The 143,360-nt window shown below is 42.8% G+C and overlaps 4 protein-coding genes and 1 long non-coding RNA gene across 7 annotated transcripts in view; 3 read left to right on the top strand and 2 right to left on the bottom strand.

Moving 5' to 3' along the window:
* LOC126051529 (saccharopine dehydrogenase-like oxidoreductase) overlaps positions 1-6,642 on the top strand; it is an 8,040-nt gene extending 1,398 nt beyond the window's left edge. Inside the window, exons 2-9 of the mRNA XM_049830855.1 lie at positions 286-335; positions 1,948-2,078; positions 2,624-2,741; positions 3,909-4,037; positions 4,105-4,161; positions 4,703-4,814; positions 5,654-5,735; positions 6,451-6,642. Of these exons, the coding sequence (XP_049686812.1) occupies positions 286-335; positions 1,948-2,078; positions 2,624-2,741; positions 3,909-4,037; positions 4,105-4,161; positions 4,703-4,814; positions 5,654-5,735; positions 6,451-6,556 (785 nt within the window). The 3' untranslated portion in view covers positions 6,557-6,642. The remainder of the gene's footprint in view (positions 1-285; positions 336-1,947; positions 2,079-2,623; positions 2,742-3,908; positions 4,038-4,104; positions 4,162-4,702; positions 4,815-5,653; positions 5,736-6,450) is intronic.
* Positions 6,643-8,947: 2,305 nt separating this feature from the next.
* LOC126051512 (protein ELYS-like) lies at positions 8,948-53,951 on the bottom strand. The gene is made up of 33 exons (XM_049830827.1): positions 53,831-53,951; positions 52,319-52,572; positions 51,219-51,396; positions 50,240-50,447; positions 48,797-48,913; positions 47,728-47,812; positions 45,500-45,650; positions 42,839-42,971; positions 42,570-42,751; positions 42,031-42,092; positions 40,992-41,120; positions 38,793-38,883; positions 38,616-38,705; positions 38,313-38,453; positions 37,422-37,526; positions 36,580-36,673; positions 34,907-35,030; positions 34,738-34,794; positions 33,403-33,549; positions 32,478-32,665; positions 32,161-32,305; positions 31,936-32,067; positions 30,665-30,812; positions 24,526-24,676; positions 23,873-23,951; positions 22,256-22,282; positions 20,336-20,533; positions 18,827-19,024; positions 17,130-17,536; positions 15,184-15,289; positions 14,142-14,229; positions 13,417-13,601; positions 8,948-10,733 (listed from the first exon to the last, which is right to left on the bottom strand). Exons 1-33 carry the CDS (start codon positions 53,949-53,951, stop codon positions 8,976-8,978), a joined length of 6,279 nt encoding a protein of 2,092 aa, XP_049686784.1. The 3' UTR covers positions 8,948-8,975.
* A 14,533-nt stretch (positions 53,952-68,484) lies between these two features.
* Positions 68,485-80,307, top strand: LOC126051798 (saccharopine dehydrogenase-like oxidoreductase). The gene is made up of 10 exons (XM_049831491.1): positions 68,485-68,575; positions 68,823-68,935; positions 73,209-73,289; positions 73,761-73,890; positions 75,443-75,492; positions 77,105-77,235; positions 77,781-77,898; positions 79,060-79,179; positions 79,277-79,333; positions 79,875-80,307. The coding sequence occupies exons 1-10, from the start codon at positions 68,485-68,487 to the stop codon at positions 80,304-80,306; spliced, it is 1,323 nt and encodes a 440-aa protein (XP_049687448.1). The 3' UTR covers position 80,307.
* Positions 80,308-80,842: 535 nt separating this feature from the next.
* On the top strand, positions 80,843-81,816 carry LOC126051531 (uncharacterized). Its single transcript, XR_007509834.1, has 2 exons — positions 80,843-80,905; positions 81,625-81,816. It is a non-coding gene; the product is annotated as an uncharacterized LOC126051531 (long non-coding RNA).
* A 5,382-nt stretch (positions 81,817-87,198) lies between these two features.
* On the bottom strand, positions 87,199-134,994 carry LOC126051510 (protein ELYS-like). Of its 3 annotated transcripts, none has more exons than XM_049830824.1 (36): positions 134,861-134,994; positions 128,815-128,941; positions 127,290-127,543; positions 123,295-123,475; positions 122,328-122,535; positions 120,874-120,990; positions 119,858-119,942; positions 116,594-116,744; positions 113,921-114,053; positions 113,652-113,833; positions 113,113-113,174; positions 112,045-112,173; positions 111,027-111,117; positions 110,850-110,939; positions 110,547-110,687; positions 109,656-109,760; positions 108,814-108,907; positions 107,165-107,288; positions 106,996-107,052; positions 105,661-105,807; positions 104,737-104,924; positions 104,421-104,565; positions 104,196-104,327; positions 102,941-103,088; positions 102,702-102,852; positions 102,033-102,140; positions 101,390-101,585; positions 99,873-100,070; positions 98,174-98,576; positions 96,202-96,304; positions 95,187-95,293; positions 94,462-94,646; positions 89,764-91,603; positions 88,867-89,000; positions 88,307-88,413; positions 87,199-87,667 (listed from the first exon to the last, which is right to left on the bottom strand). In XM_049830824.1, exons 2-36 carry the CDS (start codon positions 128,933-128,935, stop codon positions 87,475-87,477), a joined length of 6,810 nt encoding a protein of 2,269 aa, XP_049686781.1. In that variant the 5' UTR covers positions 128,936-128,941; positions 134,861-134,994; the 3' UTR covers positions 87,199-87,474. The 3 variants fall into 3 exon arrangements, with proteins under 3 accessions (XP_049686781.1, XP_049686780.1, XP_049686782.1); XM_049830823.1 differs by lacking the exon at positions 134,861-134,994 and adding an exon at positions 134,685-134,846; XM_049830825.1 differs by lacking the exons at positions 87,199-87,667; positions 88,307-88,413; positions 88,867-89,000; ... (1 more) ...; positions 95,187-95,293; positions 134,861-134,994 and adding an exon at positions 134,685-134,846 and having other exon boundaries at positions 94,543-94,646.
* Between the last annotated feature and the right edge of the window lie 8,366 nt (positions 134,995-143,360).

Raw genomic sequence — 143,360 nt, 5'->3', positions numbered from 1 at the left:
ATTATTTTTATTATGTCATTAAGTAGATAAGACAAATGAAAAATGTAGTGAGTAAAGCTAATATTGGTGACCCTTCTTGAAGTACTTTACGTAAGAAGTTTGATACTTGCTAACTAAAAGAGCTGTGGAACTTAATCATAGTTTATTTTACTTTGAGGTAAAGATGTGACTCTGCCTTTTCAACTAACAGTGTCAGTGGCCTGCTGTTTGAGTCTACCAGAGTGTACTCTGGCTTTGTGAACTAATGACTGTATATGCCAAGTCATGTTTTCTCCTCCCTTAAAGGTACCTTAACTGCTGTTGAAAGTTTCCTGAAGGTGAAATCTGGGCCTGAGGTTGGTTGGTTTACGCCTTCTTGGAAACTGAGAGGTATTTGTGGTGACTTCACTGTAGCCCATTAGAATAACTGTTGTTACATTAATTCAGACCAAGGAACAAGCTGGCAGGTCTTTGGTGATGGCTCTAAGAACTTTAGGAGCTAACAGAAGTATGCCGAGCAAACACGCTTTTGTAAGGTTCATTTGCATAGGCTGTCTACCTAAAGTTTGCTGTGTTAAGCCATTTCAGGAAATAATATTTGCAGAGATGTCGGAAGGATTCATACATAAGTAAACTGTAACAGATACATAGTGTGTTGCCAGTAATCCTAGTGTTTGGCTGTTTGGTGGGTTTTTTTGCTTGCTTGTTTGTTTGTTTTGTTCGGGGGGTATGTTTCAAGGTACATGTATTAGCATTACATGCATTAAAGTATGTAATAATTGCAACAAGGTGTGATAATTGTAAGGTCATTATTGAAATACTGCAACGATGACCCAAACCAAGACAGTGTTGGTGCCCAGCAATGGAACATACTGCTTCTCCTGTCCTGTCCTGAGCACCCATATTGCCAGATGGGGCCCAAGTCATAGCCTGTTCTTATGAGCATTGGGAGGAGAGGAGGAAGTGCGTGGATTGGGAGAGTAATATCTGTCTGTTAAAGGACAGGGAATAGTAGTTAATGAGAGTGTATAAATCTGTATGTTGGGTATAAAGGTGGTTTAAGTATGTAGGATAAGTTGTAAGTGCTGGTAAGAAGGGATTTAGTAACGAGAATTAAATACAATGGGGCAGTTTTTTATATATATAGAAAAATAAATATAAAATCTTCTCTGTATTAACTTCCGTGGGACCTGAGCATGACACAAATGGTATGGCGTAAGGGGTGGAGATTGCATTGGGTCTGGCTGAGATGGAGTTAATTTTCCCCGTAGCAGCCCTCATCGTGCTGTGCTCTGTACTGGTGCTAGAAAGGTGCTGATAACACACCAGCGTTCTGGCTGCTGCTAAGCAGTGCTCGCACAGCATCAAGGCTGGCTCTCCAATATTTCCCCCCGCCCTCACCCAGTAGTCTGGGGGTGGGCAAGATTCTGGGAGGGGACACAGCCAGGGTAGTGACCCAAACTGACGAAAGGCGTATTCCGTACCATATGATGTCTGCTCGGTGATAAAAGCTACGAGAAAGGAGGAGGGGTGGGGGGCATGTGTTAGTACAAGGTTTGCCTCCTGGAGCAACTGCTCTGTGTCCTGAAGCCCTGCTTCCCGGGAAGTGGCTGGACATCGCCTGCTGATGGGAAGTAGAGAATAAAGCTTTTGTTTTCCTTTGCTTCTGCATGCGGCCTTTGCTTTTGCTTTAGTAAACCGCCTTGATCTTGACCTATGAGGGGTTTTTTCCCATATGATTTTCTCCTCTCCCTGTCCTACTGAGGAGGGAAGTGATAGAGCGGCTTGGTGGGCACCTGGCATTCAGCCAAGGTCAATCCACCGCATTTCAATGTACTTTTATGCGTGTAATCGTAATACATCTATGTAATAATGTGTAATATATGTAATAATTGTAAGGTCATTATTAAAATAATACATGAAACCTTCAGATGCTGAATTAACTACGGTTTCATGGTATGTTGCCAGGGCTCTTGTGCACATGATGGGACCTGGAAGTCAGCGGTTTATGGCCTTGCGGATCAAGACAACCTGAGGAAGCTTCGAAAAAAGATAGGATATGCCCCTGTTCCAGTAGTTGGTGCAAAACTTAAAAGCAGGTATAAGAAGCGTAAGACGTGAAACACGCTGTCTTCTAACAGCTCCAGTATTTACTATATAGGTTGGCAACATATTGCTTTCCTAAATACTAAAAAGATGCATTTAGGACTTCAGTGTAATATGAACGGATGGATACTCATCTAGTAGAATTGAAGATAAGCTCAGTTTTACTGATTTCTTCCTATTTTACTGAAAAAAAAGAGAACATGTCCCAGCATTTACGGGCTCTCAAAGTTAACTTGTTCTAAGAGACTTTTGTTGACATGGCAAACTTTTGTGTTTGATTTCAGAAGCGATTGGTAGGAGGAAAAAAGAAATGTGAGGAGAGTATTATTTTGATTATCAAATTCATCCTCGCTGTAGTGCGTGGGATTTTGAGTTGAGCCAGGGATAAATTTGGAATGGTTTGCTTTCAGTGGAAGGAGGTGAAGTCATAGAAATGCTTGAGGAAAAAGCCAGTATGGGTAGGGCTGTTATGATCTGTTTCTTTCAGCACGCGTGAACATGTGAACATTTCTTCTGACTTTCTTTTTTCCATTGGCAGAGGACTGGTGTTTTACAATCAGGAATTCAAAGAGTACTCCATTCGATTCATGGGATCTGATGGTTCCGTTGTGAAACGGTCTCAGTGTTACTTGCACACAGAGTTGCAGGAAACACCTGTAAGTTACTGGTTTTGGTATACTATGTCCTTAGTAGCATTTTCAGCGCATCTTTCCTTTATGTGATAACTGTTCTTAGTGCAGATCTGCGTAGTAGGGCTTCTGCAGTTAGGTAAATAGTAACGAACTGCGATGTGCTTCTGCTTCTGTAAAGAAGGAGGCTGGTGCTGTTGGTCTCCTTTGCAAGCTGTTTGACCTGATGTGGTCCAGGTTCTTCTGGGTGCACGGGCCTCTTTCATACTACTCGATGCTCTGCCTGATGAGCTTGCTTATTGCTGCTAGCATAATAGATACGAGAGTCTCTCGTAGGGTTCTTATGCTATCTGATTTCTGGGCCTGTATTTGTAGGGAATGGAAGCCTTGAGTCACGGAAATATTTGAAAGGTAGGCTTCCTTATTTTGGGGAATGATGAATACGTTAAATTCTGTTCCTGTGCAGAGGCTTTTCTTGTTTTAATCAGTGGAGCTTCTAAAAGCATTGTAATTGTAGTCTGTGCAACTATGGTCAGGTCAGGTCAGTGTAGTAAACATTCTGATAAAGAATTCGTATGCTGCTCATTTGTATCTGGAGACGTCTTTGATGCTTGGGTCTCTGGCGTGCAGAGTAAAGGCAAGGTGAAGCGGTGGTCGTGTTTAGTTTTTGTTTTCCATGGTTTCCTGAGAGGAGACCAGCCCCAACAATGTATAGAACAGCTGTGCAGAATCACAGGCATCAGTTAAGAGATGAAGGTGAGACAGTGCTCTGAAAATATACTTGGAAACTACTCATGAGAAAGGCTTCCCATTGCTATTCCAAAATTCTAAAGGAAGGCGTCAGTTTGTCTTAAACTAAAGCAGTAAGGGGAGGAAAGGAAGATCTTGGGAAAGCAGCCTGGAATTGGATACCAAAATGCACCTTTCTTTAAAGTGTTCCGCTCTTGTTTACCATGCTCGCTCCCTCGCCATTCTGTAGTTACACTGTCTTCTCATAATGAATTACAAAGCGAAGCATTATTCAAAGAGTTGTTTAGAACTAAGACAATTGTCTAAGGCCCGATTTAAACAGCTATCTATTGTATCAAGCAATTGCATCCTAATGTGGGGGTAGATTCATTTTTACAAATGAACTGATGCAAAAATTTAATGTAATTCTATCACTGGAACCGTGGAAACATGGTTTTGCCTCAGGTGCAGTATAGCGCTTATGCGAACATAGGTGGTCTTGGCTCTGTTATCAAGCTGATGTTTGCCGGCATTTTATTTCTTCTTCTTGTGAAGTTTAGCTTTGGAAGAAAACTTCTGTCAAAAGAATTAAGTGTTTGGATATTTTTTTGCCCTCTAGTTTACTGTTGTTTGGTTGGTTTTTTCCCCTGTTCTTATATAGTACCCGGAATTTTTCTCTGCGGGATTCTTCACAAAGAAAGGACCAACCCAGACACAGGTAGCTGACTGTTTTCCATCACAATTATTGAATAGATTTGTTATGATAATGGTGGAATAGTAATCTAGAGTCAGCTGCTTAGTCCCAAAGAAATAATTTCTAAATGCACATTGTGTGTGCCTGTTCAGTTAGCTTTGAATATTTAAATCATCATGCCTTCTGCTATTAGACATCAGAGTATGTGCAACTCATACCAGGAGAAAATGGGTCATGTTGCTGGGTCTGATGTATTTACAGGGATGGCTCACAGCACTCACATCTGTCAACGGTGATGACAGGGGGAGACTGAGTAGTACAAACCCAGGACTGAAAGCCCTGAGAGAATAAATGGACTTTAGGACAGTAACAGTTCCAACAAAGGGGAAGTGATTACAAATTTAGATGAGATTGTACCTTTTAAGCAATAACTCCCAATAACTCTTCTCATATTTACATAGATGATAGTATTTGTGGCATAATAGACACCTGTATTTACTACTTGTGCTTGCCTGATAGAAGTGAGTTACTGTTTTGGTGGCCACGTTTGTCTTGTCCACTACAGATGGATGGAACCTCTTTTACAATGACTTTTTTTGGCGAGGGTTACAGTGAGGGGCAAGACCCCCAGTATGGCAAACCAAATGTCAAGATCTGCACTGAAGTGAAAGGACCAGGTATGTATGTCAGTAGCAGCTTACTGCTTTTGCCTTACATTCCCTACTCAAAAAGAAGTTTATGGTTCCACTGCTACTCACCCTTGAGGAGCGCTTGCAGCATGGACAAAGTCAGCAGCCTTTACAGAGTATTACCTTGGATAGTAGCATTCACAGCCACTTCATTTGCTGCCTTGTCATTCGCTTTCCTTCTGACTTTCCCTGTTCCAATTTTTCATTTTTGCAGAGTAGAGCAGTTAAAGGGAGAGTGCTTTAAGGTTAGTTTTCAGTTGTTGCAGCCTGGACTTACTACTTGTTTATTTCCAGTCCCCTGTGAGTGAACTTAAGCAGATCTGGCATAGTATCATTTCTAGCCATAACATACCTGTGTTCAGGTCATTCCTTTGAGGGGAGGTGACACCTGAAGTCAAGTTTGGAGACAGCAAGAATGTGCATTCAGAAAGGAGTTAATGAAGCATAGCTTCTTTAAATAACTGCTGAATGCAACAGTCTCACAGCAAAAGTCTGAATTTAAGCACAGAATGGGGAAAGCTCTTGCTGTAATGGAGAGCCCTCTCTCACCTGTGAGGTGATCGCTCATGCTTGTTGTGTGGTTATAGGCCTGTAGTTGAAGCAGTATTTGTCCAGATTAGATCTTAAGGACTTCACCAGCTACTTGGGATGGTTACAAGGTAAAAAAGCTGTTCTTAAATGGGGAAGGCTGTTTTTGTTGCCAAAGAGATTATTCTTCAGCACGCTGTGGGTAAGAGCGAGATTACATTCTACATTTCAACACGCTGTACATTGTTTGTTTGGGGTTTTTTGTTTTGGGTTTTTTTGTTTGTTTGTTTGTTTGTCAGAGCCTGGCTATGTTGCTACACCAATTGCAATGGTTCAAGCAGCTGTATCTCTTCTGGAGGATGCAGCTTGTCTGCCTAAACGGTAAGTACTTTCCCATGCAGAACAGCTTGATCTCCCCTAAAACTACTATATGTGTATGTTTCTCTTGGTAACTACAGATCTCATAACCCTGTGGATTTTTGTCTTGCCTCACCCAAATGGCTGTGCAAGGGAGATAACTTCACACACTTTGCTTTTGCTTTATTAAACCACCTTGATCTTGACCTATGAGGGGTTTTTTTCCATAGGATTTTCTCCTCTCCCTGTCCTACTGAGGAGGGAAGTGATAGAGCGGCTTGGTGGGCACCTGGCATTCAGCCAAGGTCAGTCCACCGCATTTCAGTATACTTCTATGCGTGTAATCGTAATACACCTATGTAATAACGTGTAATATATGTAATAATTGTAAGGTCATTATAAAAATAATACGTGAAACCTTCAGATACTGATTCACAGCCATTTACTCTTCATCTGCCTTTCAGTTTGAAAAGATGTAGTCATACGTCTTTAGAAATGCTTTTGCTGCATCTGTTGCATCAGTGTCTGCATTTCCAGTTAATGGAATGGTTTCTCTTGAGTTTGCTGGCTGCAGAAACAAACCTATGAATATAACCAGCTTGCTAAATTCTGCACACGCTCTCCTGTGGGAGAGAGTGGCTTTTTCTTTCTCAGGCAGTGAAATACATCCTTGACTTAAAAAAGGTCTTACTCACTCACTGTACCACTACTGTTTTTCTCTTTTGATTTTCATTAACAGGGGTGGTGTATATTCTCCAGGAGCTGCTTTCTCCAAAACAAAACTGATCGATCGCCTCAACAAACGTGGTGTTGAGTTCTCTGTTATTAGCAAGCCTGAACTCTGAAGTCAAAACATAACTGTATGAACTAACCCCTTTCCTGGGTCTAACTCCAATAAAACTCATTTGGCTGTAAAAGCCTAATCATAAAATGGTTTCAGTGTGCTATTGTTTACAGCAGAAACAGAAGAAAAATGGAGTTAAAAGTTACAGTACTATTTGCTATAGCGAGCAAGCCCATGAAGGGGCTTGAGTTTTAGTTCCCAAGCATATTAAATCAGTGACTTATTGGGTACTAGTTCTAGAATTTTCTTTGATCTCTTCTAGCTAAATTTTAAGCTACTACTTAAGAGAACCACTATGGCATCTGCTTCACAACCAGCCACAGCCTTCTTGCTTGGCCCCAGTCTGCAACTATTAAAAGCAGGCAGGCCCTGGATAACAAGTGCCTTAGCAGATGAAACAACTAGTTACTCCTCATGCCTGTTTGGGAGGGGCGCTATTGCTTTGTGGTGTTCTTGCTTTCAAAGCCCTAGTGCCCATAGTGAAATAAAAGAGTAGTTGTTGTTTCTCAGAGCTTAAGGAACGGTTTTGTCTCTTTTTTCCCCCTGGGTTATTATAGAGACCAGGTGACTCTGTACTGTTGTCATAAGGTATTTTGACTTTCATTCTTACTAGCTTGCCTGTAGTGACTTGCACTAAAATAGAAGAGAAAGCATAAGGAGTAGGGTTTGTCAATGAGACCGTCATCAGCAACACGGCAGTTCTTCTCCCCATGGTGGCCAGCGGTGCCAGGGCTGGGAGGCCTGAGTGGCCCTACAAGCTGGTGGTGGTTCAGGGTTTTTCTGGGTGGGGTGTTTGGTGGTGGTGGTTGTTGGGTTTTTTTTTTTGTTGTAGCTAAGGTCTACCAAAACCTGTTAAGTCCATCTCAGTTTTCACAGTCTACATCGTTCTTTATTTTGAAACGTGGAGGAAAACGGAATATGGCTCTTAATAGTATTTTCCTTTTGGTTGATTACTTGCATTATGTCATTAACTAGATAAGACAAATGAAAACTGTAATGAGTAAAGCTAATATTGGTGACCCTTACTGAAGTACTTTACATAAGAAATTTTCCTCCTAAAGTTCTGAAAATTACTCTTTTGAGATAGAAAAATCTCTTCATCTCCCACAGCTGCATCACATTCACCATCTCTATTACCAGGCAAATCCCATGCAACTGTTGCTCTGTAGTATCACAGCTGTATTGAAGATTGAGATCACAACTATTCTGTTCAGGTAGGCAAAGCCAAAGAGAACAGCACCAAGAAGATTGGTCAGTTATGTCCTTACATGAGAAGAGTCTGATGGCAGTGAATGGAAAGACCGTTTAAGACAAGTAGAATTCCTACAAAAAGCCATCACTGAATTTGACAGAGACTGAGATCGCTTAACTGGCATCACTTACGTTGTCATTCCCTTAAATGGATTAAGAAACATACACATTCTTGCTTGTGGGCATGCAAGTCAAACTCCACAGAGCCATTGAGCACTTAAATAATGAGACGGTTAAGCTACAAATTGCATCTCTAAGGGCTTAAGTATATTGAGAAGTCCAATGTTAACTTACTTTGTTCCCTGCAATAAACACGAGTGTATTTCAGAAAGCTATGGGACAATGTGCGTACTGCAGTTAACTTAGAACTAAACTTCCCCTCTTCAAGACTGTTCCCAACGTCCTGCTTCCAGAAGGATTCTACATATGTTTGTGCTGTTGGTGCTCATAGAAATCGCACACCTACCTCCTCACCTTTCTCTCTCTGTGTATTGAAGTTGCAGTCGTAGTACCAAAATACAAGCAATCAGTCATTCACTAAGAATTCACGATTTAGGCTGGATTGAAACCAAGTTCAACAGCAACGCGCACCACACCAATGACTGCTGTGGGATAAGCCTGCTCTTGGACCTTGCCAGGTCAGAGTCACAGCCAAGGAGTGAGTGACCTGAACGAACAAGCCACATCAGTGACTGTAACTTGCATTTTTCCCTCTGCCTCACAGATTGGTCATCCACACAGCACAGTGCATTGGAAAATGCATTGCATTTTAGGAACAGCTTTAATTCAAAAGGAACCGCGGTACATTTATCTCCAGGCTTATCAAAGAGACTCATGATCTTGACTGCTTTGGTGAAAAAAAGCATTCCTGGAATGGAAACCTGGAAGTTTTGCATAGAAGACAAAAGTACAAACAGAATAGGAAACAAATGCTGTCTTATTACTTGAAATCCTATTCTCTCTTCATATTTTCAGATTGGCCTAGACTAATAGGTTACAAGCATTGCCTAACAACTCACAAGAAACTATGGGCCGGTTTCTGCCTGTAGCTTGTTTTTTTCCCCACCAGAAATCAACACCTAGGCTATTTCTGATTAGTTACATGGGAACCGATGAATTTCCAGCAAATAAATGTATTGCACTGACAACCCTGAGAGTTATCTGCGCCTTTATTTACACACTAGGCATGTTCTTGTAATACGATCCATTACAGATCTTATTATTGCAGCACATTTTGATGGGTTTCTCTCTTCTAGCATCAAAGGACTGCCAGCAGGTCCTTGGGGGAAGGCCTCCTCCCCTGTGCTCTCCTCCAATACTAATCGTCTCTTTCTGCCCCGACGTCCTGTTCCTACTGTAGTCCTGGGTGTGCTTGATTCCTCGTTTGGCTGGGCAGCTCTTTGCTCAGGAGCATCCGTTTTTTCTAGTTTAGCATGTGGGACTCCTCTTATTCTTCTCTCAGGAGTATCAAGGATTCCCACTTTCCCACCTGCACACATGTCTTCCTGAGCAGAGAGAGATTCTGTGTCTGCCAGGAGATTTTGTGCCTGCTTCCTGGCCCTTCTTCCCGGAGTGACGGGAAGTTTGAATTCTGTTTGAGGAAGCGATGATTTAGACAGATCAAGGTCAGAATTTTCTGAATCTTCTGATGAACTCATCTTTCTTCTTCTGCCTCTTTTAGCTGGCACCGGTAAAAGGTGTTGCGCACTAGGCTGCACCTCTTGATCCTTGACAATATTTTGCATAAATTGTAAATTAACGCTTTTCAGTTTTCTTGTACTTCTGCTGGGACTGACTGACGTTTTTATCTTATGACCAGTGTCAATCTGGCCAGTGTCTTGACCTCCTGCTGAACTTTTCCCTCCTCTAGTCCTTTGGGAAGTAGCAGAAGCGATAATGCTACCTTCAGCAAGAGAAGTTTCCTCATTAGCCTCTCCCAAGAGTTCAGCTGCAGCTTCCTTCGCTCTCCTTAATCTTCTTCTTGGAGTAGCGGCTACGGACTGTGTAGGGAGGGACAATGTTTGTCCATCAGAAAGACTGCTTTCTACTTTTTCTGCAGTACTTGGTTTAGGCTTCCTGCCTTTCCTAGGAGTAACAGGTATCACAAGCATTTGCTCCTCTTGAGCATTTTCTTCTGTTTGAAGACTAGAAGTCTCAGGCGCTTCTTTTGTTTGCCTGGTATTTCTCCTAGGAGACAGTGCAAACAGACCTGGTTTGCCTGTCTTCAGTAGCTGCTGAGTGCCTGCCGATGGAGCACTTAGACTTCTACTCAGCTGTCCCCTTGTACGTGTTCTAGGAGCGATGCCGTGCTCTACTTGACGTACGCTGGTTTCGTCTTCCACTCCTTCTGGCACAGTTCTTAAGGGAGCTTTTGCCTTCTGGAATCCAGTTACCTTTTTACCTGTGGTTTCATGAATAGATTGTTCTACAACTTCAGGTGTAAACTCTTCACTTCTTGTGTCTTTGATTGCATCCAGTAAGTTCTCAGCAATAGCTGCCTTAATGGGTTCAGGCACATACGGGAGCGACTCTGCCATATTTTGAGATGCCTGATCACTAGTTACAGTGGACACCGAGTTGGTAACATGTTCTTGGGTTTCAGTATTTCCTAAACTGTTGACAGGTTTTTCCTCTGTTGTTGTGCCAGCTGCTTTAGAAGCATCTACTAATGTAGGGTCTCCCACCTCTGCTTCACCTTCTTCTCCTTCCAAGACTAAAGTAGAATTACTCTGAGATGGAAAAAGCTCTCCATCTCCCTCAGCTGCATCACATTCACCATCTCTGTTATCAGGCAAATGACACGCAAGCTGTTGCTCTGTCGTATCATAGCTGTACTGAAGATTGCCTGAGGGATGTAGTTCACTATATGGTGATGTTTCAGGTGCTGCTTCCGAGGCTTGTGCCTTAACCGCACCATCTTCAATAACCTGAAGTTAAAAAATGTCTCTTAATGCATTATCAGTTACCAAACAGACTAACTTCAGGCTGAGCTAGATGAAGCTGAGGACAGTGAAATGCTGCTTTTCCTTTCAGATCGCCACCAAACGTAAAGTTAGAAACATACAAGGTACTCTCTACTACAGATAAAAGTTTATGCGTCTAAGGGACAGAGAACAGAGTATTCCGTGTATACAATCACATGCTCCATTTCTGATACTTCTGTTCCTGACTAACGATTTGCCACCCCCCGTGAACAAAGTGAGCAGTTTTACAATACAAGCTGTATACCCAGCTGGCAGCAATCATCACATTGCAGTACTTTCCGGACTGACTACAAATCCACACAGAGTGACCGACTCTGCATCTAACGAACGGGGCAAAGTACAACGATGTCCCCCAAGCTTAAAGTTTCGGTCATCATAGTTGTCACCGCAACACTTGTAGTCAAACTGGCCAGGTATCACATTGCACAACTCAACACCGCACTTTAAGGAATCACTTGGATTGCAGGAGACAACACATAGATTCTAAATACCTCCCTCTCAGCCTTTGTAGCTCCCCATACTGAGCAATTATTCTCTCCTGCTAGAGCCACATGAGACACTCAAGCTTTTATGTTGAGAACAAAAAAGTTGCTAAAGCATCATCTTTTATCGTATTCTTAAACAGTTGTTCAACCCTAAACAAGACCCGAACGACATGCAGGAGACCTCGCATAGGACCATGCTGGTTTCAGCAGCCCAAGGATATGCAAATTTTCAAAGTCCTCAAACACTATTGTAATTAGCCTGGCAGAGAAGGGGAAGATGCGGGCAGATTTCTCCTCCCTAGGCTGGCTCCCCAAGGAGAAAAGGTAAACAGTGTAATCATTAACAGTCTCCAGGCGATGGCACCCCAAGTACGGAGATGCCCCCCATAGGCGGGCTCGCCGAGGAAAAAAGCTAAAAGCTGTAATTACTAATAGTTGCTGATGGATGGCTCCCGAAGTACGAAGGTGACGGCAATACCGAGTACAAGTACCAGACTAGTTTCACGACCACCAGCAACTCTACCCTGTCATAAGCCGGCGTTACAAAGTACAACAACAGGGCAACTCCAGCCCGGTTCCCACCGGCCATTAACAGCACGGCAGGGAGCACAGACCGCAAGCGAGGTATTAGCGCAAATTTGAGAACAAGTGCATGTAGTTGTGCAACACGCATCTAGCAACGTGCCACGCTTCAAAGCTAAATTCGAGAAACACTAGTCATAGAATTGTAGAATTGTAGAATCATTTAGGTTGGAAAAGACCTTCAAGATCATCGAGTCCAACCATTAACCATGCCCACTAAACCATGTCCTGAAGTACCCTGTCCACTCGCTTTTTGAATATCTCCAGGGATGGTGACTCAACCACTTCCCTGGGCAGCACATTTCAATGTTTGACAACCCTCTCAGTCTGCATAAACTTTCCTTTTATGCTTATAAATCTACGACCAAGACAGTAGGAAGTAGTTTGTCCTAAATTCAGTGAAGGTAGACAAGCCAAAAAGACACCTTTACGTATAGCTCAGTAAGAACCAGTCGTAACGAAAGCAGGAAAACCTTCACTCTACTGCTACAGGAATGACTGCAGCAGCTTTGTGACCGTCTCACATGCCGGCTCCCTTCTTCCCATCACAAATTTTCCATTTACTCCCATAAGTGCGTGATTTATGTATTCCCAAGTCTATAATCATCTTCTCTAGAGCATTGTCCTAAACCCCAAAGCCGAGACGAGCTACGCAAGCGACTGCCTATTCAACTTCATCTGAAATCTGGGACACCGAAAAGCATCTTCTGTTGCTTGAGACCAATCTAGTTGTGCTACGCCTACCTTTCGGTTTGTATTTCACTCTAACTATTACTAATTCCTGTGAGTACAACCCCACAGGAAATCGACAGCATACTCTATATGCTACTTAGAGGACATCCACAACGAATCCAAATCACTCCTCGGCCCCAGCAGAAGTGAGAACAATGGGGACAACCTGCGACAACTGAGGAATCTCTGGCTCTGATTTTCAGCCCTTGTGAACAACCTTTTAAAATTCATATTTTACAAAGTTGAGATGTTAAAACCCCCACATTTTCACACACACACAAAAAGAGTTTTAGGTAGCTGGAAATATCTTGACACTGAAATTAACTCATTACTGGGAATTCTCTTTATGTTAATAAGGAACAAATAGCAAAGGACCTAAGCACCCAAATCATTCTGAAAATGAGTTTGGTTCCCACGTCATTTTGTCATTTGGTAAACGGCCTCCGGTATTGAAACGCTGCGCTCCCCAGCTTTTCTTCTGGTCTTTAACATTAAAACTATTTCTTTTTTTAAGTCAAATAAGAAACATTTACAGTCTAGCAAACCAAATGAAGGCACGGTGATTTTAAAGAATATTTAGGTGGGTTTTGGCACTCCTACAGCTCTCAAAGGCCCAAGTCTTGGCAGGTTCTATTCTGTGTTCTAGGTACAGCAAATGCATAGGAGAAAAACCTATCTGCCCTTACCCAACGAGGTTTGGACTTGTGTTACCCAGCTAAAGAAACTGAGACGGTTTTGCGTGCCTTCTAATTGTCAGTTAGACAGGACTGTCCTCAATTTGCAAGGTGTTTTCTCTTTTGTAGAAAATGGGAAAATAGTTTACTTACATTAATTTCCTCAGTTTTAGGAAGATTGTTACAAACAGTTACCTCTTCCTGTGGAAAAGGAACGTTTCCTTCATCTTCAGCTGCTTCTGGGTTACGTTCTTCAGGTAAATCCACACACTTCCCCTCAAGGCAATTTTCTGCATGAGTACTGACCACATCCTCGCTGTCAAGGGTACGTATCACAGCTGGAAGAGATTTATATGATTTTAACTTAACTGCTCTACAAATGAGATGCGTTTAAGCAACAGGAAGTAACAGAGGGAGCAGGAGCCAAGAATACAGTTCTCCATCCTGCCACATACATCGGGCTTTCCCCAAACGCTAGAAACCAGAACCATCTACCTGGTAGCTAGTTATTCTTCACAGCCGGAATAGTGAGGGATGCATCATCTTTCAAAATAGTAACTCAAGCAGCAGATCCCATAGCACACAAATTAGTAGTGGTGTACAACACCGAAATAAACACTGATCTCTCCTTCTAATATTTTACATTCTACCAGTGTTCTCAGTACCTTTATCCAGAACAGGAACATTGGCTATGCATTTTCTACAAGGACTTTCTCTGAGGAGGGTATTCTTCCCTCTACGGTTTAATGAAAGGTAGCAGTAACATGCTAGTACTACTTCAGTCTGAGACGCCTGTAGCGCTATGGCAAACTGCACGTTTTACTTGAGGCGTTCAGCTACCTTAACTCACATAACATCTCCCACATACTGTTACGTACATTCACCCTCTGCCTGCAGGGATTCAGAAAGCTGTGGGTTTGTTGCAGCTGGTATGGCTTTTTCTGCTGATGAAGAGGACATTTTGGACTCCTGCTGGTTTGCTTCACTGCATGAACAGAAAGAGAGAAATCCATCATAAAGCTTCAAAACAATCCTTGAAGAGCTTTACAAATTACTTTCTCACTGTAAAGTCTTCAAGTTTCCAAACAGAAAAAAAATTAAGAAAAATTAGAAATTCCTTTACCAACACATCGACATTCAATTCCCGACTCATCTTGTGCAACGAATCAAGTACTTAACATTCTTCCCAGCTATCTCACACTGGATAATAACATAACAACAGAGTTGTATTAAAGAATAATATATTATTTGTCTTCTGTAGAAAGAGTGCAGCTGCCATACTCGAGGTCTAGAAGCAACTGAACAAAAGTGTGTGCCACTGTAAGTTACCACGTGAAATTAAGGGTTATTTCATCGCTAACGTCTCTCACTAAGCAGTTGCAGCTTTTCAAGTACCTGGTGAGAAAACTGCTTCCCTTTCCAGAAACAAATAGATGCTAATTGACCACACACAGAAAATAGAAATTAAGTGTATAAAATACTGCCAGAAAGTATTCAAGCCGCACAATAAACCCACTAAAGTTACAGGAATCTCAGGTGTAATTTTCACCGACATAACATTCCGACAAAAGCAGGGCTTCTCTTCACAGTATCTGCTTAGTAGCCCCCTCAAACTGTAGAAAGGTGCGTACAGCCTGCTGAATGAAGTCCTCAGCCCACTACTTTGGGGTCTGCAATGATTTGAGAAAAAAGGCTCAAAGTGACAGCTCGTCAATTTCACTTCTATTCACACCACATTAGTTCTGTCCACAGACAGAAAGGGACAGGAAACCTGTTGTATTTAAGAACACAGGACAGAACCAATACCAGCTCAAAAATCATAGTTTTCAAACACAGGAAAGCCAGCAGTCACACGTTGTGTGAACCTAAAGGTGTCTCGATTTCATAAACTTACCCTTCACTTGCAGTCCCAGAAGTAGCAGCCTCAGCAGCTTGAAACAACCATTTACCATCCTCAGGAAGGGTAAGACGTTCAGCATTTGATTCTTCCACAAATCCTACAAAAACAGACAGATGGGTGACTTCCCTGTTGCACGTAACATCATTTCTTTTAAAATGCTCATATGATTTTCAAGAGAGCTGTAACGCATTTCACCTAGGATGGTGACCTAACAAAATAACGCTACCAAGACTTCAAATGCACAGAAGGTCTGAATTCTTCTTTCCAGTAAAAGAAGAAGTCTGACGCGTAATTTCCGTCAAGAAAACAGCATGGCCATTGACATTCTGTTTACAAACTCAACTTGATATGTTACTGACCTAATACATAAAAACCTCAGGAAACATCCCTCCTTCTTAAAATCGGGTCATAAGTTTTTCTTATTTCTCTTTGGATATTTAACTCATCCCAGCAATGCTTCTTTCCTCTCTTGATTTCGTTTGCCCTCTTCTACAAGAATGCATCTAAGGTCGTCTCCCGTTCTTTTCTCTAGCGATTGACTGGTGCTGTTGAAACCCAACTGCTTGCTAGCCTGTTTTTCTCTCAACAGGCCAAATTTTAGAAACACCCTCCTCCTTTTCTTCTTTGTTTCTGCCGTCTGCTTCCTCCAGATCCAACAATTACCTTTGCAGACAGTACGCAGGACTGGGATAATTTTGCTAGCTCAGGCCAAACAAGAGCTATACTGACTGCCCTCTAACGCTTCCAGAGTACTGAAATTGTACAGAACTCTTTGTACCATAGTCCGGCAATGACAAACTTTCTTCATAAGGTTATTCTTTAATGATTAGGACCTCATCATTGTTTTTAAGGAAAAGCACCCTTGATTTCTTGTCCAAACACAGGGCAGCTAAAATCAGACAGGCAAATGTTTTGACCTGTCTTACTAGAAACACTCAGACCTGGAGAACCCCAGGTCTGAATTCCCATATACACGGAGCCCCTGTCTGGGCACTCCTCTTATTGAAAAAGAAGAGGAGCTGAGGAACTTCAGGAGCAGCAGTCACTCTCCAGGATCCTCCAGAATCATCTCGGGCTTAGGACTGAATCAGGCTGCATATGATGCACTGATACCGGAGTACACGCTCCCCACTACAAACTGTTTCGAGACCTCGGACGCAGAACTCCGACACTTGCATACCTCTCCCAGGAATAGCAAACTTCTGTTATAAGGAGCTGAGCGGACTGAGCTCTGTTTGTCCAATCCTGACTGTAGCTGTGTTTACACATCTTCTCCCTGTTCCTGCACTACTGTCATTCCCAGCTCTTCATCACTGCTCACCACCTAGTGAGTGACATCTCTTCTAACCTGCCAGCAGACCTGCTCATATGAACACATCCTCAGCAGCCGCACTGGCTTGAATGAGTTGAATTGAGGAGAATTACCAAAGACCAGCTGAAATAGGTTTGGAAAAGGCTGCATAAGCTGTTGAGCCAGCAAAAGGAGCAAGCATAGCTGTAATGAGAAGCAGATACACAAGCAGACTCACTTCCCAAAGAAAACTATTTAACTGAGCACTAACGAGGGGGGTAAAAAAACAAAAGAACAACAAAAAATTACCTATCTAGTCAAAGCACACCATACGCTAAATCTGCTGTAAAAAAACCTGCAGCCTACAGAAGCACCCCTAAAACAGAACCAGAAGCCTAAGTTTTCAACTTGTACCCCTCTCAAAACTCCCACAAGTCACTGCTGCCTCTCCGCTGCAATTACACACAAGAAGTGCCCGCCAAAAGCAGTATACATTCAGAATGTCCACGAGACCTAAAAAAGGACTCAAAACACAGTGGCAAGTTTAAAAGCCTAGGACAAGGAAGTGCCTGGGACATTTGTGAATGCTCATCATGGACTGTTGCACCCATCCGTAATTTAGCCTTTTGAAGTCATCCGAGAAATGCAGAAGCTTAGGTTATCATACCAGGAAACATACCAGCTGCTTTTCTTAGTTCTGATGAATCTGGTTGTTCCATCGGGAAGGGTTTCTCTTCAACTATTTCACTGTCTTCCTCCTTCTCCAGTTCTTCAAAATCGGCAGTTTCTTCAGTGGAAGAATTAGCTGGATTAACAGCTATAAAGATGACTTCATCTTCAAAATCGCCAGGTGATTTTGCATCATGATACTCCAAAGCAGCTTGGTCTGACCTGGCAGAGAAGTTACTCTTTTCTTTGCTGACATCCATTTTCTCCAAACCATCTCCAGACTCTTCTACTTCAGCACCATCTTCCTTGGGATTGCTCAGAGGAAACAGAGTTGGTTCATCTCTACTTTCCTCCACCACTCCGTGATGATGCTCAGATGAAACTCCAGATGGTGCTTTATTATCTTCCGTCACCTTTATTTTTTAAAAAGAAAGTTCACAATCAAGATCACACATATACTTTTTGTCAAAGCCAGACAAAAAAAGGAACAAATATATACCAATATTTGTCAGTTTTACAAGTGTCACCTCAAGCAAGGTGCTACAAAATTAGTTCTCCTTCTAGCGCTATCTTGGCTTTTAAAGCGGAGTGTAAAAACCAATCACACTGTTGACTGCTTATTGAGTTTCCACAGCCTTGGAGAATTAAGATGAAGTGGGCCTTGTAAGTGCGTGCTTACCCTGTCATCTCAAGGCTGTTCATTGGGTTCACTACTGTGTTTTCAAGAAGAGGGAGCTTTGCATACCTAAAATCGTAACTCCAAGATTTCTCTTTTTTTATGCTTGCCTTTTCAGCTTGTATGCACTACTAACATATTTTAGCGTTCACTATGCCTGTGGCGTGGAACAAGGAAATTAATCCGGCCACGCTGCACTATTACTAAGAACTTCCTACAGGAGAGAGAGCCTCTTCTTACAGTTGAGTAGCTCTTTCTAACAGGCAATAACAGGTACGATAAAAACAGGTTAAGACAATTTGTTAGCACAGGTGCGGAAAGCTCCTACAGGTAGATACTAGCACATGCCCCCATCCGTTTGGTACGTTACTCTGGCAACTCCATGACGAGCTGAATCAGGGAAGCCACCCGACAGAACAAAAGGAGGAGCAGAAGGGGGCAACTTCCAGGTGGACAGACTTCATTTGACAACTATACGAATGCTATCGCTGGTGCAAGGCAAGAAGCAAAACCGAGAACTTTAGGGCTAGAGAAGAGACAGCCATACAGCTCTCTTCATCGGCAGTCTATTTGTACCATAACTTAAGGAAACGCAGTCCTTGCAAAAAGAGAGACTGAAAGTAAATGCAGCTCATGACTTTTGTTGCTTTCAGAGGTGTTTCGTTCACAAAGCTTAACGAACCCAAACAACTGACTCAATCTGTATTCCTTACCTTCCTGCCATACCACCGTTTCGAAAGGTATAGCGGGAAGCTGCACACATGCAATTTGGAACAACCACAGCGCCTAGCGATGCTGGAGTAAAAACCACCAAGGTCCCTGGTATTTGTTATGAATATGTTCCTGCAGGCAGGTGATGTTACAGAAGGTCTAACATAACCTTTTTTGACCAAATTCAAGTCTGCCGTTCTGATTTGCTATTCCAGTTCTCAATATAAGGAGTTTTGGAAAACTTGAAAAAACCTAAATCAAATCACAGTCTGTAAAGCCTTTAACTATAAAGATCACTAACTACAGGCCAGCTTACCCCAACAGTCCATTTTGCATTCAAGTTCTCTTCCCTGAAAGATATTCTGTGCTCCTTTGCTTGTAGAGGAGGAGTAACTGATTGTCCTGGAGATGCAGAAGGAGTTGCTAGGGGTTTAGTGTGAAGGCTGGATCTGAGCATAGACTGAGGAGTAAACGCAGAAAAACCAGAAGCAGCTGTGGCCAAAACTTTAGCTCCCTATGAAAAAAAATAATAATTTAAGACCTGCTAAATCTTCAAAAGAGAAGACTTCACTTGTCAAAAGTATTAGTTCAAATTAAACTGACTTTGTACCAGCAGAGAGGACAAAGATTAGCCTCTGCACTGCTCTTTTTCCAAAGGGACAAAAAACTTAATGGTATAAAAACCATGCGTTTTATGTTTCTTATGACTCTTTTGGCTTCTTTCTTCTTCTTTTTTTTCTTTTTTTATTAATGCAACATAAAATGTTAGTGTTCAAATTAATTTTCTGAAGAAACAAGGATATGGCATCTTCTTGTCTGCAATGCTATCTCCCATCCCAGTAACTTTTGCCATATCTACACTGCTCTTCTAAAAGGCATACAGCTTCAAATGCTACCCCAGATACAGCAACTGAAAACACTGCCATGAGAAATGGCAATCGGCAAAGCAACAGCGATACCTTCTTTCTTCTCTGATTAATCAATCCACGCACTGGACTGAATGAAGTGACACTGCTGTAAACATACCTACACATCTTCATCTAGAAGCATTCAGGTCTCCTTACCTCAGCTCAGAAAAGATTTTACAGTATTGAATGGGTTTAAAAGGAAGAGAATGAAACCAGCTTAACGATATGGACAATAGTTAGTAAGAAGAAAAAGGTTATAATTCAGAGAGATCACTACTATTCTGTTCAGGTAGGCAAAGGCAAAAAGAGCAGCACCAAGAAGATTGATTGGTCAGTTGTTATTTCCTTACATGAGGAGAGTTTGATGGCGGTGAATGGAAAGAGAGTTTAACACAAGCATCAATACGTAGAATCCCTGCTAAAAGCCATCACTGAATTTGACAAGAGACTGACATCGCTTAACTGGCATCCCTTACGTTGTCATTCCCTTAAGTGGATTAAGAAACGGAAGCATATACATTCTTGCTTGTAGGCATGCAAGTCAAACTCCACAGAGCTATTGAGCACTTAAACAATGAGATGGTTAAGCTACAGATTGCATCTCTAAGGATCTATGTGTACTGAGAAGTCCAATTTATAACCTACACTCGTTTTTATTGCATGGAGCAAAGTATTTCACGAAGCTATGGGACAATGTGCGTACGGCAGTTAACTTAGAACTAAACTTTCCCTCTTCAAGACTGTTCCCAACGTCCTGCTTCCAAAAGGATTCTACGTCCAATAACCACACGCATGCTGAAAATATTCAACAGTCTGAATCCAACCGGGTTTGTGTTAAATACTGTGGTGGTTTCATGTGAAACAAAGTTTACAGGCTTTTGCTTCGGTTGGTTGATCCTGTTTTTTAAAACACAAACCTTAACCACAAGAGGTGTCTCCAGTAAATTCAGCTCTGATGCTCCTGAAAAATTCTTTTGTGAGATGGAACCAAGCATATTTGGTTTCAGTGGGCTGGGTGCCATGAATGAAGTAGAAGCGCTGCATGGTGACTGCCAGCTATCACCCTGTGCTGCAGAACTTGAAGGAACAGGACGAACCACCAAATCCAGCGATCTGTGAAGAGACACAATTGAAACTGTGAACATAAATAAATACCTGAAATAAAATCATGCTGCGCTCAAGACATCTGAGGTGATACTTAACAAAGACATTCAAGGAACAAGAAATACAGGTGAACCCTCACTGCTGGGCTGATGTATCAGGCCCATGAACAAGTTACAGGCCTTCTCTTGTTTTTTCATTATTTTGTGACATGTCACACTTAATTTCCTAAATCCCTGCCATCTGAGGCAAGAGTAATGCAATTTTACGTGGCACAAGTGATGTGTAATTCTCATGTCAGAAGAAAATTCCTCTGCATTTCACTGCTGGGGCCACTTCAAATTCTCCACTTAGTTGTGTCCCCAAGCTGACCTTTTCTTTAACAGGTACAAAGCTAAATTTTGTTAACGGGTGTCCCAACAAATGCATCGGGCAGCTCCGCATCAGGGAGAGGACGTGCTATGACTGGTGGTTCTGTAGCTCTAGGCCTAGAATTAGACGGAAAATGTAACTGACTTTCACTCCCCTCAAGTCCAAACGTACCCGAATTCAAGTTTCACCTTGAATATACCACCTCTAGGAAAATCATCTGACAACTGCTAGCTTCTTTTTTGCTCTTTATAATTCTGCCTGGTTTTGAGTAAAAAAAAACAAAACAAAAGGCAGAAACGAAGCAGAAACTGGGCCCAAAGTGGTAAAAGATTACTATTTGATCACACAATCAAGTCTACCAAAACCTGTACACCAACAGCTTGTTGGCAACCATGGTTTTCGTTTCAGCTACCTTAAATTCTGTAAACACATTTACTGTAATGTAAATAGATGTATTTGCACAAATGAGATTATCATAGCAGAAGAACTCTCGCTCCAAGTATTACTTACGATGAATTGATTCTTAAATGTTATATCTTGTAGGTGCAAAAAAGCCAAAGGAAGCTTTATTCAGGTGCCCCTTCCCTCCAAAACACTAACATAATTCAAGTGGATTTCTCTCTCTCTCTCTCTCTCTCTCTCTCTCCAGACACGCAGCTCAAGACTAAACTTTCTTAAAAGGCTGCTTACCTATCACGGCGTGAGCAACTGGTTTTCTGCTCATTTCCTACCCCTACTTCTCCACTTTTGGACAATATATTACTGATGAATGTTGCACTTGTATGCACATTTCCTGCATTTGCTTGTTTTGTTACTGTTGATAACGGCTTTGGTCTTGCGACTGTAAAGCAAGAGGGGAAAAAATATCAGCCTTGTGTGATCAAAGTCGTGGTCAGTTGTCCATTGTATTTCCCTCCCCTAAAAATTACCTTCTCTTGAGACCGATGAAGGCAAGTGGTAAGGCTTGGCTCTCTCTCTGGCCAGCTTCCTTTGAACTCTAGGAAGGATCTTGCCACACTGGTCCAATCTAGAACTTCTGGCAACTGCTCTCTCTCTCAAGCGAGGCTCACCATCATTCTGATGAACAAAAAGCATAAAGCAGGAAGGTAACTGATTACAAGAAGTTCATTGCACACAACTAAAGTATTAGCTCAAATTAAACTGACTTTGTACCAGCAGAGAGGACAAAGATTAGCCTCTGCACTGCTCTTTTTCCAAAGGGACAAAAAACTTAATGGTATAAAAACCATGCGTTTTATGTTTCTTATGACTCTTTTGGCTTCTTTCTTCTTCTTTTTTTTCTTTTTTTATTAATGCAACATAAAATGTTAGTGTTCAAATTAATTTTCTGAAGAAACAAGGATATGGCATCTTCTTGTCTGCAATGCTATCTCCCATCCCAGTAACTTTTGCCATATCTACACTGCTCTTCTAAAAGGCATACAGCTTCAAATGCTACCCCAGATACAGCAACTGAAAACACTGCCATGAGAAATGGCAATCGGCAAAGCAACAGCGATACCTTCTTTCTTCTCTGATTAATCAATCCACGCACTGGACTGAATGAAGTGACACTGCTGTAAACATACCTACACATCTTCATCTAGAAGCATTCAGGTCTCCTTACCTCAGCTCAGAAAAGATTTTACAGTATTGAATGGGTTTAAAAGGAAGAGAATGAAACCAGCTTAACGATATGGACAATAGTTAGTAAGAAGAAAAAGGTTATAATTCAGAGAGATCACTACTATTCTGTTCAGGTAGGCAAAGGCAAAAAGAGCAGCACCAAGAAGATTGATTGGTCAGTTGTTATTTCCTTACATGAGGAGAGTTTGATGGCGGTGAATGGAAAGAGAGTTTAACACAAGCATCAATACGTAGAATCCCTGCTAAAAGCCATCACTGAATTTGACAAGAGACTGACATCGCTTAACTGGCATCCCTTACGTTGTCATTCCCTTAAGTGGATTAAGAAACGGAAGCATATACATTCTTGCTTGTAGGCATGCAAGTCAAACTCCACAGAGCTATTGAGCACTTAAACAATGAGATGGTTAAGCTACAGATTGCATCTCTAAGGATCTATGTGTACTGAGAAGTCCAATTTATAACCTACACTCGTTTTTATTGCATGGAGCAAAGTATTTCACGAAGCTATGGGACAATGTGCGTACGGCAGTTAACTTAGAACTAAACTTTCCCTCTTCAAGACTGTTCCCAACGTCCTGCTTCCAAAAGGATTCTACGTCCAATAACCACACGCATGCTGAAAATATTCAACAGTCTGAATCCAACCGGGTTTGTGTTAAATACTGTGGTGGTTTCATGTGAAACAAAGTTTACAGGCTTTTGCTTCGGTTGGTTGATCCTGTTTTTTAAAACACAAACCTTAACCACAAGAGGTGTCTCCAGTAAATTCAGCTCTGATGCTCCTGAAAAATTCTTTTGTGAGATGGAACCAAGCATATTTGATTTCAGCGGGCTGGGTGCCATGAATGAAGTACAAGCGCTGCATGGTGACTGCCAGCTATCACCCTGTGCTGCAGAACTTGAAGGAACAGGACGAACCACCAAATCCAGCGATCTGTGAAGAGACACAATTGAAACTGTGAACATAAATAAATACCTGAAATAAAATCATGCTGCGCTCAAGACATCTGAGGTGATACTTAACAAAGACATTCAAGGAACAAGAAATACAGGTGAACCCTCACTGCTGGGCTGATGTATCAGGCCCATGAACAAGTTACAGGCCTTCTCTTGTTTTTTCATTATTTCGTGACATGTCACACTTAATTTCCTAAATCCCTGCCATCTGAGGCAAGAGTAATGCAATTTTACGTGGCACAAGTGAAGTGTAATTCTCATGTCAGAAGAAAATTCCTCTGCATTTCACTGCTGGGGCCACTTCAAATTCTCCACTTAGTTGTGTCCCCAAGCTGACCTTTTCTTTAACAGGTACAAAGCTAAATTTTGTTAACGGGTGTCCCAACAAATGCATCGGGCAGCTCCGCATCAGGGAGAGGACGTGCTATGACTGGTGGTTCTGTAGCTCTAGGCCTAGAATTAGACGGAAAATGTAACTGACTTTCACTCCCCTCAAGTCCAAACGTACCCGAATTCAAGTTTCACCTTGAATATACCACCTCTAGGAAAATCATCTGACAACTGCTAGCTTCTTTTTTGCTCTTTATAATTCTGCCTGGTTTTGAGTAAAAAAAAACAAAACAAAAGGCAGAAACGAAGCAGAAACTGGGCCCAAAGTGGTAAAAGATTACTATTTGATCACACAATCAAGTCTACCAAAACCTGTACACCAACAGCTTGTTGGCAACCATGGTTTTCGTTTCAGCTACCTTAAATTCTGTAAACACATTTACTGTAATGTAAATAGATGTATTTGCACAAATGAGATTATCATAGCAGAAGAACTCTCGCTCCAAGTATTACTTACGATGAATTGATTCTTAAATGTTATATCTTGTAGGTGCAAAAAAGCCAAAGGAAGCTTTATTCAGGTGCCCCTTCCCTCCAAAACACTAACATAATTCAAGTGGATTTCTCTCTCTCTCTCTCTCTCTCTCTCTCTCCAGACACGCAGCTCAAGACTAAACTTTCTTAAAAGGCTGCTTACCTATCACGGCGTGAGCAACTGGTTTTCTGCTCATTTCCTACCCCTACTTCTCCACTTTTGGACAATATATTACTGATGAATGTTGCACTTGTATGCACATTTCCTGCATTTGCTTGTTTTGTTACTGTTGATAACGGCTTTGGTCTTGCGACTGTAAAGCAAGAGGGGAAAAAATATCAGCCTTGTGTGATCAAAGTCGTGGTCAGTTGTCCATTGTATTTCCCTCCCCTAAAAATTACCTTCTCTTGAGACCGATGAAGGCAAGTGGTAAGGCTTGGCTCTCTCTCTGGCCAGCTTCCTTTGAACTCTAGGAAGGATCTTGCCACACTGGTCCAATCTAGAACTTCTGGCAACTGCTCTCTCTCTCAAGCGAGGCTCACCATCATTCTGATGAACAAAAAGCATAAAGCAGGAAGGTAACTGATTACAAGAAGTTCATTGCACACAACTAAAGTATTAGCTCAAATTAAACAGAGTTTGTACCAGCAGAGAGGACAAAGATTAGCCTCTGCACTGCTCTTTTTCCAAAGGGACAAAAAACTTAATGGTATAAAACCCATGCGTTTAATGTTTCTTATGACTCTTTTGGCTTCTTTCTTCTTTTGTTCTTTTTTTATTAATGCAACATAAAATGTTAGCGTTCAAATTAATTTTCTGAAGAAACAAGGATATGGCATCTTCTTGTCTGCAATGCTATCTCCCATCCCAGTAACTTTTGCCATATCTACACTGCTCTTCTAAAAGGCATACAGCTTCAAATGCTACCCCAGATACAGCAACTGAAAACACTGCCATGAGAAATGGCAATCGGCAAAGCAACAGCGATACCTTCTTTCTTCTCGGATTAATCAATCCACGCACTGGACTGAATGAAGTGACACTGCTGTAAACATACCTACACATCTTCATCTAGAAGCATTCAGGTCTCCTTACCTCAGCTCAGAAAAGATTTTACAGTATTGAATGGGTTTAAAAGGAAGAGAATGAAACCAGCTTAACGATATGGACAATAGTTAGTAAGAAGAAAAAGGTTATAATTCAGAGAGATCACTACTATTCTGTTCAGGTAGGCAAAGGCAAAAAGAGCAGCACCAAGAAGATTGATTGGTCAGTTGTTATTTCCTTACATGAGGAGAGTTTGATGGCGGTGAATGGAAAGAGAGTTTAACACAAGCTTCAATACGTAGAATCCCTGCAAAAAGCCATCACTGAATTTGACAGAGACTGACATCGCTTAACTGGCATCCCTTACGTTGTCATTCCCTTAAGTGGATTAAGAAACGGAAGCATATACATTCTTGCTTGTAGGCATGCAAGTCAAACTCCACAGAGCTATTGAGCACTTAAACAATGAGATGGTTAAGCTACAAATTGCATCTCTAAGGATCTATGTGTACTGAGAAGTCCAATTTATAACCTACACTCGTTTTTATTGCATGGAGCAAAGTATTTCACGAAGCTATGGGACAATGTGCGTACGGCAGTTAACTTAGAACTAAACTTTCCCTCTTCAAGACTGTTCCCAACTTTGTCCTGCTTCCAAAAGGATTCTACGTCCAATAACCACACGCATGCTGAAAATATTCCACAGTCTGAATCCAACAGGGTCTGTGTTAAATACTGTGGTGGTTTCATGTGAAACAAAGTTTACAGGCTTTTGCTTCGGTTGGTTGATCCTGTTTTTTAAAACACAAACCTTAACCACAAGAGGTGTCTCCAGTAAATTCAGCTCTGATGCTCCTGAAAAATTCTTTTGTGAGATGGAACCAAGCATATTTGGTTTCAGTGGGCTGGGTGCCATGAATGAAGTACAAGCGCTGCATGGTGACTGCCAGCTATCACCCTGTGCTGCAGAACTTGAAGGAACAGGACGAACCACCAAATCCAGCGATCTGTGAAGAGACACAATTGAAACTGTGAACATAAATAAATACCTGAAATAAAATCATGCTGCGCTCAAGACATCTGAGGTGATACTTAACAAAGACATTCAAGGAACAAGAAATACAGGTGAACCCTCACTGCTGGGCTGATGTATCAGGCCCATGAACAAGTTACAGGCCTTCTCTTGTTTTTTCATTATTTTGTGACATGTCACACTTAATTTCCTAAATCCCTGCCATCTGAGGCAAGAGTAATGCAATTTTACGTGGCACAAGTGATGTGTAATTCTCATGTCAGAAGAAAATTCCTCTGCATTTCACTGCTGGGGCCACTTCAAATTCTCCACTTAGTTGTGTCCCCAAGCTGACCTTTTCTTTAACAGGTACAAAGCTAAATTTTGTTAACGGGTGTCCCAACAAATGCATCGGGCAGCTCCGCATCAGGGAGAGGACGTGCTATGACTGGTGGTTCTGTAGCTCTAGGCCTAGAATTAGACGGAAAATGTAACTGACTTTCACTCCCCTCAAGTCCAAACGTACCCGAATTCAAGTTTCACCTTGAATATACCACCTCTAGGAAAATCATCTGACAACTGCTAGCTTCTTTTTTGCTCTTTATAATTCTGCCTGGTTTTGAGTAAAAAAAACAAAACAAAAGGCAGAAACGAAGCAGAAACTGGGCCCAAAGTGGTAAAAGATTACTATTTGATCACACAATCAAGTCTACCAAAACAGCTACACCAACAAGTCTACACCAACAGCTTGTTGGCAACCATGGTTTTCGTTTCAGCTACCTTAAATTCTGTAAACACATTTACTGTAATGTAAATAGATGTATTTGCACAAATGAGATTATCATAGCAGAAGAACTCTCGCTCCAAGTATTACTTACGATGAATTGATTCTCAAATGTTATATCTTGTAGGTGCAAAAAAGCCAAAGGAAGCTTTATTCAGGTGCCCCTTCCCTCCAAAACACTAACATAATTCAAGTGGATTTCTCTCTCTCTCTCTCTCTCTCTCTCTCTCCAGACACGCAGCTCAAGACTAAACTTTCTTAAAAGGCTGCTTACCTATCACGGTGTGAGCAACTGGTTTTCTGCTCATTTCCTACCCCTACTTCTCCACTTTTGGACAATATATTACTGATGAATGTTGCACTTGTATGCACATTTCCTGCATTTGCTTGTTTTGTTACTGTTGATAACGGCTTTGGTCTTGCGACTGTAAAGCAAGAGGGGAAAAAATATCAGCCTTGTGTGATCAAAGTCGTGGTCAGTTGTCCATTGTATTTCCCTCCCCTAAAAATTACCTTCTCTTGAGACCGATGAAGGCAAGTGGTAAGGCTTGGCTCTCTCTCTGGCCAGCTTCCTTTGAACTCTAGGAAGGATCTTGCCACACTGGTCCAATCTAGAACTTCTGGCAACTGCTCTCTCTCTCAAGCGAGGCTCACCATCATTCTGATGAACAAAAAGCATAAAGCAGGAAGGTAACTGATTACAAGAAGTTCATTGCACACAACTAAAGTATTAGCTCAAATTAAACAGAGTTTGTACCAGCAGAGAGGACAAAGATTAGCCTCTGCACTGCTCTTTTTCCAAAGGGACAAAAAACTTAATGGTATAAAAACCATGCGTTTAATGTTTCTTATGACTCTTTTGGCTTCTTTCTTCTTTTGTTCTTTTTTTATTAATGCAACATAAAATGTTAGCGTTCAAATTAATTTTCTGAAGAAACAAGGATATGGCATCTTCTTGTCTGCAATGCTATCTCCCATCCCAGTAACTTTTGCCATATCTACACTGCTCTTCTAAAAGGCATACAGCTTCAAATGCTACCCCAGATACAGCAACTGAAAACACTGCCATGAGAAATGGCAATCGGCAAAGCAACAGCGATACCTTCTTTCTTCTCGGATTAATCAATCCACGCACTGGACTGAATGAAGTGACACTGCTGTAAACATACCTACACATCTTCATCTAGAAGCGTTCAGGTCTCCTTACGTCAGCTCAGAAAAGATTTTACAGTATTGAATGGGTTTGAAAGGAAGAGAATGAAACCAGCTTAACGATATGGACAATAGTTAGTAAGAAGAAAAAGGTTATAATTCAGAGAGATCACTACTATTCTGTTCAGGTAGGCAAAGGCAAAAAGAGCAGCACCAAGAAGATTGATTGGTCAGTTGTTATTTCCTTACATGAGGAGAGTTTGATGGCGGTGAATGGAAAGAGAGTTTAACACAAGCTTCAATACGTAGAATCCCTGCAAAAAGCCATCACTGAATTTGACAGAGACTGACATCGCTTAACTGGCATCCCTTACGTTGTCATTCCCTTAAGTGGATTAAGAAACGGAAGCATATACATTCTTGCTTGTAGGCATGCAAGTCAAACTCCACAGAGCTATTGAGCACTTAAACAATGAGATGGTTAAGCTACAAATTGCATCTCTAAGGATCTATGTGTACTGAGAAGTCCAATTTATAACCTACACTCGTTTTTATTGCATGGAGCAAAGTATTTCACGAAGCTATGGGACAATGTGCGTACGGCAGTTAACTTAGAACTAAACTTTCCCTCTTCAAGACTGTTCCCAACTTTGTCCTGCTTCCAAAAGGATTCTACGTCCAATAACCACACGCATGCTGAAAATATTCCACAGTCTGAATCCAACAGGGTCTGTGTTAAATACTGTGGTGGTTTCATGTGAAACAAAGTTTACAGGCTTTTGCTTCGGTTGGTTGATCCTGTTTTTTAAAACACAAACCTTAACCACAAGAGGTGTCTCCAGTAAATTCAGCTCTGATGCTCCTGAAAAATTCTTTTGTGAGATGGAACCAAGCATATTTGGTTTCAGTGGGCTGGGTGCCATGAATGAAATAGAAGCGCTGCATGGTGACTGCCAGCTATCACCCTGTGCTGCAGAACTTGAAGGAACAGGACGAACCACCAAATCCAGCGATCTGTGAAGAGACACAATTGAAACTGTGAACATAAATAAATACCTGAAATAAAATCATGCTGCGCTCAAGACATCTGAGGTGATACTTAACAAAGACATTCAAGGAACAAGAAATACAGGTGAACCCTCACTGCTGGGCTGATGTATCAGGCCCATGAACAAGTTACAGGCCTTCTCTTGTTTTTTCATTATTTCGTGACATGTCACACTTAATTTCCTAAATCCCTGCCATCTGAGGCAAGAGTAATGCAATTTTACGTGGCACAAGTGATGTGTAATTCTCATGTCAGAAGAAAATTCCTCTGCATTTCACTGCTGGGGCCACTTCAAATTCTCCACTTAGTTGTGTCCCCAAGCTGACCTTTTCTTTAACAGGTACAAAGCTAAATTTTGTTAACGGGTGTCCCAACAAATGCATCGGGCAGCTCCGCATCAGGGAGAGGACGTGCTATGACTGGTGGTTCTGTAGCTCTAGGCCTAGAATTAGACGGAAAATGTAACTGACTTTCACTCCCCTCAAGTCCAAACGTACCAGAATTCAAGTTTCACCCTGAATATACCACCTCTAGGAAAATCATCTGACAACTGCTAGCTTCTTTTTTGCTCTTTATAATTCTGCCTGGTTTTGAGTAAAAAAAAAACAAAACAAAAGGCAGAAACGAAGCAGAAACTGGGCCCAAAGTGGTAAAAGATTACTATTTGATCACACAATCAAGTCTACCAAAACCTGTACACCAACAGCTTGTTGGCAACCATGGTTTTCGTTTCAGCTACCTTAAATTCTGTAAACACATTTACTGTAATGTAAATAGATGTATTTGCACAAATGAGATTATCATAGCAGAAGAACTCTCGCTCCAAGTATTACTTACGATGAATTGATTCTTAAATGTTATATCTTGTAGGTGCAAAAAAGCCAAAGGAAGCTTTATTCAGGTGCCCCTTCCCTCCAAAACACTAACATAATTCAAGTGGATTTCTCTCTCTCTCTCTCTCTCTCTCTCTCTCTCCAGACACGCAGCTCAAGACTAAACTTTCTTAAAAGGCTGCTTACCTATCACGGTGTGAGCAACTGGTTTTCTGCTCATTTCCTACCCCTACTTCTCCACTTTTGGACAATATATTACTGATGAATGTTGCACTTGTATGCACATTTCCTGCATTTGCTTGTTTTGTTACTGTTGATAACGGCTTTGGTCTTGCGACTGTAAAGCAAGAGGGGAAAAAATATCAGCCTTGTGTGATCAAAGTCGTGGTCAGTTGTCCATTGTATTTCCCTCCCCTAAAAATTACCTTCTCTTGAGACCGATGAAGGCAAGTGGTAAGGCTTGGCTCTCTCTCTGGCCAGCTTCCTTTGAACTCTAGGAAGGATCTTGCCACACTGGTCCAATCTAGAACTTCTGGCAACTGCTCTCTCTCTCAAGCGAGGCTCACCATCATTCTGATGAACAAAAAGCATAAAGCAAGAAGGCAACTGATTACAAGAAGTTCATTGCACACAACTATCTCTGCTATTTCTAATTAGTGAATACATTTCCTCCACAGATACTGTACAATACCGCCACTGCACAGACGAGCAGCAAGTTCTACTCCTCGGCACACACCAATTCCACCCGGTAATTTCAGCAAAGGGCAAGGCAGACTAGGATAAGAACAGAACCTACAACTTCTGGTTGAAACAATTCCGGCACTCGGCAGAACCTTACTCCGATCCTCTTGTTCTCACCTGCAATTTTCAAATGCCTTACGAAATAGCAGGCTTTCCCTTGTTTTTCCTGTAACACCAATGTCCGAGATGACTGAATATTCAGGGCAACTGCAAATTACAGTGGACGCAATGATGTGAATATTAAAACAGGTAAGAAAAGGCTACCTACACACACCTTCTGCCTGAAGTAAAGTTTTCAAATGCAGGACCTAAACCTTCCAAGACCACTTTATAAGTGCGATCCACTGGAAAACTATGGTTCCGGAAAACAGAACATGTATCACAGATTCATAACAGAAGTTCGCCAAACGCAAAATTTGTTCTGGCTGTTTTGAGAAATAGAAGTTAGATAAGAATTTCTGTCATCAAAGAGGTAAAACAGAAGTTGCGGATTCGCAGAGCTCATGCTATAACTGGAGGAAATAAAAAGAAAACCAAACCAGCACACAGATTTTACCTGTGGATTGGCATCCAGACTGCTCTCAGCTAGAAAAATAAAGTTGTGTGCAAGATTCAAGAGATGACATACAACATACTCTTCAGGCCACAGAAAGGAGTGACACAAACAGCGTTCAGCATTCTAAACCATTATTCCTTAGATGCAAACAAACTATGTTAAGTGGAGTTGACAATGGTCTGCAACACTTAATTTGTAACTTCACGCAGTAGCTTTGGAGTAGTGAAATATTTTGTTCAACTTTTAGGTTCAGCTGTAACGGAAAGTGTAGAAACTTATTCCTAGTATTTCAAAGAATGGTATAGAAAACAAAGCATTGATTTTTATTTTATTTACTACCAAAAATGGTTAGTAACACCCAACAGAAACCTGCACACTTGACAGAACTTTCATGCTTACCGTAAGATTAACGTTCATTGAACGATTCGACTGCAGCGCTGGGATATAGTTGGCACGCTGCACATGGTGGTCTAAAGGAAATCTAGGATTCCGAACAGCAGCGTCGCTCTGTAAAATCTTCTCCAAACACTCCTATGCGAAATAACACATTTCAAAAATCTGTTATGATTCTGCCTCTTCTCTTTTCAAAGAGACCATTAAGATTTTTGTCGTGTCCACACTTACTTGTTCAGTGCCTGTGAAAGGTAGCTTCAGTAAGTCTTCCATTAGTCCCATCTCCTGACAGATTTCATACACGTGTTTTAACAGCTCTTCGATGTTTAACCTGGTGGCATGTTGCTGCAACAGACCCCAGGCCTCCACCACACACCTGTAATTAAATTTTTTGAGACGTAAAGGCTTACTAATAGTATAACCAAAAAGATGCCCCCAAACTACTGTATTCAGAGTTTAAAGGGAAGTTAGGGGATGGTGATTCGTATTATTTGTTCTCCACCTTTCACAATATTTGAATGCCAAAACGGTGGGACAGGTTTCTTTACCTATTGGACAACAACACAGTGAGGAAAAGCCGCACTTCACTGCTGCTTGGCATTGCTGGCTTCATCATCTGTAGGTATCTGAGGGCTCGCCTATGCTCTCCTTGGCACATCAGGGATTGAATAATTCTCCTGTGCTGCCATGACACAGTTTTGATTGTAGCTGGATGAAAGAGCAGGGCCAGTGAATTCTGTAGAGGTTAGAGGTCAGGTGTATTACGATATGCACATGCACGCACACCACAAGAACATTCAAAAGTACCTTAAGTAAGGGTGGACGTGTCTTAAATAAACTGAGATGACTAACTACTGTAAATAAAAATTCTCAAGTATTTGCAAAAAAGAAATCCAGTTAGCCGTACAGAACAAAGCGAGTGTTTTAAAAGGAGTAGTTCACACTTTTCCAGAGTAACCAAATCTCTGTGTACAAACACCACTTTTTATAAATACATTACCAAATAATAAGCTGTTCTCCCAGACAAACAGATATATTAACTTCGTGACAGGCAAAGAACAACCTTCAGCATCAGAAAGAACATGAATTAGGTTGAACAGTCACTTCTGCAGTCTTCTGCCTCAAACCTTGCTGCTATGATCGTCGTTTTAGTATTTAAAGTACCTAAAACACTGTCTTTGAGAAAGCGCTCCATCGGTCTGCTGAAAACAACCTAAATGGATGGCTTTGAAAATTCAAGTATCAAGCATTATTAAAGTTGATTTCTTCTTTGTTTTAATCAATTTCCTGTCAAAGTGGCTAAAAGAAAATTTCAGATTATAACTTATTGCTGAACATGTCGTAGCAGTATGACAAAAGGGCTTCTAATGTTGTAGCACCTGTTATTAGCTAAGCACCGATTTTTTTAAAATCATTTTACAGATTACAGCTTTGGACTGTAGGGGATGTCTAACTGAACTGTAACGTACTTACTTCGTAATCATTGTGATCTAGAAGCCAAAAGCCTTCAACAAGCTTAACAAGTCCCCAAGGGATAGCAAAGGCAGTTGGGAAGGAGTCGATTGAAGTCTCTGTTTTATTCGGAAAGGAATGCATGATATCTAGCAGCAAGTAAATTGTCTGACATCAAGTATCTAGTTAAGGCTAATAAATTTGGAAGACCAAACATTTATCACATCACATTTTGAAAAACACAGTGAAATCAGAATATACAAGTGGTAGGAAGCAGAAAATACTGCCGTATTAGTCTGGCCATTTTGAGCTATTATAACCTGAGGACGGTCAGGTCCTAACCACAAAACTGCATTCTGAATAAATAGCCAGAAAGAAATACTCTTTGATTTCTGTAAGGCATTCAGAAAGGTTAACTTTAGATACTTAAATACTTCCGTTGTTACAAACTCAGGCTCCCTCTTTAGTCACTGGAGCTACCAGCTGGACATTCAAAACACCTGAACATCCAATGCTTAATTATTAAAGCAAACAATTTCTACCGTTGGTTTTTTCCCTCATTTCCAGAGTATATAGGACAATGGAAATTAAGGTGTCCTTACAAGAGAACCTAGCACTGAATGATTGACACTGGATTTAAAACAGTATGCGGATCACTCATCAGTAGTGTCATTTTCTCTTTCTGACATCCGTTTTTAGGGACATATTCTAACAAGACAGCTCTGGGGTACAACCCTTTTTAAACCCCTTGCTCTCTAGGCTCCCCTCTCGGGTTAGGCAGCAAACAACAAAAAGTAATTCTGTAGATTTCAGCAGCTTAAAAATTAAGTTTCTGCCCAATGACTTTTCTCTTCTCTCTCTTTCTTATTCCGTGTGCCTGCACTTCTAACAGAACAAAAGCAAGCACTGCTATCTGGGCAGGAAGACAGAAGACTTGGGCAAAAATCAGGTACCGGTTAGAAATCCTTCTGCTCTCAAGCAGCACGTATTACTGCATCATCCTAGTAAGCTGTCATTTGCTACAGACACGGGTGCTTTAAAAAATTAAAAACTGTGCTAAGTTTTGAGAAAAACCAAGGGAGAGTTTTAGCTTTAACATTTCTTAGTAAACCTGTTTTCGCATGTCAGAAAAGACTTTGCAACAAAACATTAAAACAAAATAAATCGTAAAGAATCCACAGTACAAAGAAATAAAACAACGCTCCTGTCCACATCTCCATTCTAAACCAAACGTGTTCACTTGCACTGTGTTGGAAGCATAAATTCAAAAACGTTATTAAACGCGCAGGTGGCAAACATTTAAGAACATTTATGTGCGTATACTGAAGGTGTAGTAAAAATAACGAGAAAGGATACAATTGCATGTTTGTAGCTTTCTTCAATGCCTTCTAGCAAATAGAGATCCAGCAGTGCCTGAAAATGAAAAATCAAAAGTTCTTTAAAAACTCCTGTCTTTCATCAATCATTGGCTTTTGGGTGGGGCTTTGGGGGGTTCGTTGCTGTTTTCAGTGAACATAACACTCACGTGTAAACTAGCAGGTGGGTATTTCCCAGTTCCTCCTTCATCTCTCCGCCACAACTTCTCAACTTGGTCTCCTAACTGGGAAACCATTCCATCAATCATCAAGCAGTCAGAATCCCATTTTCCTCTGGAACAAAAGGTAGCAAGGATTTGGAGAGTCAAACACTAATTCCAGCCTCTCAGTGTAACAGATCTCCTCCAGACAAACCAAACAAAAAAAAGCTCCCACGAGGCAAAGAAAGTGACAAACACACAAAGGCATGATTATGACTTGAAACGGCACATGAAAGGAATGTCTGAGTCAGATGAAAGATCTTTGATAGATCATACTGAATTGTTAGAGGACTTCCAAACAGACATCCTGGAAAGCTCTCCTACTAAGGGACCTTTTCGTTTTCAGGTTTTCTCTTTTGTTGTCTTGTAGTACAAAGGAAGTGTGAACTAAGTTTTTTATGTGCCAGAAATAACCACTCTCCTACTGTCTAACAGAGGAAACGGAACAGTATCAAAATACCAGGACTATTCTTTAACGCAAGTCTAATGCCTCCCGTTGGAGTGTTCCAATACACAGCTGTGAGAAGACAACACCACGGAAAGTTCAGATTTTGTTCTCAGCATCTCACTTTTGTTACTGAAAAAAGTTGTTTTCAGAAAGCTGAGCATACAGGTGAAGTTTAGTGTCATCTTAAGCAGCATTTATGTTTCTATGCACATACCCATTATGTTTCTATGCACAGACCATTACAACCATGGATGGGTGAACCTTTAAAAATTGCTTTCTTCACAAGTCCATCGCAATCTTTGGCTGACTGGGACACTACCCTTTCATTTCCCCATCATAAGAAGCAGAAAGAGCACACTGGAGGTTGTATGCTTCTAAGGAACACCTGAGCCGGTATGTAAGTTACTTGAGAAGTAAGCTAAGTAAGATGAACTTTAAAGTCAATAGCTACTACGCCGCAGCTTGCACCTTAACTCATCTTGCAGCATCCTCTTCTTGTTCGCGGTGCCATAGCCTAAGCTTCTTTGAGCTCTTTATTTAGTTTTCAGCACAATTTCCAAAGAAAAATCTATTATCGTCCAATCCAAGGCGTATCACCTATATGCTAGTGAGCTAGCGCAGCAAAGAGAGTTCACGTTCGGCAAGTGACTTTTATCCAACAGCCAGTAGAGTGCTAGGTGTGCCAACTACATCAAACTCTGACTATCTCATTAAATCACACAAATGTACTTGTGATTTAGGCCAATACAGCTATTACCATCGCTCGCTAGTTAATAAACGAGATGAGGTTTGTTTTGTTTTTAAAACTTGCTTTCTTCTCTGTCCAAAGCACCTGTTCTGTGAACGCCGTGCTTTGCTGAACGGGAGATCGCTGACCCTCTCCTGAACACATGACCTTTTTCAGTAGTACCAAATGATACAGATTGGCTGCCGGATTAAGCACGCTACCAAGAAACGACGATGCCAACAAGTGGTACTAAGCAGAGGTATATACAAATATTGTAACACAGGAAAGTAACCTCCGTGTTCAAGAGAACGCATGCATCACTGAAGTGAAGAGGATTGCTGGCAACTGCATTAAGCAGAGCAAATACCAACTGTCGATAGCAAAGCCACTCACTGCCACTTCTCATTTCACAGTGGAAGTGTTCTCGAGTTCTCCTGTAAGGCTTACCTTGATAAACGCTCAAGTTTCTGTCGATGACCAGTGTAGTAGCTCTGAATCAGAGGGTAATTGTAGAAAGGTCTACCCAAACGCGCATCATCATCTACAGGCAATAAAGTAAAAGCAAGTTAAAGAAGCAATATCACATTTTGAAACTAAAACGTTTGACTAAAAGACAGACGATCATATGAGCTAAGCATCAAGAAGCACACAGGCAAGCCTCCAACTTTGAAAGAAGCCGATCCTCTTTCTGCCTTTGCTAAAGGAGTGGTAAGACACAAGACTCAACTCCTTCTTCTCTCAAGTGCCATTTCAAGTTTACAATTGAGGTAGCATTTAGAACACGTACTGTAAGCGGAAGCTCACTACAGAAAGGACAATTCTCAAAGGGAATGGTTTCTTAAACATGTCCTGTGAGCATTTGTGAGACAATGAAGGCTGACAATAGACTTTATAATCCACCCAAATAAAGAAGTCTTGCTGAGGTGTATTTTTTCCTCAAGCAATGAATAAAAAGTTCCAAACACGCAGGTAATGCCTTTGCTGTAAAAACAAGCATTCCCGTATTTGTTGTGTAACAGTAATTTGTTTAAAATCCCAAGTCTTTCAAGCTGTGGACACAAGCAACTCCTTCAAGTCAGAGGCTTATTGCTCTTTCTAAGGAACATCCAGGAAAGAAACTGCTTGCATTATTCTACACTATGCATTTGAAAAAAACAGGAGAATCTCCGTTTCACCAACAGAACTTCAGCACTGACAAAACATTTACAAAAACACGGCTAAGCATGTGTTCATCGGAATCACTTACTGGATAGTCTCCCGGTTACAAATGTATTACAGGTTATGCTTACCTAAACCCTCTGGAAGGAGACTGGATCGACAGAACCAGATGACCACTCGTGCATACAAAGAAAGGAGGCCAGTTACCACCTGCTTGTTTGTCAAGTCAGTAAAACCTGAAAAAAAGGCGTAAGATGATTTTTGTTATCCAATTCCTTTCATTTTTACAAAACCCCCTTCATCATCCCAAATAGAAAGAATCAAAGGAACGCGGTAGAAATCATGGTCTTTGCATTTCTCACTCTGTAGCACCTTCTTATTTGAAGAAAAAAACCACATTCACCACCAAAACAAAAAAGCAACCCCTACAAAGAACCAGATCCACTAAAGGTTAAAAGAAAAAAACCCTCAAGCCAGAACTATTAAATACACTCACAAATAAGACACTTGTTCTTCACGTAGTGGGGATTTTTACCGTAGCAAAGGGATAGTCTTCTTTTCCCCCTCAATATGCCAAGGACAAGTGATAACATAAAAAGCTACAGAAACTCAAGTAACTTATTTCACAAGTTACTCATTTGTGCTTCCTTTGTATTTTCTAGCAATTTGCAGTACAATATTCGCATGCAATTATAAATTGCTAGCTAAGAATTAAAAGGAATCATTTGCAGCGCTACCACATCCGGTTGCTGGAATCTCCACCCAGCTGCTTACACAGCTTCTTGCTGAATGTAGCCTCCCCTACCCACTTGCATGAACTCCACAACCAACTATTTCCCTGAAATCAACGCATATTAAGTGGTAGTCCCAACTTCTCAGATTTAAGCCCCTTCTCCCAGCTAAATTTGGCTGTCTTCCAATCATCAAAACCAACAGAAGCTCATCTTTCCACACTTACAACTCAAGCATAATTCCAAATCTTAGTAAAACATACCAAAGATTTCATAGATACCATTACAAACCTTTTCCAGTAAGCTCTTGTGCTTCTGATAGAAAACAGGTTAAGACCGTGCTAAGGTTGCTCAAAAGCAACTGGCAGTGCTGAAGAGACTGTAATGTCTGCAGGTCAACAAAGTTGCGAGAGCCATCAAACAGCGGAACACCTTTTCAAGAATAAATATTACATCATTAGCCTGCAGAGCAATTTCAGAGTTTCAAAGTACGCTTAAAGAACCCCGTGCGGTACCATATACCGCCACATTCCTGAATACGCTCAATTAGAAAGAACCATTTTATGTTTGCAGAATGACTACACTAGTACTCACATATTTGGTCAAACTCATCTTTTGCATAGATCACTTTGTTCCATGTCCACTCAAGAACAAACCGTAAATTAGCAGCAGAACTTGGCTGCGCTTTAAAAAAAGAAAACAAAAAAGAAATGAATCGACAATTGCAAACTAGAAAAATAGATAACATAAGAACAACGTAAGAAATATTACCTTCAGATGCCCAATGTTTAATGCATCCAGTCAGAAGTTCTAAAGAACCTGTCTGGACAGCAGCTGACAATACCGCTTCTAACCGCTCCTCCTAAACGTAACCGACAACATAAACAGAGAATCGTACATGCTTTCAGTATCTGAACCAGCAACAGCAAGCGTTTGTTTCTAACTGTACACTCATTCAGGCATCACACAGTCCACTAGTACACACGCAGCTAATTCCACGTTCCTTTTCTTGACTCTAGCCACAGGCTGCACTGCTTGTTGGTCTGAGAAACACGTTAAACTTTTCCTCTAACATTGCAACTTACTGAAGGCTGATTCTAACCTTTATTTGCATGCCTCTGCAGCATAGTCTCAGTTTACCGAGTTCCAATTAACTGTTTCCGGTAACATCCTCTGCTAATACCCGTCACGCATTTTGCACGTAGAAGTTTGCCATCAGGAATGCGTGAAGGGGACAGAGCAAAGACAACGGTGCAACGCTTGCACGGAAACAGTGAAGCTAAGGTCAAGCAGCTTCCTAGACTCTGAAGACATAAAGCAGTTCAGACACCCAAAACTTTATCATTTTCTAAAATGACAGAAAAAGACGTGAAACATTTAAATTCTAATAGGTTTAAATTTTAGGCTGCTCAAATACTGTATTATAATGCAGTGGTAATCCTTGAGCAGGATAATGCACAGCTATGCACAGACGTGCGATTATTAAGTAGCAGCTAATTTCAGCTGGTGTTGTGATACTTCTTTCAGGTGAAATGAGCCTTCATAAAATTTTACTTTTTTTTTTTGTTTTTTTCTTTGTTTGTTTTTTTTTTAATGTGGTTTTTTTAAAGACATTCAAAAGTAGCTTTCCCTTCTAGGCAAAATCATTACATTCAAAGCAATTTCTACCCATTAGAATACACATATGATATGTCCATCTTTTTCTGAAAATGGGTTTCAGACGAGGAAACACACCAGATACTACTTATGGTGGCAAACAAAACTCCAAACCCAGCTTCTTGACCCTAACTCCGAAACTTGTCTTACTAACTTTCAAAAGAAATCCCTGCTCAAATGCATAACAAGTCTCTGAATGATATGGCCACAATTCAGCAAAGGTTATTAAAACGCGTCTTGATTTCCCAAGCTATTTCCAAACCGGAGCTGACATCAGAACATCCCATTTGAATGCAAGAGTCTACGTCAGGCTTGCAAAATAAGCAGTCTGTGGGCTAGGGCAGCTTGCCAAGAAACTTATGTTAGCTACCACACTGTGCAGAAGTGTTATTTGCCTTAACGCATTTCCACAAATCTGGTGAACAATCCAGTAGACAGGAAGATGAGGGCAGTGAGAAGACCGCTCTCCCCTTCCTACCAATGGCTCCACTGTGTGACGACCAGCTAGCTAATCGTTTAGCTTGGATCCTGCCTGGGTGAAGAGGGGCTGTTCATCACAAAGGCTCCGTCTCTCATGAAACTCTTCAGATGAGAGAGAAAGGTTGGTGCACTGCAAATGGAAAACCTGTGACGAGGGGGGTGGAGTCCCTATGGGGGGACAAAGCAGAGAGAAGATAGTGGGTGTCATGAGATAAAGGCGATGCAGGTGTTGCAGCAACAAGGGGGCACTCTAAGCAGAGTAAATTGGGCTACGAGGCTACAGAGGTGAAGATCTGCTTTGAGAGGCTGCAGGAAAGCCTACTGATGAAGGGAAGATGAGGGGGAGCGGTGATGAAGTTGTCGGGCAGAGCTGACAAGAGTAACTGTTTACCACAGCCCAATTCCTTGGAAGCAAGTGATCACGTCTAGTGCAGCAAGCTGATGTTTGCAACAGCTCGCATCCGAGTGAGACACCCCCATAGTCAGCTACTGCATGAACATAATGCTTTGAGAAACCGATGGGGTGAAGGTTGTTGTGAGGGAAAGATGCTTTATGTTGCGCATGACCAGCACTGCCTGCACGCTTCCTTGTGCCCATCTGTGGCACGGAATTAAGAGATGGGTCTCTCAACGCAGATCTCTTAGTGCTGCCCCCACTCAAACTCGGTAGTTTGGATTGAAGAATACTGTAACTTCTGCTAACTCAAGTCAACACCTGCATTTCAATGCAACTCGCGAATAATAGGAAAATCAGATTATCATGTCTTGTAGCCTCTACAGCCCTGTCAGACAAGATGGATGTATTTCCCCCTTGATTCCCTGATACGCACTCACCTGACTCAAACTGGATGGCTGGACATCAACGCGTCTTGGAGGCAGCAAGCCAGCTACAAGACACCTCTTGTAGCTATCATGAATGGCTTCACTTCTTAAAGGACCACATTTCTTTAAAAAATTCAAGGCCTGAAACATTAATCAAAAACTACGGATTAAGACAGCAGTGTTATCCAGTCACTAAGGTTCTGAATAATCGCTAAGAGAAATAATACAAATGTTCGCTTAAATTGTTAGAAAGCTTGCATCGGTAAGCACTACTAGGTAGAGTCTTAAAGACGGCAGCCAAACTAACCGCTACGATTTATAAAAAATATCCTGTAAAACAAAAGGTCAGCCCTTGCAATGCTTAATTAAGTATTCTCTAGCTTCTCTGTCAATACACAGACCTTTTTTGACCCTGAACACTGACACAAAATATATTCTGTATAAGCTAAAGCTAGCACACAACTCCAAATCACGCTTTGGAAGACCCTTTCTGTGCTTGTTTGTGCACAAGTCGATTTATGTTGGAAACACTTAGTGAGCTGAAATTTAATTCAAAATTATTTGTCACAAGCTGTGCAGTGGCTTGGAAGTTTCAGTTTGGCCAAGTGCGGGAGAAAAAAAATCATTTTTCTCAAACAGTTAAGTAATATTTCATTTTCTCCATTCTGCCCTCCTTTTTCAAGTTAATCAGGCATCAAAACCCTAACTCAAGACTATGGACGCAGTTCCACTGATGGGTAATGCAGAAGTAACAGCTTTCCCCAACTTCCACAACATTTTTGTTCTTGCTCCTACAACAGCAACGTTGTATTCCGCTCTAGACATTCAATTCCTCAGCGTGCTTCAACAGGAGACAGTGGTAGTTTTACAGTCCCAAGAGTGGACCTAAAATGTTACCATTTGCATAAAACTGGCAGGACACAATTGCCGTCATGCGTGTGGATGGGCAGGATGGGCATAAAATGATCTCCGACACTGAAAGCAGTGCAATAGAAAACAGAGGAAAGGTTCATCTCTTGCCATTCTCAATAAAGATACAGTAAAAGATCACCTCCTTCTGGAAGCCAATGCAAGTCATATGAACAACTCCGGAGTTCAGCAAGCACGTACCACCTGCAGAGACAATGAACGTTTGACAGCCTTCCATACTCTCGCACTTAGCTTATGACCAGTTTACGTTTTGTAAATAGCAGTATCTGGAAAGCTGTAACTGAGTACCCATTTTCTTCGTCAGATCACTTCCAAACTTTTTTTTTTGAAAATAATTACTGCGTGTAGAAATTTTATCTCTAGTGCTAGCGAGGTGCTCTGCTCTGAGCTTCAGTTCAACCTCATTTCATTTGATGACCATCACCACTTCACAGGCTACATTACAAAAGCACCAAAACCCAAACCTCAGCAGACTGTCAGGTATGTGTCACAGCATTAAACACCTTGTTAGTACAACGTAATCAAGGGTTGAGCTTGTGAGGGTTTGGGGCTTTTTGGTTTCAGATGGGTTTTGAGTGACAAACAACGAACAGGAGAACCAATAAATGGCATTTGACCTCACTTTAAGCTTATCACTATCAAAAGCAGTGAAATACCTACCAAAATTGTAGGAGCTTGGATGAAAAAACTGCTCAGGTAGTGGATGAGAAAGAGGAACTCCCCGACTTAGACTCCGCTCGTGTACCAGAATATCCAAAAGGGGGTTTGGAGAAGTCATGCTTATTACAGTATCCAGTGACCACAACGCAAAATAGGGGCAATGATGAAGGAGTTCTTCTGGCCTGAAAGCAAGCAAGTGCATGAGCTAAACACCGACTTTCAAATGATTGATTTGTAGGGATATTGAAAACAACTTAATAAAAATATACCTTAGTGAATCTGGCATGTGAGCATGATACCAGCAATTAATGTCAAATACACCCAAGTAAGCAGATGGTTTTCCCTGACCACATGTATTCACTTGCCAGCTGAAGATTGATACACTGGTGTCAGGCGATACTACTGTAAAAGACAAGACATTGTTTCTTGTTTGTAGAAAATAACGCTATAGCTGATATGTTTAAAACACCACTTCCTATTTTGGCTTAATTCTGTTATATCACTCACGAAGCACAACACTCACTGAGAATAACAAAAAAATTTACGGAATAGCAAACATCTCTGTGACAGGTTTCAGTCATACTGCCCCCTCTTCTTGTATCACTCAGCAGGCACTACTAATTTCCAGATTGGACTCAATTACAGGTTTTAAGAATAGCTCCTTTCCAGCACATTCAGAATGAACGAACACAATTATCACACAAAACAAATACAAAAACCCCAAACCCAACAAACGGGAAATTGGAATAAAGATTTTAACATAAAACATTCACAATGTTATACTCCACTTCTCTCAATAAGTGGAATGGTTTGTCTTCTCTGGGGAGAACGCATTCTCCAGATGGAAGCAAAGGATGTGGTATATCATTTACCCTAGTAGAGTAAGGAAGGCGGCAACAGTTTGTTTGGCAAAATGTTTCTCTGTTCTCTGCTGAATTCATCATTACGTTTAGGGATCCTCACACACTTTACCACGTTTCATTGTGAACACCTGTGCCGCTTCCGTTTTGTAGCTGCTGCAAGTGCCTTTGAAGATACCAATTAATTTCATAATTCAGAAGACAGCTTCGTTGCTAGCCTCAACCCACATCCAACAGCAGCTCCTGTGTGCCTAGAACTTCACTTGAACAGATTCTGAATAAGAGCTAATTAGAAACCATCAGAGAAATTACAGGTATTTCTCCATGCCTCATGCTTCATAAAAAGGAGACAGAAAGGGGCTTTGTTGTTCTTATTTTGGTTTGGGTTTTTTTTTGTCGGGTGTGGTGGAGTGGTGGTGTGTGTTTGTTTTTAACAAGCTTTTAGGAGGCACTCTCCTCAGAAACGTGACACGAGTGGAGAAAATCCAAAGGGGTTTTTGTTAGATTTGGACACACTGTTGACAGAGGGTGGCATCACAAAAGAGATGCAAGTTGCCGCTTCAGGACTAAGTCAAAGATGATAAACAGAAGTAGCCTAGAAAGATCATGCAAGTGTCTTCTTTGTAAACATCATACATCAGTAAAGGCCAGTAAGAAGAGAGGGAAGGTGAATAATGCAGTCAAAACAAAGGGCCATGAAAGTTATCACTGCAGCGGGCTCAAAAATATGGTCAGAGCATAAGAGAAGTTGTAAACCCAGAGATGGACATTTAATTATTGCAAGATAATGAAAGACGTCGTAGGAGTTTTAACTGTGCATATGGACAAGGAAAGCTATTGCTTTAAGAACTTGCAGGTGTAGGAACCTATTAGATTTAGAGAGGAAGAAATGGACAGGCAGATCATAGAATCATAGAGTTGCTTAGGTTGGAAAAGACCTTTATGCTCATTGAGCCCAACCCTAAACCCAACTGCCAAGTCCGCCACCAAACCACGTCCCTAAGCGCCACGTCTCCCTGTCTTTTACATACCTCCAGGGATGGCGACTCACCCCCGGGCAGCCTGTTCCAATGCTTCGTAACCCAGTCAGTGAAGAAATTTTTCCTAATATCCAACCTGAACCTCCCCAGGCGCAACTTGAGGCTATTTCCTCTCGTCCTATCACTTGCTACCTGGGAGAAGAGACCAACACTACACCTCGCTACAACCTCCTTTCAGGTACTCATAGGGAGCGGTAAGGTCTCCCCTCAGCCTCCTCTTCTCCAGGCTAAACAACCCCAGTTGCCTCAGCTGCCCCCCGTAAGACTTGTTCTCCAGACCCTTCACCAGCTCTGTTGCCCTTCTTTGGATGCACTCCAGCACCTCAATGTCTTTCTTGTAGCGAGGGGCCCAAAGCCAGGCAGCTTTCCAGCCACTCCTTCCCAAGCCTGTAGTGTTGCATGGGGTTCTTGTGACCCAAGAGCAGGACCTGGCACTTAGCCTTGATGAACCTCATACAGTTGGCCTTGGCCCATTGAGCCAGCCTGTCCAGATCCCTCCACAGAGCCTCTGTAGACCCTCAAGCAGATCAACACTCCCACCCAACTTGGTGTCATCTGCAAACTTACTGAGGGTGCACTCAATCCCCTCGTCCAGATCATTGACAGAGATATTAAACAGAACTGGCCCCAATACCCAGCCCTGGGGAACACCACTTGTGACCGGCCACCAGCTGGATGCAGATGCAGACATAGGTTGGAACAGGGAAAGAAAAATTCAGGTAACACTCCTAAGCAATGGGGAGCATCATCTTATTGTTCAAAGATGACAGCTGGAGGAATAAAACGACTGGCAAGCATCATGCAGGTGACTCCACCATACATTGCTATAGCATGTCAGCAAGCATAAAATACAACTTATTTTTTCCTTTGAAGAAGTCCCATATAACTTAAGCACCCATTTTAAATAAGCCCAACAAGCTAGTCTGTAAAGGTATTCAAGACTCACAGACTGGGGTACAGAACAGCAATCATTGCTTAGATTCCAAAACTACTTATTTTAGAATAACCAAACAGGGACGTTAGAACAAACCTGCATTAACGCTATCCTCTCCGTCGACACATTTGGGAAGTTTTTCTACAGTCTGACAGCTAAGTAATTTAATATCGCTGGCCCGCCCGCTCAAGGGAAAGACTCCACCTGTGAGACCTAAACTGTATCTTTCGACACAGTATTCCAGACCCTGGGGAAAAAATAAAAGGAGAGAGAAAAGGTCATTTTGAGATAAAAACATACATTACAGCTAAATACGAAAGAATGTGGATATGTATAATATAATATGCCTATTGTACTGTATATTTCCCACGAGCTTATTTCTGACGGCAAATAGAAACTATACCTGACATGCAAGAGAATGAAGCGTCAAATAGTAACGGGCTTTGCACATTTTCAAAATTTAGCATTTCCCTAGCTAAAATTTGCTCTGAAGTATGCACAGTTCCTTCTCCTTTATCAAGTAACTTTGGAAATAACAGACATGTGCAGAGTAGATAGGAAAAATCTAAACCATCTCTTCGAAAAACTAGCATGAAGCCCAAGCAAAGAATCCCATTTTTATTGCAGAAGGAATAATCACCAAACACAGTTTATCATAAAAGATGTCCTGAACAGGTCCACCATGCCAAAAGACCCTTTCGTCGGATAAAGTACTACAACTCCATCAACCTCTTAGAGATGAATTTTAACCGCTAGAAATTTCAACTTTTATTCATCTAGGAAGAGCCAGTCCCTCCCAAAGTTAGGGCTGAGGGGAAGGGAAAAAAGATATCAAACCATTCCTGCCTAAGACAACTTCTGAAGCAAAACAGTGTATTTTAAGCTCTCCACTGGGGCAAGCAAATCTAAGTTAAGGAACTCCACTGCATGGAAGATGTTAAATAATGACTTTATTGACCCGTAAAATCTGAAGACAGTTTTCAAATGAGATGCACTCGTCAGACTCTGATGTGGAAGTGGAGGCTGTATACTCTATCGACCTGCAAGCATCACGTAGGACAAACGTAAAGGTGCGCTCCACGACCGTGCCTGGATGCACTAGATTTCAAGCTTTCTTTCAAGCTTCTGTGCACCCTCTTCAACGAACAAGGGTCAACAGGAGATTCCTCCTCCTTTACTCAAATTTGGCCTGGCAACTGGGAACAACTCTTAAATTTTCTGCCACGGAAGACGGACAAGAAACTTGACTCAGCCAGTCACGCAGGCAGACAGTCACGTAGTACTGACCAATCTGTGACTACAGGGAAGTATTCCGACACTCCAAGTGTCCTCTGTAGAACACAGATCCTGTACTAATGCTTCTTTTATGTTTTTTTTCCGGGGGGGGGGGGGGGGGGGGGGAGTTTTTTGGGGCGGGGTTTGGCAGTAGGTGTTAGCAAGACTTGGTATGAAGCTACATGTGTTAAGTGGCTCATCTGGAAGCTAGCTGAAGAACCTGACTTTTCCCCCCAGAGGTCCAGCTGTTTAGTTCTCTCTTCAACTACCTTGTGAGATTGGTTCCTGTTTCAACCTTGCACAACGCTCATCACAGGAACGCAGGAACAGCAGGGGAGTAAAATATCTCAAAGCCAGAAACTGGTGCCTGACACCTCTTAGAAGCCTGTGAATGTATTACTGGTTGCACCGTCTGTAGAGGGTTAAAAGTCTTACACTAACGACACCACAGCCTTCTCAGGTCACAAACGCAAACCACATAATTTAATCACTTTGTGTGCTTTTTTTAAAACTGGAGTTTTTAGTAGACCCATTTTTCAAAGCTGCTGAAACATTTCAACCCTCTGAGGTGAAATCTGACACTCGTCACACCTTATTCAGGAAAATAAGATGACCGAGACAAAGCATTGCCAAATAGTAAAAGGTCCCCCATTTTAACATTAAAGCCTTGAGACAGAACAAAGTAGCCACGTGAGGAATGGCTATCGACGTCTGGGTTTTCTTCCAAAGCAGCACACAGGACAAGGTGTTGTCTTTGCCACTGCTAAGACTGTAGCTACAAATAACTTTTACAAGAGGATAAAGCAAAGCAGAAGTTCAAAAGTGAAACTGGAGAACGATTAAAGCATCTTTCTCCAGTCGACCTGCCAAAGTGCTTAGAGCACTACAAGAGATGCAGCAGTATAAAACATGCCCAAGAAGACTCAGCAAAAGATTGGGTTTTCAGTCACCGCTGAATTTTGATGGTAAAAATCACCCCTGACAACTTAACTGATACTCACATAGACAAAATCACTATTTTCATCTTTTCACATACATGCACGCCTTACCTCATACATGACTTGTCCTGGGGCCAAGCGTTTTCTGTCACCAAATGCTAACTGCAACAGACGTAAACTCACAACGTCACCTTCACTGAAAAAGGTAGAAATTATGACATTTGATTACAAAGCTGCTTCAGAGGCCTTGTTATCATTTTATTAGATCTAGACTGGTGTTTTCTTGCTGAAAAGAAAAACACCACTTCCCAAACCATCAGATAACTGGTCATGTGTAGCCGCTATAACACCAAGGAGGACATTTGGACACTAACAGCTTCAGGGGCGAATGCTAACCATACAATCTGAAAGCTTTAATGTGTTGTATGGACTACAAATTGCTGCTTTAAAGTCAAACTTAAGAAGACTGCCACTCTGTGAATACCTGAGCTGATTAAATAGCTTGCTGATGCTGAAAGAGAGAGATCTTTCTCCCCTTCCCTTCCCTTCCCTTCCCTTCCCTTCCCTTCCCTTCCCTTCCCTTCCCTTCCCACCAAAGTTCCAGCCCCTCTCTTGCATACACACACTGCACCCTTCCACATACGGATTTGGGTCATTAGCCCAGCAGGAAACCATTGACTTTGCTGCTGAACAGTGATCGGTCTCTGCCAGGTGAGCTGACCTGGCTCACAAAGGCTCCAAAGACCGCGCAAGTTGGCACAAGGTAATCCGCAATACTGTCACCTCCCTCCTTTAGGGGCAGCCGGCTGTCACATTGGCACGTTTAGCACTCGGGATCTGCAGCCCCAACTACTTGTAATGGTATTTTAATCCCATGGTGCGAGTACCAAACAAATCGTGAAGCAGTCCTCAAGAAACAAAGGAAATCGTTTCAGAATGCAAGCACAAAAATATAGCCACTGTTGCTCTGCCTTCTTTCAGAAGGTAGGCACTAGTAGGTCCCTCTTCACATCTGTTAAATCCTGTAAAAATTGCATTGTAAGCTTAACACCTTCCATACCTGAGAGAATCTCCTGCACAGCTACATAAACAAAACAAATATACATGTATCAACTGTATGTGAACAAAGATACAAAAAAATTTAAATGCATTCCGTGGCTTATCGTAACTTTTTATTCACCTTTCTTGTGTAGACTGAACAGCCCACAAGTAGCAACAATGGCGAGGATCATTCTCAGGCTCCTGAAAAGTAACAGCATAGACAGGAATCCTTCCTCCTTCAAGCTGAGAGTGGTGCCTACGTGTTTGGGGGGGGGGGGGGGGGGGAGAAGAAAGAAAAAAAATGAAAAAAAGAAAAAGGAAAAGGGGAAAAGGTAGGAAATAAAACCCCTGTGAGCCTACGATGGGCCCTAACTGTTTGTGGAAGGGTAGAAGCATCTTCTGAGAAAAGAGCTTATCCTTCCATGCTTATCCTCAAAGTACAGAAGGTCACACTTCCATCTCAGACAAGTGAGTCAGGGAAGCGACTGCTTTTTATGCAACAGTCAAGAGCTGAGGAAATTACTGTCCATCAAGTGCAATAACCTGGGTTTATATCCTCCTCTGCCTAGGGAGGAAGAACATAAATGATTACTTCAGCTGCCAGGCAAAAGATTGTTCCTCCTGTTCCAGCCGACTTCAATATTGAACTTAAAATGCAGCCTATCTTCTGAACAAATCTAGGACAGTGCCAAACACAAGTACTTTCTCATTTCTTCACTCGGATGCTACGTAAAGCATTTTTCCTCCAGACTTCTGAACCTTACGTGTATCTTCACAATCTATTCTTGGCACCCAATTCGTCCTCCACTGTCTATTTATGCATCCAACAGTTTCTGGTGAGTCACTGCACATTTGCTTAAGCCAATCCCTATCTGAATTTGGTCACATATTTCACGTGCGATTGCTCTTTGGCAGATATAAAATCGTCTCTTAATTTTTCTATTGCTTATAGATTTACATGCCCCTTATCCTCATCTCCAAGTGTTCCAAGCAAATTTTCATTCACACACAACGTTGCCTCCTAGTTTGGACAAGGCTGACATGTAGGAAAGAATATCTTGTCAGGCACAGATCAGCTATTGATATTTCGTGTCTCACTAGTTTCATCCTGGACACTTTAAAGAATATTACCACCAAACCCACATTATTAACATACTTAAGCTTCACAATGTATGCCCTAATTGCAGTAACTGGTTCTGCAAAATCATTCCGAAAATCTGGTTCATCAAAATACACACATTTCCTGGCTTCCCTGAACACTACTGATCGGACAAAGCGTCTTAGAAAAACGAGCTCTACCGCATCCTAAACTGCTTGACGTAACCCAAAGAAGCATGCTTTCCACAATCCCTCGAGCCACAGGCACAAGAAGGAAAACAATCCTAGTCCACTGGGGAGAAGGCGGTCCATTTAATCCATGTTTGACTTTTCATAGTCATTTCAGAAGAGGATTTCTAAACATTCCAAGATTATACCCAAAATTTCAGTCCCTAAAATGTTCTCTTTCGTGAACATGCTTCCGTAAGCAAACAATTGAGACCCCTGCACCTCCAGGCATGGCCAGGTGTAAAGGCCTACTTACTCCCTCTTCAAAGTTTTCATATTCCACAGTGACAGGCAGCCATCTGAAAAACCCACAACGAGCTGATTGCTTCTGCTTATGTAGTACAGGGTTGATATTGCTGTTCCTGAAGGATTTTGTAGTTGAAAGCAGAGATGTCTCCCTTCTCTGGTCACAGCTTCTCTTCTTTGTGGAACTTCAGCAGGAATTCTAGTGGCAACTTCTAGACCTACACACACAAAACCACGCCATGAATTAATGTGTTAGGCCATTTAGGCTGCATTTTGAACACTGATGTGACAACACATCTCATCCAATTCTACCGCCCCGGGCAAAATACCCATTTATGCAACGCTTTCTTTTGCATGTTTCCAAAGAACAGAGGAACTCTCTGATCGGACAGGTATTCTCAATCGTATTATAAAACCAGGTAAAAGCGTAACCTTCGTAGACAAATTCTTCCTGGACTCTATAATAATCACGCGTTTGGGCCTCATGATGAAGCTGTCTGAAGCGACACCAACTCCTGAAGCCACTCTTGTAATAGCCAAAACAGCGCATGCAATCCGAATATGCAAATTAGAGAATCCCGTCATCCAAAGGCACGATTTTTGACAAGTCGGATTCATTTTAACAAGCAAGCCTAAAATTTGCCCCAAGTCAATTCACAGAAGCAGAAGAACATTCCCAAGAAATAGGGCGCCTCTGACACCACTTCCTCTCAGGCAGCTGCATTGACAAAACGTGGTAAAATTCCTACACCTCACCGGCAAGCATCATAGTGACATACGGATCTTGGTGGCAGGGGGGCATTTATCACATTAGAAGGAGTATTAAGTCACTCCCGTTTTTAAGCAGGTCAGGACTACACCAAGTCAAACCGCCACCTGTAATCAGCAGTCAGAAATGCCTGCACACTAGTGTCTTCCAAGTGGGATGCATATTGTTTATACACAAGTTTTCTCACTCTCAAATTCAAGTTTAAAAACTGCAGGCTTACCCGAGGCTTGTGTTTCATTCTGATTGCAAGAGAAATCCAAACAAAGGTCCACCAGAAGTAGATGACCAACATCTGTAGCCACTGCTGCCACTCCAAAGAACCATCGCAGACTCTGATGTAGGTGCCGAGTGCTCACGCTGGGTCCTCCGTGATTAGTTATGGGTTCTATAGCAGTTACCTACAGGAAAACTGCAAGCTAGCATTTAAGCTCTTTGACAAGCTAAACAGAAATCATTCAAAAGTGAAGCCAGAATTAGCACATCAGAAACAAGAAAGTAACTACAGAGGACCATAAGACTTAAAACCAAAGCATTGTTTCCAGTTATATCAAGAAAAAAACAATATAGTGAATCTTGATGTTCTATTAACTTGCACTGATCCTTGTTTACATTCAGATAATGAGACTAGGGGACATTACATCATTGGACTTCCTGGGTTATAGAAGACAGAAAAAAAGGAGTAACATTCCACCAGCCTCTCCCATCTACACAAACACAATATTCAATAAGCAGAGATTCAAGGACGGCAAGCTGAAAGTCAATCTTTCGACAGTCCATCAGTAACTCCCTAACGGCTCTTCTTTCCTATCCTAAGTCAACATAAAAATCTGTTCTGCTCTAAAGCCACCTGCTTGCTAGTCCGAGATTCTGGGGAATGTGTCTAAGTCATTTACAGCACAACTATGGAAGTTTCAGATATTTTAAAGACACTATTTCTATCATATATAGAAATCAAGCATTTAGGAAATGTATGTTACAGACACTGGGAACAGGGGGTTTTGGTTTTTTTCTTTTTCACTCTGGCCAAAAAAAGATAGTTCTCAATGCCTTTTTGTGGCAGTGGAGAATTAGGTAACTATGTGCTCTACCATAAACCCAGAAAACTTGTTTTACCATCAGTAAGCTCAAAAGATAATGGTACCGTTAAGCCCAAGAGTTCGCACCAAGGCTCTCTCGACTGGATACTCTCAAGTGACAGTCTGCACTAATGCAAGATAGAAGAAATACCGCCTGCAAAGAGACGCTCCAAAGCTTCTCCTGAAACAGGATTACGCAGCACCTGACAACGCAAAAGCGTTCCTCCGATTAAAGAGTACGTACCCTTCCTGGGAGAACAACTGCTTTAACCACTCTCGATATTCCAAGGTCGTACAGACAGAGAACACTTCCCTCTGCTTCTTCCAACCCAACCAGCAGTCCCGTTCTCTTCTGCCAGGAAAAATCCTTCACCACACGAATGGTGGGAGGCTTTTTCTTTACTCCACGGAAATGGTAAGCAGAGCGCCGCTCTCCCGTCACATAGTTCACTACCTCCAGTTGAGGACCACACGCCAACCATGCCAAGCCACTTCTCCCTGTAAGAGAAAAGAAAGCTAACTAAAGCAAATTTCCAACACAAGATTGCAAACAACGGAAAAATTGCAGCCACTGCCCCTTTCCTTCAATTAAAGTACCCCAAAGGGAAGACCGACTTCCCTAGTTGTGGTCAATTATTTAAAATCACCCATGGAGATCCGCCAGCACTACCTCTTAATGTTAACAACCTCATTATTTTGCACTTCTACTTGTCATTCCCGCACTGAAGGATTTTGACTGTTTGGGATGAAGATGACAACATATTGATCTAGAGTCTTCATCCCATATTCGGCTTGTTTTGGCTAGAAATCGTCTAAATACATACGGGAATATGAGTCTTAAAGCATACTTCAAAGTTAACAAATCTAAACCAATTCATTTCTAGTTTATTAATTTTACTTGACACACGCCTACTTGGGGCAGGGATTTGGATGGCAGCAAGAAATTATTGTAAAATGGGCACTGCATGAGTAAATCTAATCTTTTACACGGGCTGATGGCAGAAAGAATTTAACACATTTTCTTTCACTGAACAAACTCGGAGGAAGTATTAACTCAACTACTGCACTTTCAGTCAGGTAGATGGATTCCACCTGGTCTAACAGAAGCCTAGACAACCAGACAGGTACCCAGCTAGCTCTACTTGCGGATCGCCTAGAAAGTCAACTACCTAATCTGCTTAGCCACTTTCAGCAGCTCTCCCTGGGTACTCATCTGCACCCTGTTAAATACGTTGGAAATATGGCTGCAGCGCTTAACAGTGTTATCCTCTTCCTTTGCTGTTTGTATTCACACTAGGAAAAGACAAAGCCTCTGTAACGGGGGGGTGCCTCTGTAACGTTGTAGAAGAACTAGTTCAGCATGTGGTGTTACGATGGTCATAGAGCTTGAGCTGGTACAAATAAATAGGGCCCAAAACAACACTATTACTTTTTTGAAAACTGCCTTTTATTTAATTAAAAATTGAGTGACCACGACATTGAGGAAGGCCTGCTGACTCAGCATGCTTAAGTAAATTATTTGAATAGCACAAGACTGGTGAAGGTTGCTGTAATTTCAAAGTTTAACTCTACTAGTTGTAAAGTTTTAACATTAGCATTTTTAATAGTTAAAACTTCCTTCCTTGCTGTTCTCTCGAAACCTGATGCATCTTAACAGCACCAGCCTGACACAGTCGATACTGTGACCCTGTGCTTCAGGTAACCTCCAGGCAACAAGAACTTCAGACCGAGACCAAATTTAAAGGAGAATGCTCACCTCCAGAAAACTTCCCGCGCAGCACAGAACCTAGGGTTATCTCATCTTCCCCAAGTGCCTGAGTAGTCACCTCTGGAAATTGCAGCAGACTGCTCGTTACCTGAGCAGATAGGTGTTGCATTCTTCACTGTAAATAAAGAAAAAAATGCAAAAATAGACTCATGTCAGCCATAACTGAGATTTGCTTTCTGAGATTGACAGAAGTTTCATCAGTATGCCGCAAATAATCCCTATACAGCTCCTGTAGCTCTTTTCCTTCAAAAAATGGCACTCAGGACAGTTTTTGATCTCACAGCAGAGCAAAAGGACAATGCTTTTACTTTTCTAATGCCTATGAGATCACCAACAAAAAGTGACACAGGGGTATTGATAAGGTCAATAACAGGAAAAAAAACAATACACCGAGTTCAAGTCTACTCAGACATGTAAGTCTGTAGTAAGATGCGGTCCGAGAAAAAGCGTATTTCAATTAGCGCTGCAGTAAGAGGTATGAGTTTCCATTTGTCCTTGCTCTTGATTTTGTACTTCATTATTTATTGCCAATTGTCTTCTAGTAGATTTCAGGCATCATTTGTGTCTTGTTCACTTCTTGTGTGTTTATTTTGAACTTTAAGGAATACTAAGTCCTTAACTACTTTCACTCTCAAACTCTTCCAGATAATGTACTGTTGATGTTTCCACATCACAAGCAATACAGACTTTCATAGCTCATCAGCTGGAAAGTAGTTTTCCGTACACTTATCACCTGAACATAACACAGCACCTTAAAACACGGATTCTTTTCTACACTTAAATCCCCATATTCCTTATTCCAGTCCTTTCCTTCCTATTGCCAGTCCTTATCACATCTCTGCAGTATTTTACAAAAACTTCGAGGCCTTTCAGTTTCCACACCTCTATCGGTGCTCCACAGACAGTTCACATTTCACCATGTCAAGACAGATTTGGGGGGGACACACACACTTAAAAGCTCAGGTGACTTACAAGATTGAATAGGAGGCTAAAGAAGAGATATGCCACACACGTGGAAATACAAACTACTTTAGCTCACTACGTCTTGCAAGTTCTGTGGGTTATCGAAAAAGCCTCCGGAAGACAAGACAGGTTCAAGCATCTCTTCAAATAGCACTGCTTTCTCCATGGAGTCTCAGAAGGAAGATATTCTACGTAGCTCGCTGTTCCTGGGCGTTACACGTGCCGACCAATTCGGGCATCAAACAGAACCCTTACCCTATGCCACAAACCAGTACAGCCAGCCACTTCAATGGGCACACAAAGCCCACTGCATTAACTGTAGCACACACGTTCTCCCGCAAACAAAGTTTTATGGTTGCTCCTTGCAGCGTGCACTAATAACCTATTTTCCTTACGGCATAGGAGGTTACAGCTAGTTCTGAAGACCAGACTCTGGGAGCAACACAAAGTTATTCAAGGGAAACGCTTATAAATAATACCATTTACACAAATTGTACTTCTGTGGAGAAAGGTTATGCTCTAAAGCCTGGGCACTGGAATCTACTATATTTCAGGCCACAAGCACTCTACCTGAGAACACGTTCCAGTATCTTCTGCCAGCATGAAAACAACGAGCGCGTGAAACACAGGCAGTGTGAGCCAGGGTCCCGCACTAAGCGCAAGTCAACCCTCGGAAAAAAAGGTTGCCGATGGCAAAGCCAGTATCGCAGGGTGCTGCTGCAGCCAGCCAGCCTGACCGCCCTGCCAGCATTCACAACTAGCACAGGTCAAGTTCCAAGTGGGACAACTCATTTGCAGCACTTTTCTCGCGTTTGCTTTTTGGTACTTGCCATCCTTCCACAGTGACAGCGCGATGAACTTTTGCACTGCATCCAGGGGCTCCAGAGAGTAAAAAGCCCCACAGTTTGACCAGCCTTCTGGCTCAGTTTAATTGTAATGATTTAATCAATATGTTTTATGAGTAACCCATAATACCAAATACAAATACAGATCTATTGGGGTGGTGAATAGCATCTCTCAAAGGCCTTCAACATCCAACTGTTTTGATAGGTGCCTTCAGCAATACCGTGATGCTGAATAAGAAAGGAGGAATGACCAGAGAAGATTATCACGGGAAGAAATTTCAGAAGAGGAAGAACAAGAGTCACCCTGCGTCACCCTGCCTTTGCCACTGCCTACCTGGACAGGCCAAGAGCACAGAACCTTGCGTGGCCAAATTGCACATCAAATTTTAAGATACTCTACTGGGGAGAGTTGAGTGTAAAAACAAACTACTCGCCACCCCAAACTCCCCACCAAATCAGAAAGAATTCTTCTCTGGTGGAAAGCTCGCACCTTGACACAGTGTACTCCTGCCTACAGTACACATCAAATGTGCTTATCAGGCCCATACCACCGCTAAGAACCACCAAATATGTAGCACTCCAATGCCCGGACCGTTCATGGAACTTTAAATTTAATTCCACTGCAGTTATTAACGGCGTAGAAAAGCACGTGAAAACGCTACACCATCAGGCATGCCCAGGTTTCCTCCAGTATGCCAATGGGCATTTGAAACATTTTGTTCCTAGGCATCTGGCTTGGCAATATGGAACTAGGAAGATAAACTCCATAATAAAGCCTGAACTGTATATACAGTGACCTGGCTATTAGGATGTTTGACTTGCATCATTCTGCTAAGTTAAACCAAGGATTACTGGCAAATCCACACAGTGGGAAAATAGTTAGATAGAACCAGGTTAAAGGCATGAAGCCTCTCCTTTAAGAGAGATATCCAACGCTAACTGCACTTCTGCTCTCTTTGAAAACAACAACTACAGTCACATTCCTCCTTCTGTCTGGTAGAAAACGGACCAGTGTAAAACGCCACAGGCCTACTCCATGTTCAGGAGGAAGCCAGAATCCAACCTCCCAGCTGTATCCGACACCAAAGTGGTCTGCGCACAAGTTGCCAAAAGTACCGTTCTTCTTCACCCTTGCTACTTATGACCTCTAAACACCATGAACTGTTTCCAAAGAAAGGAACATGCCACAAGTCATAGACTGATGACAGACTTCTGGATTAAAAATCCCCAGGAAAAAAAAAAAAAAAAAAAAAGAGAGAAATTACATGTTCAAGTGGAATCACATACAGCCAAGTCAGAGTTCTGCGATGTCAGTTCTGACTGACGGTAGTCCAGGAAAATCAAAGGCCAACAATGTTACAGGCTTACTGAAGAAAAAGCTAAAAACACGCTCAGTCGCAGCTGAAGATACGGCTTCACAAAACACGTTGCCTTCACTGCCGCCGGAAGAGAGGCCTTGCTGCCGCCTCCCATCTCTCCATCTGCTCCTTTGTTCTACTGCTGTATTCCTGTGGCTTACCTTGCACTGACTTGAGCACTTTTTAGAGCACTTTACGAGCCAGGTTAACTGCCTAAGCAGACGGGAAACGAACCCAGAAGAGGAGCTAGTTTTCCACCAGCTTAGAGAGTTAAACTGGCTGGCAGAGAGAACGAGCAAGCATGAAAGTTGGCACAAGGAAGGAGGCAGGACAGCGCGCTGGGAAGAAGGAGAGGGAATTCGTCCGTCTCCATTTGGTGGCAGTAAGCCGTTAGGCTAGCTCATACACGTGTGAAACTACACACGCAGTTTGCAAGGAGAGCTGCAGAACCCTTTCCTTTTAGAAAGGACACCACCCGAGACACAGCCAGTCAACTTTTAACTCCCTCGTGCGCGTAGAGACTCACTGTCTCACTGAGAAAGGCTGCAGCTGACAGGCGTCATTCTTTCATTCAGCCAGATGTGGAAGCTAAAGCGATTTCAGGGAAGTGCTACCTGGCGATCAGAGAACGGACAACAGTGTGCGACACGATTCAGGTCACATTTTCCAAGGAAACAGGACAAAGAGTGGGACGAAGCCAAAGAAGAAGAAACGGAAGAAAAACTAAGTTCTTTTGAGAAAAACAGCATCCACTTTGTTGAATAACGCGTAAAGATGACAATGACAGAATTTTCTGAATTATAATTAACAACTGGTTCAATGACATTTTCCCCAGAAAAGCAGGAGGCAGCTCACAAGTGCTGGAGGAGCAGTGGACGGAAAAGACACTTTCTGCACCTTAGTAGTCGGGTTCAGTGAATTTGGGCTTTGCCATATTTTACTCCTGCCGAAAGAGGATTTAGTGAGTGAGTTAGCAGGTGACTTTGTGAGTACCACAGGGTCATTTCTTTCCCACTTAGGCAGAGACACCCCCCCGCCCCGATGCTTTAGGCAACAACCCTACATTTAATCCAAGGCCTAAGTTCTAGTCTAAAAAGCCACCAGCGAAACAGAGACGGTCTGTATCGGAACTCCACAACAAGGCTTATTTCACTCAAGTGCAGCCTACAGATTCTCCTGCAGAGTTTGTGCGGATGCTCCACAAGCCCAAACCTACAGCAGAAGGCCAGGAGAAGGAAGAATTTCAGCTCTCTATCCCAACAACCCCCAACAGCTAAGACCATAGATTTGACTTCCCCTCAAATGAAAACACAAACAAAACCAACACAGCTCAGAGTTTGACACTGGAGCCAGTTTACCCAGCCACCTCCTATGGTTATTCTCTAACACGACCATACTTGCATTCAAGAGTCGAAGCCCCTGTCTAACGTGGCTAAGCTAGCAAAAGTTCCTCAAGCCCCTCCTGAACTTACGCTCTTTTTACATTGCTTGGCGTACCTGGACAGACATAGGTGCCAAGTGTCTCAGTAAAGAACACAGGCGCAGCCTTCCTAAGAGAGGGAGACAGCAGCTGACGTTTCCAGCATACCACACCGGTGTGCCATCGCCCTGGTGCTTGCCCCTCCCAGCACAAATTCCAGAATCACAGAATCACAAGGAAGAGAACTTCCAGAAGTTCTCTTCTGGAAGAAGAAGGCCTTCCAGAATCACTGGAGGCCATCTGTTCCAAGCCCCTGCTCAAGCAGGGTCACCTAGAGCAGCCTGCCCAGCACCACATCCAGACGGCTTCTGAGTATCTAGCTCTGAAACGTACTTGGACAAACAGCAACCTGACAAGCTGAACCGCAGAAACATTGGCAACACGTGCAACAGGCCCAGGCTTTTCGTGACTCTCTCCTACCAATTTAAGTATTCTCTCCACCACACAGGTGAAAAAATACCACACCAGCAAAGGCTTGTCACCATTACTTCTCTAAAACTATATCCAACAGCTTGCTAGGGAGAAGACACAGAACTAATAAGAAGCCCAATTAAGTTCATTTCACCGTCTTCAAAAAGCAAACCCTAGGCAAATCAATGCAGGAAAACGAGCTGATGCAGCAAGTGGATGAGGAGCTGTCCTCAGCAGAACAGGGTACTGCCCTGTGTGCCCAAACACCTGTGACAGCTGCCAGGCAAGACTGATGCCATCACCCAGACCGATGGGCCTAAGGCGGCACTTGAACTACCACGTTTAGCCGTACACCCTACACGGGGTTCAGCATTCCCGACAGAATGCAGCCCCTGAATTTCCCCTAGTTTTACCAAACACCATCAGCAAGCAATTACTAGAGCTGAAAGACTGACTCCACGCTTCCTTCTATTGGCAGAAGCTCCAGACCTCGAGGCCAGAAGAAATCAAGCACTTTTGTTTAAGTCAGCAACTTTGCTGCGTGATGCAGGCTTCATGCAAAAATAAAGAGACCCCCACAAAACGCGCTGGATTCCTGTAAAGCCTTCTCCCCCCATTAAACCCAGCCCTCTTCCCACAATCAATCGCCGCTCTATGCAGAGAGCCAATTTCCCAGCTCCTCTGTTTGGCAGTTACCCATGTTGAAGCAATAAAATGGTTCGTGAAAAGCAGCTGGGAGGGGAGCAGCGTATGGCCTTTCAGTGAAGGTGTGCCTTGAACGACTTATTCATCAAGTCACCACCAGGCCCCTTCTTTCCCAGAGCAGCCCGTCATGCACTCCTTGGCTCTTACACACCGCCACAGCCTCCTACTGAGATGCTTCTCTCTGGCTAAGTCATGTGAACTTTGGTTGCTTTCAGAAACATGCCCAAAACTAAAAGGGGGGGAGGGGGTGTTGGGTTTGGGGGGTTTGGTTTTGGGGGTTTTGGTTTGTTGTTGCATTTGGTTTTTTCTTTCAGAAAGTGCAAAGAACACATCTGCCCCAAGTTCTAGGGTGTTCATCTCATGACTGGTTTTAAAGTGAAAACCTCTGGTTCTGCCTGTCAAGGACTTTGAAGCGACCCAAGCCTGAGCTGCTTTGACATGGCTCGGTACATTCACTGGCATCTTTTATTTCAGTCATGATTTCTCACAACTACAAAATGAAACCAAGAAACCGTAAGGTACTTAGAAGTAGACAGAATATTCTGTTATCTGAACTCATGCGAGATTTGCTATTATATTGTGGACCCTTAACCCAGGACTACGTTATTGCCAGTTTACCCAGGCTGAAAAGCCCCTGGAGGGTCTCGTCGGGGCATTGCTGGCAGAGAAGCGTGTGAGTAACGAGTCTTAAAATGACAAGAAGGGGAAAACATCGGAAGCAGAAGAGCAGAGGTTAAGGTATCTGGCCACGATGCCCATTACTGGGAAACTCGCCTGAGCCACTGCAGCGTGCTGGTGCTCCCACTCCTTCTGGGCTTCCTCCAGCCGGGACTCCCACGTCGCCTGCGTGCTCCAGATCTGCCATTTGTTCTCAGCCAGCAAAAACCACACCTCTTGTGAACAGCAAGACAGCTTTAACCAGGGTACCTACGTGTAAAATATCAAACCCCGTGAGAGACGAGGACCAGCAGCGAGGAAGCCATGCAGTGGGAGGCGGTCTGGCCTCTTGCAGAGCAAGCCCTTCCAACCCAAACCTCCTGGGGACCGTATGGCACGTGGGGACACAAACTCACCTCGCTGCGGAACAGCGGAGATGTTTGTTGCTGCTGTCAGCATCCTGAACTGAAAATGAAAGCTGCCATCTTCCTTGTCCTCTTCTAACCAGAAGGTGATCAACAAAACACGGCGCCCAGAGCGTGCACAGGAGCCAACCCCGGCGAATCCTCCTCAGCTCCATGCCCACCATACTTCTTCAGCGTTACAGATTACCAAAAATGCCTCCTGATAATGTTTTGGGAAGTCAAAATCTGCTTGCTATTCATAGCTGTATTTATGCTGAAATACGTACGTGTTCCATCGGCTGTTGGTCGCCCTGTGCTCCCGAGCCCAGCCAGTCTGGACAACAGTTTGTTATTTTCAGCCTGCGGTTGGTTCTCTTAGAAGCTTCTCACTGGGACTTGCATTTACCACTGCTTTGTTCCTCACCCGTTTTGCCCTTTTAAATATGAAAATACATAAAAGACAAAAAAGAAGCTGTTACCCAGACAATCCCAGCAAACGACAACGTTTCCAACCAAACGTGACTTTGGGGTTTGTTTTGTTTTGTTCTTTTCCCTGTTCGGAAATTTCCCATGTAGCTCTGGAACTTCACAAGCGAAAAAGTCTCACAGCCACTTTGCTCCTTCGGTGGAAACACCCGATGCCCTCTCTTGTACCGCTACCAGCAATCACAGCCTGGTTTGGTTTTGCCCCTGCCAGCCCACGAAAGCCCTTCTCTTCTCCAGCTAACCCTAACTTGCAGCAATGTAGCCATAGCCGCTCTGCCTCTAGTATGCGGGGCAAGATGGGATGGGATACTTCAAAACCACACCTCACCCACTCTAAGCGTGGGTACAGCAGGGGGGCAGGCAAAGCACAACTCCAGCTGCCCCTGCACGGAGCTGGCTCAGGCGTGGGGAGTTTGCTGGTCTGCGTTCATATCGGCACATGAAAGCAGTTCAGCTCTCCGCAGGACTGAACTGCTGCTGGAGACATTAAACCTTCTGCTCCTGACACCTGCGAACAGCCAGGCTGCTGCGGCTACAAGGTCACTGAGCCATCATCCGCTTTGGGATAACGGACTGGGGTGTAAGTGCCTGACCTCTTTTTATGGGAGAGGGAATAAGAAGGCATTAGTGCTGGCGTCCCAGCAAAAGCCTGACTGAAAGGACTGCAAAGAGAGCGGTTTTCAGTCCTGAGGCCCAGGAAGCGCAGGAGGAGAGCAAAGGGGAGCAGAGAGGGAACCTTCTCCTCCAGAAGGAGCTGACGGACTGGGAAAGTGGCCGGGAAAGCAAGCTGCTCCTGGGCAGGAAGGAATAGCTCTGTGTGGTACTGTCGCTGGGCTCTGGGATTGGGAAGCAGAGGCGACAAATGCCTGGCAGCAGGCTTCACTTCTACGTACTACGTTTCAACCACGGTTGGGCTGTGGGACCCCAAACCTCAGCTTAGTTTTAGAGGTGCTGTGTTCCTGGGAGAGGAAGGGGAGGAAAGAAGCTCAATTAAGTCACACATATGAGGGAGACCTGGAATTCTGAGGAAATAGAGTTACCTCTGTCGCACAACTTAGGTGTAAAAACATATGCCGTTCGTTAATAAGGGTAAAGAATAAGCTCTTAATGTGCCGCCCCTGCCTATGGACAGATTCACCCTTTCTTCCTTCCAAGCTGTCAGTCCCGTTGAACTGGTATCCTCTGTCATTTTGCCCAGCACCTGACCGCAATGTGCACCAAGACCAGAAAGGGGAAACTTATGAAAGCGTACCTTTCAGCATATCGTAAGGTTGACAAAGTTTCTTCGTAACAGATGTCTGCTGGACTCAACGGCCGCAATCTCTAAGCAGATGAAAAGTATTAACTGACATTAGATTTTGAAGGAGGGTTTTTAAAATAGTTTTAAACACTACCAAAAACCAGATAGGGATTAACGTGGAAAGATAGACCATTAAGTGCTCAAATAGAAAAGGAGAACCCAGGTATCTTAGCAATCTGGCCATATATTAACTCTTTCTAACACTTGTGCCAGAAGAGAAATGAGACAGAAAGGAAGATGAGAAGACAGAGGTGGTTTTTTGCAAAAATTGATACTGAAGGCGCTCGAATCCTGCTAACTCTGCCTCAATGCTAGCACCAACGCAAAAAAAAAAAAAAAAAAAAAAGGCGCAAAACCACTTTGATGGTATTTGTACAAGTAGTAATTGAGGAATCTGTCCTTCAATTTGTTCAAAACATCTTCGATGAATTACGCAAGTTAGCATTTGAAGAAACCCAGGTAAGCTGTTTTGAGAGTATCAGCATTTACAGTCAACCTTTTCACATGTGCACATTTTCTGTTCATATTCTTCCATCTTTCATTTAATTGCACTTCCTATTTAAAAACTACCTCTTCAAAGATGCTGGAGCATACAGTTAATTCACCTGAGACAAGGAAGAACCTAGGGGAGTTTCATCTCATTTAGGCATGCAACCGCTGGTGCACAGCACAAACAATAATCTCAGAATTCAGGGAAAAAAAGGACTTGTTTCATAATGCTGCCTAGTTTTAGGTAGGTAAAGAACACGGCTTTTATATAAAACAGGTGCTTCTGAGTTTTATAGCTACATTTACCTAGATGTCGATAAATTTTCACAGATGTGCAGAAAACTCTTTCAGAAGAAACGGAGGTTGTATCTCTAACGTAGACAGAGATATCTCTTTTGTGCCAGCCACATTTCTGTTCCGAAAACAGAAGTGCTCTCCATTTGAGTAACGCGTTTAGTAGTGGCTAGAAGCTTTTGAGACCAGCAGAGGGGATCTCCCCTTTATGTTGCACAGGAAGCAAGGTCAACTTTTAAACTACACTCCCTTTCACCAATGTCCGAGCCGCACAATTCTATTTCAATGGGCAAAGCGGGTTATAAATTCAAGAATCAATTTACCATGATGGTCCTGCTGCTTCCCCCCTGAGCAGACTGCAGGAGTCTCGTCAGGACCAAGTCCCTGTATGGGATATGCACCGCCCTCTTTCCTGCAGCGACCTCAGCCAGAGCACTAAGGGAAAATAAAGTGAAAAGTAGAAGCATGACTATGAAAAGCAAATCTGGGGGGCTGGCGGCGGGGAAGAGGCTACCAGATTAGAAACTTCCGTATATTCATGCTTAGGCACATGCTTCAGTATGTTTGCGCTTATGGACATCTCAGGCTTTATTCATTTAAGTAACTTCATTAGCCAGACGGCAAGGAATCCTGAAAGGAGGGAAAACTATTTTTCACCTGCAGGAATTTAATTTTTACTTCACAGGAAAGGATTTTAAAAACAAACAAACAAAAAAACAAACAAACAACAAACAAAAAAGAGGAAGAAAAATACCTGGTGACATTTCCTAATGTGGTTAGACTTAGATTTACCCACCTGCCTTCCTTCAGCCTGTCTCCTGCAGGTCCTTCAGAGGATTTCTGCCTTTCGCTTCCTGCCAAGTCCGCCAGATTTGTAACTGGCTGTTTGGCGATTGCTCCATCGAGAAAAATCTGTTACAATATGGTATCAACAGCAGGAAAAATTACCAAATCCGTCGCTCAGACATTATGAAGGAAGATACAGAAAACGGTACTCCGCAGAAACGCAGAGGAAATAGGTTGTGACAGTTACCGCTATCGGAACACCTGACATACGACGAATTGCTTTAAATACGAGGACCACAAAGCAAACGACCTACCGTCTCTCAGGATTAAGCAGCAGACAAAGCCGCTCATCCCCTGCACCCGCGGAAAGGGGGTATGGAAGCACCGCTGGCTCCCAACCTCCCCCGGCTGCAAAGACGACGTCTCCCTCCCATCCCCGTCCCAGAGGAGCCCAGGACTGGCCGGGCCTGCCAGGGCTGAGCAGCTTTCGGAGCTGCCTGCGCCAGCAGCCGTGGGGAGCTGAGCTCGCGTGTGCTCCAGAGACGGGTCACGCACGTCCGGGCCAGCCGGAGCCCCCTCCTCCTCAACCAGCCCCAGCCCGGGCTCGTCCTGCGTAAGCGGCTCTGCAGACCCCTCTCCAGCTCTGTCGACAGGGGACTTCAGCGAAAACGGTAGTTCCGGTGTCAGTCTCCCGAGGAGAAGCGTTGGGGGAGCGACGACAGCAGCAAGGCCCGCTGTCCGGAGCAGAGCCGCGAGCAGTCGCCTCCCCCGGCCCGGCTGCTCTGAGGTGGTTCAGCCGCCCGTCAGCAGCAGCACCAGGCTCACCCAGCACCCCTCCGCCTGGCCGGGGGCACACACAGCGAGGACAGCAGGATTCGGGCCACGGCGACCCTCTGGGGTCACGTCTTTGCCACCGCCGCGCTGCGGCCTTCCCTCACGCGGGCTCGGGGCGGTGCCGCAGACTGCCCCGCCCTTGTGCCGTGCCCTGTGAGCTTGCTCCCTGCAGGGCTGCTGGTTAGCGCGAGCCCAGGAGTTCTGCCGAGCGCTCACGGGCAAGCAGCAGCTGCCAGAGAGAAACAGGGACCACCGTAGGTTATTTCTGGACACCAGCGAGAGATTTTCAAAGACCGCCTGTAATCTCTGGCACACAGAGGATCTTAAAGACGGAGCCAACCTGCAGGCAGGCAGTGGTTTCGGACACCTCTGCCTTCGGCGATCCCCGCTCCGAGAGCAGCAGTGGCGGGCAGCGTGCAAGCGCCGAAAAGGTGGGCTGGCAAGGCTGGCCCTGCAGCCCGGGGTGAGGCAACCCGACAGGCTCTCACCTGCTCGCTGTCGTGGAGGTGCCAATAAACAAGGGTGGGTCTAGGTAAAACAGAGCCACCCTGCGTTTTGCGTCTGCACGAACTTCCACGAGTTCGTCTGACGGTGCATCTAAGAGGACCGAGTTCATTCAGAGTGCTAAACAGCTATCCTGAACGGTGGAAACAGTGCCTGCACACTACACCTCTTCCAACTGGATGGTGACGACCCCCTGAGGCCGACGGCTGGTGGCATTCACGGTAGTCGTAGCTGCTCTTCTCATCTTATTCCCGTGTTCCATTAACCTCTCCACCTGTGCGTAAATAGCCCAGGGCACCAGCTTCAAACCGTCCACTTAAAAACCTCGCTGCTGCTCTTCTCTTACCTTGAGCCCACCAGGCTTCCTGGTTTTAGAGAGCCAAAATGTGTGACCAGCACAAGAAAAAAAACCACGTTACGCTTAGTAAGGATAGAACAAAAATTAAGATCGACTATGGCGGAGCACGGGGGAGTTGTTGGGGCTTTACCATGGTGAGAAGTTCATTCCCGGAGAGTTCCACTTGCCAGGCAAATTTAATCTGCACTGAGAGCTCACATCTGTAGACTTAAGACGTTTGCAACGTTCAGGATAAAGGCGTCATTTGCCTCTGCTTCTGTCATCGCCATTAGACAAGGAGTTTAAACAAGCTTATTCCATGAGCCGCTAAAGTGAATGAGGTCTGTCTTCCCCTGTGCTCATTTTTTTCCTATTTTTTTCCTGCCCATTGCATCAAACCTGTCTGAAATTGGCCACGTGGCTCCAGACCAATGAGGAGGAAGGTACAGGGGAAAGTAGTTCGCAGGCAAGTGGCAAACTGCAGAAACCTTAGAAGGAAAGCTAAAAATTCAGTGCTCTGACACATACACCATCTTCAAAATCCCCTCCCAGCTCAAGAGAAACAGATTACCCATTTCCAATTAGCAACGAGTCCCGCGTCTGCCAACGTCAGAGACTAACGAGACGAGGAGCAGCGGGGAAAGAGAGCAGATAAAAATGCTAACTTTCTTCTTAACCCCTTTCTTCTTCACCAAGGAGCAAAATACAGAAAGAAGAGAAGTACTACAAGGGATGAAACAGCTTGGCCAGTGGCACGGCAGAGCAGCCGGGCAGCAAAAAGCAGCACAAAGGTGCTGCGAGGTCCAGGTAGCACCCCCACACTTCAGCCAGCGTGCCCAGAAGGCTCATGTTAAGATAGCAGAACGGATGACTTTCCAATTGCAGTAAGCAAAAAAAGAGAAATAAATGTACACAGAAAACTAAGGTTTGTTAATGCTGAAACAAAGCGAGTTCATCACCTGTTGGTTAGAAGTTCCCAGCATACTGGAAGTAATCTGTGAAGGCGAGAAGTAACTAGAAGGTAACACGTGTTTGGGAAAAACCCCACCAACTTCACAGAGTGTCATCCCACTGTAAAAATAACACAGGTTACACAGATGAAAACTTGCCTTCATCCCAAACCATTACATAAGCTTACTTCATGCAGCTATTGATCAGATCCGTACCGTTTCATCCCAGCTCTCTTTCTTCTCCAGCATTTCTCCAACCTACTCTTACGTGCATAATCCTTATCGCCGTCTAGGTAGACGCCATCAGAAGGTGCATTTCAAGAAGGCATTTTACTTAGAAATTAAGTTATGCAGCATCTAGACAGCTATGCAGAAAATTCAAGAAGGACAAATGTTAATTTTTGATAGCTGGGCATGGTGGTTCAACCAGTACTTATTTTCGAGGCTGTTTTAAGAAAGAAAAAGCCAATGGTTCTGATTTCTGGATGAACAGCTGCAGCCATACGTATTACCTGCGTAAGGGTATACGTGTGACGTGAGAGCATCTGCTACCTCACGGCGATCAGATCGCACGAGGGTCCCCGAGCCAGCAACTGGTGGGACCACGGGTCACGGTTAAGCGTCAGCAACCCAAGTCAGGTCACGGGTGACAGAGGCCCGTGTGTCTGCGGTGTCCGCAAGCGGGGCGGTGAGGGTCTCGGTGCCAGCAGCTGGACGGGGGACCGCAGTCACGGGGCGCAGGCGCCCGAGGTGCCAGCAAGGGGAGGGAGCAGGTGATTGTATTTTCCCCTAGCCGTAGGCGCACGTGTACATAGCTAGCAGAGTCTGGGGTGGGCTAGGCAGCGAGCGGGAGGAAAACCCCGCTCTGGAGAGACTCGGTGTCTCAGCCAGAGGGGAGCGAGGGAGCCCAGGGTGGGGGCACAGACGGCACCTGGGCTCGAGGCTGCGCTGACCTTCCGGGGCTCTGGAAACGTGGGCGCGCGTGGGAACCTGCAGGGTGACAGCATGCCTCTGGTGTCACCCGTGAGCTTCAACGGCAACGCGCCGAGCCGGGGAGGAGGCTTGCGGCGAGTCGCCACAGTGCCAGATGGCGGCTGGCAAAGGCACGGCCCGTTCTCTGGCAGCCTGCGTAGCCGGCCGTGGTGTTGCCATGCACGTGCGTGGTGCACGCTCAGCCTCGCTGCCGGCCGAACCTGCGAAGGGGAAAGCAGCGGCCACGTCCACGGGTCTGGCTCAGAGACACCCCCGGGCCTGGGGCGCCCCAGGCCAGGCTCCTGCGGCCCGCAAGGAGGAAGCCCCGGGCGAGCAGAGTTGTACCATCCCGTCCACCGCTTGGCAGGCACTGGCATCAGCCGTTAAGCTTCGCAGTCAGAAAGCCGCTAACTTCAAGAAGAGACCCGTTCTCTAATGGCAAGACCGTGGTTGCGCATTGGAAGCAAAAAGAAAGAGCCAGGGCACGGTTCTTTTCCTCTGCCCGAGAACCGGCTGCAACGGGAGTAAATCCGCACCGAACGGGGGTTTGCATGTCCACGCTGCTACGGCGAGCGAGACGGGAAGGAACGAGTTTCCACTGCCGACAAGAGCGCACAGCGGACGGCGCCAGAGGAAAACAGAAACGCGTTCGCAAACGGCATCCCTGCATCGTTCCTGCCGGCACGGAGCTGGGGAGGCCGGTCCGGGAGAACAAAGTGCTCGCTCTTAGGGGAGGAGTAAATCACAAGCAGCCTCCAGCAACCGGGCTGGTACTTTTGCAGACAGAAGGCACTCCGTCACGGGAGCGAAGCTCTCTGCTTACAGCAGCGCTAGGACCCGCTGCGCCACAAGCGCAGAGGGCTGCTGATGGAGCGGGAGCATCCAGCAGCTACGAGAGCTGTGCCGCGAAGCCGGGAGAAGCTGCAGGCGGTGCTCGAGCGGGCGGCCGAGAGGCTGGGTACGGGCCGCGGCGGGGGGGGTCGTGCTGGCGCCGCGCCGCCGCCCGGCCCCCGTGCCCCGGCCCCCTCCGTGGGGAGCCGCCGGCGGGCGGCTGCGAAGGGAAGGGCTGAGGGGGCGACGCGGGGCGAGCCCCCCCCCCGCCGGCGGCGGCGGCGGCGGGGCCCGCGCCGGGGAGGTGGCGGCTCGGCCCGGGGCGGGAAGCGAGGCGGCGGGCGGCGGCGGTGACGGCGGTCTCCGGTGCGCAGGGAAGGCGGCGCTCGGGGCGGAGGTCGGCGTGCTGCTGTGCGACGTGGGCGACGCGGCCTCGCTGGCCGCCGCGGCGAGGCAGACCCGGCTGGTGCTCAACTGCGCGGGCCCGGTGAGTGCGGGGACGCGGGCGGTGCTCCCGCGGCGTCCGCCGGGCGCGGCTGCCGGCAGAGCCCGGGCCGGCGTGTGCCCCTCGGCCGGCGTCCGTGTGCCCCTCGGCCGGCGTCCGTGTGCCCCTCGGCCGGCGTGTGCCCCTCGGCCGCCGGCAGCCCCTCGGCCGCCGCTCCCCGGCTGCGTGCGGCTGGGCGCCCCGCTGCGCGGGGCGGGGAGAGCTGCGGCGGCGACCGGGAGCCTCTGCGGCTGGGCTGCGGGGTTTCGGGAGCCGTCCGGAGGAAAGGGCGCTTTTCGAGACGGCCCCAGCAGTGCAGCCGTGTCCTGGGGTCGCCTGCAGACTCCCCGGCACGGCACGATTTCCGCTGGGGGAATTCGCGGGCGGTTCTCGCTGAAGGGCAGCAGGGTTGGGTGGGGGTTTGGCGGCGGTGGGGGTTTTTTGGCTTGTTTTGTGGTTTGGGGGGAGCCTTTCCCAGGCAGCAGAAGAAACTGCTCGGAATAGCGGGGAGGAGTTTTGGGTTGGGCCAAAACGGTTTCAGGGGTGCTAGCGCTGAAAACAAATGGAGCGGGAAAAGAAGCCCACAGAGATGCTCTTCTAAGTTCTTGGCCCCTTTAAAACTCTCGGTGGCGAAACTTGCAGCGCGCTTGGAGGGGATCAAAGTACAAGAGCTTGTTAGAAATAGGAGCGTTCTGTGGATACCAAAGTTGTAGCCCTGACTCTTTCTAAAACAGTCCATTTGCACATTCGTTGGTTGTAAGCGCTCGAGTTCTCGCTGGTTCTAAAATAATTCTAACTCGGCTGTATCTGATGCCGACATCTAGTTTTTCTTGCCCAGCATACCTCACCTCAGACCTGGAAGCTGCCGGAATGCTGTGTGTGAAGGCCCCTCCTTAAAAAGCACAGGAAGGAGGTGGCAGTGAAGTCTTTCAGGAGCTGAAAGGCATATGTATTGCTTTAGGCACGTCCAAGCCTCCAGCCAACATAACGATGTTCCAGTTCTTCAGTGGAATTGGACAAATAAAGTAAGATCCAAAGGAACAAAACTAGAATATTTATGATGTTACTGTTTTGATGGAAAACACTTCTGCTACCAGGGAGATAGTTACCTCTTGCGAAACTCCAGTGTTTGAACTGTGAAGGAGGGTTAACGTGCTTTACTGAGTATGCCAAGAGTCAGGATCCTGAAAATGAGTTTAAAGGCTTTTTCCATGCCAAGGCACGAGGTCAGGGACTACTGCTATCATTGTGCCTTACGGGGTGAGGTATTTCTTACTCTGCTGTAGGTTTTAATGTCATCGCCTGTTGCAGAAGACATGGAAACTGCTGAGCTTAAGCCTCAGGAAGAACATTAAGGAGAAACGCATTCCAAGAAATACACCTAAACAAGTTTTTACAGGAACCTACTGTTTTAAAAATGTTTAGGTTAACAGCTGTTGTAGCTGAAGTCAAGTTTACACCTTTTCCCTAAGGCTTCATTGGTTCTGTTTATTTTTGTTCCTTTACATGTATGTGTTCTCCAGGGTGTTGTGGGGATTTTTGAAAGAAATTTACTTCTGTTTGAGTAATTTTTATAAAACAGAAAATTGAAGTGTAATGTAATGGACTGTCCAGTGCACAGACCAAAGGTGGAGGACAGAAAGTTTTTAAGTTAAGTAAGTTAACTTGCAGAGTAGAGGAGAGAGAAGAGAACCTTTGTGGACTTTAAAGAACAGATATGATTACAAAGCTCCCCAAAATATTTCAGAGAGTTTTTTTGACTAACCTTTTAGTTGCATTGTACTTAAATAAATCCAAGCAACTGAAACTAGTGCTTCACTTCTTTGCAAGAAATCGGTTTGGATTGACTTGGTTAAGAAGAGGAGGATGGTCTTCCAGCAGAAGTCCAACGAGTAGAATGGAAGCAGTTTGTTTTCTGATTTTGGCATTGTCATGGGCATCAAATAGTTAGATAAGAAAACTGTGCTTCCATTTTCTAGAAAAGGTAGAAAATATACATAACAGTGAACAATGCTAGCAAGGTTCGCTGGTGAAAGAGACTCTATAAAAATACAGACTACAAAGTAGATCAAGATCTTTTTAGTCTGGGAATTCTGTTATGCTTTACTAATTGACTTTTCGTTTACACTGTCTTGCTTTAAAGTTGAATTTGCGTACACCTTGCAAAATCCTTAAGGTTAAATTACCGTTACCTCATTGCTTTATATCCATAGGCGGTTATACTAAAAAAAAAAAAAAACCTGAACAGTCCTTATAGCTTAATAAAATACATCAGGAATTTCTAACCTACGGGGTTTTTTAGAAATCATATATAGCTGTGGTGCTTGCAGTCTGAACACTTCAGATGTTGGTAGTATTTGAGAAGGAAAAAGAAAATCTGACAACTGAAAAACTTACTTTACTTTGCAAGTGAAAGTACATCACAAAGTCGAGCAAAATGTGAAAAATAACATAGAGTGAAAATTTTACTTGACTGTAAGATGGTCCAAGCTTTTGTCACTGCTACTCCATTTCTTCCCCCTGAAGTCCTCAGAAATTTTAAGATGGGAAAGATAACCTAAGTTGTGCCCAAACTTTTAAAATGCAAGTTAAATTTAAATTTTCATATTGAAGATTTTCTCCTTTGGATTGTAAAGAGGGGTCCTTCTTTAGATTGTGTTACATTTCACATAGTCTTAGTCCCTTTTTGATACAAGTGTGGGGTGTTTTTCTGAACTAAAGAGATGACGTGTAGAATAATACTGCTGTCTTCAAGGGGAGCTGTACCTCATGGAATCTGTCTATTTTAACTGTAGATCTACTCTATAGCCCCTTCTCTTAAATAATTATAACTGAGACTCCCAGAAATATAAAAATACTTGCCTTCCAAAAGAAGTGTGCTTGGTTCTCTGTCCCAGAGAAAACAACTTGATATTGGAGGTTGCTCTGTCAAGGCTGTGACCGTCCAAGAGTCCTCTTCTGTAATTTCAATCTTGAAAAGCTTATTTTTTTTAGCCAATGCTTATATTTTGATACGTCTCCTAACAGCTGAAGGAAGCCCTAGCAAAGGTTCCACCTAATCACGTTGGAAAACCTTTACTGAAGAAACAACTGGGACCAGCTCACTGGGTCAGTAGTTGCAGGTGTTAGAGCCCATTTCCCTTTTTCAGGTACATAAAGTATTGATCTTGATTCTGTGTGTAATGTTGCAAGATGATTTTTCTCATCTCTTTCTGAAGATAAGACAATTTCTTGCAGTATTTTACCTATATGTTGGTACAGTAAGTGTTCAGCAACTGACAAGATCTTGGGTTCGTTAATCTGTATGTCCAGATGCAGGCAAAAGTTTTCCAAAATAAAGGAGATTTACGGTGGTGGTGCTGACCTGCATGCTTGTGCAGTAGCTTAAGCCTTCCTCTCCTGCTCCTTGCCAGCACTGTCTGTGTGACCTAGCCTTGCTGAGATGGTGTCACATCCCCTCCTGTGGCTTCTTTCCAGCTAACCTGTGGGTCTCCCCATTGGTTCCTCGTCTCTTTCTGTCCTGCTGGAGTAGCCTGCTTCCTTCATAGCCTCTTCTCCAAGAAGCAGTGAGTGTGCAGGTGGAAGGGGGAGAGGCTGTACACCCAGGTGGCAGAGGCACAATCATCTCCAGCTGGGTTTTGTCACCTGCTCTTCTAGAATGATGGTGCCTGGGTTAGATACTGCTGCTGCACCAGCACAAAGCTATGGCTACTGCTGTGAGACTGCGAGTCTCTCTTGTGTCTCTTGCTTAAGGTTGAAGCTCTTCTGCTCCCAACAGTCGGCTTCCTTCAGTGCTTGTATTGAGGCTGAAAGTGGGCCCTGTTCTAAGTTCTTGGCCCCTTTAAAACTTTCGGTGGCGATACTTGCAGCGCGCTTGGAGGGGATCAAAGTACAAGAGCTGGAAGTTGGGTCGTGACGACGTCTTGGAAATTGGGGGTACTTAAGTAGAGAATATGCTGATAACAGGAGCGCAAAAAGCATACCTTGAGATTAGACACGTTGAGTTGGCCTTGGTGGTCATACCTTTGGAGAGAAACAGGGTGCAGCAGTCTGTGCAGCAAACTGCACCATCAGTGATGAAGGTTGTTGTGCTGCTCCTTCTCCCGAGCCCCCCAAAACCCACAAGTACTATTACATTTTGGCCCCACGTAGCAAACCCAGTACCCACCAAGGGCTTACTTCTCTTGTGGGTGGCTCTGTCAGATGAAGCACGCTGGGTGAGTTGTGGTGGGTGGGTTTTATTTTTTGTAACGTGGGGTGGTCTTTCCTTCTATAGTGTAGATTCTTTGGAGAGCCTGTGGTAGAAGCTGGTGTTGAAAACGGTGCGAGCCGCATTGACGTCTGTGGAGAACCCCAGGTACGTGACCGTAGAAAAATGCTACCTTCTATCAAAGAGCTGTTAAAGGGGTATTTGTGTAGTATTTTTTCTGCTAACGTTGCTGAGCGTGAAGACAAGTTTTGCCTCTTGATCTGCTGGTTTAAGATGCATTACTTGTTTTTAAGTACATTAATGTGTATTAGTTGGATAGTTTTCTTACTTGGAGACAAGAGCCTCTCGGGTTCTCTCTGGAAATCCAAAATGCTTGAGTTCTGCTTCGAGTCTGGGTTGTGATTCTACATGGGAATTTTGTGCAGGCCACCTTTCTTTGCACTGCTGTGATACTTTCATGCCGTCAAACAGGAGTAGCATGTATCTGTCTTAAAGATGCTTGTAAGTGTTTTGAAGTATGCGGGGTGCTGTGATAAGACAGTAAAGCGCTGATGGCTCATATTGGGTGTGGCCGAGTACAGAGTTCTGCTTAAAATACTTGTTCTGACTGTGTTTTAGTTTCTGGAAGGAATGTGCCTGAAATACAACGAAAAAGCTGCGGAAAAGGGAGCGTATGTCATTGGAAGCTGTGGCTTTGACTCTATACCAGCTGATATGGGAGTACTGTACACCAGAGACAAGTTGAAAGGTGACTTATTTAAGTGTGACCTTATGCGGAAAAAGAAGTGCAGACCATGCTTTCATCTGGCTTCCCAAAGCAGCAATGCTTATGTGGAGACTCCTTCAGTCTCCCTTTTTGCCTGCCTTTACCAGCTGATCAGTTTCAACCAAACCTGGTAAATAAAAATTGAGAAGTAAATCATATTCCCATTAGCTTGGAGAAGATTGGTCATTAGGTGAAGGAGGGATTCAAGGTAATGCTGCTCGCTGAGAGAACAGAACCTGCAGCTGTCAGCAGCAGGCTGTTGAGCCAGGCTGTGGACATCCCTAGGCAAGGCTCAGCGCACTGCCCCTTGTGCAGTGCGGATCTTGTAGGGAAAAGACAGTGGGGACAGGAAGGCTGCGGGAGAGGGATTGGAAATTAGTGGGTGATCCGGTTTCCTAGGTTTTCTTTCTCTACTGGAAGCCCTGAGAAGCCATTGTCTGAGTGTAAGTAGACAGCCAGTGCCGTGCCGTGCCTTTGTCTTAAAGAGCAGCCAGACAGTAACTGAAAGAGGATAAATATATTTGAGGGAAGATGCGAGATGATTCCATTCTGTGCAAATAGTACTTGCTCCCAATCTCAAATGCGGATACTTCGTTCGTCAGGTCTGACTTGCAGTCGGAAGGGCTGATGAAAGCATCCGAATGTTTTGCTTTTATGTACCGTTAGAAGTGCTATGAAGTGGGATTGCTTTACGTTGGAGCGTGTCATCAGCTTTCAGTTTAATAAAACTCAATCTGGATCTGATGGAAGGGAGAGGAGAGGCATGGAAATGAGTATCTGGTTGTTCGCGGGGTTATAATTTGATGTCTGATACTTGATTTGAATAAAGATGTCTTTTATATCTTCCTGTTTGGCCTTTAGGGTATTACCAGCTGTCTGTCCAGTTGCTTGCTATATTGACATTTGCCCCCACAAGTACAGTCTTAATGCTCTCAGAAGGAACTGAGCAAAGCAAAACAAAGCGGAATTTGGAGGAGTTGTTTTGTTTTGCTATTCATCACAACTAAGCATGCTTTGCAAAACACAAGCTATGCTAAACTTAAAGGTTTTAGGCTATCTTGTGTGTTTGGAGGTTTGGGGGAGGGGGTTGGGGGGGTGGTTTGTTTGGTTTGGGTTTTTTTGTAGTTAAGGTCTACCAAAATCTGTAAGTCCATCTCAGTTTTCACAGCCTACATCATCCTTAATTTTGAAACTTGGAGGAAAACTGAATATGGCTCTTAATATTCCTTTCCTTTATTTTTTTTTTGTTGTGTATTATTTTTATTATGTCATTAAGTGGATAAGACGAAAACTGTAGCGAGTAAAGCTAATATTGGTGACCCTTCTTGAAGTACTTTATGTAAGAAGTTTGATACTTGCTAACTAAAAGAGCTGTGGAACTTAATCGTAGTTTATTTTACTTTGAGGTAAAGATGTGACTCTGCCTTTTCAACTAACAGTGTCAGTGGCCTGCTGTTTGAGTCTACCAGAGTGTACTCTGGCTTTGTGAACTAATGACTGTATATGCCAAGTCATGTTTTCTCCTCCCTTAAAGGTACCCTAACTGCTGTTGAAAGTTTCCTGAAGGTGAAATCTGGGCCTGAGGTTGGTTGGTTTACGCCTTCTTGGAAACTGAGAGGTATTTGTGGTGACTTCACTGTAGGCCATTAGAATAACTGTTGTTACATTAATTCAGACCAAGGAACAAGCTGGCAGGTCTTTGGTGATGGCTCTAAGAACTTTAGGAGCTAACAGAAGTATGCCGAGCAAACACGCTTTTGTAAGGTTCGTTTGCATAGGCTGTCTACCTAAAGTTTGCTGTGTTAAGCCATTTCAGGAAATAATATTTGCAGAGATGTCGGAAGGATTCATACATAAATAAACTGTAACAGATACATAGTGTGTTGCCAGTAATCCTAGTGTTTGGCCGTTTGGTGGGTTTTTTTGCTTGCTTGTTTGTTTGTTTTGTTCGGGGGGTATGTTTCAAGGTACATGTATTAGCATTACAGGCATTAAAGTATGTAATAATTGCAACAAGGTGTGATAATTGTAAGGTCATTATTGAAATAATGCAACGATGACCCAAACCAAGACAGTGTTGGTGCCCAGCAATGGAACATACTGCTTCTCCTGTCCTGTCCTGAGCACCCATATTGCCAGATGGGGCCCAAGTCATAGCCTGTTCTTATGAGCATTGGGAGGAGAGGAGGAAGTGCGTGGATTGGGAGAGTAATATCTGTCTGTTAAAGGACAGGGAATAGTAGTTAATGAGAGTGTATAAATCTGTATGTTGGGTATAAAGGTGGTTTAAGTATGTAGGATAAGTTGTAAGTGCTGGTAAGAAGGGATTTAGTAACGAGAATTAAATACAATGGGGCAGTTTTTTATATATATAGAAAAATAAATATAAAATCTTCTCTGTATTAACTTCCGTGGGACCTGAGCATGACACAAATGGTATGGCGTAAGGGGTGGAGATTGCATTGGGTCTGGCTGAGATGGAGTTAATTTTCCCCGTAGCAGCCCTCATCGTGCTGTGCTCTGTACTGGTGCTAGAAAGGTGCTGATAACACACCAGCGTTCTGGCTGCTGCTAAGCAGTGCTCGCACAGCATCAAGGCTGGCTCTCCAATATTTCCCCCCGCCCTCACCCAGTAGTCTGGGGGTGGGCAAGATTCTGGGAGGGGACACAGCCAGGGTAGTGACCCAAACTGACGAAAGGCGTATTCCGTACCATATGATGTCTGCTCGGTGATAAAAGCTACGAGAAAGGAGGAGGGGTGGGGGGCATGTGTTAGTACAAGGTTTGCCTCCTGGAGCAACTGCTCTGTGTCCTGAAGCCCTGCTTCCCGGGAAGTGGCTGGACATCGCCTGCTGATGGGAAGTAGAGAATAAAGCTTTTGTTTTCCTTTGCTTCTGCATGCGGCCTTTGCTTTTGCTTTAGTAAACCGCCTTGATCTTGACCTATGAGGGGTTTTTTCCCATATGATTTTCTCCTCTCCCTGTCCTACTGAGGAGGGAAGTGATAGAGCGGCTTGGTGGGCACCTGGCATTCAGCCAAGGTCAATCCACCGCATTTCAATGTACTTTTATGCGTGTAATCGTAATACATCTATGTAATAATGTGTAATATATGTAATAATTGTAAGGTCATTATTAAAATAATACATGAAACCTTCAGATGCTGAATTAACTACGGTTTCATGGTATGTTGCCAGGGCTCTTGTGCACATGATGGGACCTGGAAGTCAGTGGTTTATGGCCTTGCGGATCAAGACAACCTGAGGAAGCTTCGAAAAAAGATAGGATATGCCCCTGTTCCAGTAGTTGGTGCAAAACTTAGAAGCAGGTATAAGAAGCGTAAGACGTGAAACACGCTGTCTTCTAACAGCTCCAGTATTCACTACATAGGTTGGCAACATATTGCTTTGCTAAATACTAAAAAGATGCATTTAGGACTTCAGTGTAATATGAATGGATAGATACTCATCTAGTAGAATTGAAGATAAGTTCAGTTTTACTGATTTGTTCCTATTTTACTGAAAAAAAAGAGAACATGTCCCAGCATTTACGGGCTCTCAAAGTTAACTTGTTCTAAGAGACTTTTGTTGACATGGCAAACTTTTGTGTTTGATTTCAGAAGCGATTGGTAGGAGGAAAAAAGAAATGTGAGGAGAGTATTATTTTGATTATCAAATTCATCCTCGCTGTAGTGCATGGGATTTTGAGTTGAGCCAGGGATAAATTTGGAATGGTTTGCTTTCAGTGGAAGGAGGTGAAGTCATAGAAATGCTTGAGGAAAAAGCCAGTATGGGTAGGGCTGTTATGATCTGTTTCTTTCAGCACGCGTGAACATGTGAACATTTTTTCTGACTTTCTTTTTTCCATTGGCAGAGGACTGGTGTTTTACAATCAGGAATTCAAAGAGTACTCCATTCGATTCATGGGATCTGATGGTTCCGTTGTGAAACGGTCTCAGTGTTACTTGCACACAGAGTTGCAGGAAACACCTGTAAGTTACTGGTTTTGGTATACTATGTCCTTAGTAGCATTTTCAGCGCATCTTTCCTTTATGTGATAACTGTTCTTAGTGCAGATCTGCGTAGTAGGGCTTCTGCAGTTAGGTAAATAGTAACGAACTGCGATGTGCTTCTGCTTCTGTAAAGAAGGAGGCTGGTGCTGTTGGTCTCCTTTGCAAGCTGTTTGACCTGATGTGGTCCAGGTTCTTCTGGGTGCACGGGCCTCTTTCATACTACTCGATGCTCTGCCTGATGAGCTTGCTTATTGCTGCTAGCATAATAGATACGAGAGTCTCTCGTAGGGTTCTTATGCTATCTGATTTCTGGGCCTGTATTTGTAGGGAATGGAAGCCTTGAGTCACGGAAATATTTGAAAGGTAGGCTTCCTTATTTTGGGGAATGATGAATACGTTAAATTCTGTTCCTGTGCAGAGGCTTTTCTTGTTTTAATCAGTGGAGCTTCTAAAAGCATTGTAATTGTAGTCTGTGCAACTATGGTCAGGTCAGGTCAGTGTAGTAAACATTCTGATAAAGAATTCGTATGCTGCTCATTTGTATCTGGAGACGTCTTTGATGCTTGGGTCTCTGGTGTGCAGAGTAAAGGCAAGGTGAAGCGGTGGTCGTGTTTAGTTTTTGTTTTCCATGGTTTCCTGAGAGGAGACCAGCCCCAACAATGTATAGAACAGCTGTGCAGAATCACAGGCATCAGTTAAGAGATGAAGGTGAGACAGTGCTCTGAAAATATACTTGGAAACTACTCATGAGAAAGGCTTCCCATTGCTATTCCAAAATTCTAAAGGAAGGCGTCAGTTTGTCTTAAACTAAAGCAGTAAGGGGAGGAAAGGAAGATCTTGGGAAAGCAGCCTGGAATTGGATACCAAAATGCACCTTTCTTTAAAGTGTTCCACTCTTGTTTACCATGCTCGCTCCCTCGCCATTCTGTAGTTACACTGTCTTCTCATAATGAATTACAAAGTGAAGCATTATTCAGAGAGTTGCTTAGAACCAAGACAATTGTCTAAGGCCCGATTTAAACAGCTATCTATTGTATCAAGCAGTTGCATCCTAATGTGGGGGTAGATTCATTTTTACAAATGAACTGATGCAAAAATTTTAATGTAAATTCTACCACTGGAAATATGGTTTTGCCTCAGGTGCAGTATGGCGCTTATGTGAACATAGGTGGTCTTGGCTCTGTTATCAAGCTGATGTTTGCTGGCATTTTATTTCTTCTTCTTGTGAAGTTGAGCTTTGGAAGAAAACTTCTGACAAAAGTAAGTGTTCAGAACACAAAAGAATTAAGTGTTTGGATATTTTTTCCCCCTCTAGTTTACTGTTGTTTGTTTGGTTTTTTCCCCTGTTCTTATATAGTACCCGGAATTTTTCTCTGCTGGATTCTTCACAAAGAAAGGACCAACCCAGAAACAGGTAGCTGACTGTTTTCCATCACAATTACTGAATAGATTTGTTATGATAATGGTGGAATAGTAATCTAGAGTCAGCTGCTTAGTCCCAAAGAAATAATTTCTAAATGCACATTGTGTGTGCCTGTTCAGTTAGCTTTGAATATTTAAATCATCATGCCTTCTGCTATTAGACATCAGAGTATGTGCAACTCATACCAGGAGAAAATGGGTCATGTTGCTGGGTCTGATGTATTTACAGGGATGGCTCACAGCACTCACATCTGTCAACGGTGATGACAGGGGGAGACTGAGTAGTACAAACCCAGGACTGAAAGCCCTGAGAGAATAAATGGACTTTAGGACAGTAACAGTTCCAACAAAGGGGAAGTGATTACAAATTTAGATGAGATTGTACCTTTTAAGCAATAACTCCCAATAACTCTTCTCATATTTAGATAGATGATAGTATTTGTGGCATAATAGACACCTGTATTTACTACTTGTGCTTGCCTGATAGAAGTGAGTTACTGTTTTGGTGGCCACGTTTGTCTTGTCCACTACAGATGGATGGAACCTCTTTTACAATGACTTTTTTTGGCGAGGGTTACAGTGAGGGGCAAGACCCCCAGTATGGCAAACCAAATGTCAAGATCTGCACTGAAGTGAAAGGACCAGGTATGTATGTCAGTAGCAGCTTACTGCTTTTGCCTTACATTCCCTACTCAAAAAGAAGTTTATGGTTCCACTGCTACTCACCCTTGAGGAGCGCTTGCAGCATGGACAAAGTCAGCAGCCTTTACAGAGTATTACCTTGGATAGTAGCATTCACAGCCACTTCATTTGCTGCCTTGTCATTCGCTTTCCTTCTGACTTTCCCTGTTCCAATTTTTCATTTTTGCAGAGTAGAGCAGTTAAAGGGAGAGTGCTTTAAGGTTAGTTTTCAGTTGTTGCAGCCTGGACTTACTACTTGTTTATTTCCAGTCCCCTGTGAGTGAACTTAAGCAGATGTGGCATAGTATCATTTCTAGCCATAACATACCTGTGTTCAGGTCATTCCTTTGAGGGGAGGTGACACCTGAAGTCAAATTTGGAGACAGCAAGAATGTGCATTCAGAAAGGAGTTAATGAAGCATAGCTTCTTTAAATAACTGCTGAATGCAACAGTCTCACAGCAAAAGTCTGAATTTAAGCACAGAATGGGGAAAGCTCTTGCTGTAATGGAGAGCCCTCTCTCACCTGTGAGGTGATCGCTCATGCTTGTTGTGTGGTTATAGGCCTGTAGTTGAAGCAGTATTTGTCCAGATTAGATCTTAAGGACTTCACCAGCTACTTGGGATGGTTACAAGGTAAAAAAGCTGTTCTTAAATGGGGAAGGCTGTTTTGTTGCCAAAGAGATTATTCTTCAGCACGCTGTGGGTAAGAGCGAGATTACATTCTACATTTCAACACGCTGTACATTGTTTGTTTGGGGTTTTTTGTTTTGTTTTTTTTGTTTGTTTGTTTGTTTGTCAGAGCCTAGCTATGTTGCTATACCAATTGCAATGGTTCAAGCAGCTGTATCTCTTCTGGAGGATGCAGCTTGTCTGCCTAAACGGTAAGTACTTTCCCATGCAGAACAGCTTGATCTCCCCTAAAACTACTATATGTGTATGTTTCTCTTGGAAACTACAGATCTCATAACCCTGTGGATTTTTGTCTTGCCTCACCCAAATGGCTGTGCAAGGGAGATAACTTCACACACTTTGCTTTTGCTTTATTAAACCACCTTGATCTTGACCTATGAGGGGTTTTTTTCCATATGATTTTCTCCTCTCCCTGTCCTACTGAGGAGGGAAGTGACAGAGCTGCTTGGTGGGCACCTGGCATTCAGCCAAGGTCAGTCCACCGCATTTCAGTATACTTCTATGCGTGTAATCGTAATACACCTATGTAATAACGTGTAATATATGTAATAATTGTAAGGTCATTATAAAAATAATACGTGAAACCTTCAGATACTGATTCACAGCCATTTACTCTTCATCTGCCTTTCAGTTTGAAAAGATGTAGTCATACATAGAAATGCTTTTGCTGCATCTGTTGCATCAGTGTCTGCATTTCCAGTTAATGGAATGGTTTCTCTTGAGTTTGCTGGCTGCAGAAACGAACCTATGAATATAACCAGCTTGCTAAATTCTGCACATGCTCTCCTGTGGGAGAGAGTGGCTTTTTCTTTCTCAGGCAGTGAAATACATCCTTGACTTAAAAATAAATAAAAGGTCTCACTCACTCACTGTACCACTACTGTTTTTCTCTTTTGATTTTCATTAACAGGGGTGGTGTATATTCTCCAGGAGCTGCTTTCTCCAAAACAAAACTGATCGATCGCCTCAACAAACGTGGTGTTGAGTTCTCTGTTATTAGCAAGCCTGAACTCTGAAGTCAAAACATAACTGTATGAACTAACCCCTTTCCTGGGTCTAACTCCAATAAAACTCATTTGGCTGTAAAAGCCTAATCATAAAATGGTTTCAGTGTGCTATTGTTTACAGCAGAAACAGAAGAAAAATGGAGTTAAAAGTTACAGTACTATTTGCTATAGCGAGCAAGCCCATGAAGGGGCTTGAGTTTTAGTTCCCAAGCATATTAAATCAGTGACTTATTGGGTACTAGTTCTAGAATTTTCTTTGATCTCTTCTAGCTAAGTTTTAAGCTACTACTTAAGAGAACCACTATGGCATCTGCTTCACAATCAGCCACAGCCTTCTTGCTTGGCCCCAGTCTGCAACTATTAAAAGCAGGCAGGCCCTGGATAACAAGTGCCTTAGCAGATGAAACAACTAGTTACTCCTCATGCCTGTTTGGGAGGGGCGCTATTGCTTTGTGGTGTTCTTGCTTTCAAAGCCCTAGTGCCCATAGTGAAATAAAAGAGTAGTTGTTGTTTCTCAGAGCTTAAGGAACGGTTTTGTCTCTTTTTCCCCCCTGGGTTATTATAGAGACCAGGTGACTCTGTACTGTTGTCATAAGGTATGTTGACTTTCATTCTTACTAGCTTGCCTGTAGTGACTTGCACTAAAATAGAAGAGAAAGCATAAGGAGTAGGGTTTGTCAATGAGACCGTCATCAGCAACACGGCAGTTCTTCTCCCCATGGTGGCCAGCGGTGCCAGGGCTGGGAGGCCTGAGTGGCCCTACAAGCTGGTGGTGGTTCAGGGTTTTACTGGGTGGGGTGTTTGGTGGTGGTGGTTGTTGGGGTTTTTTTTTGTTGTAGCTAAGGTCTACCAAAACCTGTTAAGTCCATCTCAGTTTTCACAGTCTACATTGTTCTTTATTTTGAAACTTGGAGGAAAACGGAATAGGGCTCTTAATAGTATTTTCCTTTTGGTTGATTACTTGCATTATGTCATTAACTAGGTAAGACAAATGAAAACTGTAATGAGTAAAGCTAATATTGGTGACCCTTACTGAAGTACTTTACATAAGAAATTTTCCTCCTAAAGTTCTGAAAATTACTCTTTTGAGATAGAAAAATCTCTTCATCTCCCACAGCTGCATCACATTCACCATCTCTATTACCAGGCAAATCCCATGCAACTGTTGCTCTGTAGTATCACAGCTGTATTGAAGATTGAGATCACAACTATTCTGTTCAGGTAGGCAAAGCCAAAGAGATCAGCACCAAGAAGGTTGGTCAGTTACGTCCTTACATGAGAAGAGTCTGATGGCAGTGAATGGAAAGACCGTTTAAGACAAGTAGAATTCCTACAAAAAGCCATCACTGAATTTGACAGAGACTGAGATCGCTTAACTGGCATCACTTACGTTGTCATTCCCTTAAATGGATTAAGAAACATACACATTCTTGCTTGTGGGCATGCAAGTCAAACTCCACAGAGCCATTGAGCACTTAAATAATGAGACGGTTAAGCTACAAATTGCATCTCTAAGGGCTTAAGTATATTGAGAAGTCCAATGTTAACTTACTTTGTTCCCTGCAATAAACACGAGTGTATTTCAGAAAGCTATGGGACAATGTGCGTACTGCAGTTAACTTAGAACTAAACTTCCCCTCTTCAAGACTGTTCCCAACGTCCTGCTTCCAGAAGGATTCTACATATGTTTGTGCTGTTGGTGCTCATAGAAATCGCACACCTACCTCCTCACCTTTCTCTCTCTGTGTATTGAAGTTGCAGTCGTAGTACCAAAATACAAGCAATCAGTCATTCACTAAGAATTCACGATTTAGGCTGGATTGAAACCAAGTTCAACAGCAACGCGCACCACACCAATGACTGCTGTGGGATAAGCCTGCTCTTGGACCTTGCCAGGTCAGAGTCACAGCCAAGGAGTGAGTGACCTGAACGAACAAGCCACATCAGTGACCGTAACTTGCATTTTTCCCTCTGCCTCACAGATTGGTCATCCACACAGCACAGTGCATTGGAAAATGCATTGCATTTTAGGAACAGCTTTAATTCAAAAGGAACCGCGGTACATTTATCTCCAGGCTTATCAAAGAGACTCATGATCTTGACTGCTTTGGTGAAAAAAAGCATTCCTGGAATGGAAACCTGGAAGTTTTGCATAGAAGGCAAAAGTAAAAGAGAATAGGAAACAAATGCTGTCTTATTACTTGAAATCCTATTCTCTCTTCGTATTTTCAGATTGGCCTAGACTAATAGGTTACAAGCATTGCCTAACAACTCACAAGAAACTATGGGCCGGTTTCTGCCTGTAGCTTGTTTTTTTCCCCACCAGAAATCAACACCTAGGCTATTTCTGATTAGTTACATGGGAACCGATGAATTTCCAGCAAATACATTTATTGTGCTGACAACCCTGAGGGAAGTCTTTCATGAGGGAATGTTCTGATGGGGGATTAAATTATTTATCTGCACCTTTAATTGAACACTGGGCATACACAAATACTAAGGCAAATAAACTAAGGCAACATGAATCAGTTAATGCTTTTAGCACCAAGTGTCTATCGAAAATAAAATAGATTTGCTTTCATTTTCCTTCATGTTATAACCTGGAATTAATACTTTCATCAGCCCTGCCTTCTAAACATTTGAAGAAAAAGAAAGGCTTATTTGTGATAACTCTCCGAGTTAACTCAGAGAAGCATTTCTACCAAAACATTTCTTGACAAATTCCCTACTGAAACAGCCCTTAATCTTACTAATATTCATTCTCCCTTCACTAACACCTCCTACTATGTGTTTCCTGGAAATAAATCTGCCATTACACTTATGTTTACTCTTTGTGAAAGCTGAGAAAGTCTGCTGTCCCAAGGCAGTCGACCTTCCAGCAGAATTTTCTCTGGGGTTACAACCCCAAAGATACAGATGCACGTTTTAGCTTCAGCTTTTAGCCATCTGACATTGGATCAAAGCAGATGCATCAAAACACTCATGAGAAATTCTAGCTTTTCTTTAGGGGGAGAAAACCACACACCTCTCAAGCAATTAACTTCCTTACAGAAAAACTTCAGAATTGCTCTATTTAGTGATGAACTGTACCGAGTAGCTCCTGGGCAATTCTCATCTCGCTCACAAGGGAATTGCTGCTCTGTGCCCCTATAGCCTTCTGCATGCATCCACTACAATGATCCATCACACCTCTTTCTTTCACGGGCCCCTCATGCCCTTCTCTGGCACCATGAATACATGTGCAAACACCTGCAATTCTCTGTTAAGACTCCTAGCCTGCTCCGCCCCTCACCTCCATGCCATTTTAATCTTTTAAAAGGCAGTCTCCTTCCCAATTCATCCTGTTAAGAACTAACTGCCCATGCACTGGCTCTTCCTCATCCTTGTTGAAATGATCTTTTCCACTCTATCCTTCACATACTTAGAGCAAGCCTACACAAAAAACACCCAAGTAAAATCTATTTTCTCCACTTCATTATAAACCCATCCTTGAGTTGCCATCTTGACGTTGTTAGCTAGTTTCTTTTCCTTTTCTCAGGCTCTAAATAAAAATTCCCAGTACCTTATTTTGCCTTCCTTTCTTTCTGTGTCCTTCAATTCTCTGAAATCCCATTTCTTATTACACATTATGCTCCTATTCTTTTTAAACTGCTCCCTGGGGAAACTGGTTAGCCCCCAAGAACCGTGCATTGAATCTAAGTAATTGAAAAAAAAGGAGGAAAACATTTTTACACATAATTGGACTAAAACTCCCTTAAAGTAAAAAATTACTAGACGATTACAAACTTTTAGGAAGTTATTAAATCTCATGCCAATTTTCTTGTTATTACTATTGCTTTCTTTTTTCCTCCAAAGCACTGCCAAATGAGGATAATTCAGCTGAGCTGGTTATAAAATAAAGAGGCTAAAGATTACTACAAATTATTACTAAAATTAGTTAATATCATGTGTTCATTTGTTCTAATTGATTGTCACACTAAAAAAATATAATGCAAGTTTAAATGACAGAAACATGTTAAAACCCTATTAAGCAATCTTCACTAGTATTTCATCAGTCAATTCTATTTCATCAGGAATCGGAGCATTTTATAAATACACTTGTGCACTACACAAAACATATATTCAGATCTGACATCCATTTTCTATTCCAGTTTTGAAAGTTTGATCTTTTGCTCAATTTTCTGAGCTATTCACTGCATTTCTGTACAATATGAATTTAAAAAAATATTGCTAGAACTTCCCCCCCTTAACCATATTTATATTGTAGTTCAAGTACAAAATATTCAGAGTTAATGATTACTAACCTGACTGAAAGGTCTCACTGAAACTGCCACTTTCACACTGTCAGCATTTGGCATTTTTTTTAAGCTTTCATTCAGACATGAATACTCTCAAGGAGAAAAATATCCAAGTGCATGCAACTGCTTCTCTAGAACGACCTGTTTTGAGTTAGAAAAATCATGGCCCCAGAAGAAACTCTTTTATATGTTTAGTTTGTTACTAATATATTCAGTCATGATGCACAAGGTATCAGTTAAGTAATAAATTATTTCTGAGAGTAACTGTAGTAGTTTTTACTAACTGAAAAGTTTAATGTCAGGTTCAACCATTCTGTAATCTTAAAAGTTGCAACCATATATAAATTAACATACAGAAAAATAATCCATTGTCTAAAAGACTGCACATCAAAATAGTACTTCCATGTCTGCTTTTAAAAGAATAGGGTTTTTTAATTTATTTTTAAAAATTGAAGCTTTATAGGGACATTTAGTCCATAACCCAAGATTATTAATGTAATAATTTTAAAAAAATTACGGTTTGTAAGATTTCTGTACATTTTGGTACCTTTTTCAGACTATTATGTTAGCTTTACCGTCAGGTTTTCAGTGCTGTGATATGCAAGGTTCAAATACTGCAAAATATGTTTACAGACAATAATTATTTCAATTATAGTAGCATTCCTATTAACCTTATGAAAAATAGTTTTGGCTCAAATTTCAAACTATATGGGTGATATTCCTTTAAATTTGATATGCTATTGTAAGCATCACACCTATAGAGTTAATTTTTTGCTGACGACAAACTGTAAAAAATAGTGATGCATCTAGTTGAGGTGCAATCTAGTTTTACGAACTAAAGAGCAGCTTTCCCAAAGTTTAAGACAAATACAAAAAATATTGCACAGCTTAAAATACAACTGTTTACATTCTGACTTCAACACAGTACAACTTAACTGTGAACGTAAAGAATTACCAGTTTGTATTGTGAGCCCAATTATTTGTACCAGAAGGTCAAACATCATATATAAAATTTAAACTAGTATGTTTTAAATGTTTACTTGTTATAGGAATTCTAAGCGAAGCTTTTGGCCTCACTTTTGAGCATCTGCAACTCTTGCAAACCAACATTAAAATTTCTGAGCAATACAGGCCATTCAACCCACTATTCCCTCAAAAAGCTATCAGACAGTAAGCATATTGTGAAGTATACATTTTTATTTAACATTCCTAAAATAAGCTGTATTTACATATTATATAAATGTATGAAGTCTTAATATAAAATAGAAAACTGCATTGACTGAAGAAATCACACTCCATATGGAGTTACTTACTGAAGACCATTTGTTTATGAAATTTTACAATAATTTATATAAATTATCTCTTCCAAATTAGGTGATTTTTTTTCTTTTTACTAACCCCCACGATTTTGATGACTTTACAAACAGTGGTGTACAGTATAAACTTAAAAAACAGTTACAGCATCTTCCGGCGCCCAACTGGCTTTGGAAAATTAGACAGTCTTTTTTTGTTCTTTCGTAGCATCTTCTCTGCCGCATCTGCGGTTTCTTGCTGCTTGCTTTTTGTTCCATCTACTGGACTTCCAAAAGGAGAGATGAATTTTATTTCCACTGGTGGAGGTGACCAAGAACCTTCTTTTCTTGTGGTTCTGATAAGAAAGAGAAGTATCAAATTGATTTTTTATTACCAACAGTATTTAGTAGAGGAAAAAAACTCCACGTAATTACAAAATCCATGCCAAAGGATTATTTATGGGCTTCTTTGTAGACAGGATCAAGGCAGAAAAAGTACATAAATAAGCATCCGTTTGCTTTCATTCCTTACCAACTGTCCCAAGCATTCTCAGTCACTATTCATACAAGCTTTTAGAAGCCCCACCCCAGCTTTTAAGAGGCAAATGCCCTCAGTTTTCCAGAAGGAACCAGAGAACACGCCCAGAGACAAGAAGTTCTCTCTACTCATTGTCTGACTCTCTCCTGCCTTGTATGGGGAACGAAAGACCATAAGAGTGTGGCTTCATAAGGTGGAATAAGATAGCGTAAGAGCATGCCATCATTGCAAAGATTAGTATCCACTTGCCCTTTTCCATTCCCTTTCTCTTCTGCTTCCATTAGAAAACTATATCGTTAAGTGGGGAAAAAGGTGCCTATTAGACCAGCAAGCTTGACATACTCAAAGTTAGAGCAGAACTGCACAGCCAAGAAAGGAAGAGGAAGTTAGGTGGCTAACAGCAGAATCACTACCACAATAAAGGAATGCAAGTACATGTTGAAAAAAAATTTCGTACTTGCTTGGTTTTTTCATTTTCGATTTTGCAGCTCTACCTCTCTTCAACTTTTGCTTTCCCACAGACTGTATGGATTTGGTATCCTCTTCCTCTTTAGTTGGAAGCTCCTGTGTTAAGGCAACAAAAACATTAATCATGCACAAGTTCTTACACTTCTACAGAATACAAATGAATGTTTCTTTCATGAAGTAGTCACGCCAAAGTTATTTCCAAAAGCATTAGTTTCTCCCCGCAAAAACCTGCCATCTCAAATAACTGTACCATCCTCAATGGTCCATGCAGATATTAACAGATAACACAAGAAGTATGTTTAAAGAAAGCCACTGTGGCTTTTGTTAAAGACAAAGCAGTACTTATTAATCCTTGACTTACATAGATTCAGAATTGATTTCTGTAGCTAGTTTTCATGAAGAAAAAAAATAAATTGTTTAGCTGATTAATTTAAAGCTCTCTTTTTAGATATACTTTCCAGGAAAAAGGCAAGGGATCGCAAAGTATGAGTTGAAAAAGCAGTACAGAGCAAAAAACAAGAACGTAAAACAACTAGAATTTTTACTCACTGGTTCTTTCACAATTTGGGAAATACTAGATTCATTTTTTCTCCTTGACCTCAACAGAGGGGGTGAAAAGACAAATTGAGAAGACAAGTCCGGGTCTATATCCTTAAGCTGCACAGGATGGTCTGCTTTTCCAGCTAAAATGACAACGCATTCTTACAATGCATGTACATTATACCGAAACAACAGTGACATTAAATTACAGCTAATAATCGAAAGCACAATAGATTCCTGAAATAAAAGGTCCAATTCAGTTTATAAAAAATGTGCTGGTATTCTTCGCCTAGTAACTGCCTCTTGAGATCCATTCTTTTACAGTAAATAGTGAAACAAAAATAAGCCAGTGTAGCGATTTTACCTGCACTTATGCTCAAGAGGCATCGACAGTCCTTACACATCTCAAAAAATATTTTTTTATCATGTACTCCAATACAAAGAACCCCATGAGCAGTACCTTCACTAACAAAGTATATGCCCATGAAAAACAATCATATAGCTAAACAGCTGTATAGTTTATTGCAAGTTGCAGCTCATGTTAAGTTAAAACATTAACAGAATTTGAAAGCATATCTCCTTTATTTCTCCACTGGGGGAAAGCGATGACAACCACAGATTAAGATATATCTTCCAGTTTTCAAAACAGATAGACATTCAGCTCAGGACAAAAAATTAAGCTTAAATTTCATTTCAGTGTACTCAAATCAGCCTCCTCTCCTGTCTCCACCACAACTAGCCAGGCAGTCATACAGAGTTCAGAAAAAAGATGAAATGCCTCTTTCCCAATTTTTTATTTCCTATGGTTATATTCTTATAATACTTAAAGCCATCCTCACAAGACATTTTATGTGGTTTACAAAACAGCAGTATGCCCTATTTTGCATATAAACATAGTGCACCCACCTTTAAATTTCTTTGTCAGCTTTGTGAGAGGAGGAGAGAAAAGGAAGGACTCATTTTCCTCAAGAGACAGTTTCTGATGCATAGAAGTTTTACGGGATCTGGCTCTTGTAATACGATCTGTTAAAGTTCTTGATGTTTCAGCATGTCCTGATGGGTTTCTCTCTTCTAGCATCAAAGGACTGCCAGCAGGTCCTTGGGGGAAGGCCTCCTCCCCTGTGCTCTCCTCCAATACTGACTGTCTCTTTCTGCCCCGACGCCCTTTTCCTACTGTAGTCCTGGGTGTGCTTGATTCCTCGTTTGGCTGGGCAGCTCTTTGCTCAGGAGCATCCGTTTTTTCTAGTTTAGCATGTGGGACTCCTCTTATTCTTCTCTTAGGAGTATCAAGGATTCCCACTTTCCCACCTGCACACATGTCTTCCTGAGCAGAGGGAGATTCTGTGTCTGCCAGGAGATTTTGTGCCCCCTTCCTAGCACTTCTTCTTGGAGTGACGGGAAGTTTGAATTCTGTTTGAGGAAGCGATGATTTAGACAGATCAAGGTCAGAATTTTCTGAAACTTCTGATGAACTCATCTTTCTTCTTCTGCCTCTTTTAGCTGGCACCGGTAAAAGGTGTTGCGCACTAGGCTGCACCTCTTGATCCTTGACAATATTTTGCATAAATTGTAAATTAACGCTTTTCAGTTTTCTTGTACTTCTGCTGGGACTGACTGACGTTTTTATCTTATGACCAGTGTCAGTCTGGCCAGTGTCTTGACCTCCTGCTGAACTTTTCCCTCCTCTAGTCCTTTGGGAAGTAGCAGAAGCGATAATGCTACCTTCAGCAACAGAAGTTTCCTCATTAGCCTCTCCCAAGAGTTCAGCTGCAGCTTCCTTCGCTCTCCTTAATCTTCTTCTTGGAGTAGCGGCTACGGACTGTGTAGGGAGGGACAATGTTTGTCCATCAGAAAGACTGCTTTCTACTTTTTCTGCAGTACTTGGTTTAGGCTTCCTGCCTCTCCTAGGAGTAACAGGTATCACAAGCATTTGCTCCTCTTGAGCATTTTCTTCTGTTTGAAGACTAGAAGTCTCAGGTGCTTCTTTTGTTCGCCTGGTACTTCTCCTAGGAGACAGTGCAAACAGACCTGGTTTGCCTGTCTTCAGTAGCTGCTGAGTGCCTGCCGATGGAGTACTTAGACTTCTACTCAGCTGTCCCCTTGCACGTGTTCTAGGAGCGATGCCGTGCTCTACTTGACGTACGCTGGTTTCGTCTTCCATTCCTTCTGGCACAGTTCTTAAGGGAGCTTTTGCCTTCTGGAATCCAGTTACCTTTTTACCTATGGTTTCATGAATAGATTGTTCTACAACTTCAGATGTAAATTCTTTACTTCTTGTGTCTTTGATTGCATCCAGTAAGTTCTCAGCAATAGCTGCCTTAATGGGTTCAGGCACATATGGGAGCGACTCTGCAATATTTTGAGATGCCTGATCACTAGTTACAGTGGACACCGAGTTGGTAACATGTTCTTGGGTTTCAGTATTTCCTAAACTGTTGACAGGTTTTTCCTCTGTTGTTGTGCCAGCTGCTTTAGAAGCATCTACTAATGTAGGGTCTCCCATCTCTGCTTCACCTTCTTCTCCTTCCAAGACTAAAGTAAAATTACTCTGGGATAGAAAAAGCTCTCCATCTCCCTCAGCTGCATCACATTCACCATCTCCGTTATCAGGCAAATGACATGCAAACTGTTCCTCTGTAGTATCATATCTGTACTGAAGATTGCCTGAGTGATGTAGTTCACTATATGGTGATGTTTCAGGTGCTGCTTCTGAGGTTTGTGCCTTAACCGCACCATCTTCAATAACCTAAAGGTAAAAAATGTCTCTTAATGCATTATCAGTTACCAAACAGACTAACTTCAGGCTGAGCTAGATGAAGCTAAGGACAGTGAAATGCTGCTTTTCCTTTCAGATCGCCACCAAATGTAAAGTTAGAAACATACAAGGTACTCTCTACTACAGATAAAAGTTTATGCGTCTAAGGGACAGAGAACAAGAGTATTCCGTGTATGCAATCACATGCTCCATTTCTGATACTTCTGTTCCTGACTAACGATTTGCCACCCCCCGTGAACAAAGTGAGCAGTTTTACAATACAAGCTGTATACCCAGCTGGCAGCAATCATCACATTGCAGTACTTTCCGGACTGACTACAAATCCACACAGAGTGACCGACTCTGCATCTAACGAACGGGGCAAAGTACAACGATGTCCCCCAAGCTTAAAGTTTCGGTCATCATAGTTGTCACCGCAACACTTGTAGTCAAACTGGCCAGGTATCACATCGCACAACTCAACACCGCACTTTAAGGAATCACTTGGATTGCAGGAGACAACACATAGATTCTAAGTACCTCCCTCTCAGCCTTTGTAGCTCCCCATACTGAGCAATTATTCTCTCCTGCTAGAGCCACATGAGACACTCAAGCTTTTATGTTGAGAACAAAAGTAGTCTCTGTTATGTATTTCAAGTGACTCAGATGGCCAAGATAATTTAATCAACGCGTGAAGACCTTTGCCCAACCCTCTAAGTTACAGTGCTAGCCGAAGAGGGCAGAAGGAAGAAGCCACTCAGCGGGAGCCTCCATAGAATCTGCTTATTTTCTTGCCTCCTGCCTTGTCAAAAGTTGCTAACGCATCATCTTTTATCGTATTCTTAAACAGTTGTTCAACCCTAAACAAGACCCGCACGACATGCAGGAGACCTCGCATAGGACCATGCTGGTTTCAGCAGCCCAAGGATATGCAAATTTTCAAAGTCCTCAAACACTATTGTAATTAGCCTGGCAGAGAAGGGGAAGATGCGGGCAGATTTCTCCTCCCTAGGCTGGCTCCCCAAGGAGAAAAGGTAAACAGTGTAATCATTAACAGTCTCCAGGCGATGGCACCCCAAGTACGGAGATGGCCCCCATAGGCGGGCTCGCCGAGGAAAAAAGCTAAAAGCTGTAATTACTAATAGTTTCCGATGGATGGCTCCCGAAGTACGAAGGTGACGGCAATACCGAGTACAAATACCAGACTAGTTTCACGACCACCAGCAATTCTACCCTGTCATAAGCCGGCGTTACGAAGTACAACAGGGTAACTCCAGCCCGGTTCCCACCGGCCATTAACAGCACGGCAGGGAGCACAGACCGCAAGCGAGGTATTAGCGCAAATTTGAGAACAAGTGCATGTAGTTGCGCAACACGCATCTAGCAACGTGCCACGCTTCAAAGCTAAATTCGAGAAACACTAGTCATAGAATCGTAGAATCGTAGAATCATTTAGGTTGGAAAGGACCTTCAAGATCATCGAGTCCAACCATTAACCACGCCCACTAAACCACGTCCTGAAGTACCCCGTCCACTCGCTTTTTGAATATCTCCAGGGATGGTGACTCAACCACTTCCCTGGGCAGCACATTTCAATGTTTGACAACCCTCTCAGTCTGCATAAACTTTCCTTTTATGCTTATAAATCTACGACCAAGACAGTAGGAAGTAGTTTGTCCTAAATTCAGTGAAGGTAGACAAGCGAAAAAGACACCTTTACGTATAGCTCAGTAAGAACCAGTCATAACGAAAACAGGAAAACCTTCACTCTACTGCTACAGGAATGGCTGCAGCAGCTTTGTGACCGTCTCACATACCGGCTCCCTTCTTCCCATCACAAATTTTCCATTTACTCCCATAAGTGCGTGATTTATGTATTCCCAAGTCTATAATCATCTTCTCTAGAGCATTGTCCTAAACCCCAAAGCCGAGACGAGCTACGCAAGCGACTGCCTATTCAACTTCATCTGAAATCTGGGACACCGAAAAGCATCTTCTGTTGCTTGAGACCAATCTAGTTGTGCTACACCTACCTTTCGGTTTGTATTTCACTCTAACTATTACTAATTCCTGTGAGTACAACCCTACAGGAAATCGACAGCATACTCTATATGCTACTTAGAGGACATCCACAATGAATCCAAATCACTCCTCGGCCCCAGCAGAAGTGAGAACAATGGGGACAACCTGCGACAACTGAGGAATCTCTGGCTCTGATTTTCAGCCCTTGTGAACAACCTTTTAAAATTCATATTTTACAAAGTTGAGATGTTAAAACCCCCACATTTTCACACACACACACAAAGAGTTTTAGGTAGCTGGAAATATCTTGACACTGAAATTAACTCATTACTGGGAATTCTCTTCATGTTAATAAGGAACAAATAGCAAAGGACCTAAGCACCCAAATCATTCTGAAAATGAGTTTGGTTCCCACAACAATTTTGTCATTTGGTAAACGGCCTCCGGTATTGAAACGCTGCGCTCCCCAGCTTTTCTTCTGGTCTTTAACATTAAAACTATTTCTTTTTTTAAGTCAAATAAGAAACATTTACAGTCTAGCAAACCAAATGACGGCACGGTGATTTTAAAGAATATTTAGGCGGGTTTTGGCACTCCTACAGCTCTCAAAGGCCCAAGTCTTGACAGGTTCTATTCTGTGTTCTAGGTACAGCAAATGCATAGGAGAAAAACCTATCTGCCCTTACCCAACGAGGTTTGGACTTGTGTTACCCAGCTAAAGAAACTGAGATGGTTTTGCGTGCCTTCTAATTGTCAGTTAGACAGGACTGTCCTCAATTTGCAAGGTGTTTTCTCTTTTGTAGAAAATGGGAAAATAGTTTACTTACATTAATTTCCTCAGTTTTAGGAAGATTGTTACAAACAGTTACTTCTTCCTGTGGAAAAGGAACGTTTCCTTCATCTTCAGCTGCTTCTGGGTTACGTTCTTCAGGTAAATCCACACACTTCCCCTCAAGGCAGTTTTCTGCATGAGTACTGACCACATCCTCGCTGTCAAGGATACGTATCACGGCTGGAAGAGATTTATATGATTTTAACTTAACTGCTCTATAAATGAGATGCGTTTAAGCAACAGGAAGTAACAGAGGGAGCAGGAGCCAAGAATACGGTTCTCCATCCTGCCACATATATCGGGCTTTCCCCAAACGCTAGAAACCAGAACCATCTACCTGGTAGCTAGTTATTCTTCACAGCCGGAATAGTGAGGGATGCATCATCTTTCAAAATAGTAACTCAAGCAGCAGATCCCATAGCACACAAATTAGTAGTGGTGTACAACACCGAAATAAACACTGATCTCTCCTTCTAATATTTTACATTCTACCAGTGTTCTCAGTACCTTTATCCAGAACAGGAACATTGGCTATGCATTTTCTACAAGGACTTTCTCTGAGGAGGGTATTCTTCTCTCTACGGTTTAATGGAAGGTAGCAGTAACATGCTAGTACTACTTCAGTCTGAGACGCCAGTAGCGCTATGGCAAACTGCACGTTTTACTTGAGGCGTTCAGCTACCTTAACTCACATAACATCTCCCACATACTGTTACGTACATTCACCCTCTGCCTGCAGGGATTCAGAAAGCTGTGGGTTTGTTGCAACTGGTGTGGCTTTTTCTGCTGATGAAGAGGACATTTTGGACTCCTGCTGGTTTGCTTCACTGCATGAACAGAAAGAGAGAAATCCATCATAAAGCTTCAGACAAACCCTGAAGAGCTTTACAAATTACTTTCTCACTGTAAAGTCTTCAAGTTTCCAAACAGAAAAAAATTAAGAAAAATTAGAAATTCCTTTACCAACACATCGACATTCAATTCCCGACTCATCTTGTGCAACGAATCAAGTACTTAACATTCTTCCCAGCTATCTCACACTGGATAATAACATAACAACAGAGTTGTATTAAAGAATAATATATTATTTGTCTTCTGTAGAAAGAGTGCAGCTGCCATACTCGAGGTCTAGAAGCAACTGAACAAAAGTGTGTGCCACTGTAAGTTACCACGTGAAATTAAGGGTTATTTCATCGCTAATGTCTCTCACTAAGCAGTTGCAGCTTTTCAAGTACCTGGTGAGAAAACTGCTTCCCTTTCCAGAAACAAATAGATGCTAATTGACCACACACAGAAAATAGAAATTAAGTGTATAAAATACTGCCAGAAAGTATTCAAGCCGCGCAATAAACCCACTAAAGTTACAGGAATCTCAGGTGTAATTTTCACCAACATAACATTCAGACAAAAGCAGGGCTTCTCTTCACAGTATCTGCTTAGTAGCCCCCTCAAACTGTAGAAAGGTGCATACAGCCTGCTGAACGAAGTCCTCAGCCCACTACGTTGGGGTCTGCAATGATTTGAGAAAAAAGGCTCAAACTGACAGCTCATCGATTTGAGTTCTATTCATGCCACGTTAGTTCTGTCCACAGACAGAAAGGAACAGGAAACCTGTTGTATTTAAGAACACAGGAGAGAACCAATACCAGCTCAAAAATCATAGTTTTCAAACACAGGAAAGCCAGCAGTCACATGTTGTGTGAACCTAAAGGTGTTATCTATTTCCTAAACTTACCCTTCACTTGCAGTCCCAGAAGTAGCAGCCTCAGCAGCTTGAAACAACCATTTACCATCCTCAGGAAGGGTAAGACGTTCAGCATTTGATTCTTCCACAAATCCTACAAAAACAGACAGATGGGTGACTTCCCTGTTGCACTTAACATCATTTCTTTTAAAATGCTCATATGATTTTCAGGAGAGCCGTAACGCATTTCACCTAGGATGGTGACCTAACAAAATAACACTACCAAGACTTCAAATGCACAGAAGGTCTGAATTCTTCTTTCCAGTAAAAGAAGAAGTCTGACGCATAGTTTCCGTCAAGAAAACAGCATGGCCATTGACATTCTGTTTACAAACTCAACTTGATATGTTACTGACCTAATACATAAAAACCTCAGGAAACATCCCTCCTTCTTAAAATCGGGTCATAAGTTTTTCTTATTTCTCTTTGGATATTTAACTCATCCCAGCAATGCTTCTTTCCTCTCTTGATTTCATTTGCCCTCTTCTACAAGAATGCATCTAAGGTCGTCTCCCGTTCTTTTCTCTAGCGATTGACTGGTGCTGTTGAAACCCAACTGCTTGCTAGCCTGTTTTTCTCTCAGCAGGCCAAATTTTAGAAACACCCTCCTCCTTTTCTTCTTTGTTTCTGCCGTCTGCTTCCTCCAGATCCAACAATTACCTTTGCAGACAGTACACAGGACTGGGATAATTTTGCTAGCTCAGGCCAAACAAGAGCTATACTGACTGCCCTCTAACGCTTCCAGAGTACTGAAATTGTACAGAACTCTTTGTACCATAGTCCGGCAATGACAAACTTTCTTCATAAGGTTATTCTTTAATGATTAGGACCTCATCACTGTTTTTAAGGAAAAGCACCCTTGATTTCTTGTCCAAACACAGGGCAGCTAAAATCAGACAGGCAAATGTTTTGACCTATCTTACTAGAAACACTCAGACCTGGAGAACCCCAGGTCTGAATTCCCATGTACACGGAGCCCCTGTCTGGGCACTCCTCTTATTGAAAAAGAAAAGGAGCTGAGGAACTTCAGGAGCAGCAGTCACTCTCCAGGATCCTCCAGAATCATCTCGGGCTTAGGACTGAATCAGGCTGCATATGATGCACTGATACCGGAGTACACGCTCCCCACTACAAACTGTTTCGAGACCTCGGACGCAGAACTCCGACACTTGCATACCTCTCCCAGGAATAGCAAACTTCTGTTATAAGGAGCTGAGCGGACTGAGCTCTGTTTGTCCAATCCTGACTGTAGCTGTGTTTACACATCTTCTCCCTGTTCCTGCACGTCATTCCCAGCTCTTCATCACTGCTCACCAGCTAGTGAGTGACATCTCTTCTAACCTGCCAGCAGACCTGCTCATATGAACACATCCTCAGCAGCCACACTGGCTTGAATGAGTTGAATTGAGGAGAATTACCAAAGACCAGCTGAAATAGGTTTGGAAAAGGCTGCAAAAGCTGTTGAGCCAGCAAAAGGAGCAAGCATAGCTGTAATGAGAAGCAGATACACAAGCAGACTCACTTCCCAAAGAAAACTATTTAACTGAGCACTAACGAGGGGGGTAGAAAACCAAAAGAACAACAAAAGATGACCTATCTAGTCAAAGCACGCCATACGCTAAACGTGCTGTAAAAAAACCTGCAGCCTACAGAAGCACCCCTAAAACAGAACCAGAAGCCTAAGTTTTCAACTTGTACCCCTCTCAAAACTCCCACAAGTCACTGCTGCCTCTCCGCTGCAATTACACACAAGAAGTGCCCGCCAAAAGCAGTATACATTCAGAATGTCCACGAGACCTAAAAAAGGACTCAAAACACAGTGGCAAGTTTAAAAGCCTAGGACAAGGAAGTGCCTGGGACATTTGTGAATGCTCATCATGGACTGTTGCACCCATCCGTAATTTAGCCTTTTGAAGTCATCCGAGAAATGCAGAAGCTTAGGTTATCATACCAGGAAACATACCAGCTGCTTTTCTTAGTTCTGATGAATCTGGTTGTCCCATCGGGAAGGGTTTCTCTTCAACTATTTCACTGTCTTCCTCCTTCTCCAGTTCTTCAAAATCGGCAGTTTCTTCAGTGGAAGAATTAGCTGGATTAGCAGCTATAAAGATGACTTCATCTTCAAAATCGCCAGGTGATTTTGCATCATGATACTCCAAAGCAGCTTGGTCTGACCTGGCAGAGAAGTTACTGTTTTCTTTGCTGACATCCATTTTCTCCAAACCATCTCCAGACTCTTCTACTTCAGCACCATCTTCCTCGGGATTGCTCAGAGGAAACAGAGTTGGTTCATCTCTACTTTCCTCCACCACTCCGTGATGATGCTCAGATGAAACTCCAGATGGTGCTTTATTATCTTCCGTCACCTTTATTTTTTAAAAAGAAAGTTCACAATCAAGATCACACATATACTTTTTGTCAAAGCCAGACAAAAAAAAGAACAAATATATACCAATATTTGTCAGTTTTACAAGTGTCACCTCAAGCAAGGTGCTACAAAATTAGTTCTCATTCTAGCGCTATCTTGGCTTTTAAAGCGGAGTGTAAAAACCAATCACACTGTTGACTGCTTATTGAGTTTCCACAGCCTTGGAGAATTAAGATGAAGTGGGCCTTGTAAGTGCGTGCTTACCCTGTCATCTCAAGGCTGTTCATTGGGTTCACTACTGTGTTTTCAAGAAGAGGGAGCTTTGCATACCTAAAATCGTAACTCCAAGATTTCTCTTTTTTTATGCTTGCCTTTTCAGCTTGTATGCACTACTAATATATTTTAGCGTTCACTATGCCTGTGGCGTGGAACAAGGAAATTAATCCAGCCACGCTGCACTATTACTAAGAACTTCCTACAGGAGAGAGAGCCTCTTCTTACAGTTGAGTAGCTCTTTCTAACAGGCAATAACAGGTACGATAAAAACAGGTTAAGACAATTTGTTAGTACAGGTGCGGAAAGCTCCTACAGGTAGATACTAGCACATGCCCCCATCCGTTTGGTACGTTACTCTGGCAACTCCATGACGAGCTGAATCAGGGAAGCCACCCGACAGAACAAAAGGAGGAGCAGAAGGGGGCAACTTCCAGGTGGACAGACTTCATTTGACAACTATACGAATGCTATCGCTGGTGCAAGGCAAGAAGCAAAACCGAGAACTTTAGGGCTAGAGAAGAGACAGCCATACAGCTCTCTTCATCGGCAGTCTATTTGTACCATAACTTAAGGAAACGCAGTCCTTGCAAAAAGAGAGACTGAAAGTAAATGCGGCTCATGACTTTTGTTGCTTTCAGAGGTGTTTCGTTCACAAAGCTTAACGAACCCAAACAACTGACTCAATCTGTATTCCTTACCTTCCTGCCATACCACCGTTTCGAAAGGTATAGCGGGAAGCTGCACACATGCAATTTGGAACAACCACAGCGCCTAGCGATGCTGGAGTAAAAACCACCAAGGTCCCTGGTATTTGTTATGAATATGTTCCTGCAGGCAGGTGATGTTACAGAAGGTCTAACATAACCTTTTTTGACCAAATTCAAGTCTGCTGTTCTGATTTGCTATTCCAGTTCTCAATATAAGGAGTTTTGGAAAACTATTAAGAAAAAAAACCTAAATCAAATCACAGTCTGTAAAGCCTTTAACTATAAAGATCACTAACTACAGGCCAGCTTACCCCAACAGTCCATTTTGCATTCAAGTTCTCTTCCCTGAAAGATATTCTAGGCTCCTTTGCTCGTAGAGGAGGAGTAACTGATCGTCCTGGAGATGCAGAAGGAGTTGCTAAGGGTGTAGTGCGAAGGCTGGATCTGAGAATAGACTGAGGAGTAAACGCAGGAAAACCAGAAGCAGCTGTGGCCAAAACTTTAGCTCTCTAAGAAAAAAAAAAAAATATTTAATTTAAGACCTGTTAAATCTTCAAAACAGAAGACTTCACTTGACAACAGCATTAGTTCAAATTAAACTGACTTTGTACCAGCAGAGAGGACAAAGATTAGCCTCTGCACTGCTCTTTTTCCAAAGGGACAAAAAACTTAATGGTATAAAAACCATGCGTTTTATGTTTCTTATGACTCTTTTGGCTTCTTTCTTCTTCTTTTTTTTCTTTTTTTATTAATGCAACATAAAATGTTAGTGTTCAAATTAATTTTCTGAAGAAACAAGGATATGGCATCTTCTTGTCTGCAATGCTATCTCCCATCCCAGTAACTTTTGCCATATCTACACTGCTCTTCTAAAAGGCATACAGCTTCAAATGCTACCCCAGATACAGCAACTGAAAACACTGCCATGAGAAATGGCAATCGGCAAAGCAACAGCGATACCTTCTTTCTTCTCTGATTAATCAATCCACGCACTGGACTGAATGAAGTGACACTGCTGTAAACATACCTACACATCTTCATCTAGAAGCGTTCAGGTCTCCTTACCTCAGCTCAGAAAAGATTTTACAGTATTGAATGGGTTTAAAAGGAAGAGAATGAAACCAGCTTAACGATATGGACAATAGTTAGTAAGAAGAAAAAGGTTATAATTCAGAGAGATCACTACTATTCTGTTCAGGTAGGCAAAGGCAAAAAGAGCAGCACCAAGAAGATTGATTGGTCAGTTGTTATTTCCTTACATGAGGAGAGTTTGATGGCGGTGAATGGAAAGAGAGTTTAACACAAGCATCAATACGTAGAATCCCTGCAAAAAGCCATCACTGAATTTGACAGAGACTGACATCGCTTAACTGGCATCCCTTACGTTGTCATTCCCTTAAGTGGATTAAGAAACGGAAGCATATACATTCTTGCTTGTAGGCATGCAAGTCAAACTCCACAGAGCTATTGAGCACTTAAACAATGAGATGGTTAAGCTACAAATTGCATCTCTAAGGATCTATGTGTACTGAGAAGTCCAATTTATAACCTACACTCGTTTTTATTGCATGGAGCAAAGTATTTCACGAAGCTATGGGACAATGTGCGTACGGCAGTTAACTTAGAACTAAACTTTCCCTCTTCAAGACTGTTCCCAACTTTGTCCTGCTTCCAAAAGGATTCTACGTCCAATAACCACACGCATGCTGAAAATATTCCACAGTCTGAATCCAACAGGGTCTGTGTTAAATACTGTGGTGGTTTCATGTGAAACAAAGTTTACAGGCTTTTGCTTCGGTTGGTTGATCCTGTTTTTTAAAACACAAACCTTAACCACAAGAGGTGTCTCCAGTAAATTCAGCTCTGATGCTCTTGAAAAATTCTTTTGTGAGATGGAACCAAGCATATTTGGTTTCAGCGGGCTGGGTGCCATGAATGAAGTAGAAGCACTGCATGGTGACTGCCAGCTACCACCCTGTGCTGCAGAACTTGAAGGAACAGGACGAACCACCAAATCCAGCAATCTGTGAAGAGACACAATTGAAACTGTGAACATAAATAAATACCTGAAATAAAATCATGCTGCGCTCAAGACATCTGAGGTGATACATAACAAAGACATTCAAGGAACAAGAAATACAGGTGAACCCTCACTGCTGGGCTGATGTATCAGGCCCATGAACAAGTTACAGGCCTTCTCTTGTTTTTTCATTATTTCATGACATGTCACACTTAATTTCCTAAATCCCTGCCATCTGAGGCAAGAGTAATGCAATTTTACGTGGCACAAGTGATGTGTAATTCTCATGTCAGAAGAAAATTCCTCTGCATTTCACTGCTGGGGCCACTTCAAATTCTCCACTTAGTTGTGTCCCAAACCTGACCTTTTCTTTAATAGGTACAAAACTAAAAGCAAACAGAACACTTTGCAAACACGTTTCTGAAATATTCATTCTGTAGTTCTACTATACCTGGAATAAGTTCGCGAAAATTTTGTAATAGGTGTCCCAACAAATGCATCGGGCAACTCTGCATCACGGAGAGGACGCTTTATGATTGGTGGTTCTGTAGCTCTAGGCCTAGAATTAGACGGAAAATGTAAATGACTTGCACTCTCCTCAAGTCCAAACGTACCCGAATTCAAGTTTCACCTTGAATATACCACCTCTAGGAAAATCATCTGACAACTGCTAGCTTCTTTTTTGCTCTTTATAATTCTGCCTGGTTTTGAGTAAAAAAAAAACAACCAAAAGGCAGAAATGAAGCAGAAACTGGGCCCAAAGTGGTAAAAGATTACTATTTGATCACACAATCAAGTCTACCAAAACCTGTACACCAATAGCTTGTTGGCAATCATGGTTTTCATTTCAGCTACCTTAAATTCTGTAAACACATTTAACTGTAATGTAAATAGATGTATTTGCATAAATGAGATTATCATAGCAGAAGAACTCTCGCTCCAAGTATTACTTACGATGAATTGATTCTTAAATGTTATATCTTGTAGGTGCAAAAAAGCCAAAGGAAGCTTTATTCAGGTGCCCCTTCCCTCCAAAACACTAACATAATTCAAGTGGATTTCTCTTTCTCTCTCTCCAGACACGCAGCTCAAGACTAAACTTTCTTAAAAGGCTGCTTACCTATCACGGCGTGAGCAACTGGTTTTCTGCTCACTTCCTACCCCTACTTCTCCAATTTTGGACAATACATTACTGATGAACGTTGCTCTTGTATGCACATTTCCTGCATTTGCTTGTTTTGTTACTGTTGATAACGGCTTTGGTCTTGCGACTGTAAAGCAAGAGGGGAAAAAATATCAGCCTTGTGTGATCAAAGTCGTGGTCAGTTGTCCATTGTATTTCCCTCCCCTAAACATTACCTTCTCGTAAGACCGATGAAGGCAAGTGGTAAGGCTTGGCTCTCCCTACGGCCAGCTTCCTTTGAACTCTAGGAAGGATCTTGCCATATTGGTCCAATATAGAATTTCTGGCAACTGCTCTCTCTCTCAAGCGAGGCTCACAATCATTCTGAAGAACAAAAAGCATAAAGCAAGAAGGTAACTGATTACAAGAAGTTCACTGCACACAACTATCTCTGCTATTTCTAATTAGTGAATACATTTCCTCCACAGACACTGTACAATACCGCCACTGCACAGAGTACCAGCAGTTTCTACTCCTCGGCACACACCAATTCCACCCGGTAATTTCAGCAAAGGGCAAGGCAGACTAGGATAAGAACAGAACCTACAACTTCAAGTTGAAACAATTCTGGCACTCGGCAGAACCTTACTCCGATCCACTTGTTCTCACCTGCAATATTCAAATGCCTTACGAAATAGCAGGCTTTCCTTTGTTTTTCCTGAAACGCCAATGTCCGAGATGACTGAATATTCAGGACAACTGCAAATTACAGTGGACGAAACAAATAAGAAAAGGCTACCTACACACACCTTCTGCCTGAAGTAAAGTTTTCAAATGCAGGACCTAAACCTTCCAAGACCACTTTATAAGTGCGATCCACTGGAAAACTATGGTTCCGGAAAACAGAACATGTATCACAGATTCATAACAGAAGTTCGCCAAACGCAAAATTTGTTCTGGCTGTTTTGAGAAATAGAAGTTAGATAAGAACTTCTGTCATCAAAGGGGTAAACCAGAAGTTGCGGATTCGCAGAGCTCATGCTATAACTGGAGGAAATAAAAAGAAAACCAAACCAGCACACAGATTTTACCTGTGGATTGGCATCCAGACTGCTCTCAGCTAGAAAAATAAAAGTTGTGTGCAAGATTCAAGAGATGACATACAACATACTCTTCATGCCACAGAAAAGAGTGACACAAACAGCGTTCAGCATTCCAAACCATTATTCCTTAGATGCAAACAAACTATTTTAAGTAGATTCAACAATGGTCTGCAACACTTAGTTCATAACTTCACGCAGTAGCTTTGGAGTAGTGAAATATTTTGTTCAACTTTTAGGTTCAGCTGGAACGGAAAGTGTAGAAACTTATTCCTAGTATTTCAAAGAATGGTATAGAAAACAAAGCATTGATTTTTATTTTATTTACTACCAAAAATGGTTAGTAACACCCAACAGAAACCTGCACACTTGACAGAACTTTCATGCTTACCGTAAGATTAACGTTCATTGAATGATTCAACTGCAGCGCTGGGATATAGTTGGCATGCTGAAGATGGTGGACTAAAAGAAATTCAGGATTCTGAACAGCAGTGTCGCTCTGTAAAAACTTCTCCAAACACTCCTATGCAAAATAACACATTTCAAAAATCTGTTATGATTCTGCCTCTTCTCTTTTCAAAGAGACCATTAAGATTTTTGTCGTGTCCACACTTACTTGTTCAGTGCCTGTGAAAGGTAGCTTCAGTAAGTCTTCCATTAGTCCCATCTCCTGACAGATTTCATACATGTGTTTTAAAAGCTCTTCGATGTTTAACTTCGTGGCATGTTGATGCAACAGACCCCAAGCCTCCACCACGCACCTGTAATTAAATTTTTTGAGAAGTAAAGGCTTATTAATAGTATAACCAAAAAGATGCCCCCAAACTACTGTATTCAGAGTTTAAAGAGATTTAGGGGATGGTGATTCGTATTATTTGTTCTCCACCTTTCACAATATTTGAATGCCAAAACGGTGGGATAGGTTTCTTTACCTATTGGACAACAACACAGTGAGGAAAAGCCGCACTTCACTGCTGCTTGGCATTGCTGGCTTCATCATCTGTAGGTATCTGAGGGCTCGCCTATGCTCTCCTTGGCACATCAGGGATTGAATAATTCTCCTGTGCTGCCATGACACAGTTTTGATTGTAGCTGGATGAAAGAGCAGGGCCAGTGAATTCTGTAGAGGTTAGAGGTCAGGCGTATTACGATATGCACATGCATGCACGCCACAAGAACATTCAAAAGTACCTTAAGTAAGGGTGGACGTGTCTTAAATAAACTTAGATGACTAACTACTGTAAATAAAAATTCTCAAGTATTTGCAAAAAAGAAATCCAGTTAGCCGTACAGAACAAAGTGAGTGTTTTAAAAGGAGTAATTCACACTTTTCCAGAGTAACCAAATCTCTGTGTACAAACACCACTTTTTATAAATACATTACTAAATAATAAGCTGTTCTCCCAGACAAACAGATATATTAACTTCGTGACAGGCAAAGAACAACCTTCAGCATCAGAAAGAACATGAATTAGGTTGAACAGTCACTTCTGCAGTCTTCTGCCTCAAACCTTGCTGCTATGATCGTCGTTTTAGTATTTAAAGTACCTAAAACACTGTCTTTGAGAAAGCGCTCCATCGGTCTGCTGAAAACAACCTAAATGGATGGCTTTGAAAATTCAAGTATCAAGCATTATTAAAGTTGATTTCTTCTTTGTTTTAATCAATTTCCTGTCAAAGTGGCTAAAAGAAAATTTCAGATTATAACTTATTGCTGAACATGTCGTAGCAGTATGACAAAAGGGCTTCTAATGTTGTAGCACCTGTTATTAGCTAAGCACCGATTTTTTAAAATCATTTTACAGATTAAAGCTTTGGACTGTAAGGGATGTCTAACTGAACTGTAACGTACTTACTTCGTAATCATTGTGATCTAGAAGCCAAAAACCTTGAATAAGCTTAACAAGTCCCCAAGGGATAGCAAAGGCAGTTGGGAAGGAGTCGATTGAAGTCTCTGTTTTATTCGGAAAGGAATGCATGATATCTAGCAGCAAGTAAATTGTCTGACATCAAGTATCTAGTTAAGGCTAATAAATTTGGAAGACCAAACATTTATCACATCACATTTTGAAAAACACAGTGAAATCAGAATATACAAGTGGTAGGAAGCAGAAAATACTGCCGTATTAGTCTTGCCATTTTGAGCTATTATAACCTGAGGACGGTCAGGTCCTAACCACAAAACTGCATTCTGAATAAATAGCCAGAAAGAAATACTCTTTGATTTCTGTAAGGCATTCAGAAAGGTTAACTTTAGATACTTAAATACTTCCGTTGTTACAAACTCAGGCTCCCTCTTTAGTCACTGGAGCTACCAGCTGGACATTCAAAACACCTGAACATCCAATGCTTAATTATTAAAGCAAACAATTTCTACCGTTGGTTTTTTCCCTCATTTCCAGAGTATATAGGACAATGGAAATTAAGGTGTCCTTACAAGAGAACCTAGCACTGAATGATTGACACTGGATTTAAAACAGTATGCGGATCACTCATCAGTGGTGTCATTTTCTCTTTCTGACATCCGTTTTTAGGGACATATTCTAACAAGACAGCTCTGGGGTACAACCCTTTTTAAACCCCTTGCTCTCTAGGCTCCCCTCTCGGGTTAGGCAGCAAACAACAAAAAGTAATTCTGTAGATTTCAGCAGCTTAAAAATTAAGTTTCTGCCCAATGACTTTTCTCTTCTCTCTCTTTCTTATTCCGTGTGCCTGCACTTCTAACAGAACAAAAGCAAGCACTGCTATCTGGGCAGGAAGACAGAAGACTCGGGCAAAAATCAGGTACCGGTCAGAAATCCTTCTGCTCTCAAGCAGCACGTATTACTGCATCATCCTAGTAAGCAGTCATTTGCTACAGACACGGGTGCTTTAAAAAATTAAAAACCGGGCTAAGTTTTGAGAAAAACCAAGGGAGATTTTTAGCTTTAACATTTCTTAGTAAACCTGTTTTCGCATGTCAGAAAAGACTTTGCAACAAAACATTAAAACAAAATAAATCATAAAGAATCCACAGTACAAAGAAATAAAACAACGCTCCTGTCCACGACTTCAGTCTAAACTAAATGTTTTCACTTGCACTGTGTTGGAAGCATAAATTCAAAAACGTTATTAAACGCGCAGGTGACAAACATTTAAGAACATTTATGTGCATATACTGAAGGTGTAGTAAAAATAACGAGAAAGGATACAATTGCATGTTTGTAGCTTTCTTCAATGCCTTCTAGCAAATAGAGATCCAGCAGTGCCTGAAAATGAAAAATCAAAAGTTCTTTAAAAACTCCTGTCTTTCATCAATCATTGGCTTTTGGGTGGGGCTTTGGGGGGTTCGTTGCTGTTTTCAGTGAACATAACACTCACGTGTAAACTAGCAGGTGGGTATTTCCCAGTTCCTCCTTCATCTCTCCGCCACAACTTCTCAACTTGGTCTCCTAACTGGGAAACCATTCCATCAATCATCAAGCAGTCAGAATCCCATTTTCCTCTGGAACAAAAGGTAGCAAGGATTTGGAGAGTCAAACACTGATTCCAGCCTCTCAGTGTAACAGATCTCCTCCAGTCAAACCAAACAAAAAAAAGCTCCCACGAGGCAAAGAAAGTGACAAACACACAAAGGCATGATTATGACTTGAAACGGCACATGAAAGGAATGTCTGAGTCAGATGAAAGATCTTTGATAGATCATACTGAATTATTAGAGGAATTCCAAATAGACATCCTGGAAAGCTCCCCTACTAAGGGACCTTTTCGTTTTCAGGTTTTCTCTTTTGTTGTCTTGTAGTACAAAGGAAGTGTGAACTAAGTTTTTTATGTGCCAGAAATAACCACTCTCCTACTGTCTAACAGAGGAAACGCAACAGTGTCAAAATACCAGGACTATTCTTTAACGCAAGTCTAATGCCTCCCGTTGGAGTGTTCCAATACACAGCTGTGAGAAGAAGACAACACCACGGAAAGTTCAGATTTCGTTCTCAGCATCTCACTTTTCTTACTGAAAAAAAGTTGTTTTCAGAAAGCTGAGCATACAGGTGAAGTTTAGTGTTATCTTAAGCAGCATTTATGTTTCTATGCACATCCCCATTATGTTTCTATGCACAGACCATTACAACCACGGATGGGTGAACCTTTAAAAATTGCTTTCTTCACAAGTCCATCGCAATCTTTGGCTGACTGGGACACTACCCTTTCATTTCCCCATCATAAGAAGCAGAAAGAGCACACTGGAGGTTGTATGCTTCTAAGGAACACCTGAGCCGGTATGTAAGTTACTTGAGAAGTAAGCTAAGTAAGATGAACTTTAAAGTCAATAGCTACTACGCCGCAGCTTGCACCTTAACTCATCTTGCAGCATCCTCTTCTTGTTTGCAGTGCCATAGCCTAAGCTTCTTTAGCTCTTTATTTAGTTTTCAGCACAATTTCCAAAGAAAAATCTATTATCGTCTAATCCAAGGCATATCACCTATATGCTAGTGAGCTAGCACAGCAAAGAGACTTCACGTTCAGCAAGTGACTTTTATCCAACAGCCAGTAGAGTGCTAGGTGTGCCAACTACATCAAACTCTGACTATCTCATTAAATCACACAAATGTACTTGTGATTTAGGCCAATACAGTTATTACCATCACTCGCTAGTCAATAAACGAGATGAGGTTTGTTTTGTTTTTAAAACTTGCTTTCTTCTCTGTCCAAAGCACCTGTTCTGTGAACGCCGTGCTTTGCTGAACGGGAGATCGCTGACCCTCTCCTGAACACATGACCTTTTTCAGTAGTACCAAATTTTACAGATTGGCCGCTGGATTAAGTACGCTACCAAGAAACGACGATGCCAACAAGTGGTACTAAGCAGTGTTATATACACATATTTTAACACAAGAAAGTAACCTCCGTGTTCAAGAGAACGCACGCATCACTGAAGAGAAGAGCAAATACCAACTGTTGATAGCAAAGCCACGCGCTGCCACTTCTGAATTTGCAGTGATAGTGTTCTCGAGTTTTCCTGTAAGGCTTACCTTGATAAACACTCAAGTTTCTGTCGATGACCAGTGTAGTAGCTCTGAATCAGACGGTAATTGTAGAAAGGTCTACCCAAATGCATATCATCATCTACAGGCAATAAAGTAAAAGAAAGTTAAAGAAGCAATATCACATTTTGAAACTAAAACGTTTGACTAAAAGACAGACGATCATATGAGCTAAGCATCAAGAAGCACACAGGCAAGCCTCCAACTTTGAAAGAAGCCAGTCCTCTTTCTGCCTTTGCTAAAGGAGTGGTAAGACACAAGACTCAACTCCTTCTTCTCTCAAGTGCCATTTCAAGTTTACAATTGAGGTAGCATTCAGAACACGTACTGTAAGCGGAAGCTCACTACAGAAAGGACAATTCTCAAAGGGAATGGTTTCTTAAACATGTCCTGTGAGCATTTGTGAGACAATGAAGGCTGACAATAGACTTTATAATCCACCCAAATAAAGAAGTATTGCCGAGGTGTATTTTTTCCTCAAGCAATGAATAAAAAGTTCCAAACACGCAGGTAATGCCTTTGCTGTAAAAACAAGCATTCCAGTATTTGTTGTGTAACAGTAATTTGTTTAAAATCCCAAGTCTTTCAAGCTGTGGACACAAGCAACTCCTTCAAGTCAGAGGCTTATTGCTCTTTCTAAGGAACATCCAGGAAAGAAACTGCTTGCATTATCCTACCCTATGCGTTTGAAAAAAACAGTAAAATCTCCGTTTCACCAACAGAACTTCAGCACTGACAAAACATTTACAAAAACACGGCTAAGCATGTGTTCATCAGAATCACTTACTGGATAGTCTCCCGGTTACAAATGTATTACAGGTTATGCTTACCTAAACCCTCTGGAAGGAGACTGGATCGACAGAACCAGATGACCACTTGTGCATACAAAGAAAGGAGGCCAGTTACCACCTGCTTGTTTGTCAAGTCAGTAAAACCTGAAAAAAAGGCGTAAGATGATTTTTGTTATCCAATTCCTTTCATTTTTACAAAACCCCCTTCATCATCCCAAATAGAAAGTGTAGAAGCAACTCGGTAGAAATCGTGGTCTTTGCATTTCTCACTCTGTAGCACCTTCTTATTTGAAGAAAAAAACCACATTCACCACCAAAACAAAAAAGCAACCCCTACAAAGAACCAGATCCACTAAAGGTTAAAAGAAAAAAACCCTCAAGCCAGAACTATTAAATACACTCACAAATAAGACATTTGTTCTTCACGTAGCGGGGATTTTTACCGTAGCAAAGGGATAGTCTTCTTTTCCCCCTCAATATGCCAAGGACAAGTGATAACATAAAAAGCTACAGAAACTCAAGTAACTTATTTCACAAGTTACTCATTTGTGCTTCCTTTGTATTTTCTAGCAATTTGCAGTACAATATTCGCATGCAATTATAAATTGCTAGCTAAGAATTAAAAGGAATCATTTGCAGCTCTACCACATCCGGTTGCTGGAATCTCCACCCAGCTGCTTACACAGCTTCTTGCTGAATGTAGCCTCCCCTACCCACTTGCATGAACTCCACAACCAACTATTTCCCTGAAATCAACGCATATTAAGTGGTAGTCCCAACTTCTCAGATTTAAGCCCCTTCTCCCAGCTAAATTTGGCTGTCTTCCAATCATCAAAACCAACAGAAGCTCATCTTTCCACACTTACAACTCAAGCATAATTCCAAATCTTAGTAAAACATACCAAAGATTTCATAGATACTATTACAAACCTTTTTCAGTAAGCTCTTGTGCTTCTGTTAGAAAACAGGTTAAGACCGTGCTAAGGTTGCTCAAAAGCAACTGGCAGTGCTGAAGAGACTGTAACGTCTGCGGGTCAACAAAGTTGCGAGAGCCATCAAACAGCGGAACACCTTTTCAAGAATAAATATTACATCATTAGCCTGCAGAGCAATTTCAGAGTTTCAAAGTACGCTTAAAGAACCCCGTGCGGTACCATATACCGCCACATTCCTGAATACGCTCAACTAGAAAGAACCATTTTATGTTTGCAGAATGACTACACTAGTACTCACATATTTGGTCAAACTCATCTTTTGCATAGATCACTTTGTTCCATGTCCACTCAAGAACAAACCGTAAATTAGCAGCAGAACTTGGCTGCGCTTTAAAAAAAGAAAACAAAAAAGAAATGAATCGACAATTGCAAACTAGAAAAATAGATAACATAAGAACAACGTAAGAAATATTACCTTCAGATGCCCAATGTTTAATGCATCCAGTAAGAAGTTCTAAAGAACCTGTCTGGACAGCAGCTGACAATACCGCTTCTAACTGCTCCTCCTAAACGTAACCGACAAAATAAACTGAGAATCTTACATGTTTTCAATATCTGAACCAGCAACAGCAAGCGTTTGTTTCTAACTGTACACTCATTCAGGCATCACACAGTCCGCTAGTACACACACAGCTAATTCCACGTTCCTTTTCTTGACTCTAGCCACAGGCTGCACTGCTTGTTGGTCTGAGAAACACGTTAAACTCTTCCTCTAACATTGCAACTTACTGAAGGCTGATTCTAACCTTTATTTGCATGCCTCTGCAGCATAGTCTCAGTTTACCGAGTTCCAATTCACTGTTTCCGGTAACATCCTCTGCTAATACCCGTCACGCATTTTGCACGTAGAAGTTTGCCATCAGGAATGCGTGAAGGGGACAGAGCAAAGACAACGGTGCAACGCTTGCACGGAAACAGTGAAGCTAAGGTCAAGCAGCTTCCTAGACTCTGAAGACATGAAGCAGTTCAGACACCCAAAACTTTATCATTTTCTAAAATGACAGAAAAAGACGTGAAACATGTAAATTCTAATACGTTTAAATTTTAGGCTGCTCAAATACTGTATTATAATGCAGTGGTAATCCTTACCAGCGAGGTAAGGATATTGCACAGGTATGCACAGACGTGCGATTATTAAGTAGCAGCTTATTTCAGCTGGTGTTGTGATACTTCTTTCAGGTGAAAAGATCCTTCATAAATTTTTACATTTTTCTTTTTGTCTTTTTTTTTTTTGTTTGTTTCGTTGGGTTTTTTTAAACAACTCACTAGTTTAGATCTAAGAATACTGTAACTTCTGCTAACTCAAGTCAACACCTACAGTTCAATGTAACTCGCGAATAATAGGAAAATCAGATTATCATGTCTTGTAGCCTCTACAGCCTTGTCAGACAAGATGGATGTATTTCCCCCTTGATTCCCTGATACGCACTCACCTGACTCAAACTGGATGGCTGGACATCAACGTGTCTTGGAGAGAGCAAGCCAGCTACCAGACACCTGTTGTAGCTATCATGAATGGCTTCACTTATAGAAGGACCAGATTTCTTTAAAAAATTCAAGGTCTAAAACATCAATCAAAAAACACAGATTAAGACAGCAGTATTATTCAGTCAATAAGGTTCTGAATAATCGCTAAGAGATATAATATAAATATTCACTTAAACTGTCAGAAAGTTTGCATTGATAATATGCTTTAGGTTAGCAATCTGAATAACCAGTACTATGTACAGTCTTAAAGACAGCAGCAAAACTAATTGCTACGGTTTATAAAAAATGTACTGTAAAACACCAATACCTTTGCGATGGCTAAACTTTTAGGTATTTTCTAGCTTCTCTGTCAATACACAGACCTTTTTTGACCCTGAACACTGACACAAAATATATTCTGTATAAGCTAAAGCTAGCACACAACTCCAAATCACGCTTTGGAAGACCCTTTTTGTGCTTGTTTGTGCACAAGTCGATTTATGTTGGAAACACTTAGTGAGCTGAAATTTAATTCAAAATTATTTGTCACAAGCTGTGCAGTGGCTTGGAAGTTTCAGTTCGCCCAAGTGCGGGAGAAAAAAATAATCATTTTTCTCAAACAGTTAAGTAATATTTCATTTTCTCCATTCTGCCCTCCTTTTTCAAGTTAATCAGGCATCAAAACCCTAACTCAAGACTATGGACGCAGTTCCACTGATGAGTAATGCAGAATAACACCTTTCCCCAACTTCCACAACATTTTTGTTCTTGCTCCTACAAAAGCAACGTTGTATTCCGCTCTAGACATTCAATCCCTCAGCGTGCTTCAACAGGAGACAGTGGTAGTTTTACAGTCCCAAGAGTGGACCTAAAATATTACCATTTCCATAAAACTGGCAGGACACATTTGCAATCATGCGTGTGGATGGGCAGGATGGGCATAAAATGGTCTCTGACACTGAAAGCAGTGCAATAGAAAACAGAGGAAAGGTTCATCTCTTGCCATTCTCAATAAAGATACAGTAAAAGATCACCTCCTTCTGGAAGCCAGTGCAAGTCATATGAACAACTCCGGAGTTCAGCAAGCACGTACCATCTGCAGAGACAATGAACGTTTGACAGCCTTCCATACTCTCGCACTTAGCTTATGACCAGTTTACGTTTTGTAAATAGCAGTATCTGGAAAGCTGTAACTGAGTACCCATTTTCTTCGTCAGATCACTTCCAAACTTATTTTTTTGAAAATAATTACTGCGTGTAGAAATTTTATCTCTAGTGCTAGCGAGGTGCCCTGCTCTGGGCTTCAGTTCAACCTCATTTCATTTGATGACCATCACCACTTCACAGGCTACATTACAAAAGCACCAAAACCCAAACCTCAGCAGACTGTCAGGTATGTGTCACAGCATTAAACACCTTGTTAGTACAACGTAATCAAGGGTTGGGCTTGTGAGGGTTTGGGGCTTTTTGGTTTCCGATGGGTTTTGAGTGACAAACAATGAACAGGAGAACCAATAAATGGCATTTGACCTCACTTTAAGCTTATCACTATCAAAAGCAGTGAAATACCTACCAAAATTGTAGGAGCTTGGGTTAAAAAACTGCTCAGGTGGTGGATAACATGGAGGAACTCCCCGACTTAGACTCCGCTCATGTATCAGAATATCCAAAATGGGGTTTGGAGAAGTCATGCTTATTACAGTATCCAGTGACCACAACGCAAAATAGGGGCAATCATGAAGGAGTTCTTCTGGCCTGAAAGCAAGCAAGTGCATAAGCTAAACACCGACTTTCAAATGATTGATTTGTAGGGATATTGAAAACAACTTAATAAAAATATACCTTAGTGAATCTGGCATTTGAGCATGATACCAGCGATTAATGTCAAATACACCCAAGTAAGCAGATGGTTTTCCCTGACCATATGTATTCACTTGCCAGCTGAAGAGCGATACACTGGTGTCAGGCGATATTACTGTAAAAGACAAGACATTGTTTCTTGTTTGTAGAAAATAACGCTATAGCTGATATATTTAAAACACCACTTCCTATTTTGGCTTAATTCTGTTATATCACTCACGAAGCACAACACTCACTAAGAATAACAAAAACAAAATTTACGGAATAGCAAACATCTCTGTGACAGGTTTCAGTCATACTGCCCCCTCTTCTTGTATCACTCAGCAGGCACTATTCATTTCCAGACTGGACTCAGTTACAGGTTTTAAGAATAGCTCCTTTCCAGCACATTCAGAATGAACGAACACAATTATCACACAAAACAAATACAAAAACCCCAAACCCAACAAACGGGAAATTGGAATAAAGATTTTAACATAAAACATTCACAATGTTATACTCCACTTCTCTCAATAAGTGGAATGGTTTGTCTTCTCTGGGGAGAACGCATTCTCCAGATGGAAGCAAAGGATGTGGTATATCATTTACCCTAGTAGAGTAAGGAAGGCGGCGACAGTTTGTTTGGCAAAATGTTTCTCTGTTCTCTGCTGAATTCATCATTACGTTTAGGGATCCTCACACACTTTACTACGTTTCATTGTGAACACCTGTGCCGCTTCCGTTTTGTAGCTGCTGCAAGTGCCTTTGAAGATACCAATTAATTTCATTATTCAGAAGACAGCTTCGTTGCTAGCCTCAACCCACATCCAACAGCAGCTCCTGTGTGCCTAGAACTTCACTCAAACAGATTCTGAATAAGAGCTAATTAGAAACCATCAGAGAAATTACAGGTATTTCTCCATGCCTCATGCTTCATAAAAAGGAGACAGAAAGGGGCTTTGTTGTTCTTATTTTGGTTTGGGGTTTTTTTTGTCGGGTGTGGTGGAGTGGTGGTGTGTGTTTGTTTTTAACAAGCTTTTAGGAGGCACTCTCCTCAGAAACGTGACACGAGTGGAGAAAATCCAAAGGGGTTTTTGTTAGATTTGGACACACTGTTGACAGAGGGTGGCATCACAAAAGAGATGCAAGTTGCCGCTTCAGGACTAAGTCAAAGATGATAAACAGAAGTAGCCTAGAAAGATCATGCAAGTGTCTTCTTTGTAAACATCATACATCAGTAAAGGCCAGTAAGAAGAGAGGGAAGGTGAATAACGCAGTCAAAACAAAGGGACATGGAAGTTATCACTGCAGCAGGCTCAAAAATATGGTCAGAGCATAAGTGAAGTTGTAAACCCAGAGATGGACATTTAATTATTGCAAGATAATGAAAGACATCGTAGGAGTTTTAACTGTGCATATGGACAAGGAAAGCTATTGCTTTAAGAACTTGCAGGTGTAGGGACCTATTAGATTTAGAGAGGAAGAAATGGACAGGCAGATCATAGAATCATAGAGTTGCTTAGGTTGGAAAAGACCTTTATGCTCATTGAGCCCAACTCTAAACCCAACTGCCAAGTCCGCCACCAAACCACGTCCCTAAGCGCCACGTCTCCCTGTCTTTTACATACCTCCAGGGATGGCGACTCACCCCCGGGCAGCCTGTTCCAATGCTTCGTAACCCAGTCAGTGAAGAAATTTTTCCTAATATCCAACCTGAACCTCCCCAGGCGCAACTTGAGGCCATTTCCTCTCGTCCTATCACTTGCTACCTGGGAGAAGAGACCAACACTACACCTCGCTACAACCTCCTTTCAGGTACTCATAGGGAGCGGTAAGATCTCCCCTCAGCCTCCTCTTCTCCAGGCTAAACAACCCCAGTTGCCTCAGCTGCCCCCCGTAAGACTTGTTCTCCAGACCCTTCACCAGCTCTGTTGCCCTTCTTTGGATGCACTCCAGCACCTCAATGTCTTTCTTGTAGCGAGGGGCCCAAAGCCAGGCAGCTTTCCAGCCACTCCTTCCCAAGCCTGTAGTGTTGCATGGGGTTCTTGTGACCCAAGAGCAGGACCTGGCACTTAGCCTTGATGAACATCATACAGTTGGCCTTGGCCCATTGAGCCAGCCTGTCCAGATCCCTCCACAGAGCCTCTGTAGACCCTCAAGCAGATCAACACTCCCACCCAACTTGGTGTCATCTGCAAACTTACTGAGGGTGCACTCAATCCCCTCGTCCAGATCATTGACAGAGATATTAAACAGAACTGGCCCCAATACCCAGCCCTGGGGAACACCACTTGTGACCGGCCACCAGCTGGATGCAGATGCAGACATAGGTTGGAACAGGGAAAGAAAAATTCAGGTAACACTCCTAAGCAATGGGGAGCATCATCTTATTGTTCAAAGATGACAGCTGGAGGAATAAAACGACTGGCAAGCATCATGCAGGTGACCCCACCGTACATTGCTACAGCATGTCAGCAAGCATAAAATACAACTTATTTTTTCCTTTAAAGAAGTCCCATATAACTTAAGCACCCATTTTTTTCTTTATAAATAAGCCCAACAAGCTAGTCTGTAAAGGTATTCAAGACTCACAGACTGGGGTACAGAACAGCATTCATTGCTTAGATTCCAAAACTACTTATTTTAGAATAACCAAACAGGGACATTAGAACAAACCTTCATTAACGCTATCCTCTCTGTCAACATGGTTGCGAAATTTTTCTACGGTCTGACAGCTAAGTAGTTTGGTATTGCTGGTCTGCCCTCTCAAGGGAAAGACTCCACCCGTAAGATCTAAACTGTACCTTTCATCACAGTACTCCAGACCCTGGGGAAAAAATAAAAGGAGAGAGAAGAGGTCATTTTGACATAAAAACATACATTATAGCTAAATATGAAAGAATGTGTATACGTATAATATAATATGCCTATTGTACTGTATATTTCCCACGAGCTTATTTCTGACGGCAAATAGAAACTACATCTGACGTGCAAGAGAATGAAGCGTCAAATAGTAACGGGCTTTGCACATTTTCAAAATTTAGCATTTCCCTAGCTAAAATTTGCTCTGAAGTATGCACAGTTCCTTCTCCTTTATCAAGTAACTTTGGAAATAACAGACATGTGCAGAGTAGATAGGAAAAATCTAAACCATCTCTTCGAAAAACTAGCATGAAGCCTAAGCAAAGAATCCCATTTTTATTGCAGAAGGAATAATCACCAAACACAGTTTATCATAAAAGATGTCCTGAACAGGTCCACCATGCCAAAAGACCCTTTCGTCGGATAAAGTACTACAACTCCATCAACCTCTTAGAGACGAATTTTAACCGCTAGAAATTTCAACTTTTATTCATCTAGGAAGAGCCAGTCCCTCCCAAAGTTAGGGCTGAGGGAAGCGAAAAAAGATATCAAACAATTCCTGCCTAAGACAACTTCTGAAGCAAAACAGTGTATTTTAAGCTCTCCACTGGGGCAAGCAAATCTAAGTTAAGGAACTCCACTGCGTGGAAGATGTTAAATAATGACTTCATTGACCCGTAAAATCTGAAGACAGTTTTCAAATGAGATGCACTCGTCAGACTCTGATGTGGAAGTGGAGGCTGTATACTCTATCCACCTGCAAGCATCACGTAGGACAAATGTAAAGGTGCACTCCATGACCATGGCTGGATGCACTAGATTTCAAGGTTTCTTTCAAGCTTCTGTGAACTCTCTTCAGCGAACAAGGGTCAACAGTAGATTCCTCCTCCTTTACTCAAATTTGGCCTGGCAACTGGGAACAACTCTTAAATTTTCTGCCACGGAAGACGGACAAGAAACTTGACTCAGCCAGTCACGCAGGCAGACTAGTCACGTAGTACTGACCAATCTGTGACTACAGGGAAGTATTCCGACACTCCAAGTGTCCTCTATAGAACACAGATCCTGTACTAATGCTTCTTTTATGTTTTTTTTCCGGGGGGGGGGGAGTTGTTTGGGGGGTTTTTTGGCAGTAGGTGTTAGCAAGTCTTGGTATGAAGCTACATGTGTTAAGTGGCTCATCTGGAAGCTAGCTGAAGAACCTGACTTTTCCCCCCAGAGGTCCAGCTGTTTAGTTCTCTCTTCAACTACCTTGTGAGATTGGTTCCTGTTTCAACCTTGCACAACGCTCATCACAGGAACGCAGGAACAGCAGGGGAGTAAAATATCTCAAAGCCAGAAACTGGTGCCTGACACCTCTTAGAAGCCTGTGAATGTATTACTGGTTGCACCGTCTGTAGAGGGTTAAAAGTCTTACACTAACGACACCACAGCCTTCTCAGGTCACAAACGCAAACCACATAATTTAATCACTTTGTGTGCTTTTTTTAAAACTGGAGTTTTTAGTAGACCCATTTTTCAAAGCTGCTGAAACATTTCAACCCTCTGAGGTGAAATCTGACACTCGTCACACCTTATTCAGGAAAATAAGATGACCGAGACAAAGCATTGCCAAATAGTAAAAGGTCCCCCATTTTAACATTAAAGCGTTGAGACAGAACAAAATAGCCACGTGAGGAATGGCTATCGACGTCTGGGTTTTCTTCCAAAGCAGCACACAGTACAAGGTATTGTCTTTGCCACTGCTAAGACTGTAGCTACAAATAACTTTTAAAAGAGGATAAAACAAAGCAGATGGTCAAACTGGAGAAAGATTAGAGTCTTTCTCCTATCAACCTGCCAAAGTGCTTAGAGCATTACAAAAGATGCAGCAGTGAACCAGTGGTGAAAGCCCTTTTAAAATTAAAACATCCAATCAGGGTGCTCTGTTCCTCTACAGCACTATATATTTATGTCATTAAAAAACTGCACATCAACAAAGATAAAGAGATGACATCCATATTTAGAACATACTGAATCACTTGAAGGTATTTCTATTTTGTCACCATGATAGATAATGCATTTTAAAGAAACACCACCTTTTCCAAACACCTAACATCTATTCAAAAGCAATCTGCACAGAAGAGGAAGGAGCTTTCCTTCGTATAAGGAAAAAGGTCACAACTGAAACGCATTCAGAAAAACCAAAGCACACAGTCCCTATAGAAACAGAGTACCATGATACAAGAATCACCCCTATTTCATTCTGTACCTATTCAGAATATACAAGAGAAAGTATCAAAATAGGAGGAAAGAATTGCTCTGAATTAAGATTACTTTCCCCTCAAAAAGATTTTGGAAAAGTTTCAAGCATACTGCTGAGTAAAATTAAACATTATACAGATGCGTCTTCTATCTGTTACATATCTGAGATATAATGATACCTTATGTATATTTTAAACGACATCTCTGAAGTGACTTCTAAAAATTTATGTATGCTCTTTTGACCGAATCATTAACACTGTTTACTGTATTTACTTAGTTTTCTGGCTTTAGTAGATCACACAGGCAACCAAGCCAAAAAGTAGAAAGAGTTATGTTCGCAGCTACTAAGTACTGTAGGTACATTTCACTTGAAGTTCAGCTGACAAAGCTCAACAGAAAAATAACAACAGAAAACTGGGTTTCAGAAAAGAATATAGGTATATGACTGCATGAAAAGGAGACAGACAAAAGCTTATTTCAGTCTGCAGTTTGGTTGAACAAAGCTATTCAAAGCCCTGCTTTTTCTTCTAAGATACCATGAATTTGGTGCTAAGATTAAGAATACTTTTATTTGTAAAAGCTGCTTCCTCTTCACGACTGGAATTTATATGGGTTCTTTGCAGATGCATCTAGTCAGAACACAGGACACTGCACTATAAAACTGCAAGGCTTGTTTTTAAATAGTATGGACAAAAGCCATGCCCAAGAAGACTCAGCAAAAGATTGGGTTTTCAGTCACCTCTGAATTTTGATGGTAAATATCATCTCTGACAATTTAACTGATACATAGACAAAATCACTATTTTCATCTTTTCACATACATGCACGCCTTACCTCATACATGACTTGTCCTGAGGCCAAGCGTTTTCTGTCACCAAATGCTAACTGCAACAGATGTAAACTTACAACGTCACCTTCACTGAAAAAGGTAGAAATTATGACATTTGATTACAAAGCTGCTTTAGAGGTCTTGTTATCATCTTGTTAGATCTAGACCGGTGTTTTCTTGCTGAAAAGAAAAACACCACTTCCCAAACCATCAGATAACTGGTCACGTGTAGCCGCTATAACACCAAGGAGGACATTTGGACACTAACAGCTTCAGGGGCAAATGCTAACCATACAATCTGAAAGCTTTAATATGTTGTATGGACTACAAATTGCTGCTTTAAAGTCAAACTTAAAAAGACTGCCACTCTGTGAACAGCTGAGCTGATTAAATAGCTTGCTGATGCTGAAAGAGAGAGATCTTTCTCCCCTTCCCTTCCCTTCCCACCAAAGTTCCAGCCCCTCTCTTGCATACACACACTGCACCCTTCCACATACGGATTTGGGTCATTAGCCCAGCAGGAAACCATTGACTTTGCTGCTGAACAGTGATCGGTCTCTGCCAGGTGAGCTGACCTGGCTCACAAAGGCTCCAAAGACCGCGCAAGTTGGCACAAGGTAATCCGCAATACTGTCACCTCCCTCCTTTAGGGGCAGCCAGCTGTCACATTGGCACGTTTAGCGCTCGGGATCTGCAGCCCCAACTACTTGTAATGGTATTTTAATCCCATGGTGCGAGTACCAAACAAATCGTGAAGCAGTCCTCAAGAAACAAAGGAAACCGTTTCAGAATGCAAGCACAAAAATATAGCCACTGTTGCTCTGCCTTCTTTCAGAAGGTAGGCACTAGTAGGTCCCTCTTCACATCTGTTAAATCCTGTAAAAATTGCATTGCAAGCTTAACACCTTCCACACCTGCACAGCTACATAAACAAAACAAATATACATGTATCAACTGTATGTGAACAAAGATACAAAAAAATTTAAATGCATTCCGTGGCTTATCGTAACTTTTTATTCACCTTTCTTGTGTAGACTGAACAGCCCACAAGTAGCAACAATTGCGAGGATCATTCTCAGGCTCCTGAAAAGTAACAGCATAGACAGGAATCCTTCCTCCTTCAAGCTGAGAGTGGTGCCTATGTGTTTGGGAAAAAAAAAAAAAAAGGAAAAAAAATGGAAAAAAAAAAAGGAAAAGGGGAAAAGAGAGGAAAATAAAAACCTGTGAGCCTACAATGGGCCCTAACTGTTTGTGGAAGGGTAGAAGCATCTTCTGAGAAAAAAGCTTATCCTTCCATGCTTATCCTCAAAGTACAGAAGTTCATACTTCCATCTCAGACAAGTGAGTGAGTCAGGGAAGCAACTGCTTTTTATGCAACAGTCAAGAGCTGAGGAAATTACTGTCCATCAAATGCAATAACCTGGGTTTATATCCTCCTCTGCCTAGGGAGGAAGAACATAAATGATTACTTCAGCTGCCAGGCAAAAGATTGTTCCTCCTGTTCCAGCCGACTTCAATATTGAACTTAAAATGCAGCCTATCTTCTGAACAAATCTAGGACAGTGCCAAACTCAAGTACTTTCTCATTTCTTTACTCGGATGCTACGTAAAGCATTCTTCCTCCAGACTTCTGAACCTTACGTGTACCTTCACAATCTATTCTTGCCACCCAATTAGTCCTCCACCGTCTATTTATGCATCCAACAGTTTCTGGTGAGTCACTGCAGGTTTGCTTAAGCCAATCCCTATCTGAATTTGGTCACACATTTCACGTGTGATTGCCCTTTGGCAGATACAAAATCGTCTCTTAACTTTTCTAATGCTTATAGATTTACATGCCCCTTATCCTCATCTCCAAGTGTTCCAAGCAAATTTTCATTCAGACGCAACGTTGCCTCGGAACCGGTCAGTCCCCTGTTTTGGACAAGGCTGACATGTAGGAAAGAATATCTTGTCAGGCACAGATCAGCTATTGATATTTCGTGTCTCACTAGTTTCATCCTGGACACTTTAAAGAATATTACCACCAAACCCACATTATTAACATACTTAAGCTTCACAATGTATGCCCTAATTGCAGTAACTGGTTCTGCAAAATCATTCCTAAAACCTGGTTCATCAAAATACACACATTTCCTGGCTTCCCTGAACACTACTGATCGGACAAAGCGTCTTAGAAAAATGAGCTCTACCGCATCCTAAACTGCTTGACGTAACCCAAAGAAGCATGCTTTCCACAATCCCTCGAGCCACAGGCACAAGAAGGAAAACAATCCTAGTCCACTGGGGAGAAGGCGGTCCACTTAATCCATGTATGACTTTTAATAGTTATTTCAGAAGAGGATTTCTAAACATTCCAAGATTATACCCAAAATTTCAGTCCCTAAAATGTTCTCTTTCATGAACATGCTTCCGTAAGCAAACAATTGAGACCCCTGCACCTCCGGGCATGGCCAGGTGTAAAGGCCTACTTACTCCCTCTTCAAAGTTTTCATATTCCACAGTGACAGGTAGCCATCTGAAAAACCCACAACGAGCTGATTGCTTCTGCTTATGTGGCACAGGGTTGATATTGCTGTTCCTGAAGGATTTTGTAGTTGAAAGCAGAGATGTCTCCCTTCTCTGGTCACAGCTTCTCTTCTTTGTGGAACTTCAGCAGGAATTCTAGTGACAACTTCTAGATCTACACACACAAAACCATGCCATGAATTAATGTGTTAGGCCATTTAGGCTGCATTTTGAACACTGATGTGACAACACGTCTCATCCAATTCTACCGTCCCAGGCAAAATACCCATTTATGCAACGCTTTCTTTTGTATGTTTCCAAAGAACAGAAGAACTCTCTGATCGGACAGGTATTCTCGTATTTTAAAACCAGGGAAAAGCGTAACCTTCGTAGACAAATTCTTCCTGGACTCTACAAATCACGCGTTTGGGCCTCATGATGAAGCTGTCTGAAGCGACACCAACTCCTGAAGCCACTCTTGTAATAGCCAAAACAGCGTATGCAATCCGAATATGCAAATTAAAGAATCCAGTCATCCAAACGCACGATTTTTGACAAGTCAGATTCATTTTAACAAGCAAGCCTAAAATTTGCCCCAAGTCAATTCACAGAAGCAGAACATTCCCAAGAAATAGGGCGCCTCTGACACCACTTCCTCTCAGGCAGCTGCACTCACTCACGTGATAAAATTCCTACACCTCACCGGCAAGCATCATAGTGACGTACGGATCTTGGTGGCAGGGGGGCATTTATCACATTAGAAGGAGTATTAAGTCACTCCCGTTTTTAAGCAGGTCAGGACTATACCAAGTCAAACCGCCACCTGTAATCAGCAGTCAGAAATGCCTGCACACTAGTGTCTTCCAAGTGGGATGCATATTGTTTATACACGTTTTCTCACTCTCAAATTCAAGTTTAAAAACTGCAAGCTTACCTGATGCTTCTATTTCATTCTGACTGCAAGATAAATCATCCAAACAAAGGTCCACCAGAAGTAGATGACCAACATCTGTAGCCACTGCTGCCACTCCAAAGAACCATCGCAGACTCTGATGTAGGTGCCGAGTGCTCACGCTGGCTCCTCCGTGATTAGTTATGGGTTCTATAGCAGTTACCTACAGGAAAACTGCAAGCTAGCATTTAAGCTCTTTGACAAGCTAAACAGAAATCATTCAAAAGTGAAGCCGGAATTAGCACATCAGAAACAAGAAAGTAAATACAGAGGACCATAAGACTTAAAACCAAAGCATTGTTTCCAATTTTATCAAGGAAAAAAAAAACATCTATACAAAAATCTGTTACTGCCTTCCACTTACTAGATATCCCAGTTATTTAACTGAATTAACTTCAACTTCAGTGGTGCACTCTATTATTACATCTTACTAATTTCCATTTCCTGCTGAGAAATAATGAACTCTATGAACCCACATAAGATCAGTTACATGCAAGAAACTTTATCATATTTAAGGGACTTGAGTAAGGAAGACAAAAGTAAATCTCATTCTCCACTGCTCACAGCCCATAAGCACCGTGATACAGTCTATGCCTTCTTTGCCAAACGGGTATTACGATAAATCATGGCTGTCAGTCTGATGAGGCAGCAGTCTACTTGCATGGTAGACACACCATTTCCACGGGAATGCAACACTTGTAGATAGTGTTGAACGGATATACCAACTTAGGAAAATTTACAGTAGTCCTCATTTAGAATAAAAATAACAACCACATAAAGCAAAAAAAGTTTTAAAAGCGCACCAGCACTTTTATGAGTGTTAACAAAAGCGTTAAAAGCCAGCCTAAAACAACAGCAAAAAGAACAGCAGCTTGTTAGATAAAAAGCTAACTCCAGCTAAGGAAGAAGTACACACTGCTCTTTAACGTGCAAAGCAGCCTGCATGCAACTTTATTACAAGGTGGGTGAAGACAGGCTTTTCAGCACCTGCAAGACATCCCAGGACAACATTGAGTGCTATAGCAGAGATAAAGCACGTAGAGACTCCTGCACTAAAGCTAAACAACAAAAGAACATGGGCTATCCTTTAGCCTTCCAAAATGCAACACAATGAAAACAGGAATCCTTATGTCAACAACAAAGTTTTACACGAAAATAAAACAAAGAAGAGAGCATGACAAGATAGTCCATTTTTTTATTTATTTTTTTACCCCTAGAGGTGGGGAAAAATAACCAAACCCCTAAGCTCTAAAGTTTTCTCCTCTCCCATATCAAGCACTTGCTATGACTACACTGCCTGGCAATCTACTACAGAATTTACCTTTCACCTCGGTCACAAGAATTCTAATCTTAGAAGTACCTACAGTAACTTAGCTTTATTTTGTTTCAGGTTTCCTATAAATCAAATTAAAATTCCACTTCTCTGCTACTCAAAGGACTATCAAAAGCGTTTTGATTATTCAAATTCTTGCTGCTCCAAGTCTTGATGACTGTTATGAGAAAAGCAGAAATACTGTACATACCTTGCTGCAGAATTCTTTTAAGATTTTTTTCTGTTGTACAATTGGCACAAATTAATCTTTTCCATTTTTGCATACAGTCTTCCAAAAACATTTCCCAGTTTTCACACTTTAGTTTTCCATGTAAAAACTCCTGAAACAGCGTATTTTTCCATGGCGCTATGCACTGGCTTTTCCTATTCTCCTAGACTACTGCCAACTCATTCTGGGAATGAACAAAGCAAGCTTTTCTCAGCTCACTGAATCTGAATGCTACCCTTCTGCCTCATACAAACCAGGAAAATTTGTGAAAATACCGCTCAATGGTTCTGAAACATAAAACCATTATAAAGCAATTTCATATAATTAATGTTTTAAATTCAGATATGCTTCTACTAGACTCCAATCCAAATAATACTCCATTAACATTTTCAGTTTCCTGCTACATTTCACATGTATATCCAGAGGGCAATGAGAGATGCTCCCACAAACAAACAAACAAAAAAAACAAACAAAAAACCAAAAAATTATGCCAAAATTCTTTCTAAGCTTGTGAGTTTGGTTTTTTTAACTCATTCCTTCACTCTCTGAATGACTACACAGCTACTCTTACACTAAAAGGCAGTCATACAGTCACTTCAAACACCCTGCATTAATACACTGGTGGCTTGACACTTTGAACCACAGGTATTCTAATTTAGCATTAACCTGTAAAACTTAGATGTCCACAGAGATAATTCCTGGACTGTTTTCCACGTGGGTATAAGGTGCTCATTAAAGCCTTAAAACAGTAACAACAAAAACTGTGGAAAGTGATGTTAAGAATAGATCTGCATTTTACTTTTAAAAATAATCAGTCTGAAAATCAGAGAAACATTCAGGCAGATTAAAAGCGCATATTATGTAATGTAGAATTGGGAAGTATGAGTTGCAGAATAAATTCAAAACTTATGGACAGTGGCCAAGTGCAAGTTTTACCTACTTATTTTTCCTTACCCTTATTGCCACTCACAACTTAGAAGTTAACAGTCCAACTAACAATACCTGTGCCCTGTCTATGCTGACCTACCTAATCTAATAGCAAAAAGACAGGAAGGAAAATGAAAGCAACAGACCAAACATGCTTGTCATCAGGAATACTTGGGGCATAAGAGCAAAAATTCAGGCAAGCTTTGGCTTTATTTCAAAATTCATAACCTTTATCACACAACAGCCAACTTTACTCCCCAAGGCTTATTCGTATTTACTCCTGAACAATTTTTCTGTGCTATAGAAAAACTCCCCAATATAACTGGTAACTACATTCAATTTCAAATCACTTCTGCAGACACAAATTCAATATGTGACATGATGCTTCTTAACCTTTCCTCTTCCTATTCCCACCATACTTAGATTTAATACATAAAACTTAACAAAGATACGTCATTTTTCACAAACACAATTTACTTATTGATTATATGCTTTTGTCAGCACACACCTCGCCTCTTCATGTAAAACTCTAAGACTTATTAAGGTAATAGGCAAACTAACACGGTGCACCACCAAACAAACACCTATCCTTAGAAATTACCACAATACAAATGCTTACTACTAGTAATCACACTGCAGCATTACAAACAAACAAAACTCCACCTGTATTCTAGCAAGTCAAGCAAAATAAAGTTATGGAAAGCCAAGTAATAAATAAGTATTTATTTGTTGCAGATTCTAAGTTAATAAAAAAAATATAGTGAATATTGATGTTCTATTAACTTGCACTGATCCTTGTTTACATTAAGATAATGAGACTAGGGGACATTACATCATTGGACTTCCTGGGTTACAGAAGACAGAAAAAAAATTAGTAACATTCCACCAGCCTCTACCATCTACACAAACACAATATTCAATAAGCAGAGATTCAAGGACTGCAGGTTGAAAGTCAATCTTTCAACAATCCGTCAGGAAACTCCCTAACGGCTCTTCTTTCCTATCCTAAGTCAACATAAAAGTCTGTTCTGCTCTAAAGCCACCTGCTTGCTAGTCCGAGATTCAGTGTCTAAGTCATTTACAGCATAACTATGGAAGTTTCAGATATTTTAAAGACAGTATTTCTAACATATATAGAAATCAAGCATTTAGGAAATGATTGTTACAGACACTGGGAACAAAGGAGGTTTTTTTTTCTTTTTCACTCTGGCCAATAAAAGATAGTTCTCAATGCCTTTTTGTGGCAGTGGAGAATTGGGTAACTATGTGCTCTACCATAAACCCAGAAAACTTGTTTTACCATCAGTAAGCTCAAAGATAATGGTATCGTTAAGCCCAAGAGTTTGCACGAAGGCTCTCTTGACTGGATACTCTCAAGTGACAGTCTGCACTAATGCAAGATAGAAGAAATACCGCCTGCAAAGAGACGCTCCAAAGCTTCTCCTGAAACAGGATTACGCAGCACCTGACAACGCAAAAGCTTCGTTCCTCCGATTAAAGTGTACGTACCCTTCCTGGGAGAACAACTGCTTTAACCACTCTCGATATTCCAAGGTCGTACAGACAGAGAACACTTCCCTCTGCTTCTTCCAACCCAACCAGCAGTCCCGTTCTCTTCTGCCAGGAAAACTCCTTTACTACACGAATGGTGGGAGGCTGTTCATTTACTCCACTGAAACGGTAAGCAGAGAGCCGCTCTCCCGTCACAGAGTGCACTACCTCCAGTTGAGGACCACACGCCAACCATGCCAAGCCATTTCTCCCTGTAAGAGAAAAGAAAGCTGACTAAAGCAAATTTCCAACACAAGATTGAAAACAACGGAAAAATCGCAGCCACTGCCCTTTTCCTTCAATAAAGGTACCCAAAAGGGAAGACCAACTTCCCTAGTTGTGGTCAATTCTTTAAAATCACCCATGGAGATCCTCCAGCACTACCTCTCAATATTAACAACCTTATTATTTTGCACTTCTACTTGTCATTCCCGCACTGAAGGATTTTGACTGTTTGGGATGAAGATGACAACATATTGATCTAGAGTCTTCATCCCATATTTGGATTGTTTTGGCTAGAAATCGTCTAAATACATACGGGAACACGAGTCTTAAAGCATACTTCAAAGATAACAAATCTAAATCAATTCATTTCTAGTTTATTAATTTTACTTCACAGATGCCTACTTGGGGCAGGGATTTGGACGGCAGCAAGAAATTATTGTAAAATGGGCACTGCATGAGCAACTCTAACCTTTTACACGGGCTGATGACAGAAAGAATTTAACACATTTTGTTTCACTGAACAAACTCAGAGGAAGTATTAACCCAATTACTGCACTTTCAGTCAGCTAGATGGATTCTACCTGGTCTAACAGAAGCCTAGACAACCAGATAGGCACCCAGCTAGCTCTACTTGCGGATCGCCTAGAAAGTCAACTACCTAATCTGCTTAGCCACTTTCAGCAGCTCTCCCTGGGTACTCATCTGCACCCTGTTAAGTACGTTGGAAATATGGCTGCAGCGCTTAACAGTGTTATCCTCTTCCTTTGCTGTTTGTATTCACACTAGGAAAAGAAAAAGCGGCGAGGGGGGGTTGGGGGGAGTGGGGGGTGGCGGGGAGGGCCTCTGTAACCTTGCAGAACTAGTTTGGCATGTGGTGTTATGATGGTCATAGAGCTTGAGCTGGTACAAATAAATAGGGCCCAAAACAACACTATTACTTTTTTGAAAACTGCCTTTTATTTAATTAAAAATTGAGTCATCACGACATTGAGGAAGGCCCGCTGACTCAGCATGCTTAAGTAAATTATTTGAATTAGCACAAGACTGGTGAAGGTTGCTGTAATTTCAAAGTTTAACTCTACTAAGGTTTTAATATTAGCATTTTTAATAGTTCAAACTTCCTTCCTTCCTGTTCTCTCGAAACCTGATGCATCTTAACAGCACCAGCCTGACAGTCCATACTGTCACCCTGTGCTTCAGGTAACCTCCAGGCAACAAGAACTTCAGACCGAGACCAAATTTAAAGGAGAATGCTCACCTCCAGAAAACTTCCCGCTCAGCACAGAATCTAGGGTTATCTCATCTTCCCCAAGTGCCTGAGTAGTCACCTCTGGAAACTGCAGCAGACTGCTCGTTACCTGAGCCGATAGGTCTCGCATTCTTCACTGTAAAATAAAGAAAAAAATGCAAAAATAGACTCATGTCAGCCGTAACTGAGATTTGCTTTCTGAGATTGACAGAAGTTTCATCAGTATGCCGCAAATAATCTCCTATACAGCTCCTGTAGCTCTTTTCCTTCAAAAAATGGCACTCAGGACAGTTTTTGATCTCACAGCAGAGCAAAAGGACAATGCTTTTACTTTTCTAATGCCTATGAGATCACCAACAAAAAGTGACACAGGGGTATTGATAAGGTCAATAACAGGAAAAAAAACAATACACCGAGTTCAAGTCTACTCAGACATGTAAGTCTGTAGTAAGATGCGGTCCGAGAAAAAGCGTATTTCAATTAGCGCTGCAGTAAGAGGTATGAGTTTCCATTTGTCCTTGCTCTTGATTTTGTACTTCATTATTTGTTGCCAATTGTCTTCTAGTAGATTTCAGGCATCATTTGTGTCTTGTTCACTTCTTGTGTGTTTATTTTGAACTTTAAGGAATACTAAGTTCTTAACTACCTTCACTCTCAAACTCTTCCAGAAAATGTACTGTTGATGTTTCCACATGACAAGCAATACAGACTTTCATAGCTCATCAGCTGGAAAGTAGTTTTCCATACACTTATCACCTGAACATAACACAGCACCTTAAAACACGGATTCTTTTCTACACTTCTTAAATCCCCATATTCCTTATTCCAGTCCTTTCCTTCCTGTTGCCAGTCCTTATCACATCTCTGCAGTATTTTACAAAAACTTCGAGGCCTTTCAGTTTCTACACCTCTATCGGTGCTCCACAGACAGTTCACATTTCACCATGTCAAGACAGATTGGGGGGGGGGACACTTAAAAGCTCAGGTGACTTACAAGATTGAATAGGAGGCTAAATAAGAGATATGCCACACACGTGGAAATACAAACTACTTTAGCTCACTACGTCTTGCAAGTTCTACGGGTTATTGAAAAAGCCTCCGGAAGACAAGACAGGTTCAAGCATCTCTTCAAATAGCACTGCTTTCTCCATGGAGTCTCAGAAGGAAGATATTCTACGTAGCTCGCTATTCCTGGGCGTTACACATGCCGACCAACTCGGGCATCAAACAGAACCCTTACCCTATGCCACAAACCAGTACAGCCAGCCACTTCAATGGGCACACAAAGCCCACTGCATTAACTGTAGCACACATGTTCTCCCGCAAACAAAGTTTTATGGTTGCTTCTTCCAGCGTGCACTAATAACCTATTTTCCTTACGGCATAGGAGGTTACAGCTAGTTCTGAAGACCAGACTCTGGGAGCCACACAAAGTTATTAAAGGGAAACGCTTATAAATAATACCATTTACACAAATTGTACTTCTGTGGAGAAAGGTTATGCTCTAAAGCCTGGGCACTGGAATCTACTATATTTCAGGTCACAAGCACTCTACCTGAGAACATGTTCCAGTATCTTCTGCCAGCATGAAACAACGAGCGCGTGAAACACAGGCAGTGTAAGCCAGGGTCCCGCACTAAGCGCAAGTCAACCTTCGGAAAAAAAGGTTGCCGATGGCAAAGCCAGTGTTGCAGGACGCTGCTGCAGCCAGTCTGCCTGACCGCCCTGCCAGCATTCACAACTAGCACAGGTCAAGTTCCAAGTGGGACAACTCATTTGCAGCACTTTTCTCGCGTTTGCTTTTTGGTACTTGCCATCCTTCCACAGTGACAGCCGGATGAACTTTTGCACTGCATCCAGGGGCTCCAGAGAGTAAAAAGCCCCACAGTTTGACCAGCCTTCCGGCTCAGTTTAATTGTAATGATTTAATCAGTATGTTTTATGAGTAAACCATAATACCAAATACAAATACAGATCTATTGGGGTGGTGAATAGCATCTCTCAAAGGCCTTCAACGTCCAACTGTTTTGATAGGTGCCTTCAGCAATACCGTGATGCTGAATAAGAAAGGAGGAATGACCAGGGAAGATTATCACGGGAAGAAATTTCAGAAGAGGAAGAACAAGAGTCACCCTGCGTCACCCAGCCTTTGCCACTGCCTACCTGGACAGGCCAAGAGCACAGAACTTTGCGTGGCCAAATTGCACATCAAATTTTAAGATACTCTACTGGGGAGAGTTGAGCGTAAAAACAAACCACTCGCCACCCCAAACTCCCCACCAAATCAGAAAGAATTCTTCTCTGGTGGAAAGCTCGCACCTTGACACAGTGTACTCCTGCCTACAGTACACATCAAATGTGCTTATCAGGCCCATACCACCGCTAAGAACCACCAAATATGTAACACTCCAACGCCCGGACCATTCATGGAACTTTAAATTTAATTCCGCTGCCGTTATTAACTGCGTAGAAAAGCACGTGAAAACGCTACACCATCAGGCATGCCCAGGTTTCCGCCAGTACGCCAACGGGCGTTTGAAACATTTTGTTCCTAGACATCTGGCTTGGCAATGTGGAACTAGGAAGATAAACTCCATAATAAAGCCTGAACTGTATATACAGTGACCTGGCTATTAGGATGTTTGACTTGCATCATTCTGCTAAGTTAAACCAAGGATTACTGGCAAATCCACACAGTGGGAAAATAGATAGAACCAGGTTAAAGGCCAACAATGTTACAGGCTTACTGAAGAAAAAGCTAAAAATACGCTCAGTCGCAGCTGAAGATACGACTTCACAAAACACGTTGCCTTCACTGCCGCCGGAAGGGAGGCCTTGCTGCCGCCTCCCATCTCTCCATCTGCTCCTTTGTTCTACCGCTGTATTCCTGTGGCTTACCTTGCACTGACTTGAGCACTTTTTAGAGCACTTTACGAGCCAGGTTAACTGCCTAAGCAGACGGGAATCGAACCCAGAGAAGTAGATAGTTTTCCACCAGCTCAGAGAGTTAAACTGGCTGGCAGAGAGAACTAGCAAGCGTGAAAGTTGGCACAAGGAACGAGCCAGGACAGCGCGTTGGGAAGAAGGGGAGGGAATTCGTCTGTCTCCATTTGGTGGCAGTAAGCCGTTCTGCTAGCTCATACACGTGTGAAACTACACACGCAGTTTGCAAGGAGAGCTGCAGAACCCTTTCCTTCTAGAAAGGACACCACCCGAGACACAGCCAGTCAACTTTTAACTCCCTCGTGCACGTAGAGACTCACTGTCTCACTGAGAAAGGCTGCAGCTGACAGGCGTCATTCTTTCATTCAGCCAGATGTGGAAGCTAAAGCGATTTCGGGGAAGTGCTACCTGGTGATCACAGAACGGACAACAGTGTGCGACGCGCTTCAGGTCACATTTTCCAAGGAAACAGGACAAAGAGTGGGAAGAAGGCAAAGAAGAAGAAACGGAAGAAAAATTAAGTTCTTTTGAGAAAAACAGCATCCACTTTGTTGGATAACGGGTAAAGATGACAATGACAGAATTTTCTGAATTGTTATTAACGACCGGTTCAATGACATTTTCCCCAGAAAAGCAGGAGGCAGCTCACAAGCGCTGGAGGAGCAGTGGATGGAAAAGACACTTTCTGCACCTTAGTAGTCGGGTTCAGTGAATTTGGGCTTTGCCATATTTGACTCCTGCCGAAAGAGGATTTAGTGAGCGAGTTAGCAGGTGACTTTGTGAGTACCACAGGGTCATTTCTTTCCCACTTAGGCAGAAACACCCCCCCGCCCCGATGCTTTAGGCAACAAACCTACACTTAATCCAAGGCCTAAGTTCTAGTCTAAAAAGCCACTAGCGAAACAGAGACGGTCTGTATCAGAACTCCACAACCAGGCTTATTTCACTCAAGTGCAGCCTACAGATTCTCCTGCAGAGTTTGTGCGGATGCTCCACAAGCCCAGACCTACAGCAGAAGGCCAGGAGAAGGAAGAATTTCAGCTCTCTATCCCAACAGCCCCCAACAGCTAAGACCATAGATTTGGCTTCCCTTCAAATGAAAACACAAACAAAACCAACACAGCTCAGAGTTTGACACTGGAGCCAGTTTACCCAGCCACCTCCTATGGTTATTCTCTAACACGACCATACTTGCATTCAAGAGTCGAAGCCCCTGTCTAACGTGGCTAAGCTAGCAAAAGTTCCTAAAGCCCCTCCTGAACTTACGCTCTTTTTACATTGCTTGGCGTACCTGGACAGACATTGGTGCCAAGTGTCTCAGTAAAGAACACAGGCGCAGCCTTCCTAAGAGAGGGAGACAGCAGCTGACGTTTCCAGCATACCACACCGGTGTGCCATCGCCCTGGTGCTTGCCCCTCCCAGCACAAATTCTAGAATCACAGAATCACAAGGAAGAGAACTTCCAGAAGTTCTCTTCTGGAAGAAGAAGGCCTTCCAGAATCACTGGGGGCCATCTGTTCCAAGCCCCTGCTCAAGCAGGGTCACCTAGAGCAGCCTGCCCAGCACCACATCCAGACGGCTTCTGAGTATCTAGCTCTGAAACGTACTTGGACAAACAGCAACCTGACAAGCTGAACCGCAGAAACATTGGCAACACGTGCAACAGGCCCAGGCTTTTTGTGACTCTCTCCTACCAATTTAAGTATTCTCTCCACCACACAGGTGAAAAAATACCACACCAGCAAAGGCTTGTCACCATTACTTCTCTAAAACTATATCCAACAGCTTGCTAGGGAGAAGACACAGAACTAACAAGAAGCCCAATTAAGTTCATTTCACCGTCTTCAAAAAGCAAACCCTAGGCAAATCAATGCAGGAAAACGAGCTGATGCAGCAAGTGGATGAGGAGCTGTCCTCAGCAGAACAGGGTACTGCCCTGTGTGCCCAAACACCTGTGACAGCTGCCAGGCAAGACTGATGCCATCACCCAGACCGATGGGCCTAAGGCGGCACTTGAACTACCACATTTAGCCGTACACCCTACACGGGGTTCAGCATTCCCGACAGAATGCAGCCCCTGAATTTCCCCTAGTTTTACCAAACACCATCAGCAAGCAATTACTAGAGCTGAAAGACTGACTCCACGCTTCCTTCTATTGGCAGAAGCTCCAGACCTCGAGGCAGGAAGAAATCAAGCACTTTTGTTTAAGTCAGCAACTTTGCCGCGTGATGCAGGCTTCATGCAAAAATCAAGAGACCCCCACAAAACGCGCTGGATTCCTGTAAAGCTCTGCTCTCCCCGTTAAACCCAGCCCTCTTCCCGCGATCAATCGCCGCTCTACGCAGAGAGCCAATTTCCCGCCTCCTCCTGGAAAACAACACCGAAAGGGGGAAGAGGGTAAGAAAATCACTAGAGAGAATAGAAAAACCCTCCGAAAAAGTGACCGAAGAAGCGAGAGGCGGGGGCGTCCGCCGGCCGGGCGGCGGGTGGCCGGGCAGAAGAGAAGGCTGCCGGCGGCTGTCGCCTCGTCTCCCACGCCTCCCAGCCTCTGACGGCCCCCTCCCGGCTGCGGAGCCTCGCACGCCGCCTCCGCCGCCGCCTTTCATGTGCGCTGCCCAGGCCGCGCCGCCGGCCGCCCCCGCCGCGGCCGGGCCACGTGCGGCGGGGCAAGGCGCCGCCGGCCGGGGGGTCACTTACATAAGGGGCCGGCCGACGGCGGCCGGGCCCGCCCAGGGGGCCCGCCGGGCCCGCGCTGCGCCAGCGGCGCCCGAGCCGGCCTAGCCGCCTCAGGAGCGGCCGGTACCTGCTGGTAGGCGGGGGGGGAAGAGCCGGCCCGCCGGCTGGCCGGGGTCGCCACCGCCACCTCCGCCGCCTTCTCTCCGCGCCGCTCCCCCCTGCCCGCCCCCCTCCCGGCCCGTTTTTCCCCCGTACGTGCCGATGAGGGCGGCGGCATCTCCCGCAGCGGCTGCGGTGGCCTCCGCCTGCCCGGCCGCGCCACGCGGGGCTCCTGCGCCACAGAGTGCGCCCCGTTCCGCGCTCGGTTCCTGCTCTGCCGCGCGCGCGCCCCGTTCCGTGCCGCGCCGCTCCCCTCCCCCCACGCGCGGCACCCACCTCGCTCGCTCACCCGCCGCGCAGGGGGCGGGGCGGCGGAGTTCTCGCGAGACCTGCCGCGGCCACCGCGGGAATTTTCAAATTCGCGGGACACGGCCCCGGGCGGTGGCCACCCTCGGACTACGTGTCCCAGCTTGCCGCCTGCCGCTTCCGCTTCCTGCCCCGGCTTTTTCCGGTGCGGGCTGGCTTTGCGCGGGGCACGCCGGGAACTGTAGTTTCTGGCCTACTAGGGCGCCCGTCTCTTCAACGGGTTGTAGCGGGGCAGCAGTCTTCCTCGGGTCCCAGCGGCCACCTCAGCCGCCGGGGAGCCTGGAAGGGTGGCGATCCCACGGCGCACAGGGAGCACTCCCACCCACAGCAAAACCACATGCCCTGCAGAGCCCACTCTCGGCCCCCAGCACCTCACTCTGCGGGGCCGGGCCTGTCCCACTAAGAGGGAACTCGCCATGGCCGGGAGATGGCCTGCTCGGGCCAGCCCTGCCTACGGGTGTCCCTCTCATCGCAGGGGCCACCTGTCCCCCTTGGGGCACTTGATTGCTGCTGAAAATGCGTTTCAGAGGAGGAGCTCGGCCTTCCCCAGGCATGAGGCCCTCCTGGCAGGGCAGCATCCCTCACCACTGGGCTCCACTCAGGGCAAGCTTAGCCTGGAAATTGAACTCCTCACAAGTAGTTTGCAGGCTTCCTTTGTGGTTTTTTACACCTCATTACACACTCTTGCCAGCACAGCTGTTTCAGCAACAACTACAATCTTGGCAGTGTCAGTGAAAACTCGGAAGAAGACGCAACCATATTGCAGTGAAACTTAAGCCTGGTACCAGCACGTGAGGTGTGTGTAAAGGCGCTGGTTCTGTATTAACATCCTTCAGCAGTCTGAATGGGGTTTACACCAGAAGTGTTTGCTCGTAGAACATGCTAAGTGCCAATGAGAAGAGGACTTTGTACATTTTGTAAACAAGCAGGTTTCCAGGCATGCTGGATTCCTGGTCTCCACATATTTCAGTTGTTCCTACTTGATTGTAAAGGTCTAAACAGCAAGGAAGCAGAAACACAGCTAGACACTAGTGAAATAATACTGATGATTAAAAATACTTAAAATAATTTAGCTCTAGACATTAGATAAAATTTTAGCTAAAAAAATACCCATATGGCAGCATAAATAAGCATTTCTCTACAAATAGAAACCATGATTATCTCATGCATTCACCACTGAAGACAGGGCAGCAGGAGGTACTTACCTGTACAAAACTATTTACAACTGTCATGATGATAGTTCTTTGCGTCAATTTGCCAAGCTGAGTTGTGACCTTCTTTCCATTTACTTTGCAGCACAAGGTACATGTCACCATCACCTTGGCAAGATACTTACCCTTTCGGGTTTTGCCTCTTGGAGGTACAACATCAGCAGGAGAGAAGTATCACTGTACTTGTGAATTACTGTTCACTGAATCCTAGTTCACGACTTTTGATGTTCTGGATGTTGTTTCAGTTAGGGTGAGACTGTGACAACAGGCTGATGTATCTCTTGAGCAACATTGTTTATGTACAAAGAATGAGCAAAGTTGCACTTTCTTGTACTGAGCAAGAATTAGGTGACAGAAGATATTTCCAACCCCCTTTCCACCAAACAATTGCTGCTAAGACCACATCTTTTTCTCCAGGTAGCCAAGAACAAGGCATTTTGTTCTTTTTTATCATGTGTGTGAAAATCTCCATCAACATGCAGAAGAAAGTTTTTAATCAATCTGCACATGCCTGTTTAGAATATGGTACTTCTTTTATTTCAGCTACCAAAAGAGCTCAATTTATTTTGTACTTATCTTAAATAAAAGAAATCCAATAGCCATCCTACCTTCAACAGAGCATAACACAGCCACTAACACACTTAAATGGCAGCCACCTAATTTCTTTTACATGAGTATTTTGCTGTTGTCACAAGTTAAGTAAAGCTCTCTGAAGTTACAGTAGTGCCTGCAGCATAATTTCTCTTCATCCCTCAGTTTAAACTAAGGAACTAAGGCTTCTGTTTTTAACCTCAAAAACAAAAGGAGAGAATTTTGGTGTTTGGCATTTTAACAGAATTTTCACTTCATGCTATTTTTTCTCCAACCCACATAGAATTCTTCACAAAGAGATTCATTGCACATCACATTCAAGATAATTTTCATTACAATTTACAAACTGTCCAGAAAATACCAGAGCTATTAAGTCTCACTCCAGCAGTTTAATACCTACCTTTTCTCTCACACTCCCACATGTATGTCCTAAAATACCCTACAAATGGTAAGAGTGAAAATCAGAATACAAGCCAGTTCTTGCATTCCAGACTTCTTCAGCACATCCATAATGAGTTTAATTGATTTTAGAGCAAAGCAGCTAAACTTTGAGATGAATGTTTAAACCTGCAACGCAGTAATACATGCTCAAAAAAGTTTACTGAAAAAAACCCGAACCAGGTAATAACACTAAATGATCCTACTTCAGATTCCTGTATACTCTTTCAGCACAATAGCTTCTTGTAAGTAAGGACTAATCTGTTTCCCATTACAGCAAGGACTCCCTGTTAGAGTTTATTTAAGGACACAAATTTATTTAACACAAAATTCAGAAGAAAAAACCCTCAATATAAAACATTTCCACTGAACACTCTAGAATATAGTCTACATAAACCATCTAAGGCGTGTGGTTCAAAGATGACTAGGAGACACCCACCTCTTTCTTCACCTCCCCTTTCCCAGGAGAGGAAGCCCCTGCCAATATCCCAAACTTGTCTGATAACAGCTTGCCCTCCCCCCGCCAGTGCCTCTGGATTTTAAAGGGATAGGCTATTTAGCTGCAGTTTTCCTCTTATCTTTAATAAGAAAGTATATGTAAAAAACCAACACAGTTAACATAAAATTAAGGTTACACCATTAGTCACTGAAAGGAGAGCAAGTAAGTATGAAGCAAAAAGTGCAAGTCTAATGATACCCCTTTGAGTGTATGTATTGTAACATGGTCAAAACACTCCTGACTTTAAAACAGACATTTTCAGATATTAATAAACAAATCTGCAATGCTTCTAAGAAGTGGCAGGACCATCAAAGGAGTGACAAATAATGCTCAATTTCTCCCAGCACTATTAGCAGCATACATTATCTCTAAATTACACCTGTGCCTCTTAAGGTTAATTCTACCATTCTTTATATTATTATGCAAATGCTGATTGTGACTCAGTGGCTGCTGTTTAGATCTATTAATTTGTAGCATATAAGAGCACCAGTGTAGGACAAGGAGCCCACTGTGCCAAGGCAGTGAAAGTCGCATGGAACAGCCCGGCTCCTGACCTAACAGGGGAGGCTGTGCACGGTCACAAGGCATTGGTGAGACAGTATTTTCCTGCACAAAAGGAAGCCTAACCCTTGTCAAGTGTTTCTTGTGAGGAAAAGGGGCATTCTGAAGGTGCATTAGTTTTGCAGCTGTGTGCAGGCAGCTCCTCCCAGACGAGCTGGGCAGCGTGACACCCGTGGCACTGCATATGAGAACGTGCTGAGCGGGTGATACCACCGGCTGATGGGTGATGGCAGGGCTGACTCTGTTATGTGTGAGAGGCTGTGCCTGAGACAGGCAGAGTTGGGGTGGGCTATGGAAGGTCTTGAAAGCGAGGACAAGTGGCTCTTGTCTGATGTGACAGACAGTAGGGAGCTAGGGGAGAAATGCAAAGATAGGCATGGCAGCACTGGAGGACCAGTTAGAACCATAGCCTTTGCTGAGGCATTTAAAGTGATTATGGGCAGGACAGGGCTGCATTTATTAAGGGCAGGACAAGCACTTTGGCAGTAAGCATGATTCAAAGTGGCAACGGCTTGGGTGAGAGTCTTATCTGTATGGATGGAGACAGAAAGGCTTCGTGTCAAGAATTATTTCTAGAACAAACCTTGCAAGGCTCAGAATGGCCTGAATAAGGACACAAGGAGAGATCTGGACCAAAGATGTCCCCCAGTTGTAGGCACACATGAACATTGGCCTAAACAGCAACTGAGGAGCAGCATGATGAAGTGGTCTGGTTCAGCTGAGCTTGAGCTTCAGCTTGAACTGATGGCGAGGCTTATCTGAGCAGGCATCAGAGGCAGGCAAGGCTGTGTTTGGAAAGAAGGTCTGTGATTCATCTTGCCCAGTTTTAAGTGTTTACGGTGCAGTCATTAGCATCAGAGCTGCTCAGCTAGGCTCCCTTTTTAGGTAGAGGAGGGAAAAAGGTTTTTCCTGGGTGCCATTCATCTGACCTGCTTTAGATACCCCCTATAGGATTAGCTGTAAAGGGAGTCTAGACAGCATTGCAGGTGGAGACACCTACACTGTACCCTTTATTTTTGGTCAGGTTAATCTCACCTTGAGAGACCGATCTGAATATAGCACTGGATCTTTAAGTTGCTCAGCAGCTGAATTTACGTTTGCTGTTGGAATTACCCAGAGATAAGGCATAGGAGAGAAAGAGGACAAGGACAGAGCTTTATACTACCCGTGCTGGAGTCTGGCAAGTGACATAAAGAGGAACCTCCAAAATCCATACTGGCTGAGTGAGGGAAGGGAAAGGGGAGGGCAGAGCTGTGAAAGACAGAGGGAATAACCTCTCAGCGAGAGAAGCTCAGTTGACTTGTGGCAAGTGCCTGACAGGCGAACAGAGATGTAGGGGAGAGCTGGAGCTACCTAAGAGGAGGTCATTCAAGGCTCCCACAAAAGCATTGCTGACTGAATGCAGGAGCAGAGGTCAGGTGAGGGAGAAGAAGCCACAGTAGGAGGACTCCAGGCTTTCACCAAGCTTAAAAAGCAAAGAGAACTGAGTTGCATGTTTGTATTGGGTCTGCGTGGCCAGGTTTTGGCAGCAGGGGGGCTACAGGGGTGGCTTCTGTGAGAAGGTGCTAGAAGCTTCCCCTGTGTCCGACAGAGCCAATGCCAGCCGGCTCCAAGAGGGACCCGCTGCTGGCCAGATCTGAGCCCATCAGCAACAGTGGTAGCACCGCTGTGATAACAGATTTAAGAAGGGGAAAAAACTGGTGCAGCCAGAGAGAGGAGTGAGAACATGTGAGAGAAACAAGCCTGCAGACACCAAGGTCAGTGCAGAAGGAGGGGGAGGAGATGCTCCAGGTGCCGGAGCAGAGATTCCCCTGCAGCCCGTGGGGAAGACCCTGGTGAGGCAGGCTGTCCCCCTGCAGCCCAGGGAGGTCCACAGTGGAGCAGATCGCCACCTGCAGCCCATGGAGGACCCCATCCCAGAGCAGGCGGATGCCCAAAGGAGGCTGTGACCCCATGGGAAGCCCGCGCTGGAGCAGACTCCTGGCAGGACCTGTGGCCCCATGGAGAGAGGAGCCCACGCTGGAGCAGTTCATGAAGAACTGCAGCCCGTGGGAAGGACCCACATTGGAGAAGTTCATGGAGGACTGTCTCCCATTGGAGGGACCCCAGGCTAGAGCAGGGGAAGAGTGTGAGGAGTCCTGCCCCTGAGGAGGAAGGATCGGCAGAGACAACGTGTGATACATTGACTACAACCCCCCATTCCCTGTCCCCCTGTGCCGCTGGACAGGGAGGAGGTAGAGAAAATCGGGAGTAAAGTTAAGCCTGGGAAGAAGGGAGGAGTGGGGCGAAGGTGTTTTAAGATTCGGTTTTATTTCTCCTTATCCTACTCTGATTTGATTAGTAATAAATTAATTTTTCCCCAGTCAAGTCTGTTTTGCCTGTGACGGTAATTGGCGAGTGATCTCCCCCTGCCCTTATCCCGACTCACGAGCCTTTAATTATATTTTCTCTCCCCTGTCCAGTTGAGGAGGGGGAGTAATAGAGCAGCTTTGGTGGGCACCTGGTGTCCAGCCAGGGTCAACCCATCACAATGTTGTTTAAAAGAAAGGGAAATGTATAAAGAGTAGTTACTGGGGGCAGGAGGGGAGAGAGGGGAGAAGGTCGGTTGGTTGTAAACAAGAAGAGGATTAACAGATGCATTTATTGAAATTATAAAGAGCCAGAGAAGGGTGAGCAATTAAAGAGAGTGAGGCAATTAAGGAGATGAGAGAAAGTGGAACAGGAGCAAGCAGAGGAGTGAGAGGACAAAAAAAAAAAAGGAAGAGAGCTCTGTGTCTGCGGCACCAGTAAAGAATTAGAGACAGATAAGTGGATGTGAGTCAGTGTGGGGGGATCCAAAGTCAAAACACTGGAGGAAAGCAGTGAGATCTTGTGCAAATAGAGAAGGAAGGCAGGAAGATGCAGTGAGGAGGGGAGATGCTGCAACTGAAATTGTATGCAAATTGTATGCAGATTGAAAATGTTCAGCTAAGATGGAAAAATCAGGCTGTTTGGCGTACAAAATGTCATTAGGCTTCATGCAGTTAAGATTGTTGAAAACCTAGTGGACAAGCTATATTTGAAAGCTAATGTTCTTATTTAGCTCAGTTAATGATTGCCAAATCTAATTGTTGGGGCTGTGTAAGGAACAAGTGGAGTCAGAGCTGCAGCAGTACAGCAGCTCTGAAACGGGGCCCCCGAGACCTGGGCACTAACTCAGCCGCTCACCGCCTGCTGCTGTACAGCTGCGGGTGCTCGAGCGCCCGGTGCTGGTGCAGCCCTCGGGGGTACCTGGCCCTGGCGATACCCCCTCCCCAGAGGACTGGGAAGCCTGGAGCACAGCGCTGGGTGCGGGGAAGGGCTCCAGCACTGCTGTCTTCCCCACTGAGATAGACCCTCTCCTTTGGGAGAGCTGGGGGAAGAGCCCCAAAGCAGTTTATGAGTTACAGGGAGCCGGAGGTGGGGCTCAGACACCCCAGTGGTGTCCTGGGCAGCACGACCTTCCTTCCAAGTCAATAAGTCGATATCTAATTACAGGTGAGACTCACTAGCACAGTCTGCTGCTTTGTGCCGTCCTGGCACTGCCTTGCGGCTGTCGCTCCGGTAAAACCAGTCAGCATCTACTTTTGTGCTGTATTCGAGTTTCTGCAAATCTGCCTCAAAAAGCTAAAATGGAAAGTGATGCAGGTTTAATAATACATTTTTCAAATCATTGTGAAGAGCATACAGTAGCATCCTCTACAAGCATTTCTTAGCTGGTGCTCACACTTTGGAATTTTCAGTAGGCTGTACCAAAATTAAGCCAACTGTCAGATGAAGAAAGCCCTGTGTTAAATGAAGTTCAGACTGTAAGCGTATATCAGGGACATAAAGGTGAAACAAAAAAAAATGCTGCAGTGGTGTAATAATTATTTTCAAGCACCCAATTGTTTATAAACACAGGATGCTGAGAGATGTGGTTATACTTATCCAAATATGTAATTGCAAGGATACAAGTTTAAAAACAAGAGTTAATGCTGCCTTTCAGTAATTACATAGGAGGAATCTATTTGGAAAACATATCCTGTGTCTTTAAAGAGAAATATTAAAAAGCCTAAGACACAACAGACAGGAGTTTGGGCTGTTTGAGAGGTTTCACTGTGAATTGTTTCAGCTGAGAATTATTTATGTAGTCTGTTTTATGGTTTTTAAAAGATTAATCTTGATTTAATTTTCTGGATTCAGAAAGATGGGTTATGAGATACTAGCAATTAGTTCTATATATTTTTTACTCATAAGTAATTTATAAATATTCTCAGCCTTTAATTCTACTATATATTTCATTGGGGATAAATATTTTCTATTTTTCCTTTAAAATGGTATTAATTCAATTGTAGGACGTTACTAATATTACACATTAAAAGCATTAATTAGTGCTTTTCAATATCAAAACCAAAGTAATTAGAAACTTAATGAACCAAAAATAGTATAAGGGGATCTCTTTTATTCTCCACTAGAGCAGCAATAATTTAATAGAGAGAGAGGCACTCCAGAATTACCCAGAGAAAGAGAAAATTAAATGGTGGTTGGAACTGCAGTTGCTAAAGCATCATGCAGCCATTAAAAAAAAAAAAGAGAGAGAAAAAAGTGTCCACATTTCAGTTCAAGCAGAAAAAGGGACCTTACAAGACCTTGAAAACTGCTTTCTTAAGCAGCACACTGTGTATTGGTTGCATCTTGGTTTCATCTGTAAAAAATGTTACAGCTTGATTGTCAGAGCTACTCCCAGCTGCATTTTATGCATTACAAAGTTATGTATTACAAAGTTTTGATTTTTTTTTTTCCATTGGGAGCAATTGTTTGAAGCCTAGACATCTTCCTCTTGCTGATTTAAAATGTGGCTTTTCTGTCCTTAAATCAAGTTGGGACAGGAAGGTGCTCTCTGTATCTGATCCTCTGTCACCCCTCTGCTGTGCATGGCAATTGGGGAAGTACTGTTGCCAGCAGGTTTGGTGTGAGCTGTGGCGCTAAGTCTTTGCTCTAACACTTAGTTTGCATACATGTGTTCCTAACTGAGCAGCAGAGAGAAGACAAATACTGTAAGGTCTGGCTTCAGGGAGGTGGAAACCTCTGTGTCGTCGTTTAAGGAAGAAAATTAACTCTATCCCAGCTGAAACCAGGGCACTGAGTAGTATCAGTAGCTTGACGAGTG

Source organism: Accipiter gentilis, chromosome 28 (assembly GCF_929443795.1).
Source record: "Accipiter gentilis chromosome 28, bAccGen1.1, whole genome shotgun sequence".
NCBI classification, from domain to species: Eukaryota; Metazoa; Chordata; class Aves; order Accipitriformes; family Accipitridae; genus Astur; species Astur gentilis.
Note: the sequence above shows the minus strand (reverse complement) of the source record. Positions and strands in the feature narration are given on the sequence as shown.

Coding starts and splice junctions, on each gene's coding strand:
- LOC126051512 (XM_049830827.1), bottom strand. CDS start 53,951: ATGCAACACCTATCTGCTCAGGTAACGAGCAGTCTGCTGCAATTTCCA. Junction 41,121..42,030: donor GCATTGGCTTCCAGAAGGAG/GTGATCTTTTAC, acceptor TTAATGTTTCAG/GCCTTGAATTTTTTAAAGAA. Junction 20,534..22,255: donor TGCAGACAAGAAGATGCCAT/ATCCTTGTTTCT, acceptor GTGTCTCTTCAC/AGATCGCTGGATTTGGTGGT.
- LOC126051798 (XM_049831491.1), top strand. CDS start 68,485: ATGGAGCGGGAGCATCCAGCAGCTACGAGAGCTGTGCCGCGAAGCCGG. Junction 75,493..77,104: donor AGGTGAAATCTGGGCCTGAG/GTTGGTTGGTTT, acceptor GTATGTTGCCAG/GGCTCTTGTGCACATGATGG. Junction 79,334..79,874: donor AAGGACCAACCCAGAAACAG/GTAGCTGACTGT, acceptor TGTCCACTACAG/ATGGATGGAACCTCTTTTAC.
- LOC126051510 (XM_049830824.1), bottom strand. CDS start 128,935: ATGCGAGACCTATCGGCTCAGGTAACGAGCAGTCTGCTGCAGTTTCCA. Junction 100,071..101,389: donor AGACACCTCTTGTGGTTAAG/GTTTGTGTTTTA, acceptor TTTTTTTCTTAG/AGAGCTAAAGTTTTGGCCAC. Junction 89,001..89,763: donor GCTGACAAAGAAATTTAAAG/GTGGGTGCACTA, acceptor TTGTCATTTTAG/CTGGAAAAGCAGACCATCCT.